Raw genomic sequence first — 144,179 nt, forward strand, 5'->3', positions numbered from 1 at the left:
ACGGGGCAGAGCGGTTTATGAACACGTTTCTCAATTCCTTGATATCCTGTAACATTTCCCCATTATCTGCAACGTGAGAAGTTCAAGCAACTTCTTTTAACGTGCATCAGAGATGACGCCGTTTTTGTTTTAACTTAAAGCCTGGGGTGTTGCTCGTTTTAAAGTGCAGGCTGCGCAGGGGTCAGCTGCTTTCCGCCTGAGATTAGGAGCTCAAGCTGTTGAATGTGGTGTGAATTTGCAGGATAGAGAGCAAGGAAACTTTCCATTTGTGAAGAAGTAGCATTGTATTTTACTCTATTACGGGTGCACTTGTAGAGTAACATTGTACTTGTTAACAATGCACAAAAATAAAAAGATTAGCTTGGAAAAATAATTTAACGTGTGTCATGGGGGACCCGTACAGTATACTCTGCACAGGGCCCGAAATATCTAAAGGCCGGCACTGTCCATCTCTTCCCTCTACCAAGTCCTATGTTACCTCACTTGCATCTTCCTAACTCACCTTCTACTCTGCTCGCTCTGAGCTGCTGCTGGTTTGCTTTCTTTCCTGCCTCACCCTATACTGAAAGAGAGCTCGGAGATCCTAGAGCAGCAGTTCTCAGTGCCAGGTCTAATAAAGACTCTTTTGTGACAGAAATGGTAGCAACTCCAGACAAACACACGGAGAACTGGAACGTTTTATTGAACATCTGACATGCAATTCCTGTTGCATCAAGCAACACAGTACAGTGATCACAACACAAAACAGGAGTACAACACAAACACAAATATCTGTGGTATGCAAACACCTCACCATCAGCACCAAACTTCATGGGTGTGAGCTGCCGACATGCCTTGGAGACTATGAATGGGACACATTGAGAATGGCCCATTACAGCTATGCAGGAAACATCCAGATATAAGTCAAGTCACTGTACACAATTTCTGCTGCACATAGCTTCTCAGTTGTGCATGAATGACAACAGTAAACACTGCGCCACAATCCAGACTTCCTACCAGGTCTCTATGTGGCAATCAAGCACAAGATGACCAGAGACCCAAGCAGGCACAAGGGTTGCCCTTGCTTTCAGGAGCTCAATTAGGCAGAATGCTTTTGTGGGTGGGGGAGGTAGGAAGGGATGTAGAACAAGTCTGTTAATAGCGTTCACTCTTGGGGACAAGGGAGTGGCTCTGAAACCAACACCTTAAGAACCATCCTAGGATCTCAATGGAGGGGAGACTTAGCCGACTCGAGAGATTACCTATATCCGACCAGTGCAATAAATAAATACATAAATAAGGGTCCATTGACTGATGTACGCTCTTCGCTGTCTCTGGGCCTCAGGATTGGAGGCGGTCTCTCAGGACATTTGTAACTTGTCCCCTTCTCGGGGGAAAGCTTGGTGCGGTCACAGAAGGTCAACTCTCTGCTGGTGGGGTTACACTTCCACACCAGGGTCAGATCCTAGGCCTTGCTTCTGGAGCACATCCTCCTGCTTCATCTTGGGCTTCTCTGTCCGTGTGTGCCACACCAGGACCTGAAAGAAGGGGTGAGAAAGCATGTGACAACACTGCCATTGGGAGCTACCATCTAGCTTAAACATGCATCAGACCCATAGGCCACAAAACTGAATTTCAGCTTGTATAGAAAATCTTTTATGGAGTGAGCGTAAAACTTCAAGATGATCCCTTTTTGCTGAAATAATTTGCTCCGAGGGTCCAAAAACAACACAAAATGTTCCCAGAATTATTGCATAAAATGTTAAATACTATCAAAAGTTAACATTTCCTGTGAAGCTCTAGGGCATCACCTCTAAGAAACGTAGACACACCTGACAAGTAATATTTTTTAATTCATTTCAATAAATATGCTGTGCAAAACTTTCAGGAGAGAACAGATGTGGCATACTGAAAACTTACATTTTACTTCTTTCTTACAAGAGACCCAATATAGACCCATTATAGACAATTAGAAAAACTGTGGGGTATATTCACAAAACAATCACGCAGTGCAGCAAGTGATCTTGCAGGGCTACACTGTGTGACAGGGAAAGGACTGGAGCACGCCGTATTTAAGTCAATTTGGTGAATTCCGGCCTTTTCCCCTGCGCTGGCGCCCTTTTGGCAGCCTAGCGCAAACGCCAGCGATGCAAGGGTGCTTCTGTTGCATTCAGTTGTTTTTGCACAGAAATGAGGCACCTTCCTGCACAAAAACAACGCCCATAAGGCATATTCCTTCGTATGTGCGCTGCAGTATGCAGCACACATAGAAAAGAGGAGGTACCAAGGAGAAATAAAGATATTTCTCTCCCTGTAACACCTTCCCAGAGAAGGCGTATCTTTTGGCACATTCCCAGGATTACCAATTCAGGTAACTCTGGGAATGCGCCAAAATCCATGGGAATTGCGTGTAATACCCACGCAACACCCATGGAACACCTTCCCAGGGCAGAGTAAGGCAATGCAGCCATTTGTGCTGCGTTGCTTTACTCCAGATTTATGGAGCCACTCAGGACCATGCTAAGTGGCCTTGCATGGCTTCATAAATATCGCATTAGGTTTGCGTCGCGCATGTACCACGTTGCATGGTGCAAACCTGGTCATAAATATGCTCCCCAGTGTGCTAGGAAGCTGAAATGTTTAATGGACAGCTTGTATTGACCAAGAAATGTTGCCACAAAACTGACGCTCGCCATTAGGTTTTATTTTCTCGCATTAACATATTTAACATTCCAGACACTGCAATGAAGTACAATTCCTTCTTTAAAAGTACACTGACACATGCGTTTCATTGTAAGAGACACTTGAACAAGATTTAACCCTATCACCATGAGAGAACCTTGCACCACAGTTTGAAGACCACTGATTGGCAGTGTAAAAACCATCCCTCGCAGAACAGAAGTAAAGAAACAGCACTATAAATAATGTAAATTATGATATGGAATGATACCCCTTGCCGGTCAGAATTTAAAAGTCCTTGAATGAAGTCACTGAAGTATGTCACTGTTGCCAATATGGGATAAGCGACTGTCAGCTGACACCATATTTGTCACTCCATTTGTTTGAGCAAGTAGGGCTGATCTCTTCAGCTTTATAGGCAAACACTCAGCCAAACTTCTTTACCCAGCAGAGAGATCTTGTCTGAAAAATGTTGCTGGAGGCAGTAACTTTATATAGTTTGTGCCATCTAGATCCAGAAACAAAGTTATATTCTTACCATGAAGAAGATGGGCTACACAATACAAGTCTTGAACTGTCCCAGTAACTGAACCAAGTTAAATATTATAACATGTTAGGGAATTGCTAAAGGTCACAACCAGGATGATTCACATTAACTAGTGTTTTGAAAAAAGGCCTCTAATGGTGCGTACTACACAATTAAAGTGACAGAAGTGGGGGGGGGGGGGGGGGGAGGGGGTCTTCTCGATGCTAGAATTACCATTTCATACTTTTCCACAATGAGCTCACTTACCTTGCTGCAGTTCTCAGCCTTTGGCTCCAGCTCCTCCATGGATACCAATGATTGCAGCAGACTGCTCTCCAAGTACCCCCTTTCCACACGAAGATCAAACTTAGCCTCCCGATTGGCCAGCAGTAGCTGCAAGGCGATGGCAAACCCAGCCATGTCCATAGGGAAAGGACGATTGGGCTTCCAAGCTGTATAAAAACCAGTAACCTTTCCATTCTCCACAAGGGGACGCTCAAACCTCAGGCCTCCAACGAGGCCCACGGGCCAGACAGACACACGCTTTGTGTGACGCATCTGAAACAGAACAAGGACGACTTATCATTTCAAGCACATTTAGTACAGCTATCTAAAACACTATCACCTTCTAATCCTACCTAAATGAATAGTTACCTATCATGTATTAAATTAAAAACGTTTTTTTTTTACTTTTAAAGCATTTTTAAATAATACATTGCTGCATAAATGGTCTAATCTGCTGCATTCCCAGGTAATTGGTCTTTAATGTTTTGAAATTTGTTTTTCGGGCTAGTGGATTCTACTTGGGTTCCAAAAGCTCAAAACCAGAGCTGCCATTTTACATTAAAGGAGGATCTGTTATGCAACTAGGGAGGATACCCTCACTGGTTACTATTGCTATAGATAAGTAATGTTTCCTTTCCAGTAAGGGATCCTCTCCAGATACAGGGAAGGGCTGAAGATGGTGGACTAAGTGAGGTAGAATAGGATGGGGGGGTGTCGCACAGTCTAAGTCTCTTGACATGGAATGTAAATGGCTTAGGCAATGAGACAAAACAAGAGCATATAAAGAAAGTAGTAAATAAAGTGGAAATTGCCTGCCTACAAGAAACTTGGGTATGCAACGAAACCCCCTTCATCGACGGTTACCTACAATTAAATCGACCGGCCAAGAAAAAAAAATGTGGTCGCCCATCGGGGGGAATAATGACTCTTGTTTCAACAAAAGTATTAAGAGACGTAAACCCGCTAAAAGTGAAATGTAAATGGCTACTGGCTTGTAGATTAGACCTACTGATCTTGGAAAAGAAATATGAAATGCTGACTGTTATAAATGTATATATGCAGTGGGATAATGCGGCAGAGTATGTAATTGAGATGGGGAAGTTTAAAGAGGACATTGACTCCTTATTAGAAAAATATGCCTCGGATGTACTGATAATTATGGGGGATTTCAACCATAAGCTACACCCAAAGAAGGCCGATCTCTGGAATAGAGAACTGTTGGATGTTTATGGAATAAATTATGCCAGTTTCCCAGTATGCGATCCTTCGAAACATGATATGGAATTAGTCAACTTTTTAGGGGGGAGGAGTCTTTTTGCCTAAATGGCAGAGTTAAAACAGACTGCCCGGCAGGGAAGACCTTCAAAATAGGTTTACAAAACTGTTCGATTAATTACATTTTTTTGTTAGCCTGGAATTTCCCTCTAGTACGGGAATTCAAGTTACATCAAAGCGAAATCAGTGACCACAATCCACTGCATCTAATGATATACGGGGGAAGGAGGAAGCCCAGAGAGAAAGTGATCCCACAAGAAGTTGATTACCCCAAACGTTTGACGACAAGATTAACTGAAGAGTATCAGGAAAAATTAAAGGCCTTTCAACTTAAAGTTGAACCAGAAGATCTCTGGAGTAAAAACTTGGAATGGTTTATAGAGAAGATAGCCCAAGTAGTTCAGTGCCTAAGGATAGAACTAAACAAGCATTTACAATGCAACGGTCTCGCGTTTGCCAAAGTTTGAGCTATTGGCATTGTAAATGACAACATTTTTATTTATGTGTTGGTTTTGAAAGAAGATAAATAAATGGAATTGCCATTTACAATGTCAATAGCTTAATCTCTCGCAAATGCGAGACCTATTGGATTTGCACCCCCACACACACACAGAGCCACACACACAGAGCCCCCCACACACAGAGCCCCCCCACACACACATACCGAGCCCCCCCCACACACACAGAGCCCCCACACACACACAGAGAGAGAGCTCCCCCCACACACACACAGAGAGCTCTCCCCCCCACACACACACAGAGAGCTCCCCCCCCACACACACACACACAGAGCTCCCCTCCACACACAGAGCCCCCACACACACACACACACACACAGAGCTCCCCCCACACACACACAGAGAGCTCTCCCCCACACACACACACACACACAGAGCTCCCCCCCACACACAGAGCTCCCCCCCACACACAAGAGAGCCCCCCCACACACACACAAGAGAGCCCCCCCCACACACACACACACAAAGAGCCCCCACACACACAGAGAGCCCCCCCACACACACAGAGAGCCCCCACACACACACAGAGAGCCCCCCCACACACACAGAGAGCCCCCCACACACACAGAGAGCCCCCCACACACACAGAGCCAATCAGTGAACCCCTGAAGCCCAATGCTACTTAAATAAAGTATTTCCTTTTATATTAACTAAAGGTCACTGATAACTTGTCCCCTTAACGCAACAGTTTCTCGCTTATAAGCGTATCAGACAGCAGGAGTTACTACGGCATAGTGACATCGGAAGGATGACAGGCCGAGTTGGCCTTACCTGAATTCGAAGGTGTAAGTGCAGATCACACGTAAATCAGGAGCATGAGTTTACTCAATCACCCACTTTATTTAAATGACTGACAAATTGGCAGCTCTTTGCCAGCTGTCCCTCAGAGGAGGTAATTGTCATCAGCAAAAGGCTTCAGAGAAAAATATCCTGCGATTTAACGTACCGAATAATGGTGGAGGTGGGGGTGGGTGGAGAAAAACGCACATGATTGTCTGGATGTGTGGCCAGGACAATGGCAGGAAGCTGAGCAGTCCGGCCTGAACACAGAGTGCGCTCCAAGGCCGGAGCCAGGCAGAGTTCACGCCGAGGCGCCTGCTGCGAGGTCCCAGTACGGAGAAGCCCCGCTCTGTCGGATACCCCACTCTCTAGGCCCCCTTCGAGCCTCCAAAGGACTGGCCCCCAAAGCTTGCCAGGGCCCCACGCCCCCCTCGCACTGCGCGAGCCGCAGGAAGAAACAGGACCCGCACCGGCCACCTTATTAACCCCTCATGCGCATCCCTTGACCCCTGCCGACCCTGTCCTCCACCCACTGAGAGCCCCTCCCCCACCTACTCTAAACATGATAATGCGGGCCGGGTGTGGGGGTGAAAGGGCATTGTCGCCATGGATACAGTTAGCAATCAATTGCAACAAAATTATGAGTATTTTACCACGTCTTTGCCCTCTCACCTAATGTTTGACTTGGAAATCAAGGAAAGGGGACATGTGATGTGAGGAGTCTGAAGGGCAAATTGTAAAAAACTGGGCAAAGTGAAGCGCTGCTGGAGGCAGGGGCTCTGGGGGGTCAGGAGACAGAGGTACGGCAAGAGGAGTTTTTTTTTTTTTAAAGTGGCCTGTCTCACCGTCCAAAGTGATACAGTCAAACATACACCCATTGCGCGCACCGTACAAAACATTATTAATACACAAATCTCAGAGCTGAGGTCCGCCGGTTTCGATGTGCGGCACAAGGCAACAAGCGGCCAGAGGTAAACATGCGGGGCCAGCAGAAATATCGCCCAGCCATCCTTGCCTCGTCGCCATGTGTTTATCGGGATTGCATAACGTCTCCCTCGCAATGATTAACACATCTTTGGAGGTGAGGTTCTGCGTAAACAGCGCGCGTTCTTTTCTGTCAAATGTTGAGCCAAAAACGGTGAAAGCAGCCACCTCTAGGCGCTGTCCAGGCGAACAAGCACTCACCTGGGGAACAACGGAGGCCCAGCACGGAGCGGGCATTTCGGCAACCCCGCCCACGGCCGCGGTAATGTGCGCTCGGAAAAACATGAAGCACACGGACAGGGGTGGGGGGGCGGGAACGGACAGCGGGAGGGGGGTCGGGAAGGCTTCCTCCGTTGGCGGTCGGCCGCGGAATGGCCCGAAAAAACCTGGTCAACAAAAAAAAATAAACCCCGCCCACGGCCGCGATGACATCGCAGAGGCGGAGAGCGAAAAAATCTCGGGAACGCCCACGAATCTGGTCCGGCCATGACGGACAGATCTCTGTTCCAATGGCTAGCCTCCATTTATGGAGCTAGCCAATGGAACAGAGGGCGGGACTAAGCCCTACACTGTAGGGACATAAGATTTCTCCTGGGCGGAGCTAGGAGCTCCGACGCCAAGCGAAACCTAAAAAAGATAAAAGAAAGGGTACAAAAATCCCGGTTAGCAGAGTGAAATGGTTCTCCATCGATAACCAATCTAAACAAGCATTTACAATGCAATGGTTTTGCCTTTGTTAAAGTTAGAGCTATTGGCATTGCTCTTGACATTATTTTTATTTATGTTTTTTTTTAACATAAATAAATGGCATTGTCATTTACAATGCCACTAGCTTTATCTCTCGCAAATGACACACACAAACACACACAGAGCCCCCCCACACACACACCCACACAGAGCCCCCCACACACACAGCCACACAGAGCCCCCCACACACACAGCCACACAAAGCCCCCCACACACACAGCCACACAAAGCTTCCTACACACACAGCCACACAGAGCCCTCCACACACACCCACACAGCACAAGCGGGCAACAGGGGCACACGGAGGCACAAGCAGGCAATAGGGGCACACGGAGGCACAAGCAGGCAACAGGGGCACACGGAGGCACAAGCAGGCAACAGGGGCACATGGAGGCACAAGCAGGCAACAGGGGCACACGGAGGCACAAGCAGGCAACAGGGGCACACGGAGGCACAAGCAGGCAACAGGGGCACGAAAACGGAGGCACAAGCAGGCAACAGGGGCACGAAAACGGAGGCACAAGCAGGCAACAGGGGTGAGTGAGCGACTCCGTCAGAACAGAGGAGCCTGCAGTCGGACAGAAGTTGCTGACTGCAGACATGCTGGCAGTCAGTTTATTGAGCAATCCACGGATATGGAGGGGCCGAGCAAAGTATCCGGGCTGGCTGAAGGAGCACGAGCTGCGGCATGAAAATATTGGATTTGTAAATGGTGCAACAAGGACATTGTTGAGCAAAGCACGGGCACCAGCACGCATTGGCTAGTCAAAACCTAAAAATGGCTAAAAATATATCATTTTTTTGGATGGTCTCGAAAAGCCCTCTATCGGCATTCCATGGCGCGGAGTGTTAGGTGGGTAGGTCATTTTGCTCCTTGCAAAAGAGCCGAATGCCGTCACTTGCAATTAAATTAGCTGATGGCTGAAGTGAGCCGACCCACTGTTCCATGTTGTATGCTGTAGTGGGCAGACAAAAAAGCGCGAATGACAACAGATCAATGGATGAAAAGGGCCGACTGAAAGCCTTTACAGGCATACATAATTGTAGTAAATTCAAAATGCCCTACCTAGCTAGCACTAGATGTAAAAAGAAATATAGGAGGGCACAACAACGGTGTTTATAGGACTACACTCACTCCCCGATAACCATCAAAAGCTTTGACGGGAACCACTAACACCAAGGGTATTGGCAAGTAAGAAACAAGTTACAGAGCAGGAGTGTAGTCCTCACGTATCCAAGACTCAGAAGGGCGCCTCTACACTGGCCGAGCCCACAAGCGCCTCTCCACTAGAAGGAAAGTAGCCGTCATTGAGTCAGGGAGCGCTGCAGAGTTCGACGTGCGACCGTTTTTACCCAGCGGTTCAAAAACGTAAGAAATGCGACACCGACACAATTTCCCAATAAATAAATAAATTATAAAGAAATGTGTCACACTTATTAAGGCCCCCAGTTGCATTCGACTGCTAATGATATATAGATTAGTTTTCAAAAAACTGCACACATTCTTTTAAAGTAGCAAAGCTGAGGTAGGAGATAAAAGTAGCGACAAAGGAGGAAATTCTAGCGCAAACTAAACAGCGAAGGACATAGAAACAAGTGACAGACAGGGAGGCGAGAGATCGGCGGATGAACAATGGGAGGAGTGAGGGCCGAAGAGGGAGGGGGCGAAGACACTCTATACACCCCAGGGCAGAGGCTTCCCGGGCACCCCATCTGTTCAGCACAGACCGGCTGCTCCTGGGGAGGGCTTTACCTGCTCAATCATCCATGCCCCCTCGGGGGAATCCCCCCTCCCTCCTCCTTCCCCCTCGAGGCCGTCTTCCCCCGCCCCTTCTAATGAATCCTAATGAAGAAATCAATCTCCAGCCCCAGGACAGGATTGTGGTTAATTAAGACTTCTGTTTCCTGCACAATACACCTCCTCTTCTCCGCGTCCCCCCTCCCCGAGGGTCTCATTGACTCCTTCCCTGCTAGAGGCATACGTATGCATTCAAGGCCTGCGCCCCTCGAGTCGAGCATTGGTGCTTCGTACCGAAGCCCCCAGCGCCCCCTGCCGGTGCACAGCCGCCCACTGCCAACCCCCAGAGGCTCCCATACTGATCCTGTTACTGAGTATTCCCAATAGCTCCCAAGCAGCTGCCAGCATTGCCCCTCTCCCAATACAGAGAATCCTAGTGTTTCGTCCCAGCTCCCAAAGTGGCCACTGTAACAAGGTGCCCGCGCGTATTAAAGGCAAAGGATTTCACTGGCCCCTCACAGCCTCACTCTCCAGGGGAGCTCATTCAAAGAGTCCCGAGGAGCTCCCTATGGAGGCGTCCAAGGCCTTGGCAGTGTCGAGGCTCCCGATGACGTCAGTGGATCAAGGTTGCCTAAAGCCTCCATCGGCCTCCTAGCACAAAACGCCTCACTGTCCCCTCTGCTGGCTGCTACTGCCCTCCCCGCCAGTACTCGGATGCCCTCTATTCAAACGCCTAGTGTCGGCCCAGTACCAAGGGTCCTCAGGTTTCCACAGTTCTCAAAGTATTCACCCCTCGCTGCCACTTAATACGAGGGGCCCTAGACTGCTCTGTTAGCACTAGGGAAATCCATACTGTTCATTTCAGTATCCATGCTACCCCCCTCCTGCCCTCTACCAATAGAGGCTTTTACTGCCTCCTCACCACCAGCGGCCCTCCTAGTACAGAAGCAACAATAACCACCTCTCAAAGCAGACTTCCAGTGTCTCCCTTCCTCCAAGGTACCAAGAGGGGACTGACCCCCCCCCTCCCCCACACACACTCACTCACTCACCCCCGGGTGGAAAAGCGCACCCAATAAAGATGCCCCCAGAGTCTTATCCACACTAAGGAGAATTTGCCTGCCTTCACATCAGTGCCACCACAAGTACAGAAACCACTGACGGCCACCACTGTCTATCCAGTACCTGGTGTCCCTTTCAGTGTTAAATTACTGCTCGCAAAACCCAGTGTCCCAGCACCGTCTGCCGGTCCTCACCTCCCGTTGCTTTCCCCAGTACAGAGCCCCCCACCCCCGTTCCCTCCCAGTCGTGAGGCTCACATCGCCACTTACAAGCAAAGACTACCTTCCATCAGAGCAGACAACCGCTGGGCAAGACCAACAAACACACCAGCGGGAGGGGGGGCGGGAACGGGGGCCGGAGACACGGAGAGCGGGAGGGGGGCGGGAACGGGCATTGTAGAGCGGGAACGGGGGCTGGAGACACAGAGAGCGGGAGGGGGGCGGGAACGGGCATTGTAGAGCGGGAACGGGGGCCGGAGACACGGAGAGCGGGAGGGGGGCGGGAACGGGCATTGTAGAGCAAAGCACGGGCACCAGCGGGAGGGGGGCGGGAACGGGGGCCGGAGACGCTGCGAGCAGGAGAGGGGGTGGGAACAGCGGAAAATTAAAGCAAGCACTCACCTGGACTTCTTCCGGGTGCCTTCAATGCCGGACCAGATTCGGGGGCGTTCCCGGCTTTTGGCTGACGTCGGCAAAAGCCAAAAAATCTCGGGAACGCCCCCGAATCTGGTCCGGCATTGACGGACAGGCCCATCGTCCAATGGCTAGGCTCCATTTATGGAGCTAGCCAATAAATGACGGGGGCCGTTCCAAACCACACTACAGTACTCATTAGGTTTTCGCCTGCGCGAAAAAGCTGCGCAGAGCGCAGCTTTCGCCAGGCAAAACCTAAAAAAGGGAGATACGGGCAGTATCAAGAAGTCAAAGGAAAAATTCCAACCAAGAGAGACAAAAATATTTAAATAGGCTGAAAGTTGAATTTAAAAAAATGGTTACTGATGCAAAAAGGTCGTACAAAGAGAAATGTTGGGTAAACTTGTTAGAATCAATTGAAGATAAAAACCTAAGACAATTTTGGAAACTGGTAAAAGCAGCTTCCGCCCCAACAGACGGAGAAATTAAATGTGTCGTTAGTGAGACAGCCTGGGAGAAGTACTTAAGGGAATTGTATGGGGCTCGAGATCCCCAAGGAGACCTAGAGACGCAACCTTGGCAGGAAATATCGGAAGAACTCAAATTAGATTTTAACGAACAGCAAGTAGAAAACACAATAAGGGAACTGAAGCTAACTCGTGCTGCAGGGCCTGATAATCTCCCTACAATAATATTAAAGTCAGAGTTAAAGTGGTGGGCAACATTCCTCTCCAGATGTTCCATTTATATAATGCCATTGAATTGAAAGGGCGCTGTAATCAGGCCAATCCATAAAAAAAGTAGTATGGACGCACCACAAAATTACAGGCCTTCTAGATATAGGAGAGAAGGTATTCTCAAAATTGTGTTAAATCGACTAAATGCTTGGGTTGATGAGTTCTCAATCGTACCCATTGAACAGGGAGGATTCAGAGAGGGGCATTCCACGATAGACCACTGCTTTGCACTATGGGCAATGGCAAGGAAGTCAACGGAACAAAATGGCAAGCTTTGCTGTTGTTTCGTTGACTTCCGAGCAGCGTTCGACTCAGTAGATCGGGACTGCTTATGGGAAACTCTTATTAAGAAAAATATCCCTAAAGACCTGCTGGCTATAATAAAAGAATTACACCAAGGTAATTGGGCCCAAGTAATTAGGGATACTGAAGGGTCATTAACGCCAAAAATACCTATTGCAAATGGCCTGAGACAGGGCTGCGTTCTGGCCCCACAGTTATTCTCTATATTCCTGTCCGATTTACCCGCCTGTCTAGAGGTTGAGGGTAGTGCAAGCCCAAGAATGGATGGAAAAAAGGTGCCCTATCTTGTATATGCGGACAACCTGGTAATAGTAGACCAGACTTAGTCAGGCCTCCAAAGAAAGTTGAAATCTTTTAGTGAATACTGTGAAAGGAAATTTTTAACAGTAAAGACAACAATGTTATGCTTTGGTAAAAAGGCAATTAAGTTTAATTGGTTCTTAGGTGATCTTAAACTGGAAACGGTTAATCCATATCGATACCTAGGGATGTGGTTCGATAAGACACTAAACTGGCATACTCATCTGGAAGCCCAAAAAGCAAAAGCGCACACACATCAATCTCTGGTTTAAAAATGTTTAACCGGGATTACGGGGATATGTCTCACCGTCCATTACTAAAAGCTTGCAATGATACCCCCGCAAGTCCTCTACGGCGCAGAAATCCTTTATTTGAGCAGTAAGGGAGTTTGGGACCTGGAGGAAGGGAAATGCCTGAAAACCCTTTTATCCCTCCCCCAATCATCAATGGTCCAAGCAATAAGAACCAAATTAGGAACAAAGTCTTGGGGGGTACAAGTACAAAAAGCGGTGATTAGATTTTGGAAACGATTGGAAAATGAAGAAGGCCAAAAAATTGCACAATGGTGTAGGAAAGAGGTCCAATTCAGTAACCTAAAATGGGCAAAAACTTGTAGGGAAAAATGGTGCAGGCCTGTGAGGGTCTAAAGGTGGAGATGTGCCAAGAATCCCAACAAATAGTCTGCACTAAGAGTAATCTGAAATTTAACGGGCAAGAAGTCTCTAGAAGGACTGACCTAGGATACCTGGCTAAGAAAAAATCAGTAGAATTTATGATGCACTCTTGGTCAAAGGAAAACTGGTTCCCTTATTTGAATATCTAACCAAATCGCTGGTATAGGCAGGAGATACTAAGGATGCGAATTGGGATCAATCCGTGGTTGATAAATAAAGAATTCAAATCGAAAATGTTAGACCACAAAGGGTGTTGTAAGTGTAGCCTGGGCACAAAAGGGGATCTAGTGCACATCCTGCTGGATTGCCTAACAATATTAGAACAGCGTAAATCATGTCTGCGCCCAATATTTTTAAAATACGATATAAGAACACGGGCACAGGCGGTCAACCTTCTGACAGAAATGCCTTCTATCGAAATTGCTATTGCTCTAGGGAAATACATAAAGGTAGTTCAGAGATCCCAAACAAGCCAGGAGTAAGTTTTAGAAATGTTATAATAAATGAATTATATAGCTTGTCTAAGAGAAAAAGGTTGTTTTTAATGTAATAATAATTCTTAAAGGGTAAGGATTATCCTAAGAAAGTGATATTTTACTGGTATCTGCTCTTAAGATATGTATACAGTGTGTGGAAGATTTTTAACCTGCAGTGCAACATTTTTATCTGTAACTATTTTTACTATTTTTCTGTAGAATATTTTAAATTGGTAACTATGCCTTTGCACCCGTTTAAAGATTATGGTCTAAATAAACATATTTTTGGACTTGACTTGACTCTCCAGATACGTATTCTTAGAATAGAATTCACAACAGTGCTTAAATTCCTGTAAAATATATTTTCTTCTTAAAAAGGGTTTTAAACATTTCCAGTATCATATCCAACAATAACACTAGTACGCACAGAATAAGTGGAACTACCATTAAGACATAACTTCACATTATCTGCCTTCGGGATTTCATGCAGCACATTGCCATGGTAGCTTTTTTTCTGCCACGCAAAAAAGCGCATTTCTGTTTTCATCACTGAAAAAGCAGTTGCACATACATCACAAATCAATCAAATTTAAAATGTCTCCAGATCATCTTTCTTAAACGTAGTCCTGGAAATTAAAGAGAACAAAAACAGAACTGTCTAAAACTTCTGATCCCTAAAGTGAATGCTGCAGAGCCCCTTTCTTTCTTTTGAAAAAGCAGCGATATGTCATTATAAAAAAAAACAATCTACATTAGAAGAAAAAAAATACGGAGGTAATACTTGCACACAAGTCACCATCAAGGGCTCCTGACTCCGCTCAGAAGGTATTCAGATGCAGGAAGGGCATAGCCTGCTGGGACATTCACTGTGTTTCTCGGGTTGCAGTTTTTAATGTGTAATACTTTTAACATTTTTTGTGTAATTGCTCTACTTTTTATGCAGACGTGCACCGGACAGTCTGAATCTAATTTAAATTGTAAATTGTTTAATCCCCTACTTGCACCTTTTGCACTTTATACTTGCCTTTCAGCTTCTTTTCTCACGGAATCTGCCTGGTCTCAATTACTGGTCTCCCCGCCCCGATCCGACGCGGTTTCACCGTTGCGCGGAGGGCGGGGTAGACAAGAGACAGGTAGCTCCGGTCTGGCGCTTAACTTCCGGAGGGGGCAGTGGTCTAGTGGTCGGCAGAGGAGATTCTTTGAATTTCCCATGCCTCAGCGACCGCGCAGCGGAGGCGCGCGCCTTAGGCAAGCCCGTCTGCGCCCATCCGCGGCCTGGGGCCACACCCCCTGGCAATTTTATACCAGGTATTAAATATAGCTCGCACTCCCTTCGCCTACTGCGCCCTACTATGAGCGCTTATTGTATGCACAGTATACATCCTGACATTCAGGACTGGCAATGCACATTTTGCGCTTTTAATGCTAGAAAGCTTACTGAAAGGAGGGGCAACCATTCCCAGCTATCCCTATCTCTAATTAACTGCAGGTCTATGGCGAAACACAAGGTCGAGCTGCATGACCTTCTATTGGAAGAACAAACAGATGTTCTGTTTGTCGCCGAGACCTGGCTTAATGAGGACTCGGCCCCTGACATACTGGAAGCTGTTCCTGAAGGTTTTGGGATTACCAGAATAGATAGACCTACGGGCAGAGGAGGAGGTCTTGCTATCATTTTCAAACACCTCCTACAGTGCTCCCTCGAACCAGCTGCTATAGAGGGTAGTTAAGCGGGCTTTTTTACTATCAGATTGGCTAATAACTATGTCATCAGAGGCCTGCTACTCTAATAACTATGTCATCAGAGGCCTGCTACTCTATCGTCCCCCAGGACCAGATAAGGGGTTCTCTCAGAATCTCATAGAATATCTGGTCCAACCAACGCTGAAGTACGATAAACTGCTTGTACTGCGCGACCTTAATTTACATTTCGAAGACTCCCTTATTCAGGAGGCACAGGAGCTGCACATGGAACTAGATACATTACAACTTTCACTACTATCAGACTGCCCCACTCATAAACAGGGACACCTACTGGATCCCATTATTTCTAACTGGGACGTTGTAAAAGTTAGATCCCCTCGCCCTGTTCCATGGTCTGATCACTTTGGGATACCTTTCATGATACAGACCCCAGGACTTAAACAAACTAAGGAAATCAAAAATGGGCGGCGCTGCAGGAGGTGGGCTGGTTTTTCACAGAAGGCGTTTAATGCAGCCCTTCTTCAGGCGGCACCACCGGCCGGGCAGGAGGTTGACCAAGTCTGTGCAGCTCTGGAGGAGCGCATTATGGCAGCCCTTGATCACACGGCACCTTGGACTAACAAGATGTCTATAAGGACAGCTAAATCTGCCCCGTGGTTTGGGAAATAACTCAGGGGAAATTAAAACTAAGTGTAAGTGTCTTGAAAGACGCTGGAGGTAGGACTTCTCGGACATTGCTAAGGAGGAGTATAAGAACCTTACTAGAGAATACCACTCACTGATAAGGAAGGCAAAATCCACCTACTTTCAGGAGAGAATTGAGCTAGCTGAAAACTCTACTAAAGAGCTGTTTAAGATCCAGGATGAAATCACCTCCATTTCTTCTATTGCAGCTCCGATTATAGGCTCTGAGAAATCTTGCAACTTGATTGCGGACTACTTCACTGCCAAGGTGGAGCAAAGATATGCCTCTTTCTCTGCTTCAGCCTGTGATAATTCGGGGAAAATGGAAAGAGGTGTGAATAACGTTATTTCTCAACAACTTCATGAATTTTTTTTGTGCCCAAGCCGGACATTATTAAACAGATAGCTGGGACCATTAAATCCGGGTCTCCTAGAGACCCTAGAACTCCTAAGGTGCTTAAAGGCAGTCTGGACCTTTTCGAGCCTCACATTAGACACCTCATTGACCTGTCCTTTAGGTCAGGTGTGGTCCCTACTAGGTGGAAGGAAGCAGTGGTACTTCCCCTACAGAAAAAGACCCACATTAGTGCAGGAAAACTAGACAAGCTCAGACCCATCTCCTTACTGCCTTATTTTTCTAAAGTGGCGGAAAAAATTGTAAACACCCAGCTGACTGAGCATATAGAGAAAAATAACCTTCTACACCCCTCTCAGTCTGGTTTCCGCGCACTGAGTCGGCCCTGCTTTATTCCATCGAAACCATACAGAGGCATGTGGATGCTAGACAAACACCGACGCTTATCCTGCTGGACTTAAGCGCAGCGTTTAACACGGTCGCTCACCACACACTCCTTCAGGCTTTGAGGAGCGCTGGTGTTACGGATAGGGCGCTCAAGTGGCTGGAATCTTTCCTAACCGAGCGCTCTTTCCAGGTCATGCAGGGGGAGTCCTACTCCAGAAACATCAAGATGAGGCAGGGGGTGCCACAGGGCTCGACTTTGAGCACGACTCTCTTCAATCTGTATGTGGCCCCCCTTGCGGACATTGCTGACAGTTTTGGGATTAGGACTCTCACCTACGCTGATGACACCCAATTGGTGGTCTCGCTGACCCAAGCCCAACCTGACGCCGACTCCAACTTCAGACTTTGCTTAGAAAATCTGGTAGCTGGATGACAAGCAATTGTCTGAGGCTTAACAGCTCCAAGACGGAGGTATTGGTGTTTGGGAGGGCCCCTTCTGTCTGGTCCTCTACTTAGTGGCCCCAGGCACTGGGCCGGACTACTACACCATGCGAACATGCTAAAAATCTTGGAGTTTGGGTCGATAATCAACTGTCATTTAACTATCCTACCCAACAGGTGGCAGGTGCCTGCTTTGGCATCATGCGTAATTTATGGAAAACCTTGGACATCCTCCCCAAGGCCTCTAGAAGGATCATGGTACAGGCACTGGTATTTTCGCGTCTGGACTACAGCAATCTCCTATACTTAGGTACTAGCGACAGGTGTATGCGCAGATTGCAGGGTGTCCAGAATGCGGCAGCAAGGCTTGTTCTGATGCGGCCCAGAAGATCATCAGCAAAGGCAGCCCTGTCTTGTCTGCACTGGCTCCCTATCAGGGAAAGAGTGACATTTAAAGCCATCTGCTTGAGCCATCATATCCTGCGAAAGAAGGCCCTGTTTACTTGCATGATTTACTATGCATGTATGATACAATTAGGAAGCTTAATCCAGCGGAAGTGGATTTTTGTGTGTCCCTAGAATTAAGAGGGCCAGGATGGGCGGCCGCTCTTTCCGCTACATGGCGGCTAAATTATGGAACACCCTTCCTCAAAGCCTCCATCTGGAGGAATCCGAATTTCTCTTCCGGAAGGGTCTGAAGAGCCACTTATTTCCAAGGGCATAATCAGTGCTGTGTTGTCTGCGGACTTCGCTTCTCTGGTTTCTGTTACCTAGCGCGGGGACACACTGGGTCAGTGTAACCAGGCGCTCTACATACTCCCGTAACATAACATAACAAGTGTTTTAAGCGGAAAGCTTGAGCCATAACTCACTTAAACGCCCCCTAGTCACTCAAAAGAAGCTATTTATAAAGTGAATAATTAATAATAATTCAACATGAACACAAGATAAAAGTCAAAGGAAAGATTTTCCCACTCCTGTAGTCAAGTGTGGGCCATACTTCAAGAACATGCTATAGAGCATCTCACCCTGGCAGGGCCCCATTAGAACATGTGCGTATATTTGTGTACTTGGGCCTCACACTTACATAATACCTGGGGTGGCAAGGCTCACATTAAAAAGCGACGATTAAAAAACAAGCAAGTAGTGAGAGGCATTCTTAAAATGACACGCAGACCACAGTGCCCTATTCTCCCAGCAATCAAAATTTACAATCTTAAAGCCCTGGGGCTGCTGCCTATGGTGGCGAGCTACGGGGACATCAGGGAACGACCTCTTTGGGAATGGAGGAAAATAGCTTTATGCGACAGCTGGTCGGTTTACCAGTAAGCACTCCTTTACTTCCACTTAGACTGGACCTTGGAACCAGAAACATCTCAGACAAATTAGTAGTGTGACCCATAATTTATTGGAGGAGGATCTGGCCCCCCCGGAGCTATCTGTTTATCGAAAGGGGTTAGAGGAAATCTTGTCCCCAGTGGGCTCTAGCCGAATTCCGTGGCTAAAGCATGTAAAGGGTACATTAATAGCTATCGGCCTTGAGGGTCTATGGAATATCCTGGCTCAGGCCGGGCCTATTTCAAAACTATATATTAGAACAGCATACTGGCTATATAGAGATAATCGCATACATAGCCAGTCGAGCCATGGAACTCCAACAAATGTCTTTTTAACAGCTAAGGATTCCTTTAAGCTAGAGAACTTCCTGGACGAAATAGAACCTCCTTCAGTCAGACGTCTCTACTTTCAGTTCCGGTATGAAACTTTACCTGTCCGGGCCTTTACTGCAATGTGTGAGCGTGTACCATGGGCAAAGGAGTTGCAATGCCCGGCCTCTGGGGATCAAAAAGAAACCATTAGGCACATTATCTTCTGCTGCCCAATTAACGTGTCCCAAAGGAGGTGTTGGATTATTCCACTGTCAGAAACTGGGAGTTAGGGAACATAAGTAAGCACTTAGGATTCTGAGATACGACACATGCAGGTTGTCAATCTTAGCTCTCTCTCGTTTTCTGATGAGTTTGTGGAGAATAAGGTACAAGTAGAGGAACCCTCAAAAGAAACTTGTATAGTGGCGAACAGTAACTTGACAGCTGTACAATCATTGGAGAATAGGAAGGCTAATACTTGTTGTATAACAGGATACATTTTAGAGTTTTTATATACCTTTTAACCTTTTAACAGGTGATTAACCTATTGTATTGCCTAGAAAGCCATGCTCGCGTAGCTTCAGGATATCTGGATTTGCAATCATGTCAACAATTAATTCAAGCCTAGGGAGGTACCAGGCCCTCCCAGACAAACTGCATTAGATCCTTACGCTGTAGGAGCCCACTTCATAGCAAGGAGTCATAGGTTGCTTTATTGGATATTTTCTTGTACAGAATTTTGAACATTTATACTATAAATGCCAAATGTTTTATGTATGTTTTATTCTATGTGCTTTTATGGCTTACAGCCGAAATAAAGTTTACATTATTATACAGCTATATCCTGGTACAAAGATATGGTGCTGTTGTTTTCCCTAGAAAGGGCAACAGGTTATAAGAGCAGGAAAGGTGCCCTGAGGGGAAAAAAACCCTCTTAATTTCAAAAGGAGCACCTTAAGGAGACAGATCATTTTAGTGAAAGGGTTCTAAGCAATATTCAACAAAATGATGTAGTTCTCCACAGGTCTGCTAGAAAGGCGAGGAAGATCAAGTTAAAAACTTGAAACTCCCATAGCTTCAGGATAACAGAAACAACAGAAGGTAGTTTCCTTTAAGAGATTGGTTTCGGTGCAGTATGCGCTTTAACCCATCTGGAACCATGAGGAACAAAGTAAATCATGTTGTTTCAAACCTCCCCAGAATAACATGGCAGAAATGCATATGGAGAAAAAGAAAGAGAATAAAACAGCCCTGTCAAGATGAGAGCAGAACACGTTCCCCCAGAAAGGTCAAACTTAGAAGAAGAACAAATATGTCCTACTGTCCTTAGTAAAACTTATTTGGGAAGAGTTCTTCCTTCTAGGTGGCTGTGAATCAAACAGACAATGTTGAGGGTCATCAGTGTAATGTACAATTGACTTTGAATAAAAATAGTTTAAAAAAAGAAACACTTGTTTCCCATCTGCTTCACCTATATGCAGTGACAGCTCCTTTGCTAAGGCAAAGGAGCGTTACCCCACAAGAAAAATAAAATGATGATATTGCCAGGTTATTATCATTTTTTTTTTCCCTAGCAGATCTAAAGATGGGCGGGGCTGCCCAGAGAGCAGGGGAGGAGTGGTGGCACTCCCCAAGTGCGCATAACTACTTAGCCGGCCATCTTGGACTGGCCAGACAATCCTGCACACTATGCATGTCCGCCACAAGGCTGTAATGCACAGCCTGGTGAGGAATATGGCCAGTCTCACATTCTCCGTCTGAGCGCCGAGCATTGGCATTCAGACCAATCACGACGCTGCTATCAAGAGCGTCGTAATTGGCTGGAGAAGTCTGGAAGCCTGGGTGCCTCCTGTTCCTGCGTCGGCAAGACGGACCGAGGAGAGGCGCCTGCCGGTAAGGTACGTTTATTTTTTTTATTTTTCCATTTCTCTCTCCTGTTTTTTAACTACCGCCTGTTCCACCACTGGTGCCTAGTAGCAGCCACTACTGCCTATATATGTGGGCCAACCGACAGCCCTGGTGAGTTGCAAACAGGAAAGTAAATTTCTTGCTAGGAGGAGCCAGCCCACGAAAGCGGGAGTCATCAACAACACCTTTAGGTGAAAATATGAAAGTTCACCTTATTTATCCACTAGAAATAAAGGAGAATTGAATACTCCAATATTGAGGTTTAAATAGTAAGGCTGCTAAAACTCTGTTCTGCGAAAGTAGGGCTGGAAAAAGACCAGAGACCGAGTAGGAAAAGACACCCGACAATATAACAATGACACTTCTCGGAAAAGACACCAAATATTTGACAATCCACCAACAGTTGAAATTCTGCATGCAAGGTGTGGAAAGAAAGCCAGAAAAGAAATCTGGCCAGTGCCGCTTACAATAACTGAGTGCATTAACTAAAAGGTCAATTGCGGCAAAGGATGGTATTTGCCCAGTGATGTCGGTGTTGAAGTCATCTGTGATGTCATCTGTAAGCATGTTTGAGGGCATGAGCAGTGCACAGGCGTATATAACCGGATACGTTCCGTTGTTTTTCAAATTAAAATAGAAATCCTAATGGAACCTTAACCAAAACTTAGCTTTAACATACTTTTTTCTATGATTTTACACTACATCCATGTTCCATATTGATATAATGCTCTGAGGTTAACACACTGAGATATGGTTGCAGAGCTTCACTTGTTGCCAGGCACTGCAGAAGCTGTGTTCCACCTAACAAGCTTTGGACATGCACACAGGGCTCTGTGCAGGATCTTGCCTGTGTGTAAGCTTGCGACCAGTCTCTGAATAAGAATTCACTGTGCACAGCCTTCAGCCATGCACACTATGATTGGTATGCAGCTAGAGCTTCCACTACACTCCCGCCTGCAGTACAAAACACAAGGGGCCACTATTACAGCTTACGCAGGCCAAACCCTGCACCCAGAGCCCGCTTTGTACAGTGCACTCGATGGTAAAGAGGTTGGAAAGGCTTGACCACAGTGCATGGAAGAACAGGAGTACGTTTGCTTTTCATCGTGTTCCTGGACCTGGCAGGAAATGATGCAGGTGGAACAGCCTATCTTGGTTAGGGAGAACAGGCCTGGACCCACACAGAGGCCAGGCCCTGCAGTCAGCACCAGTGTGCAGTGGGTTATGTAGATGTGAGTTTTCAGCAGAATTTCAGGACTTCAGCTGGGCTCTCCAATTAGTGCAAGGTAGGTAAAGTAAACAAGGAGTTAGGGAACAAGGCCATGTTCATCCACTGCCACACATGCAATACTCAGTGGGGTGGTGGCTGGTCAAGTACTTAGCTGAAGGTGAGGTGTTATTTCTTTCTAAATAACACTACATAGTAGCACATCAGTAAATAACACATACAATTGGTATCCACAGCAAGGTCATTAAAGATGTCAATTGTGAGTGATATGTGATGACATTTTTAACAGCATCTGTGGCATCATATGCTGAATGAATGAACAGTGCCTTGGAGGTGAGCACGGGTTAACCATAACTGTCAAATTCCCACTCCGGGAATCCTTTCTAGAGGAGACAACCCAACTGGGCGATGTTACACCGCCATGGGCGGTTGTCCTTGTCAGGATGTTTAATGGTTGCTAAGATAGTGATGCTCCTGCACCTACTTTATTATTTTCATAATAATCCACTCAACTTTCCCACTAAACTATTTCAGGAGCTGGAGTCCCTCCTCATAAATTTGCTCTGGGGCACGGGGCGCAGGAAAGTTGCGCTCGCCAGGATTCAGCTGCCGACTACGAAAGGTGGTCTAAGAGCCCCTGTATTTCTGGTGTGTTATCTTCACATCCAACTTCAGTGGCTGGTCTGGCGGCTGGCTGAATTTCACTTATATGAAACAGGCTTCTCCCAAGCACCATTTCAAAGGTGCTCTCCACAGACTGCTCTTCCTTGGCCCCCTGCCGGAAGCAGGTCCCTTGCTCAACTGCACAGTATTGAGTTGTATCAAGTGTAATATTTCCCTTGTGAATGTTCCACATCCATATACTTCCATCTTACTAATTGTGAGTCTGCCCACTCAGAGAGGTGTGTCCTTGCGACCCACAACTTTAAATTACAGGGTAAGGTAGCCCTTGAAACAGCTGGAGACTCGTTTTTGGATGAAGCCTTCTACTCCTTTCAACAGCTGATTGCCCAGTACTCTCTGACAGGTGGTACCTTCTCTTCCGTATGGTGCTATAAGAAGGGCACTGCAAAAACACTGGGAGCTTCAGCATAATGAACCTGAAACAAGCGCGATTCTTCAAACATTATACACTATTGGTCATGGAAGAAAGCTAATCACGTAGTTCTATAAAGCCATTGACCAATATAAAGGAGGTAAGCCTCCTTCCCCTTGAGAAACACATGAGAACAAAATGCATGCCACCCTTTTTCAAGTAAAGACAGGCAAAAAATCCTTGAACACCCTCATAAGATTTTCCAGAACGCCAACTTCAAGTGTAAACAATTTCACATCTTACATATAGCATAACTCACACCACATAGGTTGCACCTCATTTGCCCCAAAGCGTTTTAGGTTTACCCTAGATGCAGTGCCTCTCCGGCTGTTCTGATCCATATGCTCTGGGCTTGCCCTTTCTTGCCCATATCACTTACCACACAAATATTGATGGTTTCCAAGCCTGTCTCGTCTGGCTTTTTCCCAGGCCAAAAATTAAGAGGGTGACCATGAGATTTGCCGGCCTTCCCTTGAATATTGCCAAACGTGCCATAACCATGAGATGGAAATCTTCCTCGACATCTCTACTGTCCGTCTGGAGGAGAGAACTCCAGCAGAAGGCATATGCTGAGGGCATTGCCTTCCACAATAAGGAAAGGAGGGGGCTTCACAAGCAACCTTTAGCGGGTAACTAAGAAGTCCTCCTGCAGGCCCTCTTAGAGAGAATCAAAGTCAGAAATAGCCACCCTTCATTACCCCCTTCGACACAGCAGAGGCTCCTTCCTCCGCTTGCCTGGACCTTTGAAGGCCCCAAACTCTTTTTTTCTTCTTATGACTCCCCACCCCGAAAAGGAGCTCTCGTCTAGGGTATGCTATCTGCTTGGTAAATATGGCCTCCTAGCCCAGTCAGCATATTCAAGATACCTGCAATATTCACTTTACATGGTTTATCTACACCCCTAACCAAGTCATCTTAGTGCGCCCCACACAACTCCACAATAGCGGGTCAGGGGTGCAACTAGACCCGAACTTCAGAAGGGCTTGGGGGCTAGTACTAAAAAGTGTTGGTGGGGCTACCATTTTGCACACTGCGAGCCGAGACAGCATTAGAATACAAAAGGTATGAGTTTAATGCGCTAATGCATGGAAAAGGCATATGTCCCTGCCTCTTCTTTTCTACAGTAGCACATTAAAGACAGATCTTTTGTCTTTGCCAATACATTCCCCTGAGACACTGAAACGGCTGGAGCTCAGAGAGTGTCCACCAGAGCTGCGAACATTGGATGACATCAAGATGGTTGGTACCAAGCGAGTCCTGTGCATGTAAGAAATGAAAGCACTGAAGGCATACTGGAAAAGTGTCTTTTCTGATTAAAAGTAGCATGAACTGCAGAATGATAACATACTTCCAGGAACAAGTTGTTTGTGGGGGGATTCTCCCAATGTGCCCACTAAAGGGTTCCCACAGACATTGTGAGGAAGTATTGGTGTGAAGAATAAACCAGGGTAAAGAAAATCGTTAGGGCTTCTATCTAGCGGTCACAAAATGAGGTGGGTTCACCAGCAGCTCGAAAGGAAGGGGTATCCACGGCTCAACATCGGGGGCACATCACTTAATCTCCTCGTGCCTTAAACAAAAAAAAATCAGATTTTATGTAATGTAATCTGGTGCTCATGTAAAGCATCCTGATGCCTTTGGTCCGTGTTTGCTCTATATAAAACTGATTGTATAACAAGCATCTGCAATGCAATAGGTCTCTCATTTACGCAAGTTTGAGCTATAGTAAATGACAATGACTTATTTATATTTTGGTTTTTAAAACATAAATAAAATGAATTGTCATTTACAATGCCAATAGCTTAAACTCTCGCTAAGGAGAGACCTATTGCATTCCAAATGCTTCCGTTCAGAAAATAAAGATGCCGGATCTAGCGGAATTTACATCACGCACATTTGACCCACTAAAGGCATCACTGAGTTGTCCTCTTCTATCTCCCATGACCTCTGAACAGCTTCCTGTTTGCTACAAGTTAAACAAGCAGGTGGTCACAACTGCGCATGAGAGACCCTCCGACGCTCCTGCAGTTAGGGAAACTCATTAAAGAAAATAGTGCTTACAGACTAAAGAAGACGCACCGTATAACAACCCAAGTAAAAGGGCCAGTCCCCATGGGAGTTTACAAATGAAGACAAGGCAGTACTAAGGAGGGACTAACAAGCCTAATAACGAATCAGAAGCCAGCATTTATGAAGGACGATGACACAGGCCAATGACAAATATGGGTGGAGAGATGGCGGGCTTAAAGTACAGCCACCAATACAGCATGGCTTGCAGAACAGCGCATGTGCTGCCCAGGCTCGACCTAAAAAATGGCAGGTAGCCAGGAACATTTTACCCAGAGGTTTGGAATTGCTACCCCGTGCCCTCTTTGCTACCCATCCACCCCACCCCTTTTTTGTCAACATCATTTTGCATGTTCTTCTATGTTTGTCAGTACATGGCACGTTAAGGACAAAAATCACAAATTCCCCCATCCCCACTTGCTATTTACAGAAAAGTCTGGAGTGCTAAATGGTCATTGCATTTAAAAAAAACTTTCTTCACGTTTTTGCATTTTTTTACCCCTTAATACCACTCACAGGAGTAGCAAGGATTTCTGCTTGTTTGTGTGGAAGCATAGGAAGATGGCAAAGATTGCCCTTAAAGTGCAGATGCGGTCTCACATACCAAGAAGCCCTTTTGCGCGCACCTGATCAAGTACCAACTTTGGTGAGCATCAGGATTCCTTCATGGTGGAGTGGGGGGGATATTAGCTCTTTTAATTGTTACTCTTCCTTTTGTTTCACCCAGTTAACAACAGTTAGATGCTATTGTTGATAGTGCTAGAAATGGGTGTCTATAACGCACCTTCCCATCTGCTAATTCCCTGAGTTATACTCTTGCAACTGTACTATTTAACGTCTATATTATACAGGGGCGGCTCCTCCACTAGGGCCGAGAAGCGTCGCCCCAACTGCTTTCTTGCAGTGCTTGAAGCAGATACAAAAATGGTAATAGCTTTCAGTCATTAACATTTTATGTTTGGTTGCGGGTGGGCGGGGCTACTCTGCGAGCAGGCAAGGGAGGGGAGGAGTGGTGTGCCCACTCCTGAGGGCGCAATGACTGTATGGTCGGCCCTCAGGGGGCACCCAAACCAGTCATGCGCACTCTGACCTTCTCCATGCAGGCTGCAATGCAATCTGCATCGAGTACATGGCCTACCCGTAAGCCACTGGCTGGGCAGCGTCCCCACCAATCACAACGCTGCAACCAACGTTGTGATTGGCTTATGGGAGGGAGTCTGGCTGCCTGTTTCTGACGGAGGCAGGAGAGCAGGAGCAGCGAAGACACGGGACCCGTCTGGCGGAAAGGTAAGTCTATATTGTTTTTTTTTTTTTAATTAACCCCCCCCGCCCTTGTCCCCCTTGTCTCCCTTTTCCCCTCCTCCTCCTCCCTTCCACCCTCCTCATCCACCCATCCACCCGCAAGCCTAGCCGGCTGCAACCAATATTATATGAGGATCCACCCTACAATCCTGGGCAGAGCGGCATTGGACATAATCAATGTGTTTTGTACTAACCTGAATTTATCAGTATGATGCAATAATCATTTATGCCTGTCTGTAATTTTTCGTTTGAATGGTCAAACACAATAAAAATAACTTTAAAAACATAAATCAAATTTTTATGGTATTTTGACTCAAAATCGTAACCATAATTCAGGTAGATTGTGATTTTTAAGTGCATTCCGGTGAGTCAGGTCCCTGACATATGTTCAGGGTATCCACAGCTGAGATATTTACATATAAGAAATCTGAATGCAGTTCATTTAAAAAGTTGCAGGTTATCCTGTAACTTGGTTCTGCTAGAACTACATTGACATCCCTGCTAGCACTTAGTCTAACAAGCACATCTACTATATTTGTCTGGGAAAAGCAAACCTCTGTGAACATAGAACAGGCATTTACAATGCAATAGGTCTCGGATTAATTAAGTTTGAGCAATTGGCATTGCTAAATATTGCAACACCAATTGCAACAAAAGTCTATAAATTGTAGGCCAAAAAAATGTGTATTTATTTTTGTAGCAATGGTGGCATGCTGCGCTTTAGATGAATATGTTTAAAAGTAAAGTGCGCCATACTGCTATTGCTACAATAGTTAATTGTGGATGCGTTAACAATTGATGTGTACACTGATGGCTGGTGGTGTGTGTGTCTGTAGAAATTGTGCACTGATGGCTGGTGGAGTGCATGCCTGGTGGAAGTGTGCACTGCCGGCTGGTGGAGTATGTGCCTGGTGGAAGCGTGCACTGACGGCTGGTGTTGTGTGTCTGATGAATTCGTGCACTGGTGGGTGGTGGTGTGTGTGTGTGCTTGGGGAAAGCGTGTACTGATGGCTGGTGGTGTTTGGGCCCGGTGAAAGTGTGCACTGACGGCGTGGTTGTATGTGTGGTTGTCTTTGTGGTTGTGTGTGTTGTGTTTTTGGTTATGTGTGTGGTGGTGTGTGTGGTTGTGTGTGTGTGTGTGGTTGTGTGTGGTTGTGTGTGTGTGTGTGTGTGTGTGGTTGTGTGTGTGTGTAGTTGTGTGTGTGTGTGGTTGTGTGTGTGTGGGGTAGGTGAGGGGCAGATATGCGTAATGTTGTCAGCTCTGAGGAGCACACAGTTTATGCTCATATTCTGAAGCATGAGCTTCCAGACTCCCTGCTCGCCCTTAACGGTCGGTCAGAGTTATGCACTGATGGTGTCTGTGCTTGGTGAAAGTGTGCACTGACTGTGTGGTTGTATGTGTGGTTGTTATGTGTGTGTGTGTGTGTGTGTGTGTGTTGTGTTTGTGGTTGTGTGTGTGGTTATGTGTGTGGTTTTGTGTGTGTGTGTGTGTGGTTGTGTGTGTGGTTGTGTGTGTGTGGTTGTGTGTGTGTGTGGTTGTGTGTGTGTGTGGTTGTGTGTGTGTGGTTTTGTGTGTGGTTGTGTGTGTGTGTGGTTGTGTGTGTGTGTGGTTGTGTGTGCGTGGTTGTGTGTGTGTGTGGTTGTGTGTGTGTGTGGGGCGGGTGAGGGGCAGATAAGCGTAATGTTGTCAGCTCTGAGGAGCACACAGTATATGCTCATATTCTGAAGCATGTGCTTCCAGACTCCCTGCTCGCCCTTGACGGTCGGTCCGAGTTATACCTTGCACTGCTGTTAAGCCTCAATAAATCCCAGGCACACTTCCGCTTTGCATCTATCGCCACTGGGAAGAAGCAGTGTACCAGTACATTGATTAATTGGCCGACTGATGGAGACCCTCCTGTGAAATCTAAAGCATTTAATAAAATAACCCTCATGTTAGCTATTAAAGTGACCCTCACATTATATCCTCAAATGACCTTCACGTGAGATAATAAAGTGACCCTCCGGTGAGACCTGAGAGTTAGCCTCTTGAAATCCAAGGGTGATTATACCTGAAACGCCCAAATAAGCCGGTGTGACATGTCCAGGAGCCACCTAAATTACCTAACTGTATTTACAAAAACTACTGAAATGTGAGAAAATAGATGCAAAATAGGTCATGTGCGAGACCCCGACATGCCGCCCCTACGCTAGACGATTATAAAAGTATGCACATGTCTATTTCTGAGCTTTTAAACTCTCCTGACATAGAAATAGTGGTCTAACTAGAAGATTATATCTCAGACCACTGGGATTATGTGGCAGTGATGGACCAAAGTATGCCGCTAAATTAAATGGGAAGAAAAGGCAAATTATGCGGCATAATGCAACACATTTTGTGATATTACTTAACTATTTTGTCTTTTTTACTCACGGTAACACCATCTGGGCAAAGATTTCACCTTAGTAGCAGTACCTGTTTAACATCCAAATGCACCAATAAACAAATAAAAGATAACTAGTCAACTATTGTAAAAGGTCTTCCACTGCGCTTGAACTCATCGTCAAGCTTTAGTGAGCTAGAAGCATGCAGCGCTAGGAGAAAGCAGCTGTGTGCAGAGCGAGGCGCTACAGGAGATAGATATACAGAGAAGGAGAAGAGATGCCTTGTGCGCAGAGCCATCAGGAAGGAAGTGAGGACTCTTGGCATCACCTTACAGTACACTCTTCGTTTGATGCCGTCCACATCTGCAGAGCAGAGGCCTGCAGAGAGGTCCTGGCAGGCTCGGCTCAGCTCCATGAATACTGGAGGGGTGGGGGGGGAGATGCCTGGCTCTGGCCCAGTCCGAGGTCCTGTTGGCACCTCGAGCCCATGACGAGCTGAGCCTCCATGTGGCATTGCCTGCCCTCACCTCTTAACCCCGGATGCGGTGTAATGGCCAGACCTGCTGACTTTAGAACTGGGAATCGGGTTCGTGCGGAGTCGCTAGACATCCTATAGTTCTGGACGAATAAGCTAATATTCCCGGGACAATAAAAATGAATGTGACCTTGTGTAAGGTAACTAGAATGAATGACGCCCCTTAACAGGAAGCACACCCATCCAATACCTGGCCTCTCTGAAGAGAGCACGCAGCGATGGTCAGCTATGTGCGAGTGTGTGAATGGGTTGAGTGGGGGTGAAGAGTGAAATAACTTGCAATACCACCTACCATCGTCCTGCCCTAACAGCCTCACATAACGCCTTAATTTGCTAAAATGTGAGGGACAGTACAGCAGCAAAATGTGGATTGAAAGGATAACGCCAGCAGCGTGGGTAATGTAATAAAGGGAGTGGCTTAAATAACGTGCAAAAAAATAATAATAATAATAATAATTTGTGCTTAGCTTAGTGTGCTGCCCCACTTGTATTTTGGCTGTTTCCGTCATTGCATCCAGATATATAATACAACGAGTAGCAGCATACTGACAATAAGTCGGGTCTATTGGCTTTGTCAATGGTTGTTAGTTGCATAAGATAAATAAGCAGCAACAATGGCTTGGGCTATAGTACGCGGCAGGGTTGGGTATAAAACAATTTTTTTTTTTAAAAAGAGGCCAAAACTATGCGGTATAATGCAGCACATTTGGGTGCAAAGGGGGACTAAACAGGCGCAAGCTGCGGATAGTGGGAACAAAAGTCACAGAACTACAGGAGAAATGTAAAGGGATAAGGGGATAAAGGCACTTGGAGATAATATTGCTCACTGGCTAGGGCAATGAAATAGCGTTCACGGGTAACAACGACCAGACAATCACCCCGCAGGTTCTATTCGAGAGCACGAGTCACAGGCCATGACACGGCCATTCGCGGGGGTGGGTGAATACGGATATATAGAAATAATATCAAGAGAGAGAGAGAGGACTTTAGTAGACATAACAGAAACTTCAAAAGGCATGCTCCTATTCAAAGAATCAATCTAGCGGCGGTGAGCTTCACACAAAACACAGCAAAAATAGTAAATTTTTGAAGTTGAAACTAACAACAAGTTTGGTGCTGAAATGCGTAATAATGTTGAAAGGAGGGGTAAACACCGTTAAGTATCGGACTGTGTTCATGGAACAAAAACGTTTGCACATTTTTCGTTCTGCGATGCTGGTTGGACACAATAGCGCCCAAGTGCACGCTTTGGATTTGATAGCGCTGGAATGTGATGGGGTTGGATGCTTTTGTAATACCTGCCTTGAGTTTTCCTTTCTAAACCATCTTTATGGCCTGCACAGTGAGTTTCTATTGCATGCATCGATTCACTAGTGGTGCATTATGGGATTTATAGTTTTTTTGCTTCAGTTGAAGCAGTTGAACTAACTCCTGACACACAAAAGCCCAGAACCGGATACCTGGTGTCCCCTCCTCGGCATAGATTAGAATGGAACTCCTCACCCATACGATATTAAAGTATTGCTTTTATCAAGAACTAAACATGAATTCAAGTTTGGTGCTGAAATGCGTAGTAATGATGAAAGGAGGGGTAAACACCGTTAAGTATCTGACTGTGTTCATGGAACAAAAACATTTTCACATTTTTCGTACTGCGTTGCTGGCTGGACACAAACCCCGAGAATAGGTCGCAAGCAGTGAAGCTGAAATTCGTAGTAATGTTGAAAGGAGGCGTAAACACAGTTAACCCCTTAACCCATTACCACCGCGGTTAACGGGTTAAGTATCTGACTGTGTCCATGGAACTGGGCTATAGCGCCCAAGTGCACGCTTTGGATTTCATTGCGCTGGAATGTGACGGGGTCGGATGCTCTTGTAATACCTGCCTTGAGTCTTCCTTTCTAAGCCATCTTTATTGGGGCGGCACAGTGAGTTTCTATTGCATTTGAATTGCTGCCACTTTAAACCTTGCCCCGTGTTCGCAGGAGTCCCCCGCCCTTTCAAGTCTTGCTGTTCCCATTGCGGCTAGGATCCTCAAGGTGATTCCTTATCAAGCCCACTGGAAATAGGGTAGTGGTCGGCCAAGTTACGCAGCAGGGATTTTTCATTTATGGGTAGGCTAACGCAAAGCTGTGCGCCGCGGCCGTGGGGTCTGTGTACCCATCCCGGCACCCCTGCCCCTCGTTAGTGCCAAACAATGCTTGTTGTACACCTTCTCTGACTCCGCCCCGCTCCTGCAGGGGGGTGTGGGGGAGCGGCGAGGGGAGTCCGAGATAAGTAATCAACTCCAAGGTGGTAAAGAGCAGTAAAAAACATACGTCAACACAGTCGTCGGGAATAAAAACAAGCATAGTTCTGGGGGATGTGAAAAGCGACGCCGCCATCGCGAAACCAAAAGCGATCACTGATCGCTTTTGAAAACAACAAAACCACGAGTGGTGCGTGCCCGCCATATGCTTTCAATTATCGCGCCTGTGTCTGGGCACGATAATTGAAAGCATACGTCAGGAAATGTGCGTAATAGACACCAATAGGCCAGGGGCGGAGCTATGCGCCCGCCTCTGGCCTATTGGTGTCTATTTTACAAAACAGCAAGCAGTGAAAGGCCAATAGCAGGCCGCAGAGGAAATTCACACACACGAGCATGAGGAATTTCCAGGTCCATTTGCTAAACCCTGCCAAAAGCACTCTGGCTGCGCGAACACTGCTGCTCAGTGTATCGCTAGGCCGAGACCTAAAAAGGGGTACTTTCTACAGTTATTCTGGAAAGCTACCTTTACTAATGTATTTAAAGAAAAGCCAATGCACTAAAATAATTGATAAACAGCACATAAAACAGGCTCATCTAGAGTCAACATTCTCTATGGCATGTAGGGAGAGAATAAGGGCATGGGGCACATTCTGAGCAGGTGCATCTAGTAGTGTAATCGAGAAAAAAATTATTTGAGTAGGGTAACAAAAAAAAGAACATCTACCAGGGTGATCTACAACAATTATCTTCTATAACAAACACAACTACCATGGCAAGTTGTATGAAGTAGATATGATAGAAACACATATACACTTACTAAAATGACACATTTCCCACTGCTGTATGCAACAAGCACAAGGGTTAAATAGCAAAACTATTCAAAAGAGTTTTCCATATTCCAACATTATGCGGACAATGCAGCTCCAGGAGGTATATCTACCACCATTACCGGGAATGAACAAATTAACCATCATTTTCTGGAATGAACACACAAACTTAATAGCAGGTTTCTGTAACTTGCCCCCAATATGACAGTTTTAGGGCTCTTGAATTGTTTCTGGACTAACTACGGCACTGCAGAGGTTTGTGATATTCTAATCATCATGAGAACATGCGGAAACGAAAACTATACCTTTCTTTTCCACATCATGCTTCTCTTAGCTACCTCACACACATTTCTTAGCACCAGAATTTAGTTTTTTCTCCACATGCAGAGCCAGGCACTGTTTTTAACTTAGCCCAAGACATTTCTATACTGATTGCATAATTGCTGAGTTGGCATCTGATGCTGGCAATTTTAGCTTCCTGTGATTTCCTTGGAGAATATTTCCTGTTGTTTCTGGTACGTCTGACCAATTTTAACCGCAGATACATACCGGTCATTGATGCTCTTTGCTGTGCCATGCCACTCTCAGCCTTCTCTGACTATTGTATAGGAGCTCTTTTTGTAAGCTCATTGCTTCTCTTCTAAGGGGCCTACTGTACAAGCAGTATGATTTGATTTGATTTGATTGGGGATTTGTATAGCGCACTATCACTCCGGGGAGCATCTTGGCGCTTATTTATGGTTTGTGTATTCCAAAAAGGTGGGAGATGTAGTGACCCATAAAGGCGTTTCAGTTTTAAACCAGGGTTTTACAGGTAGTGTCTGTTAGGTTGTAGATCCAGGTTTTGATGGCTTTCCTGAATTTGCTCTCACAGGAGATTTCTCGAATTTGATGTGGGAGTTTGTTCCATGCTTTAGATCCTCTAACCGCTAGAGATTTTCCCCCTCTAGTGGCTAGTCGGAACTTTGGGATAATCATCAGGTTGGCCGTTGCAGATCTCAGTTGACGTCCAGGGTAATAGCGATTGAAATTGTTGAGCAGGTATGTTGGGCCTCTTTTATGAAATGCTCTAAAGGTGATTATCAGTAATTTGAACAGAATTCTCTTTTGTATGGGGAGCCAGTCAAGAGTGTCAAGTGCTGCAGATGCCGAGGACTTTCTTGGCATTTTTAGCACTAATCTTGCTGCGGCGTGTTGTACCATTTGCAACTGGTGTAGGGCTGCTTTGTTGGCCCCTACATACAGACTGTTAGAATAATCCAGCCTGGATGTGATTAATGCCACCGCTACCGTTTTCCTAGCTGATAGGGGGAGGAAGTCAAAACATTTCCGAAGACTCTTAATGACATTGAAACAAGAACCAGCCACTTCACTTGTCTGTTGCTTAAAGGACAATGCCTCATCGAATTTGATTCCTAAGTTTCGGGCACTCTTTATAGTGCTCGGTGGGGCTTCTACATTGGATGGCCAGCAGGTCTGGGGTGAAAACAAGTTGGTTTTCCCGAAAGGTAAGATTTCGGTCTTTGCAGTGTTACATCTCAAATGGTTTGTGTTCATCCACTCAAAAGTGGCTTTCAAGCAGTCTCTAAGGGAGCGTTCGGCAATTGCCGCGTCCTCATCTAGAATTAGGACTAGTTGAGTGTCATCGGCATAGGCTATTGAGCTAATAGCAAAAGAGGAGATGAGCTTCATTAATGGGACCCTGTAGAGATTAAATAGTATGGGGCTTAAACTGGAGCCCTGAGGTACCCCAGACTGGACTTCCCTTGCCTCAGAATGGTATGGCCCTAGGATGATGGTCTGTTTTCTTTGTCTCAGGAAGTTGGTAAACCATTTCAACACGGTGCCCCCTATGCCTACACTTCTCAGGCGATGAAGTAGAATATCGTGGGACACCGTGTTGAATGCTGCGGATAAATCCAATAGGATCAGGACTGCTCTTCTGCCCTGATCCAAAGCGGCTCTGATTGTTTCCGTCGAAAAGATGAGGGCAGATTCTGTAGAGTGGTGAGAGCGGAAGCCCGCTTGGTTTGGATGGAGAAGGTTATTGTCCTCTAAATATGCAGTGAGCTGTTTATTTACGCATGTCTCTGTAAGTTTGCATAGTGCTGGGAGAAGTGATATAGGTCGAAGATTTGACAATGTCGTAGGATCTTGAATAGCTTTTTTTTTGAGAGGTTTGACTACAGCAACCTTCCAGCATGTAGGGATATCTCCTGTTTGCAGTGAAGAGTTTAGTATTGAATTAATGATTGGATTAACCTCATCTTTTATGGCCTTAAGTAGTAGAGGAGTTCAATTTTGAGATGGCTTGGGAGGACACAGCTGGGCTGATCATAGTAAAGCTCTCCCATGTTAAGGTTCCAGGTATATCCTTTGGAACTGTAGGGCCAGCTGTGTTTAATGCTAACTGATTGATCTGTGGGAACTCTTTTGTAAAGTTTGTGATTTTCTGTTCAAAGTATTCCGCAATTTTGTCACAGAGAGCTTGGGACGGTGGAATTTCCTGAGATAATATTTTGGGTTTTCTAAAACCGTTGACTATTTGGAATATCTCTTTTTGATTATTATTAGTCGACTCAATCAGATTTGTGTAATAGTTGGTTTTAGCAAGCTTGATAGAGATAGGGTAATTCCTCCTAGCCTTTTTATAGTTTTCCCTATCTTCGCTCTTATATTGGCGTCGCCATTTTCTTTCTAAAAGTTTCACTTCTCCTAGTGTAACCTTTAAGGGGTTGGTATACCAAGGAGCGGATTTTTTCCTTTGTATCCTTTTTGATTTGGTTCCTCTTGTTGTCAGTCTTTCTCCAATAGTTTTCATCCAACCCTTGTAGTGTTCATTATCAGTGATCACATTTCCCACTAGGGCTGGTTTTTCTGCCTCTACCCAATTCATCAGGTCCGGGTGTTCGTGATTTTTCTCCAGCAGGGGGTTGAGTTTGTATTACACAAGGTTGAATTCGTTTCTTTATTATTACCAATTTTTAGATTAAAACTAATGAACTTGTGATCTGACCATGTTTGGGTCAGTGGTGGTTCTACTGTAATTGTGTTGATATTAGAGCAAATGCAGTCTAATATGTGCCCAGCATTAGAGTTGGCTCCACAGTTTGGATTGTCAAACCCAGTATGCGCAGGGTATCTTTAAAGCATGCAACGTTAGGGTCATTAAGATCATCCAGATGTAAGTTTGTATCCCCTAGCAAGGTGAAATTAGCGGATCGTAAAATTAGGTTAGCAAGTGCTTCCCCGAGACTTTCTAAGAACCGGGTTGCTTGTCCGGGGGGGTCGGTATACTAATAGGCCAGAAAAGGTAAAAGAATCATGAACTTGAAGATTGAAACTCAAACATTCTGCTTCTTTTATTTCGGATATTTCCATGGTGGAACATTTAAGGGAATCACGATGTATGATTGCTAGACCTCCTCCCCGTTGGTGAGGTCTGTCCAATCTCTGTATTAAAAAGCCCGGGGGTAGAGCTTTGACAATATCCGGATTGGACCAATCTTTGAGCCACGTCTCAGTTACCAGTAGACAATAAAGGTCCTTTTCAGCAATAAGATCATATATATGTTGGGCATTCTTGCACATGGAGCGGGCATTGATGAGGCCTCCCTTGAGAGTCCTATCGGCGTTTTTGGGTCGTTGTGTCATGAAGGGTACAATATTTTGTTTACATTGTAGGCAGCTTATAGGTCCTGTCCACTTGTCTACCACAATGGTTTGGGGACAGTGCACATATGCACCCTCTTGTCAGAGTCAGACGCTGTTCTCATTTTACACTTAGTCTAATATATAAGTAGCACCTACCACCACTATCTGAAATGTAGATGTACTTCACAATTATACCAAAGGTTCAAACATTACTATCACCACTATTAACTGGGAATATTAGGCCTTAGGGAAGCTGTTACTTCTCTGAGTCGATATCTCACCTCATCAAAAACCTTCAGGCTGTAGGTATTGTCATCGTCTGCAAAATAGACCACCCCCTCCTCGCTGAGCTCGCGGTTCTCCCGCAACCACTGCAGTCCCAGGTTGCGCTGCTCCACGCCACGCGGCTTGAGCCAGTTGGGATCATTCTCCTTCAGCTTGAAGTCCTTTGGGGTCTCCACCTGGAGGTGGGTGTATTTTACCCCACCATGTGCCAGCAGATCTGTCACTAGAGGTGTTTTGGCTGCAGCGTCCTCCACAATAATCCAGTGCAGATTTTTGACATGAAGTAGAGTCTGTGACAGTCGGGTGAGCTCTGCCTTCTGCACCAGCCTAAGTGAGGGACAATAAAGATATGACACTTCAGAGCAAGCTTAGCCAGCACTCACAGACTGTAACTAAGCTGGTTTCTTTGAGCTTTACTTAGGACCCAAATCAGGTGCTTTATTGCTCAGAAAACAATAACAAGGAAATAAAACTCTGAAAGTGCAGGATCTAACTAATCACTGCAAAGAAAGAAATGCCACCCCTTCATCAATACAAAACTAACATTCTTATATAAAAAAACTCTCAAAATGATCCCATGAGTTCCATAGGCAGTGTTTAAAATATTGTTGAGCTTTGTTTGCAGAAAGTACAGCTAGTTTACATCAATGTGAACCTGAAGCACAATGTACTTCCAAAGTAATAACTGTACATATAAGAAGGACATTGTCTTAGCCATTCTAAAAGAAGGAATCACTGTACAAACAGATCCTTTCTTTAAAAACTTCTGGACCTACTACGAAGAACCAGTTTGCAGAACAGCTGCAAGGGTGTACCTCCCCAAACAGCCCGGTTAGCAAAATAGGCAGAGCCAGGTGGTAAAGTGTTACCCATTCAACTGTCTCAGCTCTGGTGAGGTGTGGTTAAGTCTGGTGTTAGATACCATCCTCCCTGAAGCATAAATTCCTTACTTCAGAGGAAGGAAGTTTCCCAGCACTTTCACAGCTCAAAGTGTACAGATAATCGCACTAGCCCACAGATCAAAAATCATCTATCTACCTGGTATGAACACTCGCACAAAAAAATGAAGCAAAAAGGTGAAGTTCAGCACTTTTCACACCACTCCAACAACCACCCGAGGCAAAGGTGGGAGTGCAAGACACAGCACAGAAAATTAGGAGAGCCAGCTAAGATGGAAAATGGTAATCAATCACAGATTTGCATAGCCTAGGCTAGAATGGAAGCCAGTTTTTGATGGCGAAAAGAAGGCACTTGGTTCTACCAGTGCGTCACTAAAAAATGGTTTGCTAAAATGGTAAACTAAAACAGCAAAGAGGTCAAAGGAGCTCCGCCATCTGTAGTAGTCTGAATGACAGATGTAAGAGACCAAATAAAGATCAGTCTGGAACAATAAGTGCAGGAGAGTTGGGGGAACAATGTTTTCAGCACCAGACTAAACGAAGGTTGAGAGTTCAAATATTTCACAGAAAGCTGTCTTGAGCACTCACACACTGCAAGAGAGCTGGATGAGCTTTGCCTTCAGCAACAGCCTCTCAACTGTAACCTGGAAGAGGGATAAATCTATTTCAAACTGTCATCAACTGGTCTTTTTCGAAGTGCCCCGTCCTCTCCCCTCACACATCACCCACCTACCTGGCAAAGGTTGGAGTAATGATATAGATGGTGGGCAGTGGCTTAGTCTCTGCCTCCTCTTGTTGGGCGCGGGCTTGGAGCCGCCGGACCTCATTCTGCAGCTGAGAGATCTTCCGCTCCTTTCCCTGCAGTAGATCCCCTCTCGACTTCAGGTATGGGGAGCAGTCACATGGCTGGCCTGGAGAGAAGAAAAATAAGTCACATGTCCGACATGCAAGCAAGGACAGAGGAAGACCTAGAAGGGATACAGATGGAGAGGAGGGATTGTGAGGGGGAGGGAAAGGGGGCAGATTGAAAAAAATATATACATGCTTACAATATATATAGAACACAACAGAGGACATGCACAATTTTTTATGAAACATGTAGAGGCGCTGTTGTCCCAGGTTTTCTGTATCGAGTATATTGTTTCATGTAAATATTGGATGGAGTAGCAGTAAGGGTGCATTGTATCAATTTCCTGGTTATATGAATTACACAATACTGTTCTCTCTTTTCCTCTGATTTAATTTCTAATGAGCTTATTTATTGTACGGTTATGTATTTTTGATATTGGTGGTTTCTATTAATTGTATGCTGGTTTTGGACAATAGATTTGTCCATGACTTATTGGTAGTTTTAAGTAATACACCAATATCTGGAAGATTGGAAAATCAAATTATATGACAGTGGAAATGTAGGCAGTCTTGGATTTATCCAATGAGAACCATATGAAAATCAGTGTTTATTTTTTTATATATAAATACTATGACATTTATGCACTTTACATGTTTTACAATTTTAATAACATGAGTATTTTTAAAGAGTGTGTTATACGCTGCTATCCTGCCTATTGAGTATGGAACTATAAAACTATCTTTGTGGTATAGAAAGTCTGTGGTCTATACATATCACCATGTGACCTATGATGTCAGACAAGGGGAGTGGTTGTTTTTACTTTAAATGGTAGATGGCGTTTTCTCCATTTTTTACACGTGAACAAGGGCTTGCATGATTGTAACTACAGAGGTCTGTGTCTCCTTCCTCGCCTAAAACCGCCGTGTGTGGTATTGGGAAGTGGCTCGAGTTTCCAGGAGATATAGATATATATATATATATATATATATATATATATATATATACACACACATATACACACACACACCTAAACATATACATACACACACCCAACAAGGAAGAGACGAGAGAGGGCAAGAATCTCAATTCTAGAAGAGGGGAGAAACTGTCAAATGGCTGACAAAAGACAAGGAAATGGAAAGAGGAAACAAGGAGCTGGACTGAATGAAGCAACACAAAAGAAGTGGAGGCAGTTAAAAGGTTACAACCTACAAGAGTAGCAGAATACCTAGAATGTTTGTAAACACAATAAAAACATAATCTGTGAAAAAAAAGAGTCAGTCTTTGTGCATTGAGGTGTAAGAAAAAAAAATGAGCAACAATTTGTATGGAAAAGTGCAAGACGTTTGGAACATCCTCAAGGGTAAGGAACTTCCTCATGGGGTGGCTTTTCATTATAAATTGGGCCTGTGAAACCTAGCAATGTAAAGAGATTTTTGCTAGTAAGCCACAACTGGCTATTATATCACACTCACATTGAGTCAGCTCCCAATCTTTCAGAAGCAATTTACGGAGATGGTCATACTAGCAACACAAAAAAAACAAATGTTGATATTCACAATGCTAGCTGTGCTTAAGTAAAAGTACAGATTAATACAATTCTACACAAACGACTATTATGAAGTGATAAGAGTCCTGAAAACATGACAAGCAAGCACGCAAAGAGGTCAGAACCAGGCCTCTGACAATTGGAGCTAAAATTTTTCGGGCCTGCAAACTTTCTGGAAAATTCAGAGACACACTGTCAATTCCACAATAAATTAACACTATTTAATTCCTCTGAAGAGGTCCAACCAATCAACCTTCAATAAATATTAGTTGTCTTTGCGAGTAGCATGATGGAACAAGACCTGACTGTGGAAGTCTAGGTACTGTGCATACTGGTCGCCCTATAAAAACGACAAGCCCATAGTTGTGTTAGTGTTCGAACCTTGGATAGGAGCAAAGTTGCCCTTACCTATTAGCGTCCAGTCTGGCTTCAAGAGCAGACACTCAGATGCAAAGTGAGGGGGTTAGGCAGGCATCAACAAAAACCTGCAAATTACATCTTTGAGGTCAAGTGGCAAACACACTAATATTTTATAATCACAGGGACAGCAAACATTCTCAGCAAAAATGTATGTACACACATGAAAATACAGAGATGGCTATGGTGTGACTTTTCTGTGCCCTATCAAAAGGAAACCCAAGGCATGGCTCACCACCCACGATGTTAGGAAAGCAACACATGCCTGTGGATGTTTATTTGGCACTAAAGACAACTGACCTTGTGCCCTGGAATATCTGTGGGACGATAGCATCACAGGAAGGCAGGCACAAGGAAAGGTGACTATCAGGCATGCATATGGAAGGGGTTCGATAGGCTAGTATACCGAACAGGCCAAAGCACCAGTCCCTCGGATGCCGCACAGACATTTATTCATATACGAGAGCCCAGGGCATAAGCACCATAAAAAATTAAGGGGGGGAACTAACCAAGTTGGGCAGTATGCAAGTAACATCACGGCACGTGACATCACGGCATGTAACGTGGCATCATAGGAAGTGACATTACAGGAAGTGGTATCACAACCCATGACCTCACAAGAAATGACTTCACATGAATTAACATCAGATCTTAAGACCTCATGCGTACACATATTTAGCGGGTCTATCATAAATACATTTTAACGCAGTATGAGATTTAACAAATGAAAGCTGATCAGTACTTAAGCCTAAGACTCGAGTTCCCCATTAGAAGGAATTAACAGCCCAATGGGCTGACTTGTTCCAGGTCTCTGGCGCTGGGCATACTAGGCTACCGCTCTGTGTGTGATCCTGGAAGCAGATCTGAAATTGGAAAAACTTTATTACGGGAACTCATAAATTGGGGGTCAAGGTGTTGTAATAAAAAGAGGGTGGAGTCATGAGAAGCAGAGCCGCGAAAAGGAGTCTGTTATTGGGGCTCAGATTTACAAAGATTTCACACAACACAATGCAGCAATTGAAGTTGCTGCGATGATTGGAAGGAAGAGACAGAACAGTGCAAAATTTCCAAAGATATGGCACAGTTCTGATCTCTCTTAGCCGGCGCACTTGTTGTTGCCTAGCCCCAATGCAGACACCCTTGTGTCATGGCACAAGGGTGCCTATGTTGTGGTCAGGATAGTTTTTGTGCAGGAAGGAATATCTTCCTGCACAAAAACTATCCTTAGAGGCTACTTCCTTTTTGCATATTTGCAGCAGAATGCAGCACACATGCAAAGAGAAAACAACGAGGAGCAATAAAGATATTTCTCCTTGTTATGCCAGCATCTGGCAGGTACACCCTTTTGGCATAAACCCATGTTTACAAGCCTTTGTAAATATGTGCATGTGTCAAAATACATGAGTGGATGCACGGACCTTCCATGCACCACCCACGTAATGCCCACTTCACGCAAGTAATACATGGCAACCCTATATACTGCCTTGCCTTTGTTTTTTTATTCACAAAGCCACGCAAATCTGGAATTTGCGTGGCTTTGTACTCCAAAAATAGATTTTGTATCAGGGCTGCGACAAAAAAGTGACACAACCCAGTTACAATATCTTTGTAAATCTAGGCCTCAACTTCTACTTTTTTTTTTTAAACTATGACACAAAGAAAATCGCAACAAGAAGACACTTGACAGTAAATCTGTTCTGGCTTAATTGGTTGCAAAGGATACATTTTAAAATATCTTATGGGGTTAAGGTACCTGCTTCAGAGATCTTTGTGTGCCAAGTAGATCTAGGAGTATTACAATAATAATGGTAAGATGACTCTGGTGGTTTAAGTATTTGCTGGAGAAATCTGTGTTTGTTTTGTCACACTTTTTACTCAAAGTAGCACTGGAGGTTATGTGTCTCCTGCAAAGCATACTGTGTAACATCAAGACAACATATTTTTATGATGGATATGCAGATAGGTAAGTGGGTTACTGTTTTTGACACGGAAATCTGTTGTAACTTGCAGTTCATTTAGCGCCATCCTTCTAATATAACAAAGTACTATGAGGGTTTATATGTGCCTCCTAAAGCTTATGTAGATAGCTCCTAGCCAGGATCATACTGAAACAAAGGTAGGGCTGATTGCCCCTTTACTTTGACCTTTGTTTTGGGCCCAGCTGAAATCTAAAATGCAAAAGCCCAGCTGCATGTACATTACAGCTCTGAAAGGAAAGCAGAGAACATGCAGGCGCTGCTGAATGTGTCCTGGTGTTATTAAATTATACCAGGACAAGTTCAAACTATTTCATTGGGGTCCAAATGCTCGGCAGGGAGAACGGCGTCCACCCTGTGAAAATAGTGAGGGGACGCCGTTTACCCATGTGTAATCCCAACTTGTGCCCTAGGACAGCCCACTCTACGCAAGTCTTCAGAGAGTCAGTAAAGACATGGATGGGCCAAAATAACCCAAGTATGAACTTAAGTGCCTACCTACCAACCTCCCCAGGACTCACCGAGCTGCATCAATGCATAGAGTAGTCCGATGATGGAGACGAGGAAGTACATGACGAAGACATTCTTCAGTTTGATCTTCATGTTCAAATCTGCCCTTGGTACACAGCTGCCACGCCTGGATAAAAAGTGGCGTACTGGAAGCAAAATCGCACCTAGGTTAGGTGCGTGGCATCCTGCTGTAGATGGCAATAGCAGCAAACAGAACAAAGTATAAAAGAGAAACCAGCCCACCCTAGAGGTTCAACAGTCATGCAATTCTTCCCACCCTTTTACTGTCACACTCCATCTGCCAACCCTCTCTTTGATGAAAGTGGAGAATGTTGCTCCTTACTTTTTAGTGCATTTGCTATTTTTACAAGTTTGAAATGTGCTCATTACCAGTTCCTGCAGATTGATCCTGATGAAATGCATGTGCTGTGGAAAACTTACAGGGACGAGTAAAGCCCACTGACTGAAAGTTAATTTGGAATATGTACAATGGTAGGTAATAATATCTGTGGCACGAATAACGTCTCTCTGGCAAGAAATTCTACAAAGTGATAGAGCAGTCTGTGATGGTAGTAAGTATAGTAATCTAAGAATAGGTTTTTTAAGTGTTCAGAAATTTTTGGCGCTCAACTTATCACGGTAAAGTATTTGGTTAACTTGGTATTAAAGTAGGTGCTTCTTGGACAGAGGAAAACCTTAACCTCTGTGAAGAAAGGAGGTACACAAACCCATATCTTATTCTGATTTGGCAAGGATCCAGAGCACACTATGCGTAATTAAATATTGATCATGTGTTCAAATATTCACTCCTTTGGGATAGATCAGCCAAATGTGTTTTTTTCAAAAAGTTTTTATTATCATCAGTGTTCACCCCTTGGGAATCACTGTCTTTGTTACTTAAGCCTACACGTGTTTCATCACAGTATGTGGCTGTAAATCTTCAGGGCTATAAGAAATATAATAGAAAGCAAAATGATGTCATGAACAGACGAGAAGTACGTGTAAAAAGAAAGGGGGGACACCAGTGCAGTGGAAACCAACATAGGAGGGGCGGGAGTAGAACATAAGGGTGACTTAAAGTACCAAAGTTCAAATTGAGTCTGACTTCTATTTAATAAAATCAAAAAATAGTGCAATAGAGTAATGTGTCGTGACATACGGCGCATTTGAGGATAGCTAAGTATCTCGTAAATTCATATCTGTACTCATGAAAAGGTGCGTAGTGAGGTGACTTACTTAAATTGACGGTATCACTTTAAAATCAGATTTAACCTAAAAAGACAATTGTATGTTGAAAGCTGTTTAAGGTATAATGACTGCGTCTATACCATATTCGTGGTAAACTGTATGCCAATTCCTTAACGCTCAAAGTGGTAAAGCGAATTATTAAGATACAAACACAACACACACATGCCTTAAATATACATTTCGAAATCAATAGTTCATCGTTAATTGTAAATGATCACCAAGGTATTCGCTAAACAAAATCAATGAATATAAATTGCATTAGGTTTATACTACGGAAACTATATTACCTGAGTATACAACATCACTAATTAATACTTGAAAAGAGTTATAATTGATTGCAAAGCAAGTTCTTGTGTTCATTAAATAATAAATTCCTGTATTGACACACTTATCAGGTTCTCGAAAGATAATATGACTCATGTAAATAGCCACAAGTGATTGTAAATTCAGAGTCTTTACACTATTCTCAACAACTCCCTTCGTTAGCACGTTAACCCTGTATCATTTTAGGCATATGGTGACATTAAAGAGTCAGCCGTGTCATTCTATTAAGGTGATTGTCAATTTAAAAGTATATTACCCTTTTCTTAATATTCTCCTTCGTTAATAAGTAACGTTGTATCATTTTAGGCATGCGGTGACGGTGGAAAATGAGCCATGTCACTCTATTACGGTAATGGCGGTGACTAAAGTCTAACAGGAAAATTAAATTTTGGCCATGACGTAATCTCGAGAGAGTAATTTCAATATACAGCTGCGAAAGAAAATGGGGGGGGTTCGGAGTCATTACCTGATCTAATTGATCGAGGCGCGTTGTCTGTAGGAAAAGGAAAAAAGGAAAGGGGCGGGTTTGTTGGTGCATTTATTGGCTACGCTATTTCGCGTACATAATGATGATGACTCTCTGGTTCAACAAACTCACCGGGGAACCGGTGATAGTTCCAACCCGGTCCTTATCGGGTGGTGTATTTATGTGAAAGAATACGGCACCAGTCGGTATGTCCGGTTGCCGTCAGCGAATTGCTTGACTGTGAAGTTTAACAGCTAGAAGTTTTCAATTAGCGGTATTCAGGCTGGAAATTAAAAATAAAGAGAACGTGGGTGTTAAACATGGGGTTCCTCCACTGTGAATGTGTTCACAAGGAGAGGTCGTTTTCTACGTGGATCGGCGCAATTCTTACCCGTGTTCAGCCTGTGAAGAAGCTTCGTTCAGCTTCGGTATCGGTCACCAAGTGCGGGAACCACAAAGCAGTTGTTCCCGCCCCTTTTGAAAGCGCCGGTTGCGGGAAAAGCTAGACCGCTTCAAGCTAACAGAAACAATCACTGGCAGAAAAGGAAGAGTTACTTCCCCTCGGACTCGTAACGGAGTATTGTCATTATCATAGCCTACAGAACTTGCGTATAGTAACCCTCATGAATATAAGAAGAATTAATGGACTACTATCATTGAATTATTTAGGTTAAAAATGGATACGTTTGAGTAGATGTGAATGTGAGGGTCCTGTAATGGAGTATTTTGCTTATCATAGCCTACAGGACTCGTGTTAAGTGAGTCTCATCGGTAAGGAGTAAAGAATAATTGATGGCTAATATCTATGGCTTACTCTGAATTATATCGTGGAGTGGTTAGAATGAGTGTGAGGTTGGTCAATATCTACGGAATATTTTGATTTATTACTGGATTATCATAGCTTACAGGACTCGCGTTTAGTGAGTCTCATCGGTAAGGAGAAAAGAATAATTAAAGGTTAATATCTATGGCTTACTCTGATCTATTTCCTGGAGTGGTTACAACAAGTGTGGGTGTGACTAGTATCTATGGATTATTATGATTATTCCTGGAGTAGTTAGAAAAAGTGTGAGTGTGAAAGTCAAATGAGAATTGTTGTGTGAACATTTTTTACGTCGTTCACAGCTGCTTAACAAAAATAGTAGTCGGGTGAATTTAACTTGTTCAAGGAAAGACCATTCTATGGGTCAAAATGACCTATTCTAGAATTTGTTCAAAATCAATATAATCGGTCGGCAGAAATTGAAAACATACTCCCTTAAAAATTGGAGGAAAGGAACATAGGAACCTCAAATCTATAATATTCAATCCTTTTGGTAACGAAAATTCTGCATGGTCTGTGTAGTAATTTCCTTAACACCAGTCTACGAGTTTAACCTAGGCTGACAATTACATGTATTTTGCAAATAAACATATGTTTTTTTGGAAGACACTATCACGTTCAGTACTTTAGAGTAAATATCATCTCTCTATGTAGATTCAGTTGTACATTTGCTACATGATACAGATATTCGAGATGAAATGTCAGATAGGGGATCAACTTAGCTGTCTGACCCCAAGAAGAAATGCAGTTCATCATCCGTGTTCTGGCCTGTTCTAGTCGTATCTAGACGCATGATCCATAGCGCCTCTTGTCTTCTAAGGCGTAGTTCCCTGTTACCTCCTCTTACTGCAGTTTGTACAACGTCAATGCCATAGAAGGTGAAGGATTTGATATTTCCTTGTGCAGGGCATGAGGCCATATGTATAGCCATGGGGTATCTCGGGTCCTTATTTGCATATGCTCTAGCATGCTCTCTTATGCGTTCTCTGAGTGCCCTAATCGTGCTCCCCACATATCTGCTTTTGCAGGCACATTCAATAATGTACACCGTGAATTTCGTGTCACAATTGATGTTTGTTTTGATTGTATATAGTTTAGATCTATGATCCGCAAATGTCTTAATTCCATGTTTTGCCCATCTACACATTGAGCACATTCCGCATTTGAAAAAACCTTTTGATTTCTGGGTCAGCCAATCACAAGTCCTTGTGTCTTTGGGCACCGTTGGGCTTAGTCTGTTCTTTAAATTTCTTCCCCTGCGAAAAGTTATTTGTGGATGACTCCCTATTGCAGTTGCCAAGGTTCTGTCTGCACTAAGGATCCCCCAGTGTTTGTGAAAACTCTTACGTACCACAGGACTTAATTCGTTGAAGTCTGTGATAAGTCTCACCGGTTGTTGGTTTCTTTCAGTTCTAGGATTTTTCGGTGTTAAAGTTGACTCCCTGCTTATTTTTTTGATTTTTTTGTCCGCTTTAGAAATGATCTGAGGTTTATAACCTCTTTTGGAGAACCTGGACTGCATGTCTTGTATACAGTTTTCAAATTCTTGTTCCTCGCTACAGTTCCTTCTCGCTCTCATAAATTCACCGTAGGGGATACCATTTATCTGATGGATAGGATGACAATTATAGCTAGGAAGAATTGCATTGCATGCTGTTGTTTTGCGAAATAACCTGCTATGTAGAGCCCCATCCTTTACATATAGTTCTAAGTCTAGAAAAGAAACTTTGGAACTACTGATGTGCGTGGTGAATCGCATATTCATTTCATTGTCATTTAGATAAGCACAGAAATCCATAAGTGTAGTCTCAGTTCCTGACCATATTAAGAGACAGTCGTCAATGTAACGGCCCCAGTAAAGTATATAGTCAATCCATCTAGTTCCTCTGATGCTCCAGATCATGTCAGTTTCAAGTGCTCCCATGTAAATGTTAGCAAAAGAAGGGGAAAACCTAGATCCCATGGCTACTCCCCTTGTTTGTCTATACCATTTTTTGTCAAATACAAAAAAAATTTGATTCAAAATGATATCCATCATTGTTACCAGCATTTTGGTGTGTTCAAGCAATGTAATAGGTCTGGTATTCAATGCTCTGGTTGCGGCTGCTAATCCCAGGTCTGGCTCTATGGAGGTGTAGAGGGATACCACATCAAGGGTCGCCATTATCAGTCCAGGTTGCCACGTGAGGTCTGCTAGGACCTCACGTATTCAATCCTCAGAGTATTCAATGCTCTGGTTGCGGCTGCTAATCCCAGGTCTGGCTCTATGGAGGTGTAGAGGGATACCACATCAAGGGTCGCCATTATCAGTCCAGGTTGCCACGTGAGGTCTGCTAGGATACTCAGGATATGTTTGGAATCCTGTATATGGGATGGCAAGTTTTTCACCAATGGATTCAGGAACTTATCCACGTATTGCGAGAGTCTCTCTGTGGGACCCCCAATCCCGGACACAATTGGTCTTCCTGGTGGAAATGAAGCAGGTTTATGAATTTTGGGGAGAGTATATAACCAAGGATAAGATGGACGTGTCACTTTTAGGTATAAATATTCCGCATCATTTATCAAGCCCGCATCCTTCCAATCTCTCAGATGGTTATTAATCAGTATTGTTAAGGGACCCATGGGATTGCTGGATATAGTTTCATAACAGGAGTTGTCAGACAGTTGAGAAAAAATTTCTGTGTTGTAATCTATTTTATTCATGATCACTACATTTCCCCCTTTGTCAGCTTCACGGATAACAATGTCCTGGTTGTCACTCAAGGTTCTTAATGCTATTCTTTCTTCCCTCGTTAGATTGTCTCTTTTAACATGTCTATGATTAGAAGCTTTAGTCTCATATTTGTTGATATCTTCCAACACAAGTTTATAGAAGGTGTCAATGGTGTTGCCACTGGGCAAAGTAGGTGTCCATTTGGACTTACTTTTAAGGCCACTGTCTATAGTACTGTTCGTCTTTAGTTCCAAATCAGTCAGTAGGTCATTGAAGGAATTTGGGGGATCATCAAAATCCGTGATTGATAGTAGCAGATGTGAGGCCAGGACCTCTTGGATGCTGATAGGGTTGGTGGAGACCTCTACAGAATCATCGGTGCCAGTGGCACTATCTGTTGGTGTACCCCAAAAATGTTTTTTTAATTTGAGTCCTCTAATATATTTGAACAGGTCAATCTTCATCCTACATGGATCTCCTTTGTTCCGTGGGGTTGAAACTTAGACCTTTGCTCAGCAATGAAATCATGTGTTTATCCAGGTTTATGGATGAGAGGTTAATCACCTGTACATCCTGATCACGTGTATCATTCACTTCTTGTTGCCGGATCGCAATCTCTCTCTGTAGTCGTCTTTGTCCTCCTCTCTGACCTCTGCGGGTTTTGTGTAGGTTTGAGTTACTCTTGTGCGATTTGTTATTTTCATTGTCCTGACTTCCCGGGAAAAAGTATTGCTGGCCCCGGAGGTCGTTGGTGTGTTTCTGGATTCTTGATCTGCTCTCGTGTTTTCTTCCGTTTCGCTCTCTGTTTCAGGAACACTGCTTAGGGAGGTATTACTTGAGGAAATGTTGGAAGCTCCAGATCTGGCAGTTTGTTGGTTGCTGGCTGGTTTTTGAAATTGTTGATCATATTTTTTCGCAAAGGTAAATACCCTTCCTTCACGATAATCCGCTTCATCTCTGCGTATTTGCCTTGCGATCCTTAATGTCATTTTGATGTTTGATCAGGATCTCTTCCAGGATTTTATAGTTCTTTTCAGTTGCATCTTTAAGATTGAGGGCTTCTATCTCCTTCTCTAGTTCCACAATTTCTGCCTGTAATTTTGTCACTTTTCGGTCAGCGTTTTCAATTAAAATTCTCATCAAGTTGGTGGAATTCATGGTTACTGATTCCTCCCATTTGTTCAGGAGGTCGTCATCCAGATCATCAAAGGTTGGAAAGGTCTGTGATCGAAGACCTCTCGGTATTCTCTGTACCCTTAAATACTGCTTCAATGTTGCACCATCCCACCAACGTGAGTTTTCGGTTTTTTTGAGTCTCTCTAATTTGAGAAATTTTTGTTTCAAGCTGGTTCCTTTTTGTTGGTTTCCACTTGTATTGGTGTTAGATGACTGTGTGCCTTTGGCAAGATTCTCAAATATCTCGGAGGCGATCTTACCCCTATCCATTCTGAGCCTGGTAGTAGGTGGATCAAAGACCGTAGTGGCTGCCTTTCTGAATCAAGATTTTTGAGTAATCTAAGAATAGGTTTTTTAAGTGTTCAGAAATTTTTGGCGCTCAACTTATCACGGTAAAGTATTTGGTTAACTTGGTATTAAAGTAGGTGCTTCTTGGACAGAGGAAAACCTTAACCTCGGTAAAGAAAGGAGGTACACAAACCCCTATCTTATTCTGATTTGGCAAGGATCCAGAGCACACTAAGCGTAATTAAATATTGATCATGTGTTCAAATATTCACTCCTTTGGGATAGATCAGCCAAATGTGTTTTTTTCAAAAAGTTTTTATTATCATCAGTGTTCACACCTTGGGAATCACTGTCTTTGTTACTTAAGCCTACACGTGTTTCATCACAGCATGTGGCTGTGAATCTTCAGGGCTATAAGAAACTGGCAACTGCAATAGGGAGTCATCCACAAATAACTTTTCGCAGGGGAAGAAATCTAAAGAACAGACTAAGCCCAACGGTGCCCAAAGACACAAGGACTTGTGATTGGCTGACCCAGTAATCAAAAGGTTTTTTCAAATGCGGAATGTGCTCAATGTGTAGATGGGCAAAACATGGAATTAAGACATTTGCGGATCATAGATCTAAACTATATACAATCAAAACAAACATCAATTGTGACACGAAATTCACGGTGTACATTATTGAATGTGCCTGCAAAAGCAGATATGTGGGGAGCACGATTAGGGCACTCAGAGAACGCATAAGAGAGCATGCTAGAGCATATGCAACTAAGGACCCGAGATACCCCATGGCTATACATATGGCCTCATGCCCTGCACAAGGAAATATCAAATCCTTCACCTTCTATGGCATTGACGTTGTACAAACTGCAGTAAGAGGAGGTAACAGGGAACTACGCCTTAGAAGACAAGAGGCGCTATGGATCATGCGTCTAGATACGACTAGAACAGGCCAGAACACGGATGATGAACTGCATTTCTTCTTGGGGTCAGACAGCTAAGTTGATCCCCTATCTGACATTTCATCTCGAATATCTGTATCATGTAGCAAATGTACAACTGAATCTACATAGAGAGATGATATTTACACTAAAGTACTGAACGTGATAGTGTCTTCCAAAAAAACATATGTTTATTTGCAAAATACATGTAATTGTCAGCCTAGGTTAAACTCGTAGACTGGTGTTAAGGAAATTACTACACAGACCATGCAGAATTTTCGTTACCAAAAGGATTGAATATTATAGATTTGAGGTTCCTATGTTCTTTTCCTCCCATTTTTAAGGGAGTATGTTTTCAATTTCTGCCGACCGATTATATTGATTTTGAACAAATTCTAGAATAGGTCATTTTGACCCATAGAATGGTCTTTCCTTGAACAAGTTAAATTCACCCGACTGCTATTTTTGTTAAGCAGCTGCGAACAACGTAAAAAATGTTCACACAACAATTCTCATTTGACTTTCACACTCACACTTTTTCTAACTACTCCAGGAATAATCATAATAATCCATAGATACTAGTCACACCCACACTTGTTGTAACCACTCCAGGAAATAGATCAGAGTAAGCCATAGATATTAACCTTTAATTATTCTTTTCTCCTTACCGATGAGACTCACTAAACGCGAGTCCTGTAAGCTATGATAATCCAGTAATAAATCAAAATATTCCGTAGATATTGACCAACCTCACACTCATTCTAACCCCTCCACGATATAATTCAGAGTAAGCCATAGATATTAGCCATCAATTATTCTTTACTCCTTACCGATGAGACTCACTTAACACGAGTCCTGTAGGCTATGATAAGCAAAATACTCCATTACAGGACCCTCACATTCACATCTACTCAAACTTATCCATTTTTAACCTAAATAATTCAATGATAGTAGTCCATTAATTCTTCTTATATTCATGAGGGTTACTATACGCGAGTTCTGTAGGCTATGATAATGACAATACTCCGTTACGAGTCCGAGGGGAAGTAACTCTTCCTTTTCTGCCAGTGATTGTTTCTGTTAGCTTGAAGCGGTCTAGCTTTTCCCGCAACCGGCGCTTTCAAAAGGGGCGGGAACAACTGCTTTGTTGTTCCCGCACTTGGTGACCGATACCGAAGCTGAACGAAGCTTCTTCACAGGCTGAACATGGGTAAGAATTGCGCCGATCCACGAAGAAAATGACCTCTCCTTGTGAACACATTCACAGTGGACGAACCCCATGTTTAACACCCACGTTCTCTTTATTTTTAATTTCCCGCCTGAATACCGCTAATTGAAAACTTCTAGCTGTTAAACTTCACAGTCAAGCAATTTGCTGACGGCAACCGGACATACCGACTGGTGCCGTATTCTTTCACATAAATACACCACCCGATAAGGACCGGGTTGGAACTATCACCGGTTCCCCGGTGAGTTTGTTGAACCAGAGAGTCATCATCATTATGTACGCGAAATAGCGTAGCCAATAAATGCACCAACAAACCCGCCCCTTTCCTTTTTTCCTTTTCCTACAGACAACGCGCCTCGATCAATTAGATCAGGTAATGACTCCGAACCCCCCCATTTTCTTTCGCAGCTGTATATTGAAATTACTCTCTCGAGATTACGTCATGGCCAAAATTGAATTTTCCTGTTAGACTTTAGTCACCGCCATTACCGTAATAGAGTGACATGGCTCATTTTCCACCGTCACCGCATGCCTAAAATGATACAACGTTACTTATTAACGAAGGAGAATATTAAGAAAAGGGTAATATACTTTTAAATTGACAATCACCTTAATAGAATGACACGGCTCACTCTTTAATGTCACCATATGCCTAAAATGATACAGGGTTAACGTGCTAACAAAGGGAATTGTTGAGAATAGTGTAAAGACTCTGAATTTACAATCACTTGTGGCTATTTACATGAGTCATATTATCTTTCGAGAACCTGATAAGTGTGTCAATACAGGAATTTATTATTTAATGAACACAAGAACTTGCTTTGCAATCAATTATAACTCTTTTCAAGTATTAATTAGTGATGTTGTATACTCAGGTAATATAGTTTCCGTAGTATAAACCTAATGCAATTTATATTCATTGATTTTGTTTAGCGAACACCTTGGTGATCATTTACAATTAACGATGAACTATTGATTTCGAAATGTATATTTAAGGCATGTGTGTGTTGTGTTTGTATCTTAATAATTCGCTTTACCACTTTGAGCATTAAGGAATTGGCATACAGTTTACCACGAATATGGTATAGACGCAGTCATTATACCTTAATCAGCTTTCAACATACAATTGTCTTTTTAGGTTAAATCTGATTTTAAAGTGATACCGTCAATTTAAGTAAGTCACCTCACTACGCACCTTTTCATGAGTACAGATATGAATTTACGAGATACTTAGCTATCCTCAAATGCGCCGTATGTCACGACACATTACTCTATTGCACTATTTTTTGATTTTTATTAAATAGAAGTCAGACTCAATTTGAACTTTGGTACTTTAAGTCACCCTTATGTTCTACTCCCGCCCCTCCTATGTTGGTTTCCACTGCACTGGTGTCCCCCCTTTCTTTTTACACGTACTTCTCGTCTGTTCATGACATCATTTTGCTTTCTATTATATTTCTTATAGCCCTGAAGATTCACAGCCACATGCTGTAATGAAACACGTGTAGGCTTAAGTAACAAAGACAGTGATTCCCAAGGGGTGAACACGGATGATAATAAAAACTTTTTGAAAAAAACACATTTGGCTGATCTATCCCAAAGGAGTGAATATTTGAACACATGATCAATATTTAATTACGCATAGTGTGCTCTGGATCCTTGCCATGGTAGTAAGTATATACTGGATATAATAGTCACAGTAATTATCTAACAAGAAAGTTCAGCATTCCCATTAAGGAAATGGAATGCTGACCACTTTTTTTTGTTGAAGTGTTCCATTCGGAAGATGTGGAAAAGGCCCAGGGGTGCACCACTAAGGAAGGTTTAGCTGTATCACGAGACTCCGTGGAGCCCTCCAAAGGCTTGGAGCCAGTGGCCTCGGGCTCCACACAAACTAACACAAGGCCTTGAAGCATCAAATCCCCTTCTGAGGGTCCCTCTTCTCAGCTGCCATAATAACTGCCGATCCAACAAAGGATTCAGGCTATTAAATTAATGGTCGCACCACATTTGGGAATGATTACATAATGTCGCTGATTTGTATGGAATATGATGTCATTAGAAAACGCCTGAGGGAACTACTTAAGAAATACACCAAGTGCCATTGGTAACATTGCTTGCTGGAATATACCACTATGGCTTATAATGGATATCATTGTAAATATCAGCACACGTAGGCTAAGAGCATGTTGCTAGAGTTAAAGAGTGACTTGCATAGCAGGGCGCCAAGGATCATGGCAAATCACTAATGCCAGTTGGCATTCTTTGAAGATGCTGACACATTTTCCGACTTAATGCCCATCCTCTTTATAGATATCCCCTTGTGGTGTTTCCAACTACAAATCCTTGGTGTCACTGCTTCACAACCAGTGAAGATGTCTTATTGAAATCGTCAATCAAGTCAACTACACACAGAACTAGGTAGCATGGGGCAGCTAGGAAATCACAGGAAAGTGTGCAATTTTACATAGACACCATTATTGGCAAGGGCTTTCATGCAACAACAAAGGACGATTAAATACAGGCCACCATCGCAGCCCACACAAATGACTTTGTGAAAATATGTAATTGAGGAAAATAGACTGTGAAAAAGACTTACCTGGAAACGGTTTGTTACCCACGTCGCGCACCTATGGGAAAGAAAAGAAAGACGCGCAGCAGTGGAAACAGAGAGAGGACTGGGAAGCGAGCGTAGCCGAAGCACAGGAAGCTCTACCCGACGCATGCGCGCCATTCGTGAACGAAAACCAGGGACCAAGAAACCAATGGGTGACGAGTAGAAGGTCCGACGCTCATAGAACACCAAGGGTAGCTCTGGAGCCTCCGTAGAACACCGGAGCCTCGTGCAGTTGAGAAAGCGGCCGGAAAACGCCGCTGACATTCCAAGAATCACGTTTTTGGAGCGAGGAGTCGGGACGGAGGGCCCCACCTCTCCCGAGTTCCGGACCCGCTACGGTCATCGGAGTGTTCGTGGGTTACCATGGCTCCATGTCAATCCTAAATGGTTTATTTCCCTTCCCCATATTACCTAGGGTGGCCAGATTTTGAGAAGCAGAAACCGGTACAGGCTAGACATAAAAGTAGGACTAAAGCCTTCAATGTAGCTCTGTCATGTCCAGATGTTTTTGCAAAAAAATACAATACACCTCACCCTGCTATGATTCTCTCCCATGGAGACTAACGAACTGAAGTACCGATAAACTGTGGGATACCCATTCCCACTTGCATAATGCGCTCCGCTCCAGGCCCGCCCTGCAAACTGCAGAAGCTGCCCATCCAGGAAGAGTGACTACAGAAAGCTTGCCATAACCCGCAATGCCTGACAATGTAAAGATGCCTCAATACCTGCTCTACCTGAACCAAAGTAAGAGGCGAGCTGTCAGCATGCAACTGAAAATACCCTCTTTTGGAGAACGAGGGCCAGGCCTCCTAGGCGACGCAGCATACCCATATCTGGAAAGACAACCCCGATAGCCCATTGCGAGCAGAGGAAACACTGCTCCTGGCACTGTATCCTTCTGCACATGTATAGCCAGTATAATGTCCTGGTATCCCACCTGACCCCTACAACCTGCTTGAAACATGGCTATAATGCCTGCTAGCCCTTCCCTTTCAGCCTGCGGTGATAACTGCTATGATACCAGGATGATGTCCCCTACTCGCGCCAGACCTGACTTCCAAGCTTTGCCAATGCGAACCCGGTCCCGGACAAGATGATGGGGACAGGGGGAGGAGGGGACCATCCTAAGTACGGGTACCTGCCTTCACTTCACTAATGGACATGCCAACTTGCAACCTGTAACATGGTCCCGGCTCCAGTGTGCAACTACTTTGGGGAAGAGGGGACCCCTCCCACCCCCTGGGTCTTTACCTTCTACTGGTTGGCACCAAATACTGCCTGCCCCATATCATGCTTTACCAATGCTCTATCAGTTACTACTGGCATACCTCCTGGCCTGCACCATGCCTAACTCAATTAGTGGATAATACGTTTGTGACTGTCCCCTATGCTATGGGCCTGCCCCGCTTAGATGCACTTCAGAGCACATGGCCAAGAGCGTTGAATGTCTATAGCCATGAAAACATAATAAGCTGTGCAATGAACCAAGGACATACCTAAAATGTCTCGGAGGTAACGTCCTTGGATGACGTCAGACAGGCAAAATGCCAGAGACTTCGGCTGCCACAAGCAGCCCTCGATGTGAAAAGGACCAACATGTCCTAGAACATCCCCTTGGATGTAAACCAAGCAAATCCCCCAACCTGCTTCCACCTGGTCCTGGACTGACACATCTGCATCCCACTTCTGGATGACGATCTATGTGCTTCATGTTTGCCGGCTTTACTGCTAAGTGTCTCAGATCATGCACTGCTATATCCAGCCAGATTATCTTCTTTCTGTGACCGCAGTTAAAAGGATAATGTAATCACCAAATCCAATGTAAACCTAAAATGCAAGTAGAACTCTTCAAGAGACATTCAACCTCTGTCCTTGAAGCGCAGCAAATGTGGCAATCGAAATTACAGAGCTGACAAGCCTCTATTTAACTTGAACTCGAAGTGTGACAAATGAGGTAATCCAGGCCCCCCAAGGCTAAAAGGATGGCTTGGGCAGAAGGCAATAGTCAACAATGATCTTGACTTACTCCGTGCCTGTTGTAGTGGTCCTCTCTAAAAGCCAGACAGTGCCACCTAGTGGCAGGCTGTCAGAGGCGCCAGTGGCGGCTGGTGGATTTCCGAGTGGGGGGGGGGGGGGGAGGGGGGGGTGTGTGACATTTTTTGTACCAGAGTTACTTGCACACACTGCGCCCCCCCCCCCCCAAAGTTAGCACCCTGTGCACTGGCACCGGTTGCAGTTGCGCTGCCCTAGAGCAGGCCCTGCTTGCCTCACAGGTTCATTCCGGGACCTTCTGATATTCTTCTGATGTAAGTCGAAATCTCTCTAGACTTTTTAATCAAGCATCAACAAGGCAGGCTGTCCAAGGCAGGTGCGGGCAGAAGCAAAACAGTGGGCACAGCTGGGGAAACAACATAGTGACACAATTTGCTTCTGCCCACACATTAGCTGCAAGGCCAGGACGCTCTTTAGGCTCATTGGTGTTTGGTGGCCCGCCTCCATCCTCGCCCATTGCAGCGCTTCCAAGTGCAGTGGATTCTGGTTATGGTTGTCCCTCTCCACTGGACTAGCAGCGCTCAGAAGACCTCAACAAAGTCCCGAAATTAAGAAAGGCCTTACATGGACATGCATGCCATTTAGGCACAGACAGCCATACTTTGTAACATTGATTGTGAACCAGCAGAGATCTACAGGTTTATGCAGACTGCATTCAATTATCAGAGACTCTGGTTTTAGGGTTCACTCTATCAAAGTGGACAGTGTTTAACTAATTCATTTGACAGAATGAATAAAGTCTGCTTAAGAAGTTTAACGTAGCAATGAGAGTATGCAACATTTCTCCAATTGGCATAAACTAGGTTACTAATCACAGAACCCAAATGAATTAAACTTCATATTCTATAAAATGAATAGACGATCACGCAGCTAATACAATAATACTGATTTGCATATGTGCTATAACTTGCATGTAAGCAGCTTGATTGCAACACCCCAGTCTGTGACTAAAGCACCCACCCGCCCTGCCTTTTTTACTGCGTGGCTCTGAAGGTGAACACCTCAAGTTGCTGGGTTTGCATCTGGAGCCACGCTGAGGCCCCCAGCTGTTTCAGTGAATGTTTAAACAAGGTGGGCTTGTGAATGGGCCAAGCTATATTTTTATTAGTGCGTAGTAGGTATTTAAGCTACTAGTATATGGGGTAGTTTGTTAATGTCCTTTAGTAAAGGTCAGAGTCCGAATATAGCTTTCTTTTGATGTACAATAAAGCAACATTTTAAGCTGGTTTGTCTAGCACCAATTAAACCAAATAAGTAAACGGAAGGAATACGAGTAGCGTGGGTTTAAGGTCATTCTACTTAAGGTGTCCAGTTATCCACCTGTACAAGCGAGCATGTACCATGTTTCCGCAGCCCGCAGCTACACAATTTTTCCAAAACAGGCCATTACCCCCTAAAGTACTGTAATTCCAATTTACTCAAAAAGTACTGCACCTTAAAAACTGCTCTTAATACATTATTTCCTTACGCACACTTTTCACAGCACACCCCCATTCCTTTTAGCACTTCTCTTTTGCCCCACAAATGAATTTGCGTCCGCCTTACCAGACGTATGACCATTTGCCTCCTGCTCGCTTTATCCCTGCCCTGCACGACCCTTCTGCTCTACATTATATGCAGGTACTAGCCACACAATATTTCTAGGCCTCTGTACTCTCATTTCTCCCCTTCCCCTCCCTGCTACTATTCATATTTATCCCCTTCACCCTCTGCTTTTTCTGTGCTCCCACCGTCCGTATATACTCCCCGTACACACTCCCCTTTGCCTATATAATTTACACCTGCGGTGCGGATTCTCTATACCTTTTTTTAATTTCAAAAGTTTTTTTATTGGTTGTTTCAGCATAGACAATAAAAAGCAAATCCATTAGCATAACATGGGTCATAAATTTACGAATCAGAAGTATTGTACGCTACAATATATCACAGTAAATGTCAGTACAAAAGTACATGGCTGGCAACTAGCCTAGAACAGTATAGCACGTATCTCATACCCAATAACAATCTAGCAACAGACATTGTATTTTAACAGCAGTTCACTCATTCATTAAGGACAATTTTCTACGGTAGTCAATAGTGCAATGAAGGCAGTCGGGGAGCATATGTTGGTGGGTCGTGGACGGTGTGTGGGACAATCTAAGGTGGTTTATGTGACGTAAAGTAGTTATCAAGAGTCGACCATAGTTTTCTCGTGGGAGGGCGCCACGGTGTCTGAAGGAGTGTAATATTGTCTGCTCCACGTAAGCTGATTATCCAATTCAACCACCCTGCGTAGTTGGCCTTGCTGGTATCCTTCCAGTTACTGAGGACTGTCTTAACCGCCGCCGAGAGGAGGAGGTCAAGTAATGCTCTATCATCTGCATCAAGCTATGGGTCCTGGGTGAACCCGAAAACTAGGTAAGGGAGCTCTTTTACCGGTGATATGTGGAATAGCTTTGAGATCAAGTCGAATATCTTCCCCCAAAATTGCGCCACGCAGTCGCATTCTAGGATGATGTGTGACAAGTCACCCTCAGCGCGTTTGCAATTCCAGCAAAAGGCATCTGGGGTGAGGTTGTGTGCAAATAATCGCGCTGGGGTCCAGAAGGCCTTATGTAAGAGCCAGTATTTTGTCTGTGATAGTGTAGGGCTGATTTTGTGTCTCGTGCAAGATATCCATGCGTTGGTCCAATCTGAGAATGTGATTGGCCTGGAAGAAAGGTTGTTCCAGAATTGTGTAATTGGGGCAGTAAGGCCAGGTTGTTGGGGACGGCTGAGTCTATAGAGAAAGGAAACCTGGTGTCCTAGTCTGTTTAGCCTGGCAAGGTATGGTGGGAGTGAGGGTGGTGACGGGGAAAGTTTGGTTTTGGACAAAGCCGTTTTTACGTTTAGGAAGGTATAGAATTCAATTGGTGCAAGATCGTATTTGATTTGTAGGTCACTGAAGGGAATAGGGTATGCCCCCGCGTACAGCTGGTGTGGGAACAGTATGCCTTTTTTGATCCATGTCTCGTTGTGCATGGGTTTACCCTTGTACATAATGTTACGGTTGTCCCAAAGGGATTCCCATCGTGAGCCCCGGATGTTGTTTTCTAGGATTCTATCAAACTTCAGGAGAGCAGATTTTGTGTTATGAAATATTGATTTAGAGTGGGTCAGCTTGTTCAGGTTAGATGAGAGGGCCGCGCTAGGGGAGATACCGTCTAGAATTTCCTCCTCAATTTCTAGCCATACTGGGGTATAGTCAGGTGAGGGAGCGAGCCAGTGGGCTCCTTGTTTGGCTAGGAATGCGGTCTCGTACCTTTTAAAGTCTGGCAGATTGACCCCACCCGCGGTTTTGTCTAAGCGAAGTTTTTTTATGCTGATTCTTGCCCTTTTCCCTTTCCATAGGAAATTAGAGATGGCCATATCTAATTTGTGATAGAAGTCAGATGTGAGGGTTAGGGGGAGCATAGATATGAGGTAATTAACTAGAGGTGAAATCATCATCTTGATGGTTTCCACCCTACCCCACCAAGTAATGAAACGGGGGGACCACCCCTCTAGTTGCGTCTTGATTTTATTTAAAGTGATTTTTTCGTTTCGATGGAGGGTCTCCATGAGGGAGTCACCGAACTCGATACCTAGGTATTTCACAAACTCTGGTTGCCAACATAGCCCTGAGTCTCCCAGCACCTCTTTGGTGGTCAAAATATTGAGTGGTTTGACCTCAGATTTATCCCGGTTGAGTTTGTATCCTGAATGGGAAGAGTACTTATCTATGGTGGACATTAGTGCAGTAATGGAAGATTCCGGTGATTCCGTTACAATCAGGATATCGTCCGCATAGGTGGCAAGTTTGACGCACTTATCTCCGAATTTCACACCTTTGATGTTTTCATTTTTTTTTATATGTGCAATCAGGGGTTCCATTGCCAGGAGGAAAAGTGAGGGGGAGAGGGGGCAGCCCTGTCTTGTCCCTTGTTCTAAGGGGAAGGGGTCCGACAATGAACCATTTATAGCAATGCGTGCGGAAGGTGAACGGTATAGGGCCATGACCAAATCAGTGAATGGTTCTCCTAGGTTAAAGGCGGACATGCAGCTCTTGAGGAAATACCAGGAGACTCTGTCGAACGCCTTCTCTGCGTCGAGGGTAATGGCTACGGCCGGGGCTGCAAACATTCTGGCTTTTTCAATGACGTGACAGAGGATCCTAGTGTTATCGTTAGACATGCGTTGTTTCATGAAGCCTACTTGTGATGTACTAATTAGTTTCGGGAGTTGTAAATTTAGACGTGTGGCGAGGATCTTTGCGTAAATTTTGCAATCTAAATTAATTAGGGAGATTGGCCTGTAATTTTTGGTTAGCAGAGGGTCCTTACCTTCTTTAGGTATGACTATGATGGTAGCTTCACTCATCGAATTGGTAATACCCTTAGTTACGCTAAAGGATTGAAATAGTTTTAGGAGAGTTGGGCTCAGGGAGTTCGTGAGTTCTTTATAGAAGCTGGCTGAGAACCCGTCAGGACCCGGTGCTTTCTTACACTTAAGCGTTTTAATGGACGCTGATACTTCCTGTATGGTAATCGGAGAGTTCAGTGTGTCCTTGTCAGTATCTTTGAGTTTAGGAAGACCCAGTGAGGTTAGGTATCTGTTACACTCTTCCGAGTCAAAGTCTAGGTTATTTTTGTACAAGTCTTGGTAAAATGATTTAAATGTGTTAAGAATTAGGTTCTGCTTTGTTTGGATGACGTTGTTGCTATCTTTAACTGAGGCAATGTTGAATTGCTTATTTTTATGTTTTAGATATGACGCTAAGATCTTCCCAGCTTTGTTGCCCTCACATGTTCTTAGAGCCTTAAACTTATTGACCCAGACCCCCGCCCTTCTACTGAGTATCGAGTTGTATTCATATTTGAGTTTGGTGAGGTCGTTTAAAATCATCGAGTTTTGGAGTTCTGCTATATGGGTGGTTTCCAGCTTTTTGATGTTCCCTTCCAGAGTGGACAAGTCGTTGTTTAATTTTTTGTTAGCTTGGGCTCGAATGCCTATTATTACTCCTCTCAGGGTGGCTTTGAGTGCCTCCCAAACATTCGCTATGTCTGAGTCGGGGGTGTCATTAAATTTGAGGTAGTCTAGGATGGCATCCTCGATCTTTCGTTTGTTTTCCGGTTCGGAAAATATTTCGTCATTGAATCTCCATCTTTTAGGGGGGAGAATGGAACTGGAGCCCACTAGTTTGGTCTGTATGCTTGAGTGGTCGGAAATCAGTTTAGGGGCAATATTGGTTTCTTCGATGAGATGAGTGAAGGGGCTATTAATGAGGATATAATCTATCCTCGAGTAGGAATTGTGAGGAGGCGAGTAGAAGGTGTAATCACGGCCGTCAGGGTGTTGGAGTCTCCATGAGTCGTGTAAGTTGAATCTGGAGCATAGGCGGAGTAAGCTAGTATGTGAGCGAGTGGGGTGGTAGGCGCAATTGGAGTGTCGATCGGTGATTGGGTCTAGTGGCAGGTTGAAATCACCCCCCATAATTAGTAGTTCTCCCTGGGGGATACAATCTAGGGTCGGGGCTAGCGAATCCCAAAACTCTGGATCGTCATTGTTGGGGCCATATACGTTCAAGACATGGATATGATCTTCGTTTCTCTGAAGGTGTGCCATGACGAAGCGGCCGTTATCATCGTGAGTATGTGAAACTACGGAGATGTTGGATTTCTTAGCTATTAGTGTGAGAACCCCCCTTTTTTTGCTAACCGCTGGAGAGCAGAGATTGTGAGATATCCAATGTTGGTTTATAAAGTCAGCGTCATCTTTTGACAGTTTAGTCTCCTGCAGGAGTAGGATGTCTCCCTTGGATTTGGCCAGATACTCCAGAACTTTTCTCCTCTTGACCGGATGATTAAGACCTTTGACATTGAGGGAAACAATGTTGAGGCCCTCCGAGATAGATGTATTACGAGTCATTGGTTACTATTGTGTCGCTCTTGTTCAGGTGATATGTTGTTGAAGAGTATGTTAGAGGGCGGTGGGTGTGTGATGGGTATGAATGAGTAAGCTGTTTCATTGGTTCTGTACTGTCTCACGTGTATTGCTGTTACAATAGTGCTGATTGAGCAGACGCATTTCTTGTTCGTGGCGAACATGGTACTGTAGGCTATAACTGTGGGCAGGCTAGTAGCACGAAGGGTTAAATCTCGGTGTGTGTTTTGCGGGAGCCCCCATGAACTATCGGAAAGCAGACCTTTTGCTGACATATAGTTGAGAAAGAGCATCAACCTCAAATAAAAAAAGCATGCTGAAACAAACCAGATTTTTTCCTCCCCCTCCCCCCCTTACCCCCATCCCCTTCCCCCCTTCCTCCCTCCCTCTCCTTCCCTCCCCCCTCCCCTCTCAAAAGAACTTGGGAACTGCGACGGCATTGCCATCCATCTGCGGCACAGGAAGGGGTTAGATCGGTGGTTGTAACAGGGAACAGGTAACTAACAATATTCGCTAGCTGTATCTAGTAAGCAGTAACTAGTAGTGTTTGAGACACTGATAAATCGTGTAACTATGAAACTTAACTAAGGAGTGAAGTTTAAGAACCTATTCAATAAGAGTAATGAAGAAAAGGTACCTGAGCATGACCATTTAGCCGCGCATACTGTGTACATTCGTACGTGTAAGACATGAAAGACCTGCGTAAACAAAAGGTATGCGCAATCAGAAGACAAGATATAAAGACTCTGAGGACCAACTTAGTCCCTGGTAGGATCATGGTGTTAAAGGTGATGGAGCAGAGCATACGCCCTGATTTCGTATTATAGAGCACAAAGCGAGTTCCATTCTAAACCATTCGGCAAGGATATTAGTGGGTGTACAGGTGACCTCGGTATGCACGCTGAGCGGTCTTACCTGACGGAGTCAAACAGATTCAAAGCATCAACAGAAACTGAAACTGAAGCGGCAGCAGAATGTTCGGCTGCTCACGGGAGAAGATTACTTCGACTTATTATCTACTGTAGAAGATACTGAATAATGAGAGCACTATCAACTTCAAGATAGAGGCTTGAGATTGACCTGTCAGGGTCACCCATGACCAGTACCCGAGTTTATATTTTCTTGCGAGTTGGTCTTCCGTTTGTTTGAGGAGCCGTTGGACAAGTCCATGTTCTGCGGTGGGGAGTCTCCGATGAATTGTGCCAGTGCGTTGGGGTCCGTGAAGAATTTCGGTTTGCCCTGTATGGTGATTCTGAATTTCGCCGGACCAACAAAGGAGTACTGAATGTCTTTCGATCTAAGTTTTTCTCTCAGGGCCAGGAAGCCCTTCCGGACTTCGAGTGTATCTTTCGAGTAGTCCTGGGTGAAAGTTATATTATGGCCTTCCCAGGTGATTTTGTGATTGCGTCTTGCGAATTGAAGAATAGCCTCCGTATGCTGGTACCTCAGTGGTTTGCATAGCAGTGGACGCGGGCCTCTGTATCCGTGAGGGATGTAGCTGGGAACTCTGTGGGCTCTGTCGAGTTCAAACTCATGGTGGAAGGATATCCCTGTTATCTTCGGAATCCAAGCTTCTAGGAAGTCTACGCAGGAATTCGCATCTTTCTCTGCATTTTCTGGGATTCCAAAAATGCGAACGTTGCCCCTTCTGTTTCTGTCCTCCAATTCCGCTAACTGGCGTCTGAGTTGGACCGTTGATCCCTGGAGTTGCTGAATGGAAGTGGATGCAGTATTAGATTTGTCTTCTAAGTCACTAATTCTCTGTTCCGCTTCATCTATGCTTTTGTGTACAGAGCTCATGTCAGCTCTAATTGCAGTAAGTTCCAGCTGCATAGAGTCAGTGTTGGATTTGGTTGATTTTGCTAGGTCGTGTACTTCTGCCAGTTTTTTCAGGATCACCTCTAGGGTACTGCTGACGTCCGCCCTCGATTTAATAGGAGAGTCCGACAATGAGGGTTCCGGTTTCACCTTTTTGTTGTTCTTTTTCTCATCCCTGTCCGCCATTTTGAAGGGGATTCGTGTGTGGTGGACGCTATTGCGACGGCCTTCCAGTTTGCGAGAAAGGACAGGGTGGCCTGAAGGATGTCAAAGCGCTGGACGAGTTAGGTCTTCGAACAGAGACCCCTAAGTTGTGACTTTAAGGCTCAGAGTTTTGGCAGAAAGTGTCAATGTGCTCCAGATACGGTCAGATACGGTCTGGATCTCTTGCTCTGGACCTTTGGACCTTTGGCTTACTCAATGCTGGTTAATGTTCATGTTAATGTTCATGTTCATGTGTCAAGCTAGTGGCTGTAATTTCTGCTAGTGGCTGTAATGTAGCTTCATTTGTGGCTGCACCTCCAAGAGATAATGTGCAATGTGTCATTAGTAGTGGTAGGTTAGGCTTGCCATCTTGGGACTGCAGGGCTGATTGAGTAAACCTCCCATTTGATTAAAGTGCACAGATCACTGTTTTTGCCCATCTTTCCCGTTTTGGCGCCGAAAAAGAGGTGGAAAAATCAAGCAGAGTCGCCATCTTGGGGTCAGGCGCCAGTGAAGGTAGGCTCTCGCTAATTTCAGCTATAACCCCGCTGGAAATGCGCTCATACTATCAGGGGCTTCCTTCAGGAAGGCGTGGGGCAGAGACACTGTGTCGTTGGAGCATGCCGCTGGGTATTGGCAGCAATATTAGCGCAATTGTAGCGCACTATGAGCGAGGTAGCTGGTGGGCGGCCATCTTAGGGACAGGCAGGCGGGCACACGGAGTCATCGGCAATCTCCAACCATGCCGGTTAGCTTAAATATTTCGCGAGCCATGCATCAGCTGGCGTATCCTCCAAGGCTCACCTTCCCTCAGTGTGCAGCTCTCAGATCCGCCGCTTCCCGCCAGGCTCCGCACAGGCTGTCGGCTCTCCGCTCCGGGCTCTCTACCAGTAGCGCGGCAGCATGTCGGCAAAGAGGTGCGTCCCGCCGGCAATTGTCGCCCAACTTTTCACCGAGTGTGCTTTAGTGGGTCCAAAGCTCAACACCACCGTTCATTTGGCTGAAGAGGTGTTTTTCCGACCCTAAAAGACGAAAGGATCGCTCCCCTGTGCGGCAGAGAACAGGCTAGGCGGCCATCACCAACGCCGTCCAAGCCACGCCCCCCCTAGGTCTCCGATTCTCTATACCTTTTAATATAATTTGGGGGACCTTGAGCCACAAACTTTAGTTGCCCTTTGCACGCTCACTTTGTCTCCTCGCCCCAGCCCTTCCTCCCTCCAGTTTATACCGGTGCTAGTCACACACCAACACGACTAGTAACAATCAGCTTAACCACATGCCCTCCAGCCCTTTTCTACTGCTTCAAGGCTCATTTCCTAATTTTAACTTTTGCACCATCTTGTTTGCCTTACAACTAGATCCTGTTCTCTTTTTCTGGTTTCATACCCCTCCCCTGTTGCCTCTCCTTTAACATTCTCTGCTGGTACTGTTCAAAACACCGTCTAGGTGTACACAACCGCTGTACTAGTTTTAGCCCCCCTGATTGAAAATAACCATTACCCCACGTAGTATCACTAATAACATTTTAATATCTTTCTGCACGTTTGGTTTTGCCCTTAATAAAAATTTTGCCCTCCATACTTTCTACAGCCCACACACATGCCCTAAATACTTAGCCTACCTTGCACGTTAATTTGTCTCGCTCATACACGGACTCCCATTTGCCTCTCTCTCCTTCCCTTTTCCCATCGCGCCCTTCCTCTTTCCGTTATGGGCACTGATTTGCAAATACTAAAATACATCCAGGCTTAAATAAACTCACGGGAGGTTTCGCGCGGGTGTGGGTGCCAGGGAAGATTAAACTAATAGAATAAAAGAATGAAAACTTACTGGTCCGCGCCGCCTCTGCACGACTGTTGAAGAGCGCTGTACCCAGGAGCAAAGAGGAACAGCTGCAACATCACTGCAGACAGTGCCAACCCCTCTACCGACGTTGCTCCAGCAGCGCCGCGAGGATTGGTTAAGGGCAGGAATATTCCCTGCCCAAGGGGAGACCGGGGGCTGCGGCATCAAACCCTCGGTCTCCTAATGTGCAGCCTAGAGTGCGCATGTTCGGGCTGACCATAAAAATTATCAGCCCAAAAATGAGCATGCGCACTATTACTGGGACTGCAACTGCGCTGCCTGCTGGCCTGTCACTCAAGTCCCTGCCTGAGTGCTGCCGCAGCCCCGCTCCCACCCCAGCGTCCCTCGTTCTACTTCTCCGACGTAGAGACGCTAATTCCAATCAGGACTGAATGGAATTAGCGTCGGAGAAGTAGAACGAAGAATTTGGGGCTGTGGTTTTAGTGTGGCAACGCCCCCAATGGACGCACCACCACTGAGAGGCTCCAGTGTGACAATTAAGTGATGGTGCTGCGCACCAGAAAAAACACCCAGTCAGATTTAGCACAGGTGAACTTGCTTCTGAAAATAGCAGTGGTGGGCCATTGCCACACTTTCGGAAGTCCAGACTTGACTTTCTCACCTTGTGGGTTTAAACAAGGTGCAAATTTGACAAGTGCGTACCCATGACTAACTAGACAGGGAGAAAATGTTAGGGCCCCTCCCCCTGATGTGTACAAAACCAATTGTATGTCACATATACTGATCTGAAGATAATTTCATGAAAAAGTCCTCCATGTACCCCACAATGAGGATCAGACAAGTCTTCTACCATTCTACCCATTTGGTTAATCATCCTGTCTCCTAGGAGCTGTGGCCAGCCAGGACTATTGACTTTGTCGCTGTTTGGTAGTTGCATAAGGTAATTAAGCAACAGCTGTGGCCATCATGTAAGAATATCAAAATTCCACCATTCTAAACTGATCAGACTGTACCAAGAGAGTAGTACCTTCATGGGATTTTCAAATACGCTATACTTATCTGTGCATCTACCCTTCCCTTAGTGGGTGGGGCCTCATTCGTTCATAGAATGCAATTGAAATTTTGAGAGGACAAACGGCACAGTCCAAACAGTTCAAATTCCACACTGATTGTGCCCATGTCCAAGAGTCATGAATGCATTGTGCTCAATATTGTGTTATTTAGGCCCCCTTTAATGTGAATAACATTGATATAAGTGGTATCTTGCAGCATCTGACAATATGTGCCCCCAGTCGAGCCAAAATGTAGGTGGTATGAGAAAATTGTTCCCAAACAATGGCGATGCATCCCCTGCGCATGCCCCAGGTTCAGAGCAGAACGGTTGTGCTGAGCCGTGCTCACTCCACTCCCCACACTGCAGGAGTGAAACCTGATACCATTTGCAAAACTCACACCCGCCTCGACATAGGGGGAATCCTATTTAGCCCAGTGGTCCGAAGACCCTCCTTCCCTCCTCTTGGAGGTCAGACCATGCACATTCACATCGTGAATGTAACTCGACCCATAGGTAAAGTATGTTTCGCTGAGGCAAGTGAATAGCGATCTGTCTACAGGTTCACTGTTCCCGGTGACCACCTAGCTATCTATCCTTGCAAACTCGATTGTTCACGTGGACCTGGCGCACTTAACCGCACCACTGTACAACGTCCCTCTGCCACGTGCCTGCCATACAATGAGACTTTTAATACCAAAAACACGTAACATTCTGTCTTGACCCGTTTACACTGCAAGCTGCAATGCTGCATTTGGCTTTGGTTACTGGGGAGAAGCACAGACGCTAGGCATGATAATAACCAATTCAAATCATTGTCTGCTCTTGCTGCTGCAAAATAGTAAAACGCTTCATCTCACACGTGTGATTTTGAAAGCTGCTGTTACCAGGTGTCAATCACAGTTGCGGACCTGTGAGGAGGCAAACTTTTTTTGTTCAAATCTGTTTTTATTGTGAACACAGCGTTAAACCTACAACCTCGTGTCGAGGCCGGTCGCGAATGTGATATCTCTTGTGTTTCTACGCCACCTGGGACGGGGAAAATGCCTTAACACAGCGCCTTGCCTACAACCCTCTTGGAAGGGCCGGCCGCGTGGCTTAGGAGTGAGGTTCGTAGGAGCTTGTCGCATGCGAGTGCAGTTCCGCTGTGAAAGGGAGGCAAATGGCAGGTAGCTGGCTTAAATGTCACAAAAAAAAGAAAAAAGAAAGCCAAACAGGGAATTACTGTCTCATAGGGAGACGGAGGCCAGGTTGGCAAGTAGGAAAAAAAGAAGTAGGTGAGATCAGATAGCCTGAGAGTAGGCAGGGAGGAGAGAGGGGGCTGAGGGTGTGTGGCGCTTCAGGGGGTAGGGCGTGGGGGGACATATGGAGCAGCAACAGCACCTGCACTGCGGGTGGTAGTCAAGGGCACAGCCTGGCAGGGTCCGCAGGGATGATGGCGTCTTCAAAGAGGTGTAGAGCGCGGAGTCTAGGGGGCATATGTCGCGCATAGCTTATAGAGCAGAGATATCGCACTAGGGGCTCCCAGACCGCTTTGAAGCGTGTGTCCCTTGCCTGTATCCTTGCCGTGAGCATTTCCATTGCCAGGACCTGCTAGAGACGCATAAACCAGGAAGCTATTGGTGGCGCCTCAGCCCGCTTCCAATACAGGGCGATGAGTTGCTTAGCTGTGCCCAGCATTTGAAGTGTAAGGATCCAGTCACTGCGGGTGAGCGCCCTAAGTGTGGTAGGCCGGATGCCAAGCAAGATCGGGCACGCTTCAGGCGGGGGAAACCCAGCACCCCTTTAATGTGGCTGAGCACCTCCTTCCAGAACACGGCCAGGGTCGGGCACGTCCACCATATATGCACAAAGTCACCAGTCGCAGAGCTACACCTCCAGCACATCGACGAGGTGTTGGGGAACATCTTACTAAGTCGCAACGGGGTATAGTACCATTGTGTGAGTAACTTGTAGGCGTTTTCCCTCTGCGGGATACTGCGGTAGATTTTGGGGATATCACTCCACAGTCTGTGCCATTGGGCGGGTTCAATGTCTGTGCCTGTTGCTAACTGCCATTGCTTCTGATAGGGGTGCGCAGGTGTTGAGGTGGGGTGTTGCAGTATGTGGTATATTTGTGAGATAAGCCTCTTCAGCCCCCCAAGGGAGCGCGCTAGCTTCTCGAAGGGCGTGTAAGTCCTAGTGGCTGCTTGGTATATGTCTTCGCCCATAGTCCAGTGGCGTAGCTGTGCATATTGTAAGCCAGCCGTCGGTGGTATTCCAAATTCCTCCCTGCAGTCCTCCCATGTTTTGGGTGAGTTCCCAAGGAAGAGGTCTCCAGTGACTCTGCATTCCCCGTGCGTCCATTGTTCAAACGCCCGAGTCTGAATTGTGGATTTCCTGCTATTGGGGTGTGTGGGGACGGGAACGTAGTGAGGCCTTTAGACACCGCTACTCTGTCCCAGATGTCCAGGACTGTTTTTGTGGGGATTGCTATGTACGCACTTCTGGAGCGCGCCGTCCGGGGAAGCCAGGGCAGGTCCCATATGGTGCATCCTGTGACCGCTCGATCCATGTGGAACCAGTGCTTGTCGCTTTCGCGTGCGCCCCATTCCACCACAAAGCGGAGGTGTGCCGCCCAATAGTAATGCACTAAGTTGGGGCATGCTAGGCCTCCTCTGTCCCTTGGCTCCATTAGGACCTTCTGTGAGAACCGGGGGCGCTTCCCGCCCCAGATAAAGGACGTGATCTCACGCTGGAGGCTCCGAATGCAGTGGAGCGGAATCGGGGTGGGCAGACATTGGAAAAGATAGAGAATTCTGGGGAGGATCGACATTTTAACCGCATTAAGGCGTCCCAGCCATGAAATCATCAACGGCTTCCATTTCCGAAGGTCTTCGAGCACCGCTTTGCGGCATTCCGTCCAATTGACCGAGGACCAGGAGGCTAAATAGGGTGTCAAGTCAAGGCCCAGGTATTTGATGTGATTTTCCGCCCATTGGTAGGGTACAGCCTCTTTTAGGGATGGGATCTCCTCCACAGGTATAGTGAGGTTGAGCGCCCAAGAGTTAGTGTGGTTTATTTTAAGGCCGGATGCCTGTTCATATAGGCAGAGCACCTCGTGGACCGCTGGAAGGGATTCGCGGGGACGCGTGAGAGTGAGGATCAGGTCGTCTGCGAACAGTGCCACTTTGTTGTCTCTTCCCCCATGGGCTATTCCGTGTATTCTGGAATCACGTCTTATCATTGCCGCCAGCGGTTCTACTGCAAGGGCGAACAAGAGCGGCGAGAGTGGGCATCCCTGCCTCGTGCCTCTGCGGATCATGAGCGGCGGCGTTAGTTGACCGTTGACCCTGATTCTGGCTTGCGGCCCTATGTAGGGGGCCATGATTCTCGCAATCATTTTGGGCCCTAGACCGATCTTCTGGAGAACCTCTTTCAGGAAGACCCAGTCCACTCGGTCAAAGGCCTTCTCCGCGTCAAGCGAGAGAAGACAAGCCGGGATGTCCCAGTGCCGTGCCTTTCCTATCAAATGCGCCAGCCTACGCACATTGTCAGCCCCCAGCCGGTCCTGAATGAATCCCACCTGGTCCGGGTTCACCAGCCCTGGCATGTGTGGGGCGAGTCGTTTAGCCAGTATCTTGGTATATATCTTTAGGTCGGTGTTTAGGAGTGCGATGGGACGGTAGGAAGCGCATAGTGCAGGGTCCTTTCCTGGCTTTGGTATCAAGGCGATCTCTGCCATACCCATATCGGGGGACGGGCCAGAGGTGTCCGAGAAAGAGTGGAAGAGCCTCAACAAATATGGGCGTAGTTGGGTCAGAAAGGTGCGGTAGAAGATCAGTGGCAAGCCATCTGATCCGGGGGTTTTCCCGGTGGGAAGGTCTTTAAGAGCCGCAGTGACCTCCTCGTCCATTATGGGCTCCTCCAGCTCGTCTGCGCAGGCCGACAGTAACGGAGTCCCGTCATAGTCAGCGAGAATGGCCGCTCTTGCCTCCAATGAGCTAGGCTCCCCCGCATATAGGGAGGTGTAGTAGGCTACAAAGGCATCTTGTTTGGCTCTTTCAGTGACGGCACTAGAGCCATCTTGGCGCTGAACAGTAGCGATATGGGCTCTAGCTGCTCGAGCCCGTAGTCTTCCTGCCAGGAGACGCCCCACCTTGTCTCCTCCCTCATAATATTTTTAGGTTTTGCCTAGCCAATGCGTACGAAGTACGCATGCGCTAGGAAAAACTTAATGATATCTGTGTGTGGGGACTAGACCGTCCCCACTCTCTCATTGGCTAGCTCCATAAATGGAGGCTAGCCATTGGGAAAAGGCTCTGTCCGTCAATCTCGGACCAGATTCGGGGGCGTTCCCGAGAATTTTTGGCTTTTGGCTACGTCACGCTACGTCAGCCGAAAGCCGATTCTCGGGAACGCCCCCGAATCTGGTAAGGCACTAGTGGCACCCCGAGCGCTCTGCCGCCTCCTACTACGGTGCAAACGCTGCCTCCCTGATTGCCGCCGCTGCCCGGGGCCGAGAATAACTTGAGGACCTCGCCGGGGCCGCAGAGAGCAAGAACGAAGGAGCTGCCCTCCCATTGGCTGAGGCGGTCGAGCCCCCTCAGTGCCGCCGCGCTAGGAGTGGTTCTCGAGCCGCCGCGTCATCGCTGGAGCCGCGCTGCGATTGGCCGCGCGATCACTCACTGCCTCGATTATTGTTTATTTGACACAAGCCGGTGCCCACCCGGCATTGCCCCGTGCTTTCACTGCCGTCGGCCGGGGAGAAATCAGGAGACGCTGTCCCGCCTCCCGACCCCAGGGCCGCGCTGCGATTGGCTGCAGCCGCGACCCGGAAGTCAGGCAGGCCGGGGGCAGGACCTAGAGACAGCCGGAAGCGGACGGGATGCCACCCCGCGCTCCGGTGCGAGGAGAAGCCGGCGTCTTTCCTTCCCTCCCCGAACCCCCCCCCCCCCCCCCTGGCTCCCAAGGCGAGGGAGAGCTCAGGAGAGAGAGGAGGAGGAGTGAGCAGAGAGAGCCCCGAGGAGCGGGAGCTCTCGTGAAGCCGCCCGCGGACCGGAGCAGAAGCAGAGGAGCCCTTGCCTGCAGAGACCCGGTGAGCCGGGTTGTTGTTCTCCGGGAGGTGCGGGGCTCCTCACACCCATCACAGAGCGGCCCCGACTGGCAGTGGGCCGCTCCAACGAGGCCCCCGCATTGGTGCCCAACTGTGTGGGTCTGTAGCTGTGTATGTGTGCAGATGTGTCCAGGAGCTGAGTGATGCTGTCTGTGTGTAATGCTATGTATGTGTGATGCTATGTATGTATAATACTGTGTGTGTAACTGTGCATGTCTGTAGCTGTGTGTGTATGTAGCTGTGTATACAAAGCCTGTCACAAGAAAATATACTCTTTAACTCAATTGTTTTTTTTTTTGGTCCTTGTCTCTGACCCTGCCTCCACAGCGCTCTGAAGCGTAGTAACCTTACTCGTGGTCGCTTTGACTGCGTATACAACAACAGTGAGAAGGACAGTCTCCACCCCCGGGTCCGCATTACGTTCTTGGATCCTAGAGAACTGCAAAGCTGTTGCCAGAGTCTTTCCATTTCGAGGGAAACAGAACATTTTGGCACAAAGTGATCTTACGTGGCTGGGGAAGGAAACGGAGCTCTTCGAAAATACCTCTAACCTTAACTAGCCCGGTGTGGATTGCTGTAAATGAAAATTGAGAAGTGCCTTTTTGCATGCTTTACAGTTTTTTTATTTGTCATGGGGCAGGCCCCAGCCCACCATGGGTATTACATTAGAAATGGAATGCCGCATGGGGTGAGATTTGAATGTTGGCTTGTCATTTTCATTGACAGTGTTCCTTCTCGCCGTTCGATCAGCACCACACCAGCATGTCGTGCTGTTCTGTTACTTCAGAAAAAATAAATGTCTCTATTGCTGCACAATTATTTGTTAGGTCTTTTGTGTTTTAAGACGTGGGTAATACCAGAGTGGGCAGTGACCTGCTTATTGATAGTTTTACCATTTTCCTCCCCAAACCATTAATTTTAAAATTTGGGAATTTTATCTCAGTTGATATGTTGTGCAGCCATATTTCTGTCTTGAGTTTAAGGGAGAACGTTTTTTGTGGTATTGCACACTTCATGCATGCTTTAGCCAGCTACAAATTTTTACCAGTACGTAACAAGCAGAGGGTATAGTGGGTGGGATTTATATGAAACACCGTTCCCAAGATTTTTTTATTAGTTAAAACAATCTTTTCCTCTAACTTTTGTTAATAAAAGTGTTACTGGATAGCCAATGTCCGCCTTGAGTTGCATCTGGCTACAAGGAAAGGAGAGATTCTTTTGTACTGAAAGGGGAGATGAGGGATACAGACAGCTAAGGACCAGGCAGGCCCTTCTCTCTCCATGGTGCCTGCTACCTGAAAGAAATGCAAATGTGTGCAATTGGTTCAGCAATCAGTAGATCTAAAGGCTGCTTGGGAGCCAGCAGGAGCTTTAATTGATGGAGTCACTTAAAGCTTCATGGTGACAGTTACTCTGTTTAGAGCACTGTATAGACGTTGCAGCTCATTTCTGGAGTGCACCCTTCCATTGGAACGTATGAAAAAGGTGTGCACTTGCTGCAGCACGATTGCCTTTTACTAAATAAACATTTGACAGCACTTGTTTAGACTTTAACACAGAATCTTTTTGTGTAATGCATTTTTTAAATTCTGACTTGCATATTCACTGTGCTTTCTAGCTTTCTAGCACTATAAATACACATATGCACAAACCAAGATAAAGATGTGAATCTCTGTTTGCAGACAGACTTCTGTAGTGATCGCATTAAACAAATAAGCTTTACCACTAGAACAGTAGTACATTTGCACAGATTACTTTAACATACATTCCTGTCTCGCGTATGGTCTTTGTGTTCTATTTTGTATGCTGTTACGTTTAAGAGAAAGACCAAGAAAATATACTATTTAACTCAATTGTTTGTTTTTTTTGGTCCTTGTCTCTGACCCTGCCTCCACAGCGCTCTGAAGCGTAGTAACCTTACTCGTGGTCGTTTTGACTGCGTATACAACAACAGTTTGGTTGTGTTTGTTGTAAAATTATATATTTCTGTCAAATGGCTTCAGTTTTATTATCAAAACAAAATTTTTCGCCCAATAAATAGCAATCATAAATATAGACGCACTTTCCCCGGTTTTGTAAAGCAAGTCCAAAATCAAACTCTCGAGCAGTAAAACTGATCGGGCGTTTACTTATTTCATCTACATTAAAAATAATGAGTGAGTCGGCCCTTGGGCCTGGAATTTTTCGCATGCCGGTTGCGCCGACCTCTTTTAAGTGGGGGCATTGACCCGCTGAGCTGCCTCGCTAGCCTGCAAGCCAGGAGGTTATTATGGGTCACCAGAGCTGCAATGCTGCATTGTTTTACGCCACATCAGCCTCTTGCGGAGGCTCGCGCAGCGTACGGAGGGGGTGTTGAACGGCTCCTGTCAGGATTGGGAGGTGGGGGCTGCGTCATGCGCGCGCAGTTTATTTTTCCGGGTATCTCGCGCTCTCCAGTGACGCCGAGATTGATGGATCGAATACAGACTGCGCAGAATGATAACTAATGCACACCAGAAGGGTCTGGTATCCTCTGTGGATGAGATCTAAAGCCAGAGTGTTATAATGTCACTACTGTCTCACGGCTCATCAACGATGTTGTAGAAAGCCCTGTGACTCGCATTAAATGTAGCATACTTCTTCTCTGTGTGGGTGTGTGTGGGGGGGCTCTGTGTGGGGGGCTCTGTGTGGGTGTGTGTGTGGGGGGCTCTGTGTGAGTGTATGTGTGGAGGGCTCTGTGTGGGTGTGTGTGGGGGGCGCTGTGTGTGTGGGGGGGCGCTGTGTGTGTGGGGGGGCTCTCTGTGGGTGTTTGTGTGTGGCATTTGCGAGAGATTAAGCTATTGGCATTGTAAATGACAATGCCATTTATTTATGTTAAAAAAAACATAAATAAAAATAATGTCAAGAGCAATGCCAATAGCTCTAACTTTAACAAAGGCAAAACCATTGCATTGTAAATGCTTGTTGTTTAAGTGCCAGTAGAGAGTGTTCCGCCTTGTTGGTGCGCAGGGTTCGGAGTTGTCCCCTAAGATTAGCAAGGGTTCTCCTGGACGCCAGAGAGGGCCGGTCTCTGTCTTGTGCCTCCGCCTGTTTGATCTCGCCCGCGAGGTCAGTCCCTAATTTATAGGTCGCCCGTCTCCTCGCTATCTCCAGGGAGGTAATGTGGCCCCGTATGGTGGCCTTAAAGGCGTCCCAGACTACTGGGAAGGGCGTTTCGGAGTTGTCGTTAATGGCGAAATATGAGTTTATGGCCTCCCGGATGTTGTCCACATCCTCTGGGTCCCGGAGGACGCTCGGGGGGAGGGTCCAGCGCCGCTCCCGAGGGGTGGGAGCGAGTGGGTCCTGTATCAACAGTTCCACGTGCGCGTGGTCCGATAGCGAGATGTTCGAGATGGTAGCCTTCAGCGTGTCTTTGATCAAGTCGAGGGAGGTGAAAAGATAGTCGTTACGCGAGTAGGTTCTGTGGGAGTGCGAATAGAAAGAGTAGTCTCGGATTCCTAGATTATGGTAGCACCACGCATCGACAAGCCCTAGGTCCGTAATCTGCGCCCTAAGCGCAGAGGACATCGCGCCCGCACCGCTAATCGCAGCCCCCGCGCGATCTAATTCTGGGTCCCATACTAGGTTGAAGTCCCCTCCCAGTATCGTACGCGGTTCGCCGGTCCTAAACTGTTCTCGCAGGAGCGACTGGAGGTATTTGTCTTGCGACTGGTTGGGTGCATAGACATTTCCCAGGGTGAACTGTATCCCCTCAACTGTACCGTGGCCCGAAGGAAGCGCCCATCATCACTCTTGTAGGGTTTTGCAGGTCCCCGCCTAAAGCCAGCTCTACACAAGATTGCCACCCCTGCCGTTTTAGTGTCAGCTGATGCCCAGAATTGTGTGGGGTATCTAGGGTGCGCCATGCGGCTAGTATCCCCCTGCAGAAGGTGCGTCTCCTGGAGAAAGATGATGTCAGGGGAGTGGTGGAGAAGGTAGCGCCATATCTGATTCCGCTTGTTGGGGGGAGTTAAGCCCTTTGACATTGAGCGATAGAATCTTTAGGGGCGTGGGAATATATACCGCCATGGTGTTAAGGGGGTTGAGGCTGCCTCATCGCCCAGTATCCTCCACCCACAGCGCGTAGGGCAGTGCCCTCCCCCTCCCACCCCCGCAGCGCCAGTACCTGCGATGGGCACCAGACCATCTCATTGCACAAGGGAAATAGGGGCCAGAAAGAGGGAAGGCTCAGATGAGAAGTAGGAAGAGCAGGAAAAGTAGGAAAGCAGAGAACACTTAAGAGGTTTACAACCACAACAGGCCAACAGGGCCATAGTATATTGTCCCAGGTTCCGGGCATCCTCTACCTGAAGGTTTGGATGGTCTCAGGAATGTCACTTCCTACGGGACAAGGTGGGGGGTGGTTTACTGGTGATGGGTTTGTAATGTGCTAGAATCGACTCCCGAAGGAGTATCTCTGCGCAGTAGACCGCTGGGGAACCCGTCCTGGCTTTCCCTGTGAGATGGTCCCTATTGGGTATCTCCAAGGTGAAACCAGGCATCCCCGGCGAATGTGGGGGGCCGTTGTAGAGATGAGGCAAGCTAATGCCCAGAGTTGCCGAGTGTGATCCCTGGTTAGAGTAGGCACCGAGGCGAGAATTATCGAGTCCGCTGACCCTGGTCCACGACCCTGCCGCGTCGGGGATTGAACCCAGGTCCCGGGCCGTCCTCTGCTCTCGGGTCTGCCGCCTCTAACCAGTGAGCCACACCACTCCACTGATGCAATTCCCGCTTGCCCCGCGGCTCGCCTGCCCCGTTGTCTCGGGCAGGCTCGGGGGCAGCGAGATCCAGGACTTCCCAAAGGCAGATGAGCCATAGCCGTAAGTTCAAAGAGAAGCAGAGGACCCCAGTAGGGAGGGTCCGGTCACTGAGGGGGGAGGGGGCACCAAATCTGACCCCTACAGTCAATTACTAGGTGATGTCAGCGACCCATGACGTTTGACTGCGGCCCCAGTTATCGCCGTTAGCTTGACAAGTCCGCTTCTGGCGTACGGGCGACCACAGGTTCCAGAACAGCGGACCCAACCGCAGGGGCATGTGTCTCACATGTGTTCAAGATAGATGGTCACGGAGGGGCCGTCGATGTGCAGGGGTGCTCTATTGTATTACTGGGGATGTAGGTCGCGAACTCCTTCCAGAGAGTGGGAAAGTGTCATGGCGCATCAGTGTGGGGTCCAACGTTCTCAGCCTCTCCGCCCCTCTCAGCAGTGTATGTGGAGATCTTTGGTCAGGGAGTATGACGATGTTGTTCTTGCCAGTCAACGACCGCCTGAGGCCGGGTGCTGTTCTTCTTCGGCCTCCGGAGTGTGAGGCCCTGAGGCCTGGTCGTAGCGGTCACCTTCAGGGGAACGGATGTGTGCTATGATGTCCTGTTTGGCCTGGGACGTGGAGCAGTCGTCCACTGGGGGGGTCCGGCGACGCCGGTGTTCTGTGGTCCAGTCTGGGCGGGCTGGAGGTCTCTCTTGTTGCTTGGAGCGAGAGGGGCTGCGCTCCGGGGATTCTGCCAGTTTAAGCAGTTGCGCTGCCTCACGGTTGGACCGGATGACTCTGCGCTTTTCTTCCCATCTGAAGATGAGGGCAAAGGGGTGCCCCCACTGATAGGGAATATTGAGAGCCCGCAGCCTCTCAGTCACCGGGCGGAAGACTTTCCTTCTGTGCAGCGTGTTGGGGCCCAGGTCTTGGTAGATTTGGATCTTGTGTCCTCCATATCGCAGGTCCGGCTTGTCCCTTGTCGCTTTCAGGATGGCCTCCTTCTCAGCAAAGTAGTGCAGTCGGGTTATGATATCTGGGAGGAGGCCCGTCTTACCTCCCGCCCCAAAGACTCGGTGGGCGCGGTCCAAGAGCGGTGGAGAGGCATCGTCATTACCCCACACCTCATGTAGGAGTTGGGCTACATAAGCCATGGCGTCAGTCCCCTCTTCCCCGAGCGGCACACCCCGTATACGGAGGTTGTTGCGGCGCCCCCTGTTTTCAAGGTCCTCCTGTTTGACCTGGAGCTCGATATTTTGTTCCTCCAGGGCCGCCACTCTCTGCCACAGCTGCTCCAAATCTTCCATGCGTGTGTCGACGACTTTCTCGAGTCCATCAATCCTGTCGCCCAGGTCGGTTACCTCCTTCCGCAGCTCTTTGACGCACGAGTGCACTTCTGATCTCAGGGACCCAATCTCAGATTTCAAGTCTGTCATGAAGGAAGACATAAAGGCCTGGGTCACCGGGAAGGGGGGTCGGCGGCTGGTCGAGGCGCCCCTTCAGTTGATGTTGGCGTGCCCGCTTTGCCCCACATGGTGGCCACCGATGCGCCCCTGGACGCCGCCGCCGGTTCCGTCTTGCCCCCTCTGCCACGGGTCATTGTCAGACCAGAGCGCAGCGTCCTGCCACCTGGCGTGTCGTCCGTCGCCGTGAACGCAGATCCTCTATGTCGCCGCAGCAGCGTGGGGGTTGGTTAGTGCAGCACTAGTGTTCTCCTTCCCTCCCAAGCACCTTATCGCTTGGAGGCCCGCTCAGCCCGACAGGTGGGGGCCAATCCCGTGTCCCCAGGAGTCCCAAGGGCACCCCAGCGCACAAAGGGTCCGTTATGGGGAGTAGGTCTCTCGCTGCCACTAGCCGAGGGTGCTGCTCCGGTCCCCCCGCAGGTCGCGCCGGTCCCCCCGTGTGCAATCGCGGCGCCCCTCGGCTCCCCCGGCCACCACTGTCCTGTGCCTCCCAAATGGCAGAGAAGCCGCGCACCGGACACCCTGGGTCTCCCAATCCAGTGGGGGGGCTACTCACACATCTGCAGTAGTCCTTCCCCTCCTTCTCTGGGCTGGCCAGCCAGGCCCCGAGGGGCCAACACCGACAGGTATGGCGTTCCGCCTAGCCAGCCGACGTCTCTGCTATCCTCAACCAGGGGGGGGGGGTCGGACCACAGGGGGGAGCACTCAGGTCGCCTTTATAGCCCCCAGGCAATGTCGTCCGCTCCGGGGTGGGGGTGCAGTGCTGTATGGTCAGCGCAGGTCCGAAGGCATGGGCAACAGGTTCAGGCTGTGGGGCAGGGGCAAGGCTGAGTCGTGTCCCACCAGGCAGGGCCCCCACGCCTCCCTCGGGGTCAGAAGCAGGGTCCTGTCGGGCCGAATCTCGTACTCTTGGTCCCGCTCAGTCCGTCAGTTGGCTCTCACCAGGGGCCCGACGTGCAGTCGGGTCAGGCCTCGGAGCCGGAGGCACCCAGCAGCAAAGGCAAAGTGGCGGGTGGGGCGCGTATCACCTCGCGGGTGAGATGGAGAGTGTCCTAGACCCAGGACCCCCGGGTAGCGCCTCCGGGCAGTGGGTTGCAGCGTAGGCTGGCATGACCGCCCTTTTAGCGCCCGACCCCGCTCCGGGGGGCACCAGATGGGGGAGCAAAATGGCGGGTAATATCCTCTGCGGGCCCGGTTGCAACTCTGCAGTCCAGGGCGGGCCCGCTGTCACCAGGACGTGTCTGTGCGTGGGCGGAGAGGGGAGACGCAGGTGAGGCAGCTTACCCGGGTCTCTCCGCGTCAGCTGGCGATCCCCTATCGGGGCCCCATGACAGCAGGTCAGGCGGCAGCTTTTCGGTGGGAAGTGCGGCCCTCCGCCACCGCCAGAGCCGGGACCTCTCCTGCAGCCTGTATGCGGGTGTGCCCAGTGCCTCCGCACGGGGGCCGCCTCAGCGCCGACAGCCTCGTCTCCTCGGCCCTCCAAGCCCCCGGTGAGCAGTCCTCCACCGGGGGGGCTGTTGCAGGCGGTCCGCCCGCGTCCCCTGTCTCCTCTTTGGTGCTGAAAGGCGCTCACCAGTGCAGCGATGCCGGGCCCAGCAACAATATGGCGGGCGGAGTCCGGCGGCAGAGTATCCCGGCCCCCAGCAGCCTTCAGCAGGGCCTCTTGCACCAGGGTGGACTCTCCGAGGGTGGTCTCGCAGGTAGGACCCACCTTGCAGGTGGGTGTCTCCCAAAAAGCCCCTCGAACTTTGCTCAGTGTAGCTTATAGAACAGCGGGGCGACGGAGCTCGCTCAGGGCACGTCTTTTCACATCGCTGTCTTGGCCACGGCCCAGGAGGCAAAATTTTGACCTATCCAAACACCTCACGTTCCCCCTATGAGCGTTCAGCTCACTGGGCCATTGTTGGTTCCATAAAACATAATAACTGCCAGGGCCTTTCTAACGCTGCGCACCTCCTAATTTTTGGGCTATTAGGCACACTCTGCAACTCACCTGTTTTCAGCCCTGAGGCGCCCCAGGCACCTCCCGAGTTTGTGGCCATGGCGCATTCGGCACGCAACAGATACACCCAATAGGTGGAAGGGGGCTGGGGCGAACCCGCGGTGTCATCTTTTCCCACAGCATCCCATTAAAGCCCCCCCCTTACAGCCCCGCAAACAGCGAATCGCACCCACGGTATGGCTCAATTTGTGCGTAGCATGGTGTGTCGCCCGACTAGTATTTTGCTGTTTCTGTCATTGCATCCAGATAACTGATGCAGCAAGAATCGTACCTGACATGTCAGGGTTGTGGCTTTGTCAAGGTGTTAGTTGCATAAGGTAAATAAGCAGCAACTGTGGCTTGTAATTAAATTGAAAACTTTCCCTTGCAGCGCGTTGACACATGATGCATGACGGCTGTCACCGGGACTCAAAACCTGACTCCAACGCAGCACCACCAGCAGCTCAGGCTTAAAAGACACACTTCCAACTACACGGGCAGCATTATAATACAGGGGGGGGCACCCGCATGTCACCCTACTGTTTCTCGCTCCCGAATGAACCCAAGGATAGAAATCCCCGTTCCCGAAATACCCAGGGGGTAGCCTTGGCCTGGTGCATCCTGCTGCTCCCAATAAAGGGCGGAACAGCATAGATAAATGGGACCCAATATGACTCCCAAGGTAGCCGAATTGCCGGGGCGGTGTGCACCCAGCACCTCGTGTCAGACAGTCTTGCAGCCTCCTCGCAGTCAGGAACACAACACAACACCAACAGTGAAAGACAGTACACATGTCTCTAATTTTACCTCTGAGACCCCAACCAGTGAAACTCCAGGATGAGAGCCCATAACCTATGAAGTAAGAGTCAGAGCTCTTGAACTCTGGCCTCAAGGTCTCCTAATGGGAAAACATTTTTACCGCTAATCGTACCACCACCAGTCTTGATTAAGTGTGTTAGCTCCTGCACATACTTCACGGAGCAGCGCGCGCCGGCCGGGCCAACCCGCAACTGGAAATTCCAGTCAAAATGCACAGCTGTAGGCAGAGGGAGGAGCGGGGTGTCTGCGCTTGCGGCCCTATTCCAACCACCCCGCAACAATGGGTCGGAAACGTCGGTCCGAGGGATAGCGATCTGTGACATCCCCATAGGTAGTGAGGTACGCTCCTGCTGCTGCTCCCCAAAGCAGGTACAGCCGGAAGGAAATGAAGGAGAGTGGCCGCCGGACCTGCCAGGCTCCCGCCCACAGTTGTTCCATTTTGAGTTGTGCTTCGGTGTCCTTCGACTGTAATGAGGGACACTCTCCTTTATTCAAGCACTAGGTATGATAAAATATAGCACTAAAAAGGAGCTCCAGTTGAAAGAAACGTGAATGTTTACCTTTCAAGGTTCAGGAAAACAACGCCTTCTGCACTGACACAAAAGAAATACTAAATCATTGCTTCTTCAAGCAACATAGGTAGTAGAAACAAAGGAATGTCGGCCCGGGACCCCTGCAACCCCGGTAAGGGCGAGGCATGTTAGGCGGGAAGAGAGGCGTAGCGCCGCGGGGCACGTGCTCTCTGTGCAGTCCACCCTAAAGTATAGGAGGCCGTAGCACAGGACAACACTGGATCACATCCAGTCAGCCACTAAATACATTCTCAACCCCAGCAGTCACTGGGACAGGTCACAACAACCCGGTGCCACCCCAATGAAGCCTGCTGGCCACCCCGCTCCACTGCACTGGGGGAAGGGTCGCACCTTTCAACCCAGCCTGAGACTCTCGGAACGTGTGCATGTGGTACGTCAGAGAATCCTGTCTTATTTATTTGAGTGTCACCTAGTTTGGAACAGCCCCATATCCTAGCTGGTATCTTGATGGCCACCGGTAACAACGCACACAGCAAGCCTTCCCTCCGTGGCCTGATGTCCGAGGGAAGCAGGTGTGCTTCGGACCATGACATCTTGCCTATGATAATTTACCATCTGGGGATACCGACCGGAGCACCAGACCATCATCCTGAGGCTGCATACTCGGAGCCGTTCAGCTTCCCTAGCTACCCAGGCATCATGCCCACGTGGGCAGATTCTCCCGTAGGCCCTACGCTGGCCCACCCTCTGCTGCGGAGGGGGGGCGCCTCTAATTCCACCACCTAGACGGGCAAAATGCCAAGACGCCGCTAGCTCCCCCCTCCTCCAAACCAGGCACCCCCAGAGCCCACGCGGGGCCGGGGGCAGCCCGGCGGCGAAGCCCGTGTTCAACTAGAAGCTGACCAAACACCCCCTGCCAAGGTGGCCCGCGCCAGGCCATGCCACTCTGCCCTGATACAACCCCCGAAAGGGGGGACTGGGCAGGGGGGGGGTTAAATGGTCTGCACTCACCATGCAATCAAGATCAGCAGCTCCCGGGAACACAACCAAACGGCATCAGGGGTTAGGAGAAAGAGGCCGCTAGGTGGGCGGGCGAGGAACTTATACCTCTCCCCTTCCCCCACCTGGGCCGGAAATGATGAGCGGGACCCCAAAGGGGTCTCGCGACGCTGGGCTGTCCCATGTGCCATCCTGTGGCACTAAAGGGGCTGCACTCTTAGGAGGGTCCCCTTTGTGGACGTCGGGCAGTCCACATTACTATTTTTTTGGTAACTGGTCATTGAATCCTGGAAGAAGCTAATGGGACCTTGAACTGGGTTGTTCCGTCAATCATTGGGCAAGATGGCCCTCAAATAATACACTCCACTACAATATAAGTACAAGGCAACTTTAACAGCACAGGCCTGAAATTACTAAAAACCACCTTAAAATACCTGGGCAAAACATTGCCTTACAAATCTAAACCTCACTAGACAATATATTACATCAACAAACCCTCCACCGCATGGCCCCACCCCCAATATCAACAAATTGACCCTGCTGACCCGCCTATAACAGAAAATCCAGACCTGCAGCAACCACGGAGAAAAACGTAGAGCATAAAATCATTAAAAAAAAGACCTTTCCCAGCTAAACAATCCTATACCTTTGACTCTTATCAACCAAAAAATCTGAATACTGAACCAATAGAACAAGTTAAAACTATTTGTGATGGATGATCTCAATAAACTAAAAGTTTTTTGGGGGAGAGCGGGAGGGAGAAAAAGCGCCTTACGCTAATTGCCCCTAAGTGTGATGATGACCAAAGAGGCCATCCAATATCCCAAAAAATCCCATCTAACTGCCACTTGGCTTTTTCTCCTTATCACCACCCATTTGTGGCATCACAACACTGGGACCACACCACCTGCCCAAAATGGACAGAGGGAGACTAGGCATTCCCAACTCCCCCATAAAACATCCATAAAACCCTGGGCAAAACGTTGCCTTGCAAAACTAAACCTCATTAGACAATAGATTATCTGAACTAACCCACACCCCCTACTAAAATTCTAAGAGCCTCCTCTTTATATGCTCTTCCACTTCGCACACCCTCTCTTGGCCTACTATCAATGCCCACTGATGTCATCTCTCGCTCCACTGTCACCTTCACCCAATCCATTCAACTTGCCCTTTTGCCAATAGCCTTGATCTCACGGGTCTGTTCTCCTCCACTCTGTAACCCCCCTTCACCCCAATACCATCACTTAATCCTGCTGGCTCTGTCAACCAGGAAAATCTGAAAGAGTTTTCCTACTCAGCCCCACCTCCCGTCAAGGTAAAAAAAATAACTAATATATAAAGTCAGACAATGTCATAAACTCTCACCCAACAATTCTGACTAATAAATATAACTCCAACAAATAATATTAATTCCCCAAAACTGACAGATTCATTCTATCTTGCTGAAAAAGGAGTGATCCTCCTAAACAATCTCCTTATGCTGCAGAACAAAAATCCCAACATCCCTACAAAACCTTTTCATATACCTGTTCACCTTCCTGCGCTTTCTCTATAGCGTTTGGCTTCCAATTCTGTCCACACTACGTGGGCCCCTGCTCCAAATTCTTCTAAACAAGATAAATCTGCCTTCCTTTTTTCAGCAAACCAGCTCTAGAAAGCTTCACCAAATTGTTTTCCCCAAAGTGCAGCACAAATAAATATGGGTTTGTTCTTTCTTTGATCAGCTCAGACAGCTAACCAGGTATATCACCCCATCTCATGCAACTTTTTCCCCACCAAGAAACAATTATGTGAGCTCCATCTAGCCCCAATTGTTTGCCAAAAGTAATTTTTTTCTGCCTCTTTTGCAGCCCACCGAACCAAGAAATGACCAACAATCCAAACAGCTATGATTGTGCTGGGCCAGCAAACAACACAACCTAAGAAAGAAAAAAGATGTTAACAAGGAAATAAGAAACAAAATAACACCTCTTAAGCCTCTCAACTGACAAAACTGCCTGCTTTGCTCCAGTTGCCGCCACAATTCTGAAGGAATGGATGCCATATTCATTAGATGCCTAGCCCAAATCATTTAACTCAAACCTCGCACCCCAAGAACCTTAAAGGCCAATTTAAAAAAAATACCCTTCTTCTTGCATAAAGGCACAGCCTTAAAATTCACCCCTAGCCTAATGAAGTCAAACCATATACTTACTGAACAACAATCCCGCATATCCAATCTGAGGAGCAAAACTTTCTGGCCTCTGCCCAACTGATCTGTTTTATATATTTTTTAACCAGATCCATACCTACTAAGTAGATGCAACTACCTATAAGAGTATTATTCCAGAAACACTTTTTACCCCCATAATACGAAATGCCCCAGCATGAAGCCACACCATGCAAAGGGAAACTAAAGCCACTTACCAATGAGATGTGCAAATAAAATCTTATATAAAACATCTTGTAACAATGAAAAACAAATAGGCCTTTTTCTCTCCCTTCTCACCCCCAGCCCAACCTTCAAAAATTCTCCTTCAAACTTTCCCCAGCATAGTATGATAACCCCAAAAACACTTCCCCTAAAAAGAAATACCTGCACGTTTTCTGGAAATAATCACTGCAGACAACCCATAGAAATTTCACTCATGATAAACTCATTGCATCAGACTGTCTGTGCTTCCTAGAAAAAGCTTCCCTCCCATGTCATCATGCCCCAGACACAAAAAATCCTACCATGACAGCTAATACCCTTTTTTTAGTGGAAAGTGCTACTGACTTCTCGATTAGCTCAAGTACCCTCATCTTCCCAGTTTCCAGAGATCCCAAAGGCATCCTGGTCTTCTCCACTGCTGCTCCCGATGCCAGACCATGGAATCTCTGATACTGTGAACAAGATAATGTATCTCTGATGTTATTATCCACCCGGATACATATCTCGCCCTGAAGATAAGGTTGAACTTCAAACAGGCCTACAGCAAAATCTTCACTAACCACAAAACTCATCTCTGGCCTTGTGAAAATTCTGTATTGTGGTGGGCAATTTAGACCTGAGACGTAGCTCCCATTCTTCCTTTGAACCTTCTTTAGCTTGAATTCCCCTATGTTACTGTTTAAACACATCAATACATTCTCTCTTCCAATCTTTCTCCTTGGTGGCTCATGTTAAATGCAAACTCAATGGCATTGAAATCCCAATAAATGTAGCTGCCACGACCATCCTGTAAGGACCATATGGTCACACCATTGGAGTCCTTATAAAAAGTGATCCTTATCCATAAATCTGCTCACACACTGGCTCTCAAGTGCACTCTATGATGAGAAAAGGTTGCACCAGACAACAGAGTCTCCTACAGAAAGCCTGTCTGGTTCTGACCACCCAACAAGTAAAGTTCAAATGACCCAAAAGAAATTGGACTTTCCTCAACTCCAACTTTTTTGATATAACCCCTTCCTCCAGACAGCAGGAAGCAGTGCTGTCCACAATCATCAGAATTCGCCTTTCCAACAAAAAGTAAATAATCCAAATAGTGTGTCAGTCCTGATACCAGTCCTGAATAGAAAAAAACACTGCAAAAATAGCTGAACATTTCAAATATAGAACAAGAAACTGAACAACTCATTGGCAAGATTGTCAACATAAATACTTCCCTCCAACTGCAAACCGAATGATGAAAAATCCTCTGGTTGAACAGTCAATAGCCGGCAGGCACACTTTAAATCCGACTTGGCCAATTCCGTTCCTCTTTCACATGCTCATACGTGGCATTATCTATAGATGCATATTTTACAGCAGCACCTTCTCCTGCAATTAATTCATTGATGGACTCGCCTTGAGGTCAAGATAAATGATGAATCAGCCTGAACTCTCCTGGTTTCTTTGGAACTACTAGTGGTGAGATAGTAAAGTTGTCCAGCAGCCACTCACAAAAAGGATCAACAATTCTACCATCCTGCACTTTCTTTATTTTTTCCCTTACCACATCCTGCCTGAGAATGTGCTGATTTTAAATTCTTTGCCCATCTTCGCAATCTAGGCCCCTGATAGCATAACTTGAAACCTTCCTTAAAATCCCAGTAAAGAGGCCTAGCTTCATCTTTACGGTAAAAACATACCCAGTAAGCACAGTGCTCCCAGCTTAGCTGGCATAGGCCCCTTTTCCTCCAATGTATTGTTTCCCCTAGACTGTCCCACTTGCCGATCGATTTGCAATCGCTCCATACACTGCTTAACTGGATGTTTCTCTCCACAATTGGAAAAATCATGTCTAAATTTACACTGAGCTCTGGTGGGCATCTCGATTGATAGCGCTCTCCCTTTTGAAGTGCAGACGAAATCGGCGGCAGGTGTATGTTTTGGAGTCCTATGAGGGCTAAAACCAATTCTGAGATTTTTTGATTTCCAGACGCGCCAGGTTCTCATCTAGTAGACGATACTCTCTAGGCTGGACTACTGCAATGGGCTGTATCTTGGATCCAATAAGACAGTGACCAAAAGGCTACAGATGGCCCAAAATGCTGCAGCATGGATATTATCTGCCCTCCCTAAGTTTAGCTCGGTTTCCAGCTTTATCCACAGGCTGCACTGGCTCCCTGTGGACAAGAGAATTTATTTCAAGGTCCTATGCATGACTCATAAAATTCCGAACTCAGGGGCCTTCTATTCTTTCTAATCTGCTCAACTCATATTTATTTATTTATTTGGGAAGTTTTCTATAGTGCTGTCAAGACCCGGAGGTAGCAGAGCGCTTTACAGTAAAGGAATGACAAAAATCTGTATAAACATATACATAACATAAACATGAACATGAACATAGCATATGCAAGGTATAAGCATTCAATGAGTGACATTGTAAGTGGAACATGGGAGGGTTGCCGCGCTTCTTTGGTTATGGGATTCACTGTAGTCACATAGTTCAGGGGTTGCTTGCTGACCCCGGTTATCCACAGCCAAGGGAGCGGATCAGGAACAAGGATTTGAGTTGTCTTTTGAATTCCACAAAAGAAGGAATAGTTCTGATGTGCGGGGAGATGGAGTTCCAGATTTTGGGCGGCGTTACCAGTGAAGGAGCAGTCCGCTGTTCTTTTCTTTCTGGTTTTGGGTAGGATGAGCAGGAAGGAGTTCGAGCTTCTCAGATTCCTGGCTTGGCCTGCTTTTTTGAGTTTATTTGCCAGGTATTCGGGTTTGCCGGTATAGAGGGCTTTGTGGGTTAGGCAGGCCGTTCTGAAGTTACTACGCATTTCTACTGGGAGCCATTTGAGTTCCTTGAGTGCTGGGGAGATGTGCTCCGATTTTTTGATGCCGGTAATCATTCTAGCTGCAGCATGTAGTGTTGTTTTGATCGGTGCCAAGTTCAATTTCGGGATGCCTGTTAGGATTGCGTTCCCATAGTCTAGTCTTGACAGTACCAGAGATTGAGTGGCCAGTTTGAGATCCTTGTTAGGAATGTAGGGTTTGATCTTGTTCAACAATCTGAGGTTAAAGAAAGCACCTTTGGCTGCATTCTTGATGTGTTTTACCATGTTTAGTTTGGGGTCTATGATGATGCCAAGAGATTTAACAGAGTCAGCTAGAGTAAGATTTCCTTTAAGCGCATCGATTGCTTTTAGCCATTCGGTGATTTGAGGGTTGTCTTCCTTGTCCGAGATGAGGAGTGTCTCAGTTTTGTCTGGATTCAGTTTCAAGTGATTGTTTGTCAGCCATTGTTGAACATCTTTCAGGACATCATTTAGTCTATGTATGTCAGTGAGAGAGGAAGTTTCCAGATAGATTTGTTTATCGTCCGCATAGAGGTGAAAGCTGATATTGGCTTTCCTGAGTAGCTTGGAGAGTGGTTCCATATAGATGTTAAAAAGCTGAGGCGAGAGCACCGAACCTTGGGGGACGCACTTATTGACCTGTTGGATTTCGGAGGTGAAATTCTTGATTTTTATTATTTGTGTTCGGTTGTGTATGAATGAGGAGAACCATTTGAGAACTACTTCGCCGAGGCCGGCTCTTTCTTGAAGAGCCTTGGTGAGGAGTTTGTGATCCACCGTATAGAATGCTGCAGAAAGGTCAAAGAGAATCAGGAGGCAGCATTTGTCTGAATCCAGAGATCCGTGGATATCGTCTATGATGTTCAGCATCGCTGTTTCTGTGCTGCATCCTTGTCTGAAGCCAGACTGGAGGGGGTCTAGGAGATTGATGTTGTCCAGATGATGAGTCAGTTGCAGGAGTACACAGCGTTCCAATGTTTTGGCTAGTAGAGGGAGATTAGATATTGGTCTGAAGTTGTTCAGGTCTGTTGAGTCAAGACCTGGTTTTTTCAGCAGGGGGGTAACTTGCCCAATTTTTAGGCAGTCAGGGACCACTCAGTTTTTTAGGGAGCTGTTTATGATGTTGCCCCATATAGGTGCAAGAGAGTGTTTCATTTTCATGATTAGTGAGGGAGGGAAGGGGTCAGAGATATGAGCTGATGGTTTGGAGGACGAGATCAGTGAGATTATCTCTGCGTCTGGGACGGGGCGAAAGCTAAGCCAGGGGGTGCTCAAAGAGCCGGGAGAGAGAGCCTGAGAAGCAGCCAAACTGGTCTTCTTGGGGTGTGAATTGTTGGGGTCAAGTGAAAGTTCAATTTTTGTGATCTTTTCGTTGAAGAAGTGGGCGAAATTGTCGCAAAGATCTTTGGACGCTAGCACAGAAGAAGACAGTGATTTGGACGTTTGTTGCCTGATGATGCTGTAGAGTTTCTTCTTTCTATTTTTGGCTTTGTCCAGTGCCTCGCGGAAGTAGCTGGATTTTTTGTTTTTGATGTGGTTGTTGTATTTCCTTCGGGCTGCTTTCCGTTGATCACGAAGGATGGCCATTGGGTTGTTTCTCCACTTTCTTTCCTTGGCTCTTAGAGTTCTCCTTTCTGCGTTGAGGTCAGCGTTGAACCACGTTCTGGAAGGGATAACTCTGCTTCTTTTGAGCTTTAGTGGCGCAAGTTTGTGGAACTAGTCCGGAGTTGTAGCAGTCAATGAGCTCATTGGTGGAAAGGTGCGCTTTGTTGGCCGGAAGAATAGAGCTTAACTGATCATCCAGGATATCCAGGGGTATTTGAGAGAGGTTTCTTGTCCATTTGGGGGGGTCTAGGGGGGGTTTATGTGGGGTGATTGATATGAAAGAGGATCATGTGGTGGTCTGACCAGTCGACGGGAAGGATGTGGTTGATCGTGATTGATTTCTTTTGTGAGATGATAGCATCCAGTGTGGCTCCTTTGTAATGAGTCTCCTCGGTGCAATGTTGTTGCAGGTTGTTATCGTGAAGGAGGCTGGATAGCGATTGGATTAGGGGATTGTGTGTCTCATTCCAGCGAAGATTCAGATCCTCAAGAATTAGGTTATTGGAGTCACCGAGTGCGCCTTGTGCAATCAGGTCGGAAAGTTGTTCTCCAAAAGGGTTGTTTTTACCTGGGGGGTGGTAGAGCAGGTGACACCGTAGAGAGTCTTTGTCATTGGTTTTGATAATGGTGGATAGGCATTCAAATGAATCGTAGTCAAAAGAGGTGGTTTCCGAGATGTCCAGGCTGTCCTTGTGGATGATAGCCACATCTCCTCCCCTATGCTCTATCCTGTCTTTGGATACGAGGGAGAAGCCAGGTGGTACCAGCAAGTCAAGGCAGGGAGGGGATATCTTATTTAGCCAGGTCTCTGTGAGGAACGCAATGTCAATATTGTGAGTGAGGATGCCTTCAGCTAGTTCTGTTGCGTGCAGTGAGGCCGATCTACAGTTGATTAGCAGGCAATTGGAGAATTGCTCTTGATTGCTGGCCGATTTATCTTTGATCTCCCTTGGTATGGCGGTGAGGACCGGGTATCTCTGAGGTTTAGTGCTGGGAGGGACTTTCCGGTGACCTGTGATTACTTGGATTTTGGATTTGGGAGAATCTAAAGCGGGGGGTTGTATGTGGCTTGTCTGTCCAACCCTGCCTCTCTATCATGACAAAGGATTTTGTGAAGGGGAGTTTCCCTATGTGTGGTGAAACTCTGTATAATGTGTACATTTAATAATATTATTTGGCTATCCTTTTCACTTCAGGATGAAGTGCTGGCCAATGTAGCCTTGTTAATGTCAGGCTGCATTATTTGTCTTTCATTTTCTCTTAAGTGTCTATGCAGGACTGCAGAAGTAGAAGACTTAAGAGACTATTTTGATTGCTCCGGGGTCCCCACACATGGGCGGGACTATTCACAGATTATGACTATACACAGAGATCCCCTACTACAGAAGCAGAGCGTCGCATATCGGAAAAAGAAGATGCCACTGCGCAGATGCAGCAATAGATATCACAAATGGATAAACTCCTCAAAATCATTGCGATGAAAAACCAAGACATTGAGGCGAGAAGTCGCCGCAACAATATTCAAATTATTGGAATTCCCGAAAAGTACCAACACGGGGCGCATGGAGGAGTATGTAGAACGACTCCTCACAAGTTCCTTTGGCGCTGAATCCTTCTTGCCGCAACTTGTAGTGGAGCGAGCACATCGCTCCCTTGGTCCACGACCGCCGTCAGGAGAGACTCCTAGACCCATCATAGCCAGACTCTTGAATTATCGGGATCGAGACGCAGCATTGAGGAATGCCCAGGAACAGAAACCGCTGCAATTTGAAGGCATCACCTTTAGAATCTATCCGGATTTCACTGTGGCGGTTCAAGAGGCACAACGGAAATTCCTTCACATCAAGCAGAAGCTGCGTAAATCTCAAATAAAATATGCCCTCATGTATCCTGCACGCCATCGGATCTCGAGTCATGGTAAACATATATTCTGCACGAATCCGCAATAAGTTGAGGACTTTCTGAAGGCAAACCAAAGACGTTCACCGAGACGACAACTCCCGCTCCCCTACTCCGCTACCGAATGGCCCTAAAAAATCCATGGAACTGCAGTGCGAGATACTGGGTTTTGCAGTCTCATTCACATAAGGTTTGATGAGGTGATACCCAGTGAGGATGGAGGACATAAAATCGACCCCATTCCTGATGATGCACATTCCACTCTACGGATGAGACATCCTGTATATGAGATGGTCACAGACAGTTAAGTGCCCGGCTGGGTTTTGAACACCGATAGTGGCTATACATAAGATTTTTGATGTTTCCGTTTATTCCTCAGGTAGTTGTATACTCTGTGTCGCCAGGCACCTCCCCACTGCGGTCTCCCAACTGTTACTTGATGGCAGTCGGGGTTATATAGCAGGTACAGGTCGAGTTCGGGAAGCTCTATGGCCGCTGACGCCCCCCCTTATGGGAGATCCCCCGCAATGGTTGATTTCTATGGTGCTTAGATTTCTTCTTTTATTACTTCTCCACGGAGCCCCTTTGGTTCTACAGGGAGGGTTACAAAGTTTGATGGGTTTGGGTGGGCGACTGTATACCGGCACGTTTGGGGTGCTGTTGTGGGTGGGTGTGGTAGGGGAGTTTACCAGCTACTGGGCAACCAACACTGTTGGGTTACTACCAGGGAAAGGTACTGATATGGGAAGACCAAGTTTATGGTCAATGTATATTGTGCAGAAACTCCCTAATGCATCAACATCTATCGACACAAACACACAGAATATACACATAGTACTATACAGTTTAATGGTAAAACGATTATGTAATGGCAACTCACACAAAACAACTATGCATTAAAATGCTAAAATGGAACGTCAGGGGATTACGTTATCCTCGCAAACGGAGGCAAATACTAGCATACCTTGATCGCCACCAAATACAGATAACAATGCTGCAAGAAACACACACAGATTCCCCGCCGCCCTAACTGTTTTGGTAGCAAATGGGCGTCCACCCGGGTGCAATCTTCATATTCGTCATATTCTCATGGTACGCTCATATTAGTTAAAAAGAACACACCCTTCATTCAAGGGGGCATGTACAGCGATCCTGCTGGACGGAGCTGCCTACTCTGGGGTACGCTGGGCACACAATCTGTCACCTTAGCTTGTTGCTAAGGTCCAAACACGGATGACCCACACTTTTTCAACACCCTTTGGGGACACATACTATAGGTCGGGTCTATGTATGCTATATGGGGCGGAGATTTCAACACAGCCCTGCACTCCGCTATGGATCGTTCCAATCCTCTCCTGCACCATTACATTAACACCCAAGATACTCTCACCGGACTATTTCTTAATCACTGTCTAATCGACACCTGGAGATATGTACACCCACATGACAAAGAGGACACATTCTACAAAGCCGGTTACCTGACATGGTCAAGACTTGATTATTGGATCTGCTCCCGCGGGTTAGCCTTGTGGATCCTCTCAGTAGAGCATCTGGCCCGCACATACCCGGACCATGCGCCTGTATGCCTGGAGCTGGCCAACCCAATCTAATCGCTTCCCCACGTTGTTGGAGAATAGTGCCGGAGGCACTATTGGATATTGTTTTTCAAGCCGAAATAGGGGACAAAATGATTGACTTCTTAGCCAAGAACAAAGGTACAGTCGCTCATGTGGGCACCTTATGGGAAGCTTTCAAAGCCACTATTCGTGGCCTCTGTATGGCAAAAATCTTTGGGGTTCTCAAAGACATCCGTAGAAACCTCTATCGCATAGAAACAGAGATAAAGCAACTTGAGAGCCGTGGGGAGTGTAGAGTGCAGGGGGCCACATTGCGAGACAAAATTACGGACTACACTAACACTGCGGATAGAGAAGTCAAATTCAGAGACAAATACTTCATTGTCGTCGTATGGTGAGGGCGAACGTCCTGGCTGAACACTGGCAAACGTCATTAGACAGCCTCGCTTCTCCAGCTATGTCATGGATGTGCTGGACAACAATGGGGTGCGACACAGGGACGGCCTGGAAATTTTGAACACCTTCACCACATTCTATACAGATCTGTATAGCACTCGCCGCAACGCCCCACCCAACTTCTCCCACTACCTATAGGAAATAGCATTGGGCTGGCTGGGTGACCGGCAATGGGAGTTTCTGGTGGCACCGCTCGAAGACTATGAATTCCGCGAAGCCATCATGCAAATGCAATCAGGTAAAGCACCGGGGTCCGACGGCCTTCCCATAGATTTTTACTAACCTTATATTGATCAACTCATACCGGTTTTAAAAGAAGTATTCCTCGAGGCTCACAAGACACAAATCCAGCCAGCTTCTATGAGGGAGGCACTGATCACCTCGTTGCTTAAAACAGGTAAACTTGCAGATCAATGTGAATCCTATAGGCCCCTCTCTCTTATAAACTCTGATGCAAAAATTCTCGCAAAACTCATAGCAAATCGCCTTACAATATTGATGGAAAAGCTTTATCCCGGGTAAAGCGACAACCCACAACCTTCGGACACTGTTCTCGATCCTTCAGGCCATTGACCCGCACTTACCTCTGGCAGCGGTATTCCTCGATGCCACAAAGGCTTTCGACTCAGTCGAATAGGATTACCTTTTTACTATTTTGCAATGTATGGGTCTCCCAGTGAGCTTTGTGGCCTGGATCCGACTCCTAAACAGCTCCCCAACAGCAAGAATACTTCTAAAAGGCCATATAACCCAATCGATTCCCCTCTCTCGTGGTACTCAGCAGGGGTGTCCACCCTCTCTCGTGGTACTCAGCAGGGGTGTCCACTATCACCCCTCCTTTTCGCCCTTGCCACGGAGCCCCTGGCCGCTAAGATCAGGCAACATCACCATGATATAGGTCTTAAGTGCCTTCTGCGTCCTGTCCTCATCTCCCTGTATGCGGACTACGTCTCTCTATATATTAAGGAACCCCAACCCAATGCTCCGTGAATTTGTTAAATTTGGGGGTCACTCTGGCATACACATCAACTGGGCCAAATCCCAAATCTTCCCTCTAACCCACACAGTTCATAATGGACTTCCCCATCGCATGGGAAACATTTGGGAATAAGCGTCACAGCGGACTGTGAAGAGTTGATGAGACTCAACTATGGCTGCGCGATGGAACATGTCTCGGAATGCATCACTAGATGGATCGCGCATCCCCTGACTACGGCGGGTCGAATCTCTCTTATTAAAATGGTTACACTTCCCAAATTCCTGTATCTATTCCTTAATATCCCATTCGACCCCGGCTGTCATTTTTAGGTCGAGCCTCGCGTACGCAGCGCGAAGCGCTGTCGCCAGCGAACTCTATTGTTGTGGACTTGCCTCGGAAGGGGGACAGGAGATGGGCACGCGCAGAGCTTTTGGCGATTTGAGCACGTGCTGTGCACATCTCCTGTCCCCCTTCCTTCAAGCCAGCATGCATTTTCACTTTCACTTATTTCTCATAAAAAAAATCTCGTCCCATCGTTGGAGCTGCCCGCAATGGCGGGTCCGCTCAGGTATTAAATCTGTACCCTGTGCCTTCTTCGGCACAACCACTAGACAAATGGGATAATCCCCCCACTCACCCGGTCTGCGGGGGGAATCCTCCTGAACGGCGGCTGGCTGCGGTGCTTTTCCGGAACACTCCAGCTCCTCTATACTTCTGCCAGCACGACAAGGGGCTCTCTCCTTAGGCATGGGAGCCCGCAGTGCTATCCGCTGCTCTTCAACCGGGCCCCCTCCTGGGACCCAGGACTTTAGCTCCCTTACTTCCTCTTTGGTGCCGGGGCTCCCTCTTCACCACGAAAGTTACAAATACCATGCATGCGCTGGCAGCCCTCGCCCTCCCAGGTCTCCTCCCCGGCCCAGATGTGGAGCCACTTTCTGTTTTGCTTTTTATCTCCCTGCCTCAGCTCGGTTCTTTTTGGGTAGCTTCTTGGTATTTCCTTTGTCAGCTGCCCTGGTTTATAAACTTGTGAAGGGAGGCTTTCTTTGACAGCCTCGCTTCCACCCGATCCCTGGCTCCGTGTACTGGAGAGCTCCGGCAGTGACGCAGCAATAATTTATTACTGCAACAGTCATGCGGCCATCAGTCACAACAACCCATCCCGCTGCTTGGCGACTGCCAAACTTAACTTCTAACTCGCTTCATAGACAGGTACGTACGTATGGGAGATTTAGGCGGTTTCCTTGAACTCTAAGAAGTTAATTATTACAAAAAAATGGACTAGGCTTAGCACAGGGCCAAACCCAGCTAGATACAGAAGTGCTTTCTGCTCGGGGTACTTTGGGTCATATAACAAGTCATGGTTCAGTTGTAAATGTCGCCAAGGGGGAAAAGACCAGAGCAAATTTTTTGGTACTTGGAGGCTTTGTTGTTGGTTTGGAGTTTGCTGTTGGAATTGCATAAGTTGATTTTGTCTTCAGTGTGCTTCCATGATTGGGTGGAGAGTCATTTAACATCTCTGGGCGGAGTGTGTATCGGAAGATTGGTTCGGCACTGGTTATTCTCTTTTTTATTTGTTTTTGTGGTGACCCTGACTCTGCTCCCTTTCTGGAGGAGTCACCCTTGTGAGGATGAAAGTGAGAGTCGCCTCCATGTAGAGTTTCTCTGATAGGGTCTTTGCAGGAGCTAGGAGGTGGGCGGGGCATCGGATCGCTTTAGTTTGTGGCTCTTTCCGAAAGTAGTCTAAGGGCATTGAGGAGGTTCAGTTCCACTTCTAGGAATCTCTCCTAAGGGCTGTCCTCTAAAACTGAGATGGTGGGTGAGGGCTTAATGCTGTTCGCGCTTGGCTCCTGGGAGAGCTACGCGTTGACCATCTATCTTTGGCGTCTGTCTGAAGCAGCTGTTTGGAGAGTACGCGGAGGCTTTACTGAAAGGCATTTGAAGGGAGCACCAAGCAGGTTGAGAGATGACCTGGCGTGTTCTCCCCACCAGCCCAGGGTGCTGCTTAGTGTTACTTACAAAGATGAGCCCCTTGTTTCTTTCACCTGGCGTTAGGAGTTGTGATTGAGCAATCGATGTTAATTCTGCAATGTTGGTGTTAAAAATGGTTCCAAATGAGCAACAACGCAAAATGAGTTACTCTTAATAAAGGCTTTTTCCTGAGCATGAAGATGCCTCTAGTTAATATGGCTGCATGGGTACATTTACAAGTTGATTTTTCACATATGAGAGTGTCCCCTGCCTCCAAACCCCCCAGCGCCTTGAGATCCGTTTCCGGGTGATTAGCTTGCGCTATACAAACCCCCTGATTGATTGCTCTGTGCACTTTTATATCCTCTCATTGCGCCTTTACTTTGGCGTTGGTTAGTCTCTCGTTCTTCTCCTTAGCCGAACCTAAGATGCTTTGGTTGGCTCGTCTCTTCTGCCTCACTTTTCCCCCCGTCTCTCTCGGGTGCTCACCTTTTGTTTATTTCTCTACCCCATCCTCTCCTACTCACTCTCTCACCCTGGGTTTTGATCTCCCTCTGTCATATTTTACCTTTTTTCTTGGCCTTTCTCAGTCCTTCCCCTCTTTTCCCTCACTTTCTATCTCACTCACATGTGCTTTCTCCTTTTTCTCTCGCTCTCTTTTCATCATTCTTTCCCTCCACCATCCGCTTCTTGTTTTAGCACTTGAGTTAACACTTCTCAAGGAATTCGCCATTATATCCTCTCGGGCAGACTGTGGTCTATGCCCTTTATTAGAGCCCTTTTATAGAGCCCTGAAAATAATTTGTGCACAGTAACCCTTTGTAATGCCATTGTTTTGGCACATGTGTGCACCCTTAATTGTAAAACCATCTACACTTAAAAATTTATTGAACAAAAAGGAATCTCAGAAGTTACAGCTCTCTATTTTTTACTAACCTGTGGTCTGCTGTGCTAGCGTTTCTCTGTGGGACTCCCAGGGTGGGCTCTGTTATTCATCCCACCTCTGCCAATTCTCAGATGTCCCTAATTGTTGCTGATGGCCCGTACATCTGTGATCCCTGGCCTTCATGTGGCACCTGTTTATTACAAATGGGGAAAGGTATTTACCTGTATAAATGGTTCACCAGCATTCTGGTTCGTTTTTGATGCTCAAGTCATTGCCACTGACGACCTCTGACTGCAGAAAGCTTTCCAACAGAGGGTGGATCTCTAGAAGAACAGTGTTACAGGTAAGTAGCTTCATCTGTGGCATCTCAGAAGCCAAGGACATCCTTTTCAGAAATCTTCCATCTTTATGGTACATTTGTACCTGTTTGGGCTGTTTCTTCTTACAGGATCACCATTGTACCATCTAAGATCAAATACCAAAAGCAGCCCTACACCTGGTAGAAGTGTCCATATTAATGCCGACCTTAGGTGTAAGGATTAGCTCCAATCGGCAATGAAGATGGGCTGCCAGTTGCAGTCTTGAAACGCATTCTAGGCACCAAAAGCTGTAGCCCTGCTGAAAGCAAGAATTTTCCTCACTGCTTGAAGGTATGAAGGGGTTCTCCAGGAGCAAGGCTGTTTTTTAGGTCTTGCGCCTAGCGTTGCACTGCACAGCAGTGCTTCGTGCAGCGCGAGGCATTTTGTAATCGAAAAATGGGGTTCTAGCAGTCACCTAGGACTCGCTCGTGCGTGTGCGAGCTTTTCCATTTGTGGGCAGCTATTGGCCTCTGCGGGAGTCTTTTAATGAAAGACTGCACGCAATAGGCCACAGGCGGGCGCATTGCTCCGCCCGTGGCCTATTGGTGTCTATTACGCGCTTGGTGCGCGTAATAGACACCAATAGGCCATGTGGTCACATGTGTTGCAGTGGCGCGCACGCGCACCACTCCTTTCTTTTGATTCTGACCTCCGTGGTTTCCTTTTCGTTTCTTTTGATTCTAACCTCCGTGGCTGCCTGTTTCCTTTTACTGTGTCCTACACCTTTTAACTTATAGCGGGCAAATTGAAGGTTTAGTGTTTGCTTCCTGCCGCAATGACATATTCACTGCCAAAGCCACACAGGGGGAGGCTCACAGCATTTGCAGTGCAATACCACTTGTAGTAGTCAAAATACCAGCCATTGACATTGCAAATGCAAATTTTTATTTAAATTCAAAGTATGCCGGTATTAGCATAAACAAAGAAATTATTTTCATGAAGAAAAGGGTGCAGTAACACAGACTGTCCCTAGGTGTCCCTGGCCCTGGCCCTGCACCCTTTTCATCGTGAACGAAAATTCTTTGCCTACTGCTGGCATACTTTGAAAAAAATGGAGGGTGTATATATGACACAATCTCCACAGGGGATTTCCCACCCACTGCTCATTTTGATTTCTTCTAAATAGGCTCACGGTGTATTAGAAATTGGGTCCACCACATGCCTCTCTTTTTCGCTCAAATAAATTATTTTCACGAAGAAAAGGGTGCAGTAACACAGGCTTTCCCTAGGTGTCCCTGGTCCTGCACCCTTTCCTTCATGACAGAAAATTCTTTGCCTACTGCTGGCATACTTTGAAAACATGCATTTGCAATGCAATAGGTCTTGTATTAGGAAAGTTTGAGCTATTGGTATTGTAAATGACAAATATTTTATTTAGGTTTTGTTTTTGAAAATAGCTAAATTAATAGCTTTGTCATTTACCATGCCAATAGTTATAACTTTCACAAATGTGACACCTATAGCATTTGTAATGCAATATGTGTTGTATTAACGTGACTTACATGTATTGATATTACAAATAACAATGGTTTATAATTATTTTTAATAATTAATACTTAAATAAAAGTTATTGTAATTTATAATGGCAATAGCTTAAACCTTTGTAAATAACATTTGTGAAGATTATGTTCAGTGTATTTTATTGTGACGAAAATCCAAGAACATATGTCAAATATTAACATCTTTTTCTTACATTTGTAATAAAGCTTGAAACATTGAGATAACATATTTGAACCAGTTGTTGTTGAATGGTTGCACAGATTGATGCTGTGGTGGAGCTCAGTGATGCTGTATGCTATGCTATGTTTTGTTTTGCTATCCTATGTTTTGTTTTGTTATGCTATGCTATGCTGTTTGGTTATGCTGTGCTATGTTTTGTTATGCTATGCTATATTTTGCTATGTTATGCTATGCTTTGTTATGCTATGCTATGTTATGTTATGCTATGCTATGTTTTGCTCTGCTATGCTTTGTTATGCTATGTTTTGTTGTGTTTTATTATGCTATGCTTTGTTTTGCTATGCTATGATTTGTTATGCTATGCTATGTTTTGCTGTGATTGGTATGCTGTGTTTTGCGATGCTATTACATGTTTTGTTATGTTTTGTTAAGCCATGCTGTGTTTCGTTGTGTTTTTTTATGCTATGTTTTGTTGTGTTTTGCTAGGCTATGCTTTGTTATGAGATGTTTTGTTATGCTATGCTTTGTTAAGCTATGCTTTGTTATGTTATGCTATGCTAAGCTTTGTTTTGTTATGCTATGCTATGTTGTGTTTTGTTATGCTATGCTATGTTGTGTTTTGTTATGCTATGTTATGCTATGTTTTGTTATGTATACTATGGTTTGTTGTGTTTTGCTATGTTTTGTTTTGCTATGTTTTGTTATGCTATGCTTTGTTGTGTTTTGCTATGTTTTGTTTTGCAATGCTATGCTTTGTTATACTATTCTATGCTTGGTTTTGTTATGTTATGTTATGCTATGGTATGTTTTGTTGTGTTTTGTTATGCTATGCTTTGGTATGCTATGCTATGCTATGTTTTCCTATCCTATGCTTTGATTTGTTATGCTATGTTTTGTTATGCTATGCTGGTGAGGGTGAGTGAGGGTGGGTGAGTGAGGGTGGGTGAGTGAGGGTGGGTGGGTGAGGGTGGGCGAGTGGGTGAGGGTGAGTGAGGGTGAGGGTGAGTGAGGGTGGGTGAGTGAGGGTGGGTGAGTGAGGGTGTGAGTGAGTGAGGGTGGGTGGGTGAGTGTGATAGAGTGAGGGTGAGAGGTTGTGTATCCTATGCTTTTTTTGTTATGCCATGCTAGGTTTTGTTATGCTATGCTGATGAGGGTGTATGAGGGTGAGTGAGTAAGGGGGTGAGGGTGTGATGGTGTGTGAGGGTGAGAGGGTTGGGAGGGTGAGGGGGTGTGAGGGTGAGTGAGGGGGTGTGAGGGTGAGGATGTGTGCGGGTGAGGGGGTGTGAGGGTGAGTGAGGGGGTGTGAGGGTGAGTGAGGGGGTGTGCAGGTGAGGGGGTGTGCGGGTGAGGGTAAGGGTGTGTGAGGGTGTGAGGTTGAGTGAGGGTGCATGAGGGTGTGAGTGAGGATGTGAGGATGTGAGGGTGTGTGATGGTGAGGAGGTGTGAGGGTGTGTGATGGTGAGGAGGTGTGAGGGTGAGGGAGGAGGGGTGAGGGAGGAGGTTTGAGGAGGGGTGAGGGAGGAGGTTTGAGGGGGGGTGAGGGTGTGTTAGGGTGGGTGAGGGTGTGTGAGGGTGAGTAAGGGTGAGGATGGGTGAGGGTGGGTGAGGGTCTGTGAGGGGTGAAGGTGAGTGAGGGTGTGAGGGTGAGTGAGGGTGTGTGAGGGTGAGTGAGGGTGAAAGGGTGTGTGAGGGTGAAAGGGTGTGTGAGGGTGAAAGGGTGTGTGAGGTGAGAGGGTGTGTGAGGGGGTGTGATGGTGAGTGAGGGGGTGTGATGGTGAGTGAGGGGGTGTGATGGTGAGTGAGGGGTGAGGGTTGTGAGGGTGTGTGAGGATGAGGGGTTGAGGGTGTGAAGGTGGGCGAGGGGCTGTGAAGGCGAGTGAGGGTGTGAGGGTGGGTGAGGGTGTGAGTGAGGGTGTGAGGATGTGAGGGTGTGTGATGGTGAGGGGGTGTGAGGGTGGGTGAGGGGGTGAGTGAGGGTGGGTGAAGGTGTTTGAGGGGTGAAGGTGAGTGAGGGTGTGTGAGGGGTGAAGGTGAGTGAGGGTGTGAAGGGGTGAGAGGGTTTGAGGGTGTGTGAGGATGAGGGGGTGCGAGTGTGGTAAGGTGAGTGACGGTGTGTGAGGATGTGACGGTGGGTGAGGGTGAGAGGGTGTGTGAGGGTTGGTGAGGGTGAGTGATGTGTGTGAGGGTGAGGGTGTGAGAGTGAGTGAGGTTGTGTGAGGGTGTGTGAGGGGTGAAGGTGAGTGAGGGTGAGTGTGGGTGTGAGGGTGTGTGAGGGTGAGGCGGTGTGAAGGTGAGTGATGGTGTGTGATGGTGTGTGAGGGTGGGTGAGGGTGTGAGGGTGGGCAAGGGTGTAGTCCTATTGGTTCTCCTTTTAATTTTGGCACAGTGGGATTTGAGTGCTTCTATGAGGAAATATTTCCTTTGTATTTCAACTATAGGGCATGAAATAGCAGTACAAATTACATTTTGTTTCTCTATATCAATACTGATTGCAAGGATAGGGTCAGCGGTGCTCCGCTGTGAGGGCTGGGTCAGCAGCGCCCCTTGTGGTCAGTGAAAATATGGACAATGAAAACATGTTACTAAATGAAAACATTTTTAAAAGATATCACAAATCTCCAAAATGTCCAACTTGTGATACGTCATTTACATGATAGCATGATTTTAAGCTCTAAGACAGCAAAGCTCAATGGTTCACAGTCGGACCCACTCATTGGGATCTCCTCAATGTCCCCAGCTAAGGTTTGTACAGAGCACTGCTATTTAGAACTGGCCTATCAGTTAAAGCTTCCTCTGAGGATGAGACCACGGTGGCTTCAACAGATTGCTCCTGGGAAGCGGACTGAAGGTAGGCGTCCAACACGCATTCCTGGGTGGAGGGAGTTGGATGGTTCATGTTGCGATGTAGGCGAGCACGAGAGAATCCATAGCTCGATCCTTGTCAGAACTCCAACATCACTTTTTCACCCATCTGATCAGGCAAGAGGTACAGGTCTGCGGAACTGGACCTAAAACTTTTCCAACAGCACTCTTGCTAAGGTCATATTCAACTAGGCTGTCTTGTCCTGTTGAGACCTTCCTAGCATTGCCAGAAATCAAGTAAGGATTAAAAATGATAAATAACACATCAAGTGGACAGTGTGAGGTAGCTTGCACTGCCTTGAAAGAGGTCTGCTCCCTAGCACCATGCACAGCCTCGGAATACATGTATTTGTGGCCTAGAAACACCAGAATAACACGGTTTCCTAATGTAACCGCAGGGCCCATGGTGCCGACAAAATGTAGACCACACACATTCCAAAAGTATTCCCTTCGCTGGAACAGGTATTGTTGCTCACTAGTCTAGAGCTCTCACAGGTTTGAAAAGTAAGGAGAGGATTCTTTCATTTTAACACCCATACGGGTCCAGTAAAAATGGATATCAAACCTATAGTGGGAGTTACGGACACCTAAATGCCCCCCCCCCCACTCTCCCGATTTTGTTATCTCATGATACAAATTCAACAAGATCACTTTAACACTATGGAACAACTAATCATATACTAGTGCAGGATTTTGGTAATCTTGCCCCCAATAAGCCACTGAGCCGGACCTGCGAGAGGCCTCACTGTTGCTATGAGAATGCGGAGTCAAAACAGGAAACATTTACCATTTACACAAGTACACGATGGAGGAGTGAAGTAAACAGTACCCAGAACTTAGTGGAATCCCAAAACGATGGTGCAGAAAGGGTAAAAATACAGAGACTTTATTTAAGAGATGACGGATATGTGCAATGCCCGACATCAACATACAGTTCTTAGCCGGACATACATTTCTCACTTGCCTCACTGAATATAAACAACCTAGGGCCTAATTTAGGTTTAGGTGAACAGGAATTAATTATGGAAAAATTGGTAGATGTTCAAATGTGTCCGAATGAGATTTTACAAAAGGTAGATAGATCGACAACGAAGGACGACATGTAACAACACGATACGACACCAGACTGTCAGCAAAAGCTGCAACAACTAATCAGACCTCGAAACAATATATGCCGAGTCGTCCTATTTAATTCATAGCAAACCAGAACAACATGCTGCATGACTCTAAATCTATACTGGATACAACAGGCCTGTCTGCCAACAGACAACTAAATCAGTCAGTAAGCGAGACCTAAAATATATATCTTTTAAAATGGTAAGTGGGAATCTTTTCAAGTCACAACTGTGCAAGCCCCTACTTCTTTTATAGTTAAATAGGCTACACAGGTAATCACAAACCAACCAACTTTACTCAACTGTGCCAAATTATAACAAGCAGCATCTAGGCACATCACGCTAAATGTTTTGTTTAATAGGGAAGTAATTGGGTAAAAGAGAATAGCTAGGTCTATGCACTGTTTGCCAGGACTTACAGACAGAAAGTGCTTGTGCACATTACATAATGCTGTCTATCCATAAAACCATGTTTAAGACAGCCCCACAAACACCTGACCAATGGGCGCCTTTGGAAAACAGAAAATGCAAAAGAGGGGGCACATCGCTGGACACTTCGCCGCAGGTAGCGTGTAACCGGGGGCAGCCTGTAACTTCTAAAACAGGTGTGTGCTCAATAATATTAATGCTATCCCAGCAAACTTTTGTTTAATAAGCAGTATGTAGGTGAAAAAAATACCATAAGTGTATGCGCTTTCTGCAGGAGTTACACAGAGAAGGAGCCTATACACATTGTCTGATTGCACCATTTTCAAACAGAATGGATCCTTTTTTCCACCACTGTGGTACTATGGTACTTTTTGTTTGCTTTATAGTTAAGGTTTAGCTATGCATTGGGCACTGCGATGTTCTGGACGCTTTTAGAATACAGAGAAGAGAGCAGAGGGCGCACAATGTAAGACACATAGCAGCAGGCACCGTCTAGGGACAGCCTGTAAACTCTTTCATCCTCCCTAACACCAACCTGCTACCTCTTCCAACACATACTTCTTACGGGAAAGACGCGTGCCCTTCAGCATTTGTTTACTGTCTGATAACCAAGCGTTTGCCATTTGTTAGTAATGAATTATTAGTCGCTGAACACAACACCACACCAACAGAGCCCTCAGGGCCAACGTCCTCCAGCAGCAAATGTACGAAAGTACCAGCATTCGTTCGTCACTCCCTATATTAGCGATATAAGCATGATTTCTAAACTTACAACTATTTATATTTTCTTTTATTTCCAGCTCTACTTATAATGCCATCTGAACATATTTCTTATGTCATGTTGTGTTAGGCTAGGCTGTATTATTTTGTGTTAGGCTAGACTGAGTTATGTTGTGTTAGGCTAGGCTGTATTATGTTGTGTTAGGCTAGGCTGTATTATGTTGTGTTAGGCTAGGAAGTGTTATGTTGTGTTAGGCTAGGAAGTGTTATGTTGTGTTAGGCTAGGCTGTATTATGTCGTGTTAGGCTAGGCTGTATTACGTTGTGTTAGGCTAGACTGAGTTATGTTGTGTTAGGCTAGGCTGTATTATGTTGTGTTAGGCTAGGCTGTATTATGTTGTGTTAGGCTAGGCGGTGTTATGTTGTGTTAGGCTAGGCTGTATTACGTTGTGTTAGGCTAGACTGAGTTATGTTGTGTTAGGCTAGGCTGTATTATGTTGTGTTAGGCTAGGCTGTATTATGTTGTGTTAGGCTAGGCGGTGTTATGTTGTGTTAGGCTAGGCTGTATTATGTCGTGTTAGGCTAGGCTGTATTATGTTGTGTTAGGCTAGACTGAGTTATGTTGTGTTAGGCTAGGCTGTGTTATGTTGTGTTAGGCTAGGCTGTATTATGTTGTGTTAGGCTAGGCTGTGTAATGTTGTGTTAGGCTAGGCTGTATTATGTTGTGTTAGGCTATGTTATGTTGTGTTAGGCTAGGCTGTGTTATGTTGTGTTAAGCTAGACTGTGTTATGTCGTGTTAGGCTAGGCTGTGTTGTGTCGTGTTATGCTAGGCTGTGTTATGATGTGTTAGGCTAGGCGGTGTTATGTTGTGTTAGGCTAGGCTGTATTATGTTGTGTTAGGCTAGGCTGTGTTATGTTGTGTTAGGCTAGGCTGTGTTATGTTGTGTTAGGCTAGGCTGTGTTATGTTGTGTTAGGCTAGGCTGTGTTATGTTGTGTTAGGCTAGGCTGTGTTATGTTGTGTTAGGCTAGGCTGTATTATGTTGTGTTAGGCTAGGCTGTGTTATGTTGTGTTAGGCTAGGCTGTATTATGTTGTGTTAGTCTAGGTTGTGTTGTGCTGTGTTTTGTTATTGTATGTTTTACTGCTGAAATGATATCAGCCTGGGTTTTGTTCTTTTATGTTTTGGGATCCAGGTAAGATGGGCAGCAAACGAGACTCACCAGATGAGAATGTGTTCAGAGTACCTGGAAAGGATGCACTCGGTTAAAGTTTGCCTTCGACACAGAGAGAGGTTTCAGGGAAGAGGTCGGAGTTTCACACTTGGCAACACCAGGGCAGGGCCGGTGCGTGTTTACTGGGGAACCAGGGGAAATCACTGGAGCTTGTCCCCATGGCCCCACTGCAACTAGGAAATCTTTGATGTGGGATGGGAAAGGAACGGGTGGGGTCGGGTGCGGTGGCCGCATCAAGGAGGAGGGACAGGGGTGGAGAGGACGGGAGGCTGTGATCGTTCTACAATGAATTCCACTATATATATGTTTGTGTGTTTTAAGACATGACACTATTTATAGAACCCAAATAATTATCAAAACACTGGTAAAGCATACAAAACAAGCATTAGCAGCAGCATTAGAAACGAAAATCGGCCGTGAAATGAAACCCTTTGAAGTAGCCAGGCTGAAAAAAAAAAAAGCAATTAGGACGGCCTGCGGCCGTGAATAAGCGACGACGGGGGGCGGGGAGAGAGGAACAGATGGCTGTGAAGGGAGAAAGGCTGCTGGCAGAGGGAAGGCTCGTGCATGAGAGCTGGTCACGTGATTGGGATTCACGTGAACTTTTGAAAATCCGCATCGTAAAAAGTCAGCTTTGTGGATGGATGGCAAAAGGTCTCTCTACGAGACCTAAAAATTGAGGGTGTATATATATGACACAATCTCCACAGGGGATGTCCCACCCACTGCTCATTTTGATTTCCTCTAAATAGGCTCACAGTGTATTAGAAATTGGGTCCGCCACATGCCTCTTTTTTGCTCAAATAAATTATTTTCACGAAGAAAAGGGTGCAGTAACACAGGCTGTCCCTAGGTGTCCCTGGTCCTGCACCCTTTCCTTCGTGAAAGAAATTTCTTTGCCTACTGCTGGCATACTTTAAATGGAGGGTCAAATCTGCCTCACGCTATCCCGTGCACAAGCTGCTGCTGCCCTCCTCCTGTTGCCCAATGGCTGCGCTCGTGTTTGCACTGGTTCCTGTTTGCAGGCACACTAATGCACAAAGGCAGGCAGGCTCGCATGTAACGCTTGCCAATTCCGCCTCACGCTTCCCACTGCCCTGCTAAACGCATTAACTGTTCTTTTTCAGCGCCATTTCGGTGCACTTCTAAATAGGAGTGGGAAAACATTCACATTTCAGGCCATTTACTGTTACCAATTAATTTGGCAGCATTTCCTTTCAATTTACCCAATTTACACATAGCTTGCCTGGAAGGGCTCTTTCTCCACCTGGGCGAAGAGGCAGAATTAATCACTTACAAGGAAGACGACAGACAGTGCTGCCCGAAGACGTGCTCTTGTTTACAGACTGCGCCACAACAGAAACGAAAATGAACATGCAATCACTGGCTTCCTCTAAGCGACCCTGCATTAGAATAAACATGTGAAAATTGTCACATAGTTTTCCTAATATATGGTCGGCGGAGAGGAAGCCAGTGGCTGCATGTTAATTTTCGTTTCTGTTTTTGCTGCATTCTGTAGCTAGTCAATATGTTACAATACCAATTAAGTTAATTGTTATTGTAACATATTTACTAGTTTGCAACGTGTCGGGTTTGGTGGTGAGCAGGGTGTGATGAGCCGAGGTCCACCCCAAGCACTTTAGTTCGTTCACTGAAAACGGCCGGGCATGCTTGGTTACTGCAATTTTAGCTTATGCAGCGCAGTTTTGGTGTAGCACATCGTTGACTGTGGCATTGCCTCTTGGTGCTCTTCAATGGCGCAGTGTGGGGACGTGTGCCCGCCTCCTGTTGCCAATGGCTGCGCTCGGGTTTGCACTGGTTCCTGTCTGTAGGCACACTAATGCACAAAGGCAGGCGGGCTCGCTCGTAGCGCTTGCCAATTCTGCCTCCCGGGTGTTAGGTGGACGGGAGAGGCATAATTATGAATGAACATAAGGGGCGGTGAAGTATTAAATCCCGGGTTTGTATGCTGAGGGTGCGCCGCCTTCCAGTACTAGCTTCTCATTTATTTGTTGGGGTATCTGAGCAGGGTGCCCTCTGAACGCTGTTTTGCTGCTGCTGCTGCTCATGCGAGAGGCGATTTATAGCACCGAGTGGTTCTACATGACTGGCCCGGCGCAGGCATCTGGTCACACTGGTACTGCAGGTCTGGGGTAGCAGCATTCCTGCCCTGTGCTACAGTGGGTACTTATCAGGGGACCAGCTGCAGATATCCGTGGTGTGGGGGTCACGTAACAAGGGAGGGGCGCAGGCCAAGGGCCGGACTGAGAGCCAAAGCAGCCGTGGCATGTAGCACATTGTCAGGCCAGTCCCATACGGTGCACAGCGAGTGCAGCGTGCAAGTCTGACCACACACATCCACATCCAAACACAACAACACACAAACACACGCATACACAACCACACACACACAACACCACACACACAACCACACACACACAAATCCAAACACAACCACACACACACACAACCACACACACTAAACCACACACAACCACAATCACACACAACAACCACACATACAACCAAACAACATCAGTGCACACTTTCACCGAGCACAGACACCATCAGTCAGTGCCTACTTTCACCAGGCACAAACACCACCAGCTGTCAGTGCTCAAACTTTAATAATGCGAGACCTATTGCATTGCAAATGCTTGATTTACATCTCTTCGATCCGAGTTGACTAGATTGGTAGGGGGGGGGGGGTGGGGGGGGGCTGGGAGGCAAGCAACCCCGCATACAGAGGAAAATATTCATGCGACCTTACTCGCAGGGCGGTTTTGACATTCCCAATTTTGAGCTATACTATATTTGCACCCAGGCACATTATTGCACACTTCTAGTTTCACCCGCCTCAGTATACACCACATGTTGCTACAGAACACTGTCTCGCAGATCCTCTACCCTTAGAAGAGATTATATTGTCTAGGGAAGGCACACTAGGGCCCCAGCCCTCTTCCGTAGACTGCACGAACAAGGATTGGTCCCAGATTACAGAGAGAGTACAAATCCCCTGCCTATATTCCCCACTACTTCCTCTCGTCTATAACCCAGGCCTTTCATTAGGTTTATTTATAAAAGTTGCCACCGCTCGACGCCTTCGATGCTGGGATGACCTGTACCTTAATGGCAAATACCGTACCCTCCAACAACTCTTTCCGGACCCTCCACCCACCACTATGGAAACCTTCTTGTATGCCAGACTTAGACATGGGATCAGGGAGTGCACTCTGTCATATCCCCTGGAACTTGAGGTGGTTGCTCCCCTGTACCATGTTCTTCGCACACTCACTGCCTTGCACCTAGTCTCCGTGCTATATCACAGCCTGTACGTTGACATTGAGTACCCTCAATGTGCGGCTAGACTCAAGTGGGCTGCTGAGCTGGAACAGGACATCACAGATGAGCAGTGGTCCTACTGCTGCACTCAAAACGGCTCAAATAACCTCCAATAGCAAGCTTCATATTATTCATTACAAATTTCTACAACGCTGCTACTACACCCTGGTAAAACTCCACAGATTTGTCCTACAGGACACAAACCGGTGTGACAGATGTAAGATGGAAGCCGCCGACTTTCTCCATTTGGCTTGGGGTCTTCCGAAGTACAAGCATACTGGCAACAGATCTATGCGACTTTAGATTGCATGACTTCACTAACACTCTCTAGGTCTCCTATTACAGCGCTGCTGGGCTCCCCTAAGCCGATCCCGGCTTTACATTGAAAATTTGTGTCTTTCAGTTTGGTCCTTGCCAAACTCCAGGTGGCCTGTCGTTGGGGACGGGGCCGTGCCCCAAAATTCAAAGATTGGCTTGATGATATGATACGATAGCAAGACCAAACCTGTACATACGCTGAACTCGTTCCACTTCACTCGCGCCCGAGAGACATTTGGGGCCCACTTAAGTCTTATTTGCTTGCTCACCCAATGCATATTCAACAACCATCCCCAAGCACACGCTCTCTCTCAAATGCATGATCTAACCCACACATTATGCACTTTATTCCTTACACACCCCCTTTGTGCTCCATTTGCTATTTTGAACTTACAAGATACACGTTACCCTCCTCTAACCACCCTCTGATGTTCCATAACCAAGATGCCGATAAGGATGTATACGAGTCCCACTGTACTTTGTATGTTCGATTGTGTTAATTTGCATGCCATTCTCACAGCCGATCTCAATGTAATATTAATGTAGACTGTAACATGGATATGCCAACTGGTTTAACATGTATTGACAAAATCCAAAAATAAAATTTAATTAAAAAAAAAAAAGATCCGGCAGAGTTCGGCGAACTGATGGAAATTGGTATGTTGTGCTGTTTGCACTGATTTTTAGCGCCGGGAGCTGTTCTGTGTTGAAAAATCAGCATGAACAGCAACGTAGTGCCAGAGAGTGCTGCTTCTGTGGTTTGTTCTGCTGTGCCTCGAGTACATTTTCTACTCGGGTGACCACGCTCGTTGGGAAAATCTCCCCAAGTGCCCTCCTAACACCCAAAAATCTCGCTAGGCACGCCAATTCTCGCTGTGCACAAGAAAAAAACTCTCCCGCCAGATCCCCCCCCCCCCCCCCCCCCCCACTGTCTACACGAAGCATGAAAGAGTTCTACATGCTGGGAAGTCTGAGGATGGCTGAGTGGATCCTTACCTACATATGGAGGTGCCATTTGGACCACTTTTGATGATGGTGCCACAAGAAAAGCTTTCTATCTAACTGTATAGCAAAACATGTTTTTAATCTGTTTTGTTACACACATTATACACAGCAGAGTGACTTATATTGTTGGTTCTGAGGAATGCCTTGAACTCTACAGTCACACATGGTAAAAACAGGTTGACCACAAGATAGGGTTATAGATAAAACCCTATTTCACTATGCTTCTTACTTCTATCCACTGGGGCACCAGAATAAAGTTTTTCGCCTACCAGGAGATAGTTTTAATCACACTTTTTTCTTAGCACTTTGCCCACCTAGGAAGTAGTACAATAGGTGTTGTAGGGCACCCCTGCTCCTTTCCTATGGAAGAGTTGTATCCCACACTGGGTACCTTGCACTCCCAGTGGGCGGATGGGACCCTACGATGAAGTATGTCAACCTTGGGTGAGTGAGGGTTCTCGTCCAAACACAAGTAGTGCTGCTCTTTTTTCTCTGTATTCCCATACCCCCATACATAGTGAGTTGATACATTTAGACTGGAGTAGTACGGTTGAAGCTGGGTGAATAACGCTACTCTCAGACAATCCTCGTATTGGGAAAATCTGTATATGGCATACCATTAAGTGGCTATATCGTGCACAAAGTCCAGAAGTGCAAAGGGCCCAACGTAAATCCAAAGTGCACTATTGGTGGTAGTGTGGGTAAGCAGCCTTAGGCCTAACACAGAGGAATAAAAGACATTTGTCATGCACACAGTGACCAATAAATGACAACTCGATAAGGAGATCCACACCAATTATAGAAAAATAGGCTTCTTTAAAGATTTATTTTAAGACCATGATGTTCGCAAAAATCTAAGTAAGTTTTTCAGGAAATATACTTCATACAAAGTGCAATTTTCAAGCTTTGCAATGTTAACCTATGGGAGGAAAACAAGAATGCAGTTTTTGCAGGTAACCACTCAACTTACAGATTTAATCTTCAGGGTCTTTGGTCAACATCAGGCAAGGTTCAAATCACTTCCAAGAGTGCACCACCATCGGCACAGGGGCGGCCGGGTGCAGAAGTAATATTTGAGGTTGGGTGCCCAATGTTAATCAATAGAGACTGGGGTACCCGCGAAGTCGCACTACTCACATGTGAGTAATGTGGAGTCAGGTGTCGATCTCCTGGAGTTAAGGTAAGTACAAGCGGGGGCACACATCCACACTAAACTTACAGCCTCAGCAGCTCAGGAGCGGTTGGGTGCAGTGTGCCAATACAACGTCGGGTGCCAATGTTAACCAATGGGGGAGTTCGGTCTTGAAGAAAGCCTGCAGGCTCAGGCCGGGCGAAGAAAACCCACAGCTGCCTAGGTAAACAGTGATGCTAGGGGACGTAGGGACACTAAAGGTTGAGGTCCCTAAGGCGCAGGGGCTTCAGGTGCAGGTGTGTCCTTATGCATTAGAAAACTCTTACTGGGCAGGTTGCAGTGAGGTGGGGGGGGATCTTCAAGTTGAGGCTGCAGGCGGCAAGGAGGAGTCCAGCAGGGTAAGCCCACAGACTCTGGCTCAGAAGCGCTGGGGAACCTTCACATGACCGGTGGGCTATTTGAACTCAGGCGTCATCTGGGACGTGTTTGCGGTTCCTCTGGGCAGAGTTCTTTTTCTTTGCAGATTGTTTCTTCCGGACTGGTTCGCTGTCCACAGGAGATTAGGAGTTTTTCTTGAAGGCACGCAGTCCCTCCAGGGGTTCGAGAGTTTCCTGGTCTGCAGGGCAAGTCACTGTTCTTCGGCTGGGTCTTCGAGGGCTGCACTCAGGCCGGTAAGGCTGGGGTTAAGTCAGCTGGTGTCTTCAGTCTTCGCTGCTGCACAACTCTACTTCGTAGGTCGCCGAAATCTGATTTTAGAGTCTGAAGGAACCATCTAAATACTAGATTTAGAGGCGTTACAGGTGAATAACAGGTAGGGACAAATGAGTTCCTTACCCGGGGGGGTCTATAGCCATTATTATGCAACCCTTCTGTGGGAGGGGGGGCATAGCGCCAGCCCTGATTGAATAAGTCCCACCATCATCAAGATGGTGGGCACTGAAAAATGTGCTTCACTTCGCCTCCAGCACCTAAGGGGTAGAGTTGGCACAACTCCTAAGTTGTACAGCCGGTTCTCTCTCCCATAAGTGAGGGTTTTAACTAGGGGCAGCCTCTGTTGCTAGCGGCAGAGGCTGGGTTTGCATTACAAAGTTGGCAGACCTTCGAAGCTTCCCTCGCTAATGCTGTGCTCATCCCTGGTGAGGAGGTGTGACTCCTCTGGCCAAGATGTACTGTTTCTGGCCACAGAGAGTAAAGGTTCTCGACTCAGGGGTCCGTAAACATGTCTTGTGGTGGCAGGCTGCCCAAAGGCAGTCAGAGACCACACCGGTGTTGGTAGGTTTTCAGGGGGCATCTGTGAGTTTCTGTCTGGGTACATTGTTTAATAAATCCCACACTGGCATCAGTGTTGGTTTATTAAGAGGAGTTGTTTGGTAACAAACATATCTGGGTTCAGTGAAGTCATCACAGTGCGGGGGAACTCGAGTTGTCGAGTTTTCAGCCCATGTACGCTCTATGGCTTCCTTGGTACTTACAATATTAAGGAATAGACTTAAATATTGTAAGGGCATATATGCCCATACCCGAGATATGGTGCACACTGCCTTGGGGCTTGTAAGGTCTGCTAGAGGGGTGACAAAGAAGTTACTTACCTTCGGTAACAATGTATCTGGTAGAGAAACATCTAGCCACAGATTCCTTAACTTAGAATATCCCGAGGCGTCAGATTGGATCTGGAAAACGTTGTCCCCAGCAGTACATCTGCACGCCGGGGGGCGGCGTCGCCCGGCTCAGTCCTGACGTCATCCACGGAAATTACGTCAATGAAGCCATATAAGACTCCCGCGGTGTGCTGACGCCTGTTTTCTACAGTGAATCTTATCTGCGCCGCAACACGGAGCCAGGGCAAAATCTGTGAGAGTATAGGAACAGTGTGTCAAAAGAGAGCAAAAACCTTTGAAAACAACAGTGATAAATCCTAGAATAAGAAACACCACCACGCTAAAAGAGTACTCAAGACATGTAGGGACTGAAGGGGGGAGAAAAGAGCACTCGCCCTATCAAAGGCCCAGCAATGCAAGGAGCTGTTCCCCCCCCCCCCCCAAGAGGCAACAGCAGTGGAAACGAATGGCATGACGAAGGACAGTTTGCAACCACGGGATGGAACTGGTTGAAAAACAGACTGTAATCACAGGATGAAATTGTAAAGGCCCACAAGACTGGCACCACATGACTCACGGCAAGTGACTAGAAGGGAACAGCCATTGTGGAGAAGTGTGGCTCATTGGTTAGAGGAGGCAGACCTGGAAGCAGAGGTCAGCCCGGGACCAGGGTTCAATTCCCAGCTCGGCAGGGTCTTGAGTCCTAAAAAATGTCCATGGACTCGACAATTCTCGCTCCGGCGCCTACTCGATTCACGGGTTCACACTCTGCGACTCTGGGCAATAGCTTGCTTAATCTCCACAACGGCCCCTCGCGGCGGGATGCCTGGCTTTCACCTTGCGGATACCCTGTCGGGGTTATCTCACAGGGAAATACCAGGACGGGTTCCCTAAGCAAGCGCTTAGAAACCGCTCGGTGATTTGCGCTATATAAATTCCTGTACATTTACATTTACATAGAACATTCACCACACCCACCACAGTGACCTATGAGCTGTAGCTTATCCAAATAGAATCTCAACCCAATCGACTGTAGCATAGACAAGGAGACCCAAAAGAAGTGAGAAGAATCATACGAAGGTGGAGGGCCGGAGACAAACACGAGAATCTCCAGGCCGAAAGACCCCAGGTTGGAACCGCATTGAAAAGCACAGAACCTAGCCACCCAAAAACGAGAATAGGTGGAGGACCAATGGCACACAACAGTATGAGTAACAACTGTGCCACCACCACAATGTCAGGGCATCCCTGCAGAGGGCACACCACAGGTTCTTAATAGAAAGACTCCTTTAGTAAACTTCTTTGCGTTTCAAAAACTTGTTTAATGTTTCAAAATTATATTTCATGGTATTTCAATTCATATCCATATTCAGTATATTTTCATCAGGATTACGTCGTTCGAAATCATTATGTCATAATGCACATTTCTAGATACTCCAATGCATTTCGGGCTATCTAGCCCTTTATCAAGGAGCGCTGAAACAAAAGGATATAGCGATCAACATTTGTATTGCCAACATAACATATAACATTTACCATGCTGGTAAGAGCCTAATAACGGTGAAGTAACGTACTATACATTGAAGTGCTAAAAGGCCAATCGGTGAGTGTGGGGAATAATGCTCAATGAATAATAAGACAGTTCACAGGATTGATAACGGTTACACAAGTTACATGCGATGCCAGAACATGCAGATAAATAAACAAAACGTGTTGGAGTAATCGTGTAAAACGCCGTGAAGATCACTGCATTGTATAACTAAGTGTCTAAATTCATGGGTTAAACGTGGTTTAGTCCCAAACATACACGCGAATAGCATAGCTCAGAAAAGATTATGCTCGGAAATTTACCAGTAACAATATCACGTGCAGAAAGTTAGTATCTTCCAAGCATTGGACTTACTTGAGGTTAGAAGTGTGCGTGCGATATCAAGCGTCTTCACCAGTAGCGTAAGGTGTTTACAAAGTACCGTGTATGTCAGTTACCGGTTAAAAAGTAATGCGTTCAAATGGTGCCGCCTACTTGGATCACATGAGAAGTGCATGACGGGTAGAAGTAAACATAGGACTATGTAAAGGTGCAGTTCAGTATAGCAGCCATGATTGAATATTAGTAAATAAACAGAAACAAAACAAACCAGTAAACATAGGTAAATGTATACATTCAACATTGTGAGCCACACTATAAAGAGGTACAGCATCAGAAAACCACTTAAAAGTGGCTAAATGAAACAACTAAATTCCATTCGATCATTAAGCCCAAATGGTTTCATAGATTGCAATTTATAGATCCATGCAATCTCACGTTGTAATAAATATTTATTATTGTATGTGCCTTCTCGTTTTTTAATGATTTCAAGAACCATGAATTTTAACTGGGAGATGTTGTGTTTGTATTCATTGAAATGAGCAGCAATGTTCGATTTTTCATTGTTGATTCTTATGTTCGATTTATGTTCGTTAATACGAATTTTTTTTTTTGGGGGGGTTTTCCCGATGTAAATTTTGCCGCATGGACATTTCACCATATAGATTAAATTGGCAGAATCACAAGTTGCGTTAACCTTTAACTTAATGTTATGGCCCTTCATGGGATGTCTGACCATGTTGCCTTTGATGATATTATTGCAGTTACTGCAATTCAAACATGCTTGGGTTCTTTTTGTTACCATGTTTTCACATTGTTCCTTACTTAGTATTTCTTGAATATTCGCATACCTGGTATATGCAAAAATCGGTGGTTTATCAAACATGCCTTGGAAATCTGGTTCCATTTTTAAAATTGCCAAGTGTCTTAATATGATTTTTTTGTACGTCTTACTCACAGTGGAGAACCTTGATACCAGTACCATTCTTGTTTCTTCAGGTTTACTGCTTCTTTCGAGTGATTTGTCTCTGGAGATTAAGGCTACTCGGGCTTTAGCTTCTTCAACTATTGTCATAGGGTAACCTTTTTTTGTGAACCTTTGGCCCATTTCCCCAATCCGTACTTTCGCCAGAGTCTGATCAGAGGTTATTCGTTTGGCACGTAACATTTGTGAAAAAGGTAAATGTCTTTTAAGTGAATCTTGGTGAAAGCTTAAAAAATGATGCGTGTTGTTGCGGTCAGTTGCTTTCCGATGTAAGTCAGTTGTAAAACCTGTGGGGGTTATGGTGATCAATACGTCCAGGAAAGTAATAGATGGATCATTAATCTACCATGTCAATTTGATTCTGTCATCAATGGTATTTAGTTTCAATAAAGAATTTTCTAGGTTTTCTTTCGTGTCTTTCCAGATGATGAATAAATCATCAATGTATCGGACATATAATTTTAAGTTTTGTGTCTAATTCGTTACTCCATAGATGTTGGTATCCTCATATTGTTTCATATAGGTATTGGCGTACGTCGGCGCAGCGCAATTACCCATGGACATCCTGGATAGTTGCAGGTACCATTCGTGATCGTATTCAAAGTAACTGTGGTAGAGAGTGAATAGCATTAATTCCATTAAAAATTATTGCATAGAGGGTTCAATGTCACTATTCAGAATGAGGTTTTCAATGGCCTCAATTCCCCCCCCCCATGGGGGATTGAGGTGTACAATGAGTTCACGTCAGCAGTGCATAAGAGCAATTGCTCCTCTGGGTCAATGGATACTTCCGATAGTTTTATAAGAAATTCAGTTGTGTCTTATGTAGCTTCTCATGCTCTTAACCATGGGTTGCAAGTACCTATCCATGAATTTCCGCACCGGTTCATGCAGGGATCCTTTGGTAGATACTATAGGCCTAAATAGAGGGTCATTGAGGTTCTTATGTATTTTCGGTGTCATGTGGATGGATGGGCTTCTAGGATGGTCTTGGAGCAAATATCTTTTGGTTTTTTCATCGATACTTCCTTTTTCCAGGGCTTCGACTAAAATTTCAGTTAGTTTATCTTTGAATAAATTAGTAGGATTCCCTTCCAATTTAGAGTAAGTCTTTTCATCCAGAATGTGTTCCTTGACTTTTTTGTTATACATTTCAGTGTTCACAATGACTAGGGCTCCCCCTTTGTCTGCTTTGATACATTTGATATTTTTGTTGTTAGCAATCTTTTTTAAGGGGTCTTGATCTTTCTGCGTGATGTTTTTGTGAATTTTCTTTTTGAAATTGATTTTTGAAGTGTCTTGTTTGACTAGATTTTCAAAAAGATCAATGCATTTGTGGCTATATGGAGCTTGGTAGGAGCTAGGTGGTCGTAAGCCCATAAGTTGATCAGGTTTCTGGTGGGTCGATGGAGGCAACACATTATCAAAAACATTTCTTAATCTAAGTTTCCGAGTAAACTTAAAAGTACTGACATCTAATTCGAGTTGATTTGTCCGAGTAGTGGGAATAAATGATGTTCCTTTCTCCAATAATTTAATTTCATAAGGTTTTAAGTTGGTATCCGAAATGTTTATGACTAAGTGTTTTTCTTCTTGGTGACCTTTTTTTCGATTGTACTCCTTGTGTTCGGTTGGGTTTTTTCTTTCTCTTTTTCCCCGCCTGGGTCTTCTCTTATATCTCTACCTTGATCTAAAAAAGGCACAGAGGTTGCTGGACTATCATTTTGGTGTGTAGGTATAGGTTCATTGGATCTCCCGGAGGTATTAAAGAGACTTGTTTTCTTTTGTGGGCGGTTTGAGGTGTCACTTCCAGACGAAGATGTATCCGTTTGTTGACAGTATAGTTTATTTCTTCTCCTTTGAGCGTATACATCCGCCCATGTATAAACCCCCCCTAATTTGTAATCCAGGGTGTCCCTCCTGAATTTACGGATTTTTCTGTCATGCTTGATCTGCATGTTCCGGCATCGCATGTAACTTGTGTAACCATTATCAATCCTGTGCACTGTCTTATTATTCATTGAGCATTATTCCCCACACTCACCGATTGGCCTTTTAGCACTTCAATGTAGAGTACGTTACCTCACCGTTATTAGGCTCTTACCAGAATGGTAAATGTTCTATGTTATGATGGCAATACAAATGTTGATCGCTATATCCTTTTGTTTCAGCGCTCCTTGATAAAGGACTAGATAGCCCGAAATGCATTGGAGTATCTAGAAATGTGCATTATGACATAATGATTTAGAACGACGTAATCATGATGAAAATATACTGAATATGGATATGAATTGAAATACCATGAAATATAATTTTGAAACATTAAACAAGTTTTTGAAACGCAAAGAAGTTTACTAAAGGAGTCTTTCTATTAAGAACCTGTGGTGTGTACTCTGCAGGGATGCCCTCACATTGTGGTGGTGGCACAGTTGTTACTAGTATGTGACGTGCATGGATGGACACGTCTCCTGTTGGAGCACCTGAATATATTGAACTTTGTTTTGTACATTATTCATAAACCTATGGAAATATAATAGCAGTGCACCTCCTCGCTATCGCACACAACTGTATGACACACGCTGCTCAGAGGTAGGTGACAGGAGCACCCCTCAGGAAGATCAAGGACACCTATAAGGAGGAGAGTTGATAGAACCTCACCTGGAAAGGCCCTCGCAGAACAGGGAGGATGGGTGGGCGTTAAGGAATCTGCTGCTGGACTGTGTCTCTACCAGATACATCATTACCGAAGGTAAGTAACTCGTTCATCTGATAGAGACATCTAGCCGCAGATTTCTTAACTTAAAATAGATACCAAAGCCATACCTCATTGGAGGAGGGTCTGCGACTGAAACCCACCAAGTTCCAAGAGAACTGATCGGTCAATAACAGTGACTGAGCATGGTGGGAACAGCAGTGCCCCTGTGGCTGACACCCGACCTATGAAGCCCTGGAAGGGAGCATGAACAAGGGGAGGCAAAGGCACCACAATCAGTCAGAGGACGGTACAAGCACTCCCTCGTCGAGACAGGGATGAAAAGAGACACCAGAAATGTAGTTGCAGAATGGAAGAAAGGCTTCTGCAAAAAGACGGTAACTGAGCACCGGATCCCATGGAACCGTCAGAGACAGTCTTAGAAAATGGGAAAAGACAGTATGCCACCTTCAGAGCATACCCACTGAGGATAAAGCCAAAATGAAAAATAGGAGGGGACAGACATCACCATGCAGGGATAACAGAGTCTTGACTACCAGGAGATACAGGTATGGGGATGAAGGATACACAGGAGACAAGGGTGTACTGTGAGAACCACACCACAGCTAATGAAAAGCCCAAGGAATGGGATTAACAGCAGCACTTATGTGGCGTCAAAGCGAGACAGGCGCATCACCAGGTAGTCAACCTGCCAACCGTACCCAGAGGTACAAATGGCGAAGGGAAACCAGCAAGCCGGGGACACCAGAATACTCTGTTCCATATGAGAGAGAGAAGAAGAAAGAGTCCGGGGCGAAACCTCCCCCGATACTAGGACAAGGAAATCTTAGTATGCACACAATCTAACTGTGTGTATAAATCATGATCTATATGCCTAAAACAAAGATGTATATTACCTACTGGCGGTCACCAGTAGGTAGTTATAGTTAGGACCTATTTTCCACAGGAAATCCGCAACATTCTATTTGGAATAACTTTGGCGCCGGTTGACGAATCTTGGCAAAATGTTCTAAACTTATGGCCCACTCCGGTCTACTCCTATCCTGAAAATCTCGGGGTGATTCATCAAGCGGGGGCAGAGAAAAAAGGGGGTCCCAAAACGTGTTTTCCACATGCAATTTCCCATAGGAACCTTTAATCGCAGCAACAGCCCGAACTGCTGAACGGAATTACATCAAATTTGGCAGAAAGGTAGACCTTGGTTCAGAGTCGTGCCTTTTGTTTGAATGGTGTAAATCCGTTCAGTAGTTCCTGAGAAAACCAAAATCACATATATATCTATGGCCGCGAAGGATCCGCGCACCCTGCCTAGCACGAGCTGTATGCTAATTGGCTGTCAACACTCCAAACCAGGAAGTGTTGGCAGCCCTCTTGTGCCTCGGTCGAACCGAGGCACAAGAAAACATTAAAACAAACGTGCAAAACGCAAAAAGGGGGCAGGGTAGAAACACCCTGACCCCCTAGGCCTGCTCAGGTGGTCTCACAAGGACCCCCAGGGCCAAAATAAGCATTTAAAATAAAAATAATAATAAATCAGCGAAATTCGTGCACCAAGTGCGAATTTCGGCCGAAATTAAAAACAAAATGAAGGGATTAGCCCCCCGGGGGCATGATCAAAAAGTGTTTGGGGGGGCAATCCCCCCCACACTGCCATCCCCGGGGCTTTATCATAATATAGGCGGGGGGCTCACGGCCCACCCGTAGCCCCAGGGACCGCCACCCCTAGGGCTTCTTTAAATTAGGAGGGGGCTCTCAGGCCCCCCAGCTCCGGGGACCACCACCCTAGGGGCTTCTTAAAATTAGTTGCGGGGGCTCTCAGGCCCCCCAGCCCCGGGGACCACCACCACCCCCGGGAGTCTTAAAATTAGGTGGGGGGCTCTCAGAACTCCTCAGCCCCGGGGACCACCACCCCCAGGGGCTTCTTTAAATTGGGTATGGGGGGCTCTCAAGTCTCCCAATCCAGGAGACCGCCTCCACTGGGGCTTCTTAAAATTAGTTGCGAGGGGGCTTTATTTAAAAAAAAAAAATACTCTTTGTGGGACCTCCACCTCCCCGGGGCTCTAAAGATTCAAATTGGGGGGTCCATGTCGGACCCCGCACCCAGGGATCACCACCCACTGGGGCTTTGTAAAATATGGGAGGGGGGCCACCACCCCCCAGGGCCGCCGCCTGCAGTGTCCTGGGGTGCCCACCCCCGGGACACTGTAGTTTGCAATGACAGGGCGGGAGCCTCGCGGCTCCCACCCGGTCATTGCAAACTCTGCTTTGCTTCATTGAAGCGAGAGCAGCATGTTAGCTGCTCCCCATGAGGAAAAGCAATTCCGGCGCCTAGTTGGCCCCCAGGGACACACAGGATTGAGGAGTGATTAATTCTCTAACTTAAAATGCGCCACAGGGTTTGTTTGAAGTCATGCCACCTCAGGTCACGCCCCTTCCTTAACAACTGTGCAAACGCGCCCTGTGGCACGTTTTAAGTTGGGGAATTAAATATCTTTCCATACTGTGTGTCCCTGAGGGCCAAATAGCCCAACAGGTATCTCCAGTATGCGCCAGGGAGCGGTGTTGCAGACAGGTGTTCACAGGCCACGCCCCTTTATACACCTCTCTGCAAAGCAGCTCTGTGACGCTTATTGGAGGAACCTAGTGGGCTAGTTTGACCCTAGGGACCCTCATGATTCAAGGGGACTTAATCTCCCAACTTAGAACAGCGCAGGGCGCGTTTACACAGTGGTGAAGGGAGAGGATGGTGTAGGAAAATGGCTCTATATATACTTGACTGAAGTAAAATCAGCCGAACTACGAATTACGATTTACTCACCTGTTATCAGGAGAGACCTCAGTGCTGCATCTTTGAGCCCAGTACTGATCCTGAAAAGTAATTCTAACCGTACTTACAAGTAACTTGAATTTCCTTCAATAAGATATCATTGCCTGCTATATATACATGAAAGCAGCCTTGGAATCCACTGGAGGACTATGAACAGTAAGAAATATGGGTTAAAAACATTATAGACTTCAAAACCAGACCCGAGTGAAATCCAGGAAACAGTTTGTAACTGAAAAATCGTGCATTATGGGAACAAAGCACAAAAATTGTTTGAAGTACTGTGCCAGGTTTTGGTTATGTCTCCCCATTTCCCCTGAAGAAATTGCACGAGGCAATGAAATGCATTGGGAAGCTTTAAAATGAACTGGGGCTGTGATCGTGTTTTAGTGCAACAATAAAAAGGAATGTTTCCTATCCTTGTGGAGTGGCGTTCTTATGATCTGGGGCACCTTTGGATGATATATAATATATATATAAATATATTTAAAAATATATAAAATAAAAAAATATTAGAATTTCAATATTTTTAAAAACATTTTTTTCAATTTATATTAAAAATATGTAATTTAATTTAAAAAATAAAATATCTAAATACAAAGGTAAAAAAATGTAGTAAATCAGTATAAAAAATTAAATATAACAATTAATACATTTAAAAATTGTCATTTACAAAACCTTTGAAATTCATTGAAAAAAACCATAGGTTTCAGACATGTTATAGTTAGGAATTAGCATTTGAAAAACCTTAGAAATTCACTGAAAAAACCATAGGTTTTAGGGGTGTTCTAGTTCGCTGGACATTTCACTCGTACAAAACCATTGAAATTTCTCCGTTATAGTTAGTTGACATCATCCACGTGACAATCTGATACATCTCATCATACACTAGTATAACCTTTCAACACATTATAAAATATGGAATACCATATTTGAAACCATTGACACACCAATACAAGTTTCTAAAAAAACCCATTCAGTGATTCCTACATCTACACACACATCTGAACACTTACCTATAGATTCATTCATACATGCTAATAAAGATCAATAGAACACTATTAAATATACTTATATACCTACATCGACATTACACACCAGCACACAACCTATTCTGTTATGCAGTCATCCTACTCACTTATGCAAACAATTGATCATACTTACATTTACTAAGCTACACACTTATACAAACACCACTTCATTTATTTATATAGATAGTAACTCATACTTAGTGTGTTATAAAATCACTATTACAAGTATACAGTTATCCAGTCATACAATCACTGAGTCTTATGTATACTTATTTATATACAACTGTCACTGGCTTTTATATTTCTAATTTGTTGGACATGTATCATTGACAAATATATGTACTCATCACTACACCCATAAAGACATTCACTCACCCAAACAACTGCTTCCACATGCAGTCTTAACCTCATATACCTACTGAATCAACTATTTACACATCTTTGAACAGTCACACACCTTCCACCCAAAGAGACACACATTCACTCTCCCATACAAATCATCACTAACTAATCAATAACTAATATAGACTTTCATATAGCTACTAACCAACTTATGCAGTAGTTTACACAAGAGACAGAGTGATACAGGTATTCACACAGTTTAATCACTATCCCATATATTTAGTGACACACTTTAAAATAGTAACTTAAACAGTCAATCACACTGTTAGTAAATCCTTCATCCAGACACTTATACTTCCACTCATTCTTCAATGCAGATTGCTACATATATAATACATATTTGAATATCGAACCAAACCACATTCACTGGATGATGTCATAAGTGATGTCATTGACCATGTCATGAATGATGTAATATGTGACATCATCAGCAGAGGATTGCGGGCGCGCGAGTTAGAGTTAGTACAACTAACTAAAACGGAGGAATTTCAATGGTTTTGTACGAGTGAAATGTCCAGCTAACTATAACCACCCTAGCGCAGGTTCTTCAGGCGCTGCAACAAGAGGACTGGATGGTGTCCATTGACTTATAGGATGCGTATTTTCACATCCCAATCCTGAAGTCGTACAAGAAGTATCTCAGTTTTATGGTTGGGTGTCAACATTACCAGTTTGCGGTCCTTCCGTTTGGTCTTACTTCTGCACCTCGAGTCTTCATCAAGGTGATGGCAGTGGTGGCTGCCACTCCCAGGAGGGCGGGGACCCCTGTTTTCCCCTAGCTTGACTGGCTGTTGAAGGCAGAGTCTCAAGAGATGGTACGTCATCATCTGCAGGTTAAAGCCCAGCTGTTGTACAAATTGGGTTTTTTGATAAATGTACCCAAGTCTCACCTGGTGCCCACTCAGCGCAACCTGTTCATAGGGGCAGTACTGGATACCACTGTGTGGTATGTCGAGCTTTCCCACCTCCACAAAGGATTCTCGACATTCAGGAAATGATTCCCTAGTTTTACAATGGAGCGGTTGTTCCAGTTCCAGTTCTGAAGGTCCTTCGTCTGCTCGCTTCCTGCATCCTGCTGGTCAACCATGCACGCTGGCACACGATGGCGCCCCAGTGGCACCTCCGCAGGCAGTGGTATCAGCACAACGGAGATCTCAGGGAGTCAGTCAGGATCTCCAGAGAAGACGCAGCAGATCTGTCTTGTTGGAGCGTGGAGGGCAATCGGCCTCAAGGAAAGCCCTTCAACGATCGGTGGCTGCAGTGATAACTGATGCCTCTACCCTAGGGTGGGGTGCACATCTGGGGGATCTGGAGATCAAGGGTCTTTGGTCTCCAGAGGAAAGGTTGTTTCATATCAACCTTCTGGAATTGGGGGCGATTTGCTTGGCACTCAAACCCTTTTTGTCTTCCCTTCGCGGTCAGTCGGTTCAAGTCCTGACTGACAACACTGCCGTGATGTGGTATGTCAACAAGCAGGGAGGAGTAGGGTCGTACCGTCTCTGCAGAGAGGCGTTGCGACTTTGGTCCTGGGCTCAGGATCATCTGGCCGGAGTGCTAAACGTGTGTGCGGACAGTCTCAGTCAACAGTTCTCTGCCGATCACGAGTGGAGGCTTCATACAGAGGTAGTTCGTCACATCTTCCAGACGTGGGGAACTCCTCGGGTGGACCTGTTTGCCACTATTGAGAACGCGCAATGCCCGTCATTGTGCAGTCTCCAGTTTACGAGGCAGGGAGTGTTGGGGGACGCCTTTCAGTTGAGCTGGAGCTCGCAAATCCTTTACGCGTTTCCTCCCATACCCTTGATTCCTTGGGTTTTGAGGAAGCCAAGACCAGGCTCAAGTTATATTGATTGCCCCGAATTGGACAAGAAGGGTGTGGTACATGGACCTTCTTCTCCTCTCATCACACCCTCCGCTCCGTCTCCCTCTCAGGGCAGATCTCCTCTCTCAGATGGAGGGGCAAGTTCTACACCCCCACCTTCAGAGCCTGCACCTACATGCCTGGAGATTGAACGGGGCAATTTGAATTTTTTCTCTCCCGCTGGACGTGGTGGACGTTATACTATCGGCCAGGCGACACTCCACCAAGTCCATCTATTCATACAGGTGGTCTAAATTTGTTAAGTGGTGCAGAGAGAAATCCATTTATCCCTTAAAGGCTCATCTTTCTGATGTTTTGTTTTTCTCTTCATTTCGCCTAGTAGGGTTGTGCTGTGGCCACTGTTAACCCCTTCCATGCTGGGCCGTTTCCGTCGCTGTGCGGTAAACAAAAGAACAGGGCGGGGCCGTGACGAACCCCAGCCGTCATCAGCACACGAGCGCCGCAGAGCGTGACGGCTGGGGTTCGTCACCAGCATGGAAGGGGTTAAAGGATATTTGTCTGTATTTTTGTGTTTACCTGATCAGCCTTCTTTATTTAAGTCTCCTATAGTCTTAAGATTCATTAAGGGGCTGACAAACATGTTTCCTCCCACTCCTTTTATTATGCCCCAGTGGGATTTAAAGCTGGTGTTAACTTTTTTTGATAGGTTCTGCGTTCAAACCTATGCATAGTTGTCCGTTGAGGCCGTTGACGTTTAAAACGGTCTTCAGTCCTGCCAAGTATCACGCATCATGTGTGACGCCAAAGCATTTCAGTGAGGTGCTCCGCATCACCGCACTGAAATGCATGGTCACGCATAATGCCGTAGTCTTGGCTGTCACACAAAGCACACTACAAACAGTAGTAGCTGCGCGCTGCAGTGCCTGGCTGGCTACTCCCACAGGCTTCGGGCCGTTCCGGCAGCTGAGCAGGCTCTCTTAGCCCCACAGTGGCAGTCAGTCAGTGCAGCTACAAATGTATCTAATAGATTTCCGCTGCGCCACAGGGCTGAGTGACAGTCTCAGACTGGCTGCAGCGCTGCAAGGATGTGACGTCACACGTCCTGCTAACATCGCGTGAAGTTATTGAGGCCTCTGCTGCTAACTGGCTCGTCCTCATCTTGCGCAGTGTGTTTTGCGGGCTTGGCCACGCTCGCTCACACCACACTGCTGTTCGCACCTCCTCAGACTTTCCTGCCCTGCAGTCAGGTCCCCACGCTAGGACAGGATAGGCCCAGGAACTAAATTATCAATGGCAATGCCGCCCGCTGGCAATTTTAACTTAAGAGCGGTGCCAGCAGGCCCACTCGAGGGCACTGGGTGAGGGAGAGGGTCCTGCTGCATTCAGGAGACCGCAGTCCGGTGAGAAGGCCAGTCCTCACCAGTATAGAGAATCAGGGTATGCTGGTTCAGTAGGCATGGGGGCAGAAGAACAGAAGAAACCGAGAGGATTCATTCATCCCTCCCCCACCCCAAGGTTGGTGTGACAGCTTCTCTCTTTCTACGAGAGGGGAGGGTCGGTGCACGGACAAAGGATCGTGGAGAGACGCAGCTTACTGTTGCTCATCTCTAACTCTGCAGAGGAACATACTTACCAAATGTAATAATTGCTCATGGGAACTAAGACTTTCTTATGCCAAAGAAAATAGCGCCCAAACTACTTTTAGTAGATATTCCTGGGCCTTGTCAGGTCCTCCTTTGATTGTCCCAGTCTGAGTGAAAGGATGTTTCATTTTCTGCCCGCGAGCTGGGCCCAAGGCACCGGGGAATTAATAGCTGTTCCTCTGCGCGCCCTGCTGCATGGCCCAGAGTTAAAGGAGGAAGCCGGTGTTCGAGAATCGATCACCTCTTCATGACATGGGCACATACTATTGTTGTGCCCTACCCAGACAGTCCAAACCCAACTAGTGACCCCACGCAACCGTCATTCTCATAGTGAGAGCAGGTGGCAGCACAGATTGAGGATACAGTGCAGCAGGGCTCGGTCTGACTCTCTTAAGAAGAGACAGGCTCAGGGGCGGTGGGTGACATTTCAAAGTGGTGGGCGCAAAGTGATTTGCACACAGCACCGTAGCGAGAGAGCGCAGCGAGCGAGCCCGAACCCCAAAAGGGGGGTTTGTGGGGATTACCACCCAAGAAAATTTTGAAAAAAAAGAAGAAAAATCGTGCATTTTCAAGCAAATTTGAGAAAGCAGGAAGGTTAATAAAGCAATTGTGAAAGTGCAGTTATTACATTAATAGATGGCATAACATAGGTAGCTGCTTATTCAGTATAACCACAGAGCTTCATACATTTCGTTCTATTACGCTCAGGTGCTGAATTCAGACTATAAGACTCATGAAAATCTCAGCTCTAAGAGTAAAAGAAGTTGCACAGCAGTTGGGAAACAGCCTTCACAAAGCATTAGGAAAATGAGAGGCAATTACTTGAAAGCAAACTGAAAGCAATGTATCAAGTAGTAACGTAAAGCAATGCATCCAGCAAAACAGTGCATGCAGTCAACCATACAAAAGTAAACTAAAGCAAGCGTGAACCTTCACTTTGAAAGCAGGGTGCTAGTCAACAGGCCAGTCACATACATTTAAACTGAAGAAGAGTACACTTCAGCATGCAGGCACCAACATAAAAGCAGGTAATACAACAAAAGACCCAGTCCAAGGGCGTCAAAGCATATCAGTGGCTAAATCAAGAGCAGTCAATATGTACTGCTACCTCTTATTGTCCTCTACACTTTATAAGGGGACACTACACTGTACTCCGCCCAAATTGGCATTAAAAGAAAACAACCTATTCTCCTTGACAGCGACACAGAACAGAAAGTACTGTGACCTATATAGGTCAATGACAGATGTCCACACCACCAGTGTTGGACTGACTTCTGCTTAGAAAAAATGTGTGAAAAACAAATGACACCTCACGGAAACACCACCAACGGGGGAACTGGTATGTAATTTCCAGACAAGCCCCTGTCTCATCATCGGTAGTCACTTGATTCTCAAAAGAAAGTAAGAAGAAAGAAAAGAAGTGTCCAAAACAAACAACCAAAGATGTGTGACAAACAGTGGAAAGTAGAAACATCTGCTAGTGACAAACATATAACGTAAACAAGTGCATAAAACACAGCATAAAATTCCCTTAACCAACTTTGTTTATAGGGAAGTGATTATATGCTGTAGTACTAAAAAGGCTGGTAGCTATTCATGCATACCATTACCTATTACCAGTGCTGAGATGTTTCACTGCTATATCAATTTAAGCAGTTTCATCAGGGCTGCATTTTTATGCCGCCACTCCACTTTTGGACACTCGTTCTGTGTAAACCAGAGTCAGCCTAGTTAATCATACCAGCCGCCCGGGGTTGAGAGGGATAAAGGGGTACTCCAAATGTGAGTTCTCGCCTTCACTTAAACATTAAGCTTTCTGTGTGCTATCGCCATACAGACGCTTTGTGAACGAGTGAATAGCCAACACAACAGCCAGGAATACAATGTGTTGATCCTTCTGGACCAGAACATTCAACACACTCTCACCCTCCTGCAGAACCACTGTCATAGCCTCAAAATCCCCAAGCACTGAGCATCCAATTACCCATATGATGCTGCCCAGGGCACCAAATAAGAGGCTGTGCACGTATCAGTTAGCCCACCAACCACCCTGCAAGTCAAATGAGCTGAGGACAAAAACCCCTTTCAACCAATGAAGAACGGCAAACAAAAGGGGCCAAGCAGGACAGAATGAGGCAACAGCGTCACCCCAAGTAAAACACGCAGGAGAAGTAGGAGACAGTGACCAAAACCTCCCCAATGGGTAGAATGCCTTCCAAAACAACCAAGAGAAATGCAGAAAAAAAGGATACCAAAACCAGAGGCAAGGGACAGCTTCACAGTATAAACACTCCCAGCAGTCTCCCAGAACATCCACAAGAGTGTCATGCAAATGGCCACACCTGCCAGCGGCAAACACAACAGTTGACCTCGCATGAACACAGCTGTCTTTGGGACACCCACCCCCTGGCCCCCCACCTCCACTGTACCTAGCAAGCAGACAGCATGGAAGCGTAGCAGTACAGGTGAAAGCACAGACATCAGCTCCTTCAATGGCATCCACCACAAGTGCACAGCAGCCTAGGGAGTGCTGAAAGCCAGGCACCATATCCTGCTGCACAGCAAGCAGTAAAAGTGAAGCACCACAGAACCCAGCCAGCGGAACATGCTCCGCCCCACACACACCTCAGTGCAGACGATGAGCAAGCGAAACTGGAGGCAACAATAAATTAAGAATCCTAATGCAAAAAACCTGCCCAGTCTCACAGACCGGCTGTAAGCAACTCTCCGTTGCCCATAGAAATGACATCCCATGGGCCACACCTAGGCAGTATGCCAACAAGCCAGGGTGACACAGGGCAGTGGATGGAACAGTGGCCAAAGTGCCAACAGCACAGCTGGACAAAAAATAATGAATTGACATGAAACAGTATCAAAGCCTGAAACCTGCGATACTGTGAACCAACACAAACGACACAGAAATTGGCTCCTGGAAACATGGTTCAGAATACATCATAGGCACACGGCTGCACATGAACCCCAATCAACGAGATGAAAACAAAAATGCTGACAACTTTAACAGTGCAAGGAGCGCTTTCATCCCATGGGCAGGACCTGAACCCCTGTCCTGAAGGTGAGTCTGTACCACAGATCAGCAACCGCACCATCGAGCCAAAGCCATAGGCTGCATGCATATTTAAAAAAACACCATGAGTTCCACAATAGTGTCGACGGCTCTGCATTACCTGTGACAGCAAACTCAGCAGGTGCAAATCTACCCACAGGGACACCTACAGCTAGCGCTCTCCAGAACTTCACAAGCCAGGCATAAAACGCTGAAGCGCCGCAATGACTAATTCCAACCATTGCATCCCTCATATTTGGGAGTGATTAAACTCGAGTGAGTGGCTTTCATTTCGAGAACATGATATACTCTAAGACGCCCGTGCTCAAGGGACAGACTACTCACCCAGACAGGCAGCGACGGAGAACACACCAGGACTGGAACACACACTCCCACGACACCGGGGCCTGCTTGCTTCTCCTCCTGGCTCCTGCCCGGTGTCGCGCCAATCTGTCCCCGCCCACCCACGCGCGGCATCCAATAATGGATGTTGCACGGTGGGCCAGCCAATGGGATTGGCTAGGGTGGCACATGGACTGCTCGCCCTGGGCAGCCATTCAAACCCGGCCCGGCTGAAGCCGTACCTCCAGCCCCTTCTCTATGCCTAAGGGCATCGGCGCATGCGCGGGCAAGTCTCAGCCCGAGGGTATCATGCGCACAGTGCTGGCCTGCTGCAGCTGCTGTCACTCAAGCAGCTGCAGCAGACCAGCAGCCCCGCCCCCACCCCCTCCAACCGCACCATACCATTGACGTCATGTCACATGATCCCGCGCTGCGCATCCGAGAATATTACTGAATTAGTACTGAATTGAATTAGTGTAGTGCACGGTGCGTACAGGGCTTAGTGGGGCTCCGCCCCTACACCCCAATGGACGCACCGCGCCTGGACAGGATTACGATCTCTGCTGTGACACTCCGGCAGCTCCTCTCAGTGGATCATTCAGACTACCAAGAGACCACACCAGGTAAGTCAGATATTAATTTAATAATTCACTGATGAAATTCAAAATGGTTATTAAGATAATGGGGAGGAAGGCCTCCAGCACAGCATAGCACTTTGTAAATGGGTACACTGAAGTTGTCCGTTTGTGCTGTAAATGCAGGTCATCTTGGAGTTTTGTCTGCACTTATAAATCAGCAAAACTGCTAGTTTAGTCAAAGGGTTTAATATCCTTACTAGACAGTGGTACTACAAGCGGCAGTCTTTATTTTCCCAGCACTGAGACTTGCTTAGTTAGAGTTAAGGCAGGTGATTAATATCCCCACTAGAGAGCTGTCAGAGTTTTGTCTCATGGCTGTTTTCACTAACTATTAAGAAGAGCAGAGAGTTTATATGCATACTGCAAAGAAAGTCTAACAGCATATAGTATTGTAATGAACTGTGTTATATGTAGATAGCTTGGTGGGTTTCTGCTTTTGTCACAGAGAACCCTTTGATTTTTGTGGTTCAGCCACACCTGAAGCGGAGGTTGGGGTGGAGGGTGCTGATTATTAAAAAAAAAAAAAAAAAATTGCTTTAAAAGCACCTGCTACTGAGTTTGCCTTTCTTATTGCTCAAATCAGTGTGATTTCTGAAATGTGTCTGTTTTCATGGACTTCTTTGCATGATTTGGCCACAAAAAGTGTAGCTCTAACTGTCAGGCATTTAGTTGTTCAATGTTTTTTGTAAATCCACCGAATCTATGAAAATGTCACACATAAGCAATCTGAAACATTAGCAGCTATGCTCAAATAAATGTAATTTCTGACATTTAAATGATTCCCTCGTCTTTTACTGCTTAATTTGCTAGCAAGAAAGGGTCACTCAGTCGTTGAAATGTCACTCATAATTACACTGAAATTATGAAAATGTCACTCATAGCAATCTGAAACCTTGGCAGCTATGGGTCTTCCTGGTAGCTATCACTTCGGCAAGGAGGGTGAGTGAGCTCCAGGCTTTAAGTTCAAAGCCTCCTTTTCTGACCATACATGCTGAAAGGATGGTACTTAGGACCAGGGCTGCTTTTCTGCCTAAGGTGCTGACTCCCTTCCACCTAGGTCAGTCCATTACCCTTTCTACTTTCTATCATCCCCCTCACCCATCCAAAGAGGAGGAGAGACTTTATCGTTTAGATCCATAGAGGGCGATTAGCTTCTATTTGGACAGAACAAAGAACTTCCGTCAAGATGACCAGCTCTTTGTTGGATATGCTAGTCGTATGAAGGGGAAGGCAGTGCACAAGATTGCAGTGAGCAGAGTCCAGGAAGTGGTAAGGAGACAGACTAGTGCGGTCTCTTCCAAAGACAAAAAGTTGTTAAAAAACGATTTTCACTTTCTGTGTTTACTGACTATGCCTGTGGTTGTTACAGTTAAAAATGTTCGTTTTAGCCTGCCTGTAATTGCATATTTTATCTCCTGTGTTGTGTTTTAAATGTGTGGTTTTCCCTGCCCTTGATTGCCTCCATTTAGTGTGATGAATTGTGGGATTTGCAGTCCAATCTCTGTAGTTTGTCCCTCACTCCTTGGTGACAATTCTGTTTTCCCTCCAAATTTCTCCTTAGCTCTGTGCTAAGACCTGTATGTTAAAACCGTGCACTCCCAGCCACCATTTTGTGTTCACAGGCCAGTGAAACCAGCCCCCCTGGCCACCCCGACAGACACTCCTGAGGCGGAAAGCCGGGAGCACGAATTCTTGTGAAAATAGTCTTTTTAAAATTTGAGTGTCACCTTATTCTTGTGTTTTTAAAATCACTCACCCTCTGCTCCTTTAATCTGCTGCTTGCAGACCTCATTTCGCCCAGGCCACCCGTGCAGCGGATCTAGCGTTCCACGGCTGTTGGTACCGGGACACTCTTGGCGCCATTTCGAGCGCTTGCCGCGGCCACGCCCCTTTGAGGCCACGCCCCCTTCCTAGCCTTTAAAAGGCACCGATTACAAACGCCTAGGCAGATTGACAGACACTCCTGAGGCGGAGAGCCGGGAGCACGAACTCTTGTGAAAATTGTCTTTTTAAAATTTGAGTGTCACCTTATTCTTGTGTTTTTAAAATCACTCACCCTCTGCTCCTTTAACCTGCTGCTTGCAGACCTCATTTCGCCCAGTTACGAAATCAAAGGAGGACCCCGCACAGACTAATAGGGGACTGGGGGGATGACAGATTAAAAAAGGACCAGGGCGTCCCCACAAGCAAGGACAATGTAGGACGTGTCTCACTTCTATTGGGTGTACTCTAAAGTAAGTGTTGTATTCCAAAAAGCAGCATGCCGACAATGCGGCGGGAAAGGTAAAGTTACAAGAAATTTAAATTTCAATTACTACAAGCGTGTGTTGATTGGAAAGGAGAATTCTGTGTGTTAATATTATTATAATTCTGCAAATGCCAAATCTTAAGAGAAAAGCCTATTTCTTACTATATAGTCAGCTCAAACATTAGCAACCACAATCTACAATATTCTATGAATAACACAAAATATAAGTAATAAAAATGGATGTTTCTAAAAAGTAAAAGATATTTTCCACACCATGAGTTACTTAAGTCTCTGTTGTATATTTATTACACTTCAAATATAAAAATTCATTGTTACACAAAATACAAATTTAAGAAAACATGTTATACATTTGTATAAAAACATTTAAAAACACAAAGAATCACAAGTCGACGCGGCGTTTCGGTATTCTGTTTGTCTACCTTCTTCAGGACTGATTCTTAAAGACAGGCGGAGTGAATATCACCACCTGGACATTATTCGCTTCGGTTTAGAACCCTGTCGTCATCAAGTTCATGGGACTAATTGAGGATTCTGTTTGTGCGTTGTGATAACACTGTTTTTTAATATAAATACGCTTGGTCTTGGACTACCAGGAGGAGCCACCATATTTCCTGTTGTGGGTATCTTCAATGAGTACTGAGTACTCTCGGCGGCTCGTACAAGACCGGCTGGGTGACGCTTTGAAAGACTGCCAGGATTCAGGAGCAGGGAGGCCGATTATACATTTTAAGCACGGACTCTATATCCACAACGTAGTGTCCTGGAGGCAAAATAGCCTTGAAATTGCACCAGGCAACCAAATTTTAATGGGTCATTGAAGATACCTACAACAGGAAATACGGTGGCTCCTCCTGGTAGACCAAGACCAAGCATATTTATATTAAAAAACAGTGTTATCACAACGCACAAACAGAATCCTCAATTAGTCCCATGAACTTGATGACGACAGGGTTCTAAACCGAAGCGAATAATGTCCAGGTGGTGATATTCACTCCGCCTGTCTTTAAGAATCAGTCCTGAAGAAGGTAGACAAACAGAATACCGAAACGCCGCGTCGACTTGTGATTCTTTGTGTTTTTAAATGTTTTTATACAAATGTATAACATGTTTTCTTAAATTTGTATTTTGTGTAACAATGAATTTTTATATTTGAAGTGTAATAAATATACAACAGAGACTTAAGTAACTCATGGTGTGGAAAATATCTTTTACTTTTTAGAAACATCCATTTTTATTACTTATATTTTGTGTTATTCATAGAATATTGTAGATTGTGGTTGCTAATGTTTGAGCTGACTATATAGTAAGAAATAGGCTTTTCTCTTAAGATTTGGCATTTGCAGAATTATAATAATATTAACACACAGAATTCTCCTTTCCAATCAACACACGCTTGTAGTAATTGAAATTTAAATTTCTTGTAACTTTACCTTTCCCGCCGCATTGTCGGCATGCTGCTTTTTGGAATACAACACTTACTTTAGAGTACACCCAATAGAAGTGAGACACGTCCTACATTGTCCTTGCTTGTGGGGACGCCCTGGTCCTTTTTTAATCTCTCATTTCGCCCAGGCCACCCGTGCAGCGGATCTAGCGTTCCACGGCTGTTGGTACCGGGACACTCTTGGCGCCATTTCCGGCGCTTGCCGCGGCCACGCCCCTTTGAGGCCACACCCCCGCCCCCTCTCACAAACTCATAAATCATGTGTAGATTCCGGACGCGCAGCGGGCGCGTCGATTGCGCGCCAAAGGCGCGCCTAAGGCAAGCCCGTCTGCGCCCGTCCGCGGCTGACCGGGGCTAGGGGCATGCCTCTCTACTCAAATAATCACTTACTCCACCACACAACTCCGCAGTCTTCAGGGCCCCTGGCCTCTCCCTGCCTCCACTCGCTCTCTCATATCTACACTTGACCTTTCCCCCGTCCCTTCATCTCCCAAACCTCTCGCTCCCCCCACCCCCTCTCACCCTCCCAGAGAAGACGCCAGCCCAGTCTCACTTAAAACTCTCTCGGCCTATTATCTCAACACCCGGTCAGCAGTAGCCCACTCACACGAACTGTCGGTACTGCTAGACCTCTACGCACCTGATCTCCTCTTTCTAACAGAGACTTGGTTTAGCGAGGATTCTCTTCCTACCCTACTGGCCACTCTTCCTGCTCCATACTATGCTCTTCGAGCAGACCGTTCCAATGGTAGAAATGGGGGCGGCGTAGCAGTGATCGCCCGGTCCGACCTCCCCTTCCAATGTCTACCCCTGCCAGACATTGCTACAACAGAGTACCTAGCTATCCGCACTACTTCTATCACTCCTCCTCTCACTTGTGTCCTCACTTACCGGCCCCCTCAATCACCCTTATCCTTCCTCCCCTATTTTCAAGAGGTACTATCCACACGGACGGTCAATAACTCCTCCATTCTATTACTAGGAGATTTTAACTTTTGGCCCTCAGATCCTGTGGAATGCCCTTCCTCTAGGGAATTCTCAGATACACTCCTATCCCTTAACTTTGTATCACATGTTCATTCCCCCACTCACGTCAAAGGACACATTTTAGACCAGATTTTGTCCTTGAACTGCCCAATAGACTCTCTGACCATCTCGCCATGCACTTGGTCCGACCATCACCCGATTTCGTTTACCCTTCCCATCAATCCCCCTACCAGGCCCCCGCTTCCAAAGAATGTTTGGGCCCGTTCATGGAGCCGAGTGGATCCGGAGAATCTATCTGCGCTATTAGCTTCTTCCTACCCTAACCTACAAGGCCTTTCCACTCTTTCTCAGGCCGCTGCCATTGAACATTGGCTCTCCTCTAGCTGCGATTCAATCGCCCTGTTGAAGCGGGCGTCTTCTAAACGGGAGAAAGATGCCAACTTATAGTTTAATGAGGATCTTAAAACCACCAAACTTGCAGAACGCCGCGCCGAGCGTGCCTGGAGGAGGAATTACTCTCCCTCTCTTAGAGCTGAGTTTACCACTCTCCTTGCCCAATATAAGAAGGCCATCCTGGCTGCAAAAACAGCCTACTTTTCCGCAAAGATCCATGCAGCTGAGAATAAACCGAGGGAAATCTTCTCGATTGTCCACAACTTGGCATTTTCCGACAGGACATCTCTCAAGCCCTCCCCGTCCCAGGACCTTTGCCACTCTTTAAATAATTTCTTTATCGAGAAGATTGCTACTATTAAAGCCAACATCTTCTCACCCCCCCGACTTTTGTTGACCCTCAGTGCCCCCCACCCAAAGGACAACTCAATGCTTTTCCCCCCTTGACTAAAGATTCCCTGGCCTCAATAATTCCTCTTGTCAAATCCGGATCCCCACTGGACACTTGCCCTGCACACATCCTTCGCCACATCTATACAACCTGTCCAGACCCCCCCCTTCACTTCCTTAACAGCTCCCTCTCCCAGGGGGTTGTAGCCAACCCACTGAAAACTGCTGTTATTGTCCCCATCTTAAAAAAACCTGGCGCAGATCCTTCGATCCCCGCCAACTACCGCCCTAGCTCCCTCCTACCATTCCTGGCGAAGGTGCTCGAACGCCATGTCACCAGGTCCCTGAGCACCTTTGTGGAGGAGTATGGGATTCTCGCCCCCCCGCCAGGCCGGTTTCCGGCCCGCACACTCTACGGAGTCCGTAGTTCTCTCGGTCCTCGACAACCTCAGGGAGGGAATGGATACCAACCAGGCCCAGGCCTTGGTTCTCCTCGATCTTTCAGCCGCCTTTGACACGGTTGATCATACCATCTTACTTTCTCGTGTCAAGGCGGCAGGGATCGGAGGTTCCGCTCTGGTATGGCTATCCTCCTTCCTGAGGGACTGCACCCAGGCTGTTCGCCTGGGTGACTTCTCTGCGGACTTCCAGAAAGTTCAGTGCGGGGTCCCCCAAGGTTCCTCCCTCTCACCCCTCTTGTTCAACCTTTATATTGCCACTCTTATTTTTTAACTACAACAAATGGACGTCAGCATATACAATTACGCTGACTACCTTCAACTTGTTTTCAACCGGTCTTCTTCCCCTACTTCCATCTCAAACTTCCAGTCTATTATGATTTTTATCCAGGACTGGATGAACTACAACCACCTGAAACTTAACCCGGATAAGACCGAGCTGGTGTTAACAGGTGGTTGCTCCAGTCCCTGGTCCTCACTTTTTTGGCCCCCTTCCCTAGGTCCTCCCCCGGTCCCCTCTACCTCAGTCAAAACCTTAGGTATCAAACTCAATTCTCAGCTCACTCTTCACTCCCAGGTCAGTTCCGTGGTGTCCTCCTCCCTGTCACTACGCACCATCCGCAAGGTATCTCGCTTTTTTACCTTCGATGCCTTGAAACTGATCATTTTGGCAATGGTCATTTCCTGCCTGGATTATGGCAACGCCCTATATGCGGGGATCCCTGCATATAGTCTACGGCGGTTGCAACTAATCCAGAACCAGGCGGCACGATTGGTGTTCAATCTCCTGAAATTCCACCATGTAACTCCCCTCCTCAGATCTCTACACTAGCTTCCTGTCCGCGAACGCGTCCAGTTTAAACTTGCTTCTATCACCTTTCAAGCACGACTGGGCGCGACCCCGGCCTTTTTAACATCTGAAATTGTTCCCTATGTCCCGACCAGAGAACTGCGCTCCTCCTCGCAATTCCTGCTATCAGCCCCCCGCTTTCGGAGAAAGAAATGGGGAGGATCAAAGTTTGCAACCCTTGCCCCACTCCTGTGGAACTCCCTTCCTCTTGAACTCAGATCTATATCTCTGTACCCTCAATTTTGGAAGAAACTTAAAGCCCACCTATTTGTCAAATGTTTTAATTAAACCACTTGGCGTTCCCCCCTTTCTATTCTACTTCCCCTACTCCTACTTTGGAGATCTGTCTACTGCAGCGCCATGAAACCGCTGGTGAAAGTGCGCTATAGAAATATTTTAAACTCAAACTTAAACTCAAACTCACCCACCCCCCCCACCAGCAACAGGGATTTTTCTACATTCGTTTTCTGGCCAGCAGAGGGAGTAAAGCTGTATTCAAACAGTATTGTTAGATTTCAAGTTAGTGAGGCCCTTTACCTGCTAAAGTCCAAAGTGTGGATTGAGCCTGTCTGTCTACTAGGAGATTCTGAACAGAAGCAGCTTCCAGCTCCCTGGCCAGCAAACCTTGTCAGAGGTCGCTGGGACCTTATATGGTCTGCTAGTGGTTGGTACAGGTCTACACTGATTGGTGGTTGTATCTGGTGTTTCTATTGGATTAGGGTTAATGTCTTCATTGGTTGGGTATTTGAGGGTTCTGGTTGGTTTCTGGGTCTTTGATTCAACCATTGTACGGTTGGTAATACGGCTAGGATTTCTATTGGAAGTAGGGACTAGGGCTTCCTATGTTATTGGTAGTTGGGAGTAGGGTAGGACAAGGGCTAGGGTTAGACCTTTAATTGGAAGTAGCGATTAGGGCTTCTGGTGTGATTGGTTGCCGGACTAGGTGTAGGACTTAGAGTAGGGTTAGGCTATCTATTGGAAGTAGGGACTAGGGCTACCTGTGCCATTGGTTGCTTGGACTTGTTGCTTGGACTAGGGCTAAGATTGGCTGTAAGGTCCTGGTCTGCTATTGGTTCTAGATTTTAGGGCTAGTGTTGTGATTGGATAGTGTTAGGGCTAGGGATCCCATTGGCTGAAGGGATCACCTGATTACTAGGGCTATAAAAAAGGGCAGGCTTAGAACGTCTCAGCCCGGGCGTCGAGGACAAGGGCAGTTTCCTGTTTGAGCCTATTAAGGGCGGAGAGGACAAGGGCAGTTTCTTATTTGAGCCTGTTCGAGACTGGTCGGGACTAGGATCAGAAATACTGCCCAATATACATACCTCCTTTATGTATCTATATACTGTCAATGTACTTATGGATCTATATATTTATCACTTTCTTCTAATTTAACATTTCCAATGCACTTCCCTATTTCTCAACCTATACTTCGCTAAATATATCTTCTTGCCCAACCTTCTGACTCCTCTCAAACTTCTTTCTAGTACTCTTTCCAGTGCACTACCCTATCTCTCATCCTGTACATCAATATATCCTCTACATGCACTCTCATTTATCCCAAACCCCATACCACTACTATAATCCCCAAAATAACCCTTTCTAGACTCTCCTCTACACTACCCCTCATTGCATCATGTGACACCTCTTACTATACCGATTCCCCAAAACAAACCTTTCTAAACTCTTCCCTCTTTTCTACCCCTCCCAAACCCATCTCAATCCAAATAACGGACTAACATATCCACCACTAAAATTACTTTGATGTTTCATCATACTAATTCAACACTAATCCTGATGAATTCCAGAGTAGCGTGCTACTTGCGCTTCATAACCCCATGAGGGGTAGTAAGCGCTATATAAATACAAACCTCTTTCCCTTCACTATCCCGCCACCTACTCTTCTCTACCCAAATAACTGAATAACATATCCACTACTCAAATTACTTCATATTTTACTATACTAATTTTCAACACAAATCCTTTATGGGTTCCGGATTGGCGTGCGACTCGCCAGAAAAGCGCTTCAACATCCATTAGGGGTAACTAGTGCTATATGAATGCAAACCTTTCTTCCCTTTTATCCCTCCCCTATCCTTCTCACTCCAAATAACTGACTAATATCCACCACTGAAATGACTTTCATATTTCACCATACTAATTCACCACTAATCCTTTATGGGCTTCCAGAGTAGCGTGCTTCAACACCCCATCAGGGGTAAAAAGCGCTATATAAATACAAACCTTTTTCCTCCTCTATCCTTCTGCTATCATTCCAAATCGAAATAACTGACTAACCTATACACCACTTAAAATGTACTTGCATGTTTCACTATACTAATTCAACACTAATCCTCTATGGGTCCCGGAGTAGCGTGCTACTTGCCGAAAAAGCGCTTCGACGCCTCGTCAGGGGTAGTAAGCGCTATATAAATGCAATTACAATACAATATGCTACTCCCTGGCTGGTAAGAAGCCTCCTGTAGGCATTAGAGCTTATTTTACCAGGACTAAATCATATACTTCTGCATTGTCTAGAGGTGTTCCTGTTTTGGACATATGTAAAGCTGCAACTTTGGCCTCCCTCCGCACTTTCGCAAAGCATTACTGCTTGGATTCTGAGCTGAGGAGGGATGGCCATTTTGCACGCTCTTTTTAGCAGGACTTTTTGGTATAGAAGGGTGGACACCCTCCTCCTGGTGAGGTACTGCTGTGGGATTCTATTCATAAGGTGAGGAATCCACAGGCAGATGTATCCGACAGAAGAACAAGTTACTTACCTTCGGTAACACTTTTTCTGGTGGATACAGTATCTGCCTGTGGATTCCTCAAAGATCCACCCACCTCCCTGTTGTCCACCCTTTTCTACCATAAAAGTGGAGGTATTAGTTAATTGATGTATTTTAGTGAACTCAAGACTTTGTTACCTCTATTGGTTTATTGTTGTCTTGTTTAAAGTGCAAGCTTTCTTATTTCATTATACATTGAGTGTATTTGTGTAACTTCTGTATACTATGTAAGCATCGTCTCTATGGTCGGTTGGTCCGTTTTGCCTCTGTGGCACGGAAAAAATGGGTGGAACGGACGTCATCACGCCGACGTGGTCTTCTTATGGCTCCGGTGACGTCATGTGGAGCCGCGTGCGGAGCCATGATGCTGTGACGACATAGTTGGCGTGGAGAGCTTCAAAGAATTTCTGCGGAATGCTGGAGCAGGGGATATTCATAAGGTGAGGAATCCACAGGCCGATACGGTATTCAACAGAAAAAGCGTTACGAAGGTAAGTAACTTGCTCATCGCGTTCAAAAACTGAGATGGATCCGAACACAGACGGGAACGAAGGATACTGCGCTGGTTCGACCTCCGTAGAAGGAACATCCCGAGTCGGAAACACTGGAGTCACAGGTGGAGCCACAGGAGGAGCAGGAGTCTCATCATCCACCAGATTCAATGTACCATCCGGAGCTGAAGAATCCGCCGGAGACTGCGCCGGAGTGCCCACATAAGGAGACTGATCCAGAGACACCTGTGGAGACTCAGAAGGTGAAGGAAATACAAAGTCCTTGACACGAGGTCGAGGAGCCGGAGAAGGCGACTTCGAAGCACGAGGCTCCGACGATCTAAGTAGAGACCCATGCCTCTTCTTCTTCTTGTGCCTTCTCTTCGATCCATGCGAAGTCGATGACCTCTACCGCTTACGACCCCTTTTCTCTTTTCTGACGTCATCACGCCGATGTGGTCTTCTTATGGCTCTGGTGACGTCATGCGGAGCCGTGTGCAGAGCCATGACGCTGTGACTACCTCGTCGGCGCGGTGAGCTACGAAAAAGTTCAGCGGAATGCTGCGCAGGGGATATTCATAAGGTGAGGAATCCACAGGCAGATGTATCCATCAGAAACAGCCATACAGTCTGTCTGGGGAGACTTGAACCCAGATACAGAACTCAGGAAAACTAAGTGACCATCATACGAAAAACAAATCCACCATAGGGGACGAAAAAACCAGGCAGTCACGGAAAGCCGAGGAAGAGAAGCCGGACCACCGAGTCGGCATGCTCATCAAACAGAAGTGTCCCTGTGAGATGTTGGCCTGATATATGCGGTTTCCAATTCTGGAACCACCTTGTATCAGTCCAAACAATCCCTTATGGTGTCTGGTTGTAAGTCAACCTTATTAGACAAGCTATCTTAAGGGTAGCATAGACTAAGCAGCCTTAAAGGCTTAACTCAAGAGGTCGTGTTAAGCGAGCTGTTTTACCAATCACAGTCCTGTAATATCAAATGAAAGGACACCACACAAGTATATATTATAAAAATATATGTATTTATTTCTAAATTAATCCCCAGTGCTCTTTATGAGCAAAGGGGCACAAGCGTTAAATCAAAAGCACAGTATAACATACAAAGTTGCACAATTATGGATGAGGGCGGTTGGCCACTCAAACCATATATTAAAAAAGTGGTATAAGAGATACCAATCGAACAGTGGTTAGCCTTGGGAATCGCTGGGAGCAGTCGGGACAAGCAATGCTGAGGTCGGGAAAAGCCAGCGGGATTCGGGTGCAGCACTTAAAGTGCGGCTTGCACCAATGCAATGTCAATGGTGCGTAAAAGTTACACAAATAGAGTTTAAGGACACTTCCGCTGAACCTAGAGGAACCAAACTTTAGACACAGACCCTAGAGGTGTGTACCAGTGTGGGAACACCAGGGTTGCAATGTTACCTGACCCACAGGAAGTGGCGTCGGGTTTTGACACACAGGCTCTTGGTGCTTAGAGCTGAAGATGCTGCAGGCGATGTGAAGGAGAAGTGTCCGGTGCGATCCAAGGGTGGATCAGAGTAGAAAAGTACCTGAAAGCAGAGGGGACAGAGTCTGGGTCACTCAGCAGTGACCAGGGTGGAACCAGGACGGAACCAGGCAATGTCGGGCGCAATCAGGTGGTTGTCGAGGAGCTTCTCTCCGCTGTCACGTGGGCTCTGGGGCATCTGCGACGTCCAGAAGCGGGTCACGATCTGTCCCACGCAGGCTCTCACCGTCGGCGCAGTCGGCTTCAAGATTGGAGCAAACAACACTTGGCAAGAGCAATCCACACAGGACCAGAAGATTGCTTCTCACTCGGACCAGGAGGGTCAGAGCAGGGGCTCCTTTTCAGAGGAGCTGGTGCAAGTCTGGAGCAACCAGAATCGCAAGTCGGTTTTAGGTTTTCGTCGGCACAGGGGCCACAAGCCAGCTGGTAAGTGACCGGGCCAACGCGTCGTGCCAAAGCAAGCAGAAGGGCCCCACGCAGCACTCGTCGAGTGTAGAGGGGTGAGCTTCGGTGCAAGAGTGGCTCAAGGTTGGGGCTTCTCAAACCCCGGTGTACAGCTTCGAGGGTCACTCGTGGGCTGCACGGTCAGCGTCTCGTGGTCTTTTCAAGATGGAGTGCCCCACGCTTCCGGTCGCCTCCACAGGTCTCAGCTCTGCAGGGCTGTGGATCGGGCTGTAAGAAGGCAGGCAAGCTTGATCTCGTCGATCTCTGTCGCTCGAGTTCCGGCGCGAACTGCAACAAAGCAGACGTCGAGGTGCTGGATGGTGCCTGTTTGCACAGGGTGGTCACTCCTTGACCACAAGGGAGATTCTTCAGTCTTCTACGTTGAGTAGGATGTCAAAGGGTCCAGAGTTTTGTTTCAAATGTTTCATCAGGATAATCTGAGTGCGTTGGCACTGCTCCCATTCTTATACCAATCTAGGGGGCTGGATTACCTGCTAGGTCCCCTCCTATGGGTGGGACCCAGGAAGGGGGTGGATACACCCCTTTCCCTTTGATCCAGGCCGCGCTGGGACTGGGGCTGGTGTACCCCAGAACCCGTTTGGCCGGATTATGCAAGGGGCAGCCTTGTGCTCCCCAGGCAGTGTCTGGTTTCTTTCAAACCTCCCTGCTACAATCCACTATCTCCTGTCTGGGATGGTGTAACACCGCCCTGCGACAGGAAACCCTTTGTCCAGGCCTCCTCTGCTGAGTTTCGGTCGGCAGCAGGAGGTCAGACTTGTGTCTGTGGCAGAAGCATCCATTTTGTGGATCTGAGGCTCTTTTAAAAATGTAAATGTAAATGTGGCGTATTTGTATAGCGCGAACAGTGACCCGGAGGCATCCCGGCGCTTGTACTCCTACCACAAGGGAACCCCTCCTGGCTTTTCCTTGTGGGGTGTCCACTCCTGGGCATCCCATGGTGAAACCAGGCATCCCTTGTGTATTAGGGGGCCTTTGTGGAGACTAAGCAAGCTATTGCCCAGAGTTGCAGCGTGGGACCCATGCTTAGAATCGGCACTGAGGCGAGAATATCCGGTCAGAGGAATTTAAGCCCGAAACCCGCCGAGGCGGGAATCGAACCCTGGTCCCTGGCCAGCGTTCTGCATCAAGGTCTGCCGCTCAAAGCATTGAGCCACACTTCTCCACTTTCCAAAAATCAACCGCGTTTCAGTAAAGTAACATGTCTTCTCCCTCTAGAGCGGTGGAATGCTATCCCCGTCGACAGAACTGTCGAGGGGATAGTATTCTAAATCGTATGACACCTTACACGACATGTTTTGATAAAGCCAAACCAAAGTTGCTTTATAACCGCGAGGATTATATGGCACTTAATAGTATATGGTATGGCATTATCCCGGATCAGTTTAGGGAGT

General features: G+C 46.3%; 1 protein-coding gene across 2 annotated transcripts; it reads right to left on the minus strand.

Annotated features, from left to right (window-relative positions):
* Positions 1-659: 659 nt before the first annotated feature.
* Positions 660-54,563, minus strand: B3GAT3 (beta-1,3-glucuronyltransferase 3). 2 transcript variants are annotated; one of them, XM_086938193.1, is made up of 6 exons: positions 54,445-54,563; positions 42,645-42,779; positions 38,065-38,242; positions 36,429-36,759; positions 3,452-3,742; positions 660-1,517 (listed from the first exon to the last, which is right to left on the minus strand). In XM_086938193.1, the coding sequence occupies exons 2-6, from the start codon at positions 42,724-42,726 to the stop codon at positions 1,419-1,421; spliced, it is 981 nt and encodes a 326-aa protein (XP_086794319.1). In that variant the 5' UTR covers positions 42,727-42,779; positions 54,445-54,563; the 3' UTR covers positions 660-1,418. The 2 variants fall into 2 exon arrangements, with proteins under 2 accessions (XP_086794319.1, XP_086794320.1); XM_086938194.1 differs by lacking the exon at positions 54,445-54,563 and having other exon boundaries at positions 42,645-42,844.
* Between the last annotated feature and the right edge of the window lie 89,616 nt (positions 54,564-144,179).

This window comes from Lissotriton vulgaris, chromosome 9, assembly GCF_964263255.1.
Source record: "Lissotriton vulgaris chromosome 9, aLisVul1.2, whole genome shotgun sequence".
NCBI lineage: Eukaryota > Metazoa > Chordata > Amphibia > Caudata > Salamandridae > Lissotriton > Lissotriton vulgaris.

Bases quoted from the DNA above. Each gene is read 5' to 3' on its own strand.
- B3GAT3 (XM_086938193.1), bottom strand. From the start codon at position 42,726: ATGAAGATCAAACTGAAGAATGTCTTCGTCATGTACTTCCTCGTCTCC. The intron at 36,760-38,064 runs GTAGGTGGGTGA...TCCCTCACTTAG, and splicing joins ATTACTCCAACCTTTGCCAG to GCTGGTGCAGAAGGCAGAGC. The intron at 1,518-3,451 runs GTAAGTGAGCTC...CCCTTCTTTCAG, and splicing joins AGGCTGAGAACTGCAGCAAG to GTCCTGGTGTGGCACACACG.